General features: G+C 51.1%; 3 protein-coding genes across 10 annotated transcripts; 2 read left to right on the top strand and 1 right to left on the bottom strand.

Moving 5' to 3' along the window:
• The first annotated feature begins 29,385 nt into the window (after positions 1–29,385).
• Positions 29,386–53,646, top strand: CHRNA2 (cholinergic receptor nicotinic alpha 2 subunit). Its single transcript, XM_068143035.1, is given in 7 exon segments — positions 29,386–29,630; positions 30,669–30,823; positions 32,004–32,048; positions 32,256–32,365; positions 51,195–51,898; positions 51,901–52,283; positions 53,417–53,646. Coding segments are annotated over 7 exon segments (1,587 nt in total). The 5' UTR covers positions 29,386–29,566; the 3' UTR covers positions 53,543–53,646.
• On the top strand, positions 33,780–41,610 carry LOC137443384 (endogenous retrovirus group V member 2 Env polyprotein-like). 3 transcript variants are annotated; one of them, XM_068143034.1, is made up of 2 exons: positions 33,780–34,380; positions 39,660–41,610. In XM_068143034.1, exon 2 carries the CDS (start codon positions 39,798–39,800, stop codon positions 41,112–41,114), a length of 1,317 nt encoding a protein of 438 aa, XP_067999135.1. In that variant the 5' UTR covers positions 33,780–34,380; positions 39,660–39,797; the 3' UTR covers positions 41,115–41,610. The 3 variants fall into 3 exon arrangements, with proteins under 3 accessions (XP_067999135.1, XP_067999133.1, XP_067999134.1); XM_068143032.1 differs by having other exon boundaries at positions 33,780–35,416; XM_068143033.1 differs by lacking the exon at positions 33,780–34,380 and adding an exon at positions 38,601–38,928.
• A 981-nt stretch (positions 53,647–54,627) lies between the features above and the next one.
• Positions 54,628–110,968, bottom strand: PTK2B (protein tyrosine kinase 2 beta). 6 transcript variants are annotated; one of them, XM_068143028.1, is made up of 32 exons: positions 110,742–110,968; positions 86,042–86,289; positions 78,817–78,995; positions 78,598–78,685; positions 77,492–77,571; positions 77,291–77,353; positions 76,482–76,536; positions 74,403–74,543; positions 73,118–73,192; positions 72,926–73,027; positions 71,965–72,082; positions 71,724–71,763; positions 71,587–71,633; positions 71,303–71,356; positions 68,091–68,188; positions 67,915–67,999; positions 67,302–67,402; positions 67,095–67,210; positions 65,934–66,034; positions 65,724–65,813; positions 64,545–64,749; positions 63,777–63,885; positions 63,598–63,663; positions 61,990–62,115; positions 60,933–61,079; positions 60,212–60,247; positions 59,366–59,536; positions 59,106–59,153; positions 58,708–58,851; positions 58,218–58,298; positions 57,949–58,128; positions 54,628–55,878 (listed from the first exon to the last, which is right to left on the bottom strand). In XM_068143028.1, the coding sequence occupies exons 2-32, from the start codon at positions 86,246–86,248 to the stop codon at positions 55,702–55,704; spliced, it is 3,330 nt and encodes a 1,109-aa protein (XP_067999129.1). In that variant the 5' UTR covers positions 86,249–86,289; positions 110,742–110,968; the 3' UTR covers positions 54,628–55,701. The 6 variants fall into 6 exon arrangements, 4 of the variants coding, with proteins under 4 accessions (XP_067999129.1, XP_067999128.1, XP_067999130.1 ...); XM_068143027.1 differs by having other exon boundaries at positions 58,708–58,854; positions 110,742–110,904; XM_068143029.1 differs by lacking the exon at positions 54,628–55,878 and adding an exon at positions 56,866–56,922 and having other exon boundaries at positions 58,708–58,854; positions 59,106–59,152; positions 59,335–59,536; positions 110,742–110,904.
• Positions 110,969–115,908: the final 4,940 nt, after the last annotated feature.

Below are 115,908 nucleotides of genomic sequence, written 5' to 3'. Positions count from 1 at the left end.
TTTGTGGTGAGAAAAAGGATTTAAATCCCCATGGAAAATTATTGAAAGGGATTGGCATAAGTGGGAAATAAAGACTAGAGAAATTTTAGTTGGGAAATATCAGGAATAATTAAAAGGATTACTAAAAGGAAAAGTAAGAGACATAAGATTTTGAAGGAAGAGGAATTGAAATAACAGAAGCACAATGGGAAATGGTAAACGAACTAACCAAGGAAGTAGAGAAGAGACTCCAAATGGAATTTTGAAGTGGGTTAAGGAGTTAAAAAATCTGTAGGGCTCCTGAAGAATGTAACTGCTGCCGAGAAGAAAATACACCCGGCTGCTGGTTGCACCCCAGCAGGCCGAGGAGGCAGAGTTCACATATACTTGGTGGAGCCTAATTTTGATCCTAACCCTATTTGTACATAAGTAGTCCAATCGAAATCAAAAACCACATTCCCATGTGTGGAATCTTGATCAGACCGGAGAGAAAAGACTTGAACTTGAAAAAGCAATGGTAAATTTTTCTGCTACAGTTGAAATCATGGTAAATGCAAGCACAGATGCAATAAAAGCGCAGCAAATTGAAATCAATAGTCTCTCGAAAATGTCTACTCAGAATAGATTAGCTTTGGATTTTCATATGTTAAGGAAGGGGGTGTATGTGTAGTCATAAATGTAAGTTGTTGTAGTTATGTTAATCTAGATGAACGAGTGGAAACAGATTTACAGGCGATTGTAAACCACAATCAGATATTACATCAGATTTCTTTAGATGATACTTCTTGTGGATTTAAAGAAATATGGGATAAGTTAACTTTCTGGTTACCAAATCTAAATTGGCTTAAACATTTGTTTGTAATATTGTTGGAATAACTGTAATATTGCTATGCATAATACTCTGCAATTGTTGTTACAAAATACTAAGACCTTTAGATGAAATTGTTTATGCCAATAAGTTACAAGCAAATGGTTATGATCAGAATGTGATCAGAACAGATGAACTTAATTATGATCCAATTAAGAAGGTTCTGAAATATCTGGAAATTTTAACACAAATCAATGGTGACAAAAAAAAAAAAAAAAAAAAAGGGGGGAATTGTGATGAATATACTGGTGATTCGTGTTAAAATTGTAAGACTTAGAGTGCACTGGGATTAAGGGTCAGGATCTTGTGAGGCCTGTTTAGAGGGTAAAGAGAAAGAAACCTCTCTTGCAGACTTGCAAGGACACTGTCTGGTTAATTGGAGACATCACAGCTGAGAAGGAGCTGTCTTAAAGATAAACATTCAGAACTGGGAATTTGTTTTCTTCAGATAAGAAGCCTGCACAATTGAGCATGCGTGAAAGTGGATGCTTTGACCCTTACCACACTGAATGTAGGGAGAAGGGATTTATATGTTATCTCACCAGTTTGCTATAATTTTACACACCTAGAGGGAAAATCAAAATTCATAACAACACAACATGCATTTTCATTTCCGATTGAAAACATCAACAAATGGTACCAATAAGAGATCAGTATTACTAGGATGAGCAAAAACACATTATTATGGGTAATTTTATATTGGGCAAAGCAATGAAGCTCTTTTGCTCTTGCTGATTGCCTGCAAGTTTTCTGTCTGTGAAGCTAGAGCCTGGCCAGATCTACCTTTACAGATTAAAGAAATCTTGCTACCATTAAACAAATTATGATTTTTGACCATCCTAGAGAAAATAAAGATGCAACATAACAGGTAATAATTAATTGATTGAACTTTTTCAGACATGTCTGATAGGGATACCCAGACTTAATGTAAATATGTTTGTTAATTATAGTAGTAAGTTTTAAGGTTCTTAGGTATCATTGTACTCATTTTGATTATTGTTAAAATTGTTTATAATCGTATTATGCAAAGTGTTCAAAGAATAACTTCCAAGGCCTTACTTGCACAAAAGAAAAACGGGGGAATTGTTGTCGGGCAAGAGGGGACATGGGTCCCAGGAACACCTGTGCAATTCAGGCCTTGAAGAATTCTCTGTTGATAATATACTGGCGGAGTAGGAGATGTGAGAAAGTGCTGATTGCTTGGTATGCTGAAGTCCAGCTGCCCCTGAGATGGGAGGCAAGCAAGATAAGGAGGAGGCGAGATCTGGGAAAGAGAGCAATTAGGCCAGATGGAAGAATTCCACAGAGTTGTGAAAACAATGATGTAACCTTTTAGAGAGCAACCAATAGTATGTTGCCAAGTGGGCATAATTATAGCAAACTGTATATAAGATGTGTCTGATGCTCAATAAAGTGGAATCCGCTGATCAAATTGGTCGTTAAAGCGGCCCCCTTCTTGCAGTAGTGACACATGGGTTTGATGGGTGGACCACTAGATGGATAAGGAACTGGCTTGATGGCCGCACCCAAAGAGTGGCTGTCAATGGCTCCATGTCCCAGTGGAGGCCAGTGACAAGCGGAGTCCCTCAGGGATCAGTCCTAGGACCTGTCTTATTCAACATCTTTGTCAGTGACATGGACAGTGGCATTGAGTGCACCCTCAGCAAGTTTGCTGATGACACCAAGCTGTGTGGTGCAGCAGACACGCTGGAGGGAAGGGAGGCCATCCAGAGGGACCTTGACAGGCTGGAGAGGTGGGCACAAGCCAACCTCATGAAGTTCAATAAGAGCAAGTGCAGGGTCCTGCATCTGGGTCGAGGCAATCCCAGGCACAAATACAGGCTGGGCAGTGACTGGCTGGAAAGTAGCCCTGAGGAGAGAGACTTGGGGGTGCTGGTGGACAAAAAGCTCAACATGAGCTCTCAATGTGCCCTTGCAGCCCGCAAAGCCAATCAGATTCTGGGCTGCATCAGGAGAAGTGTGGCTAGCAGGTCGAGGGAGGTGATCCTCCCCCTCTACTCAGCCCTGGTGAGACCCCACCTGGAGTACTGTGTCCAGTTCTGGAGCCCCTATTACAAGAGGGATGTGGAGGTGCTGGAGCGTGTCCAGAGAAGGGCCACGAGGATGATCAGAGGGCTGGAGCATCTCTCCTATGAGGACAGACTGAAGGAGTTGGGGCTGTTCAGTCTGGAGAAGAGAAGGCTCCGAGGTGACCTAATTGTGGCCTTCCAGTATCTGAAGGGGGCCTACAGGAAGGCTGGGGAAGGACTTCTCAGGATCTCAGGTAGTGATAGGACTAGGGGGAATGGAATGAAGCTGGAGGTGGGGAGATTCAGGCTAGATGTGAGGCGGAGGTTCTTCACCATGAGAGTGGTGCGGCACTGGAATGGGTTGTCCAGGGAGGTGGTTGAGGCCCTGTCCCTGGAGGTGTTTAAGAGCAGGCTGGATGAGGCTCTGTCCAGCCTGGTCTAGTGTGGGGTGTCCCTGCCCATGGCAGGGGGGTTGGAACTAGATGATCCATGTGGTCCCTTCCAACCCTGAATGAAACTATGAAACTAACAAATGTGTTGAAAACAACTAATTGATTACAGCAGTTGTGTATCCTGACTGTAGCCCATAGGTAGCTATGGCTTGTCTAGCTTCCTTTAACATTAGTCAGTTCAGGTGACCATAGTCATTGTTAGCCTTCTCCATCTGTGACTACATTTCCCACAATACCTTTCCACCAGCTCAGCGGGACAGTTCCGTGTCCCTCCCACCTCCCGATCGCCCCATCGGGACTCAATTGAAATCTCCGTCCGAGGCTATACTCTGCTGATAATGACTGGAATGTAGGAGGCGGGGGGGGGTGTGCAGCGCAGCTGAAACCGCTGGGGGGAAGGGGCCCCTAGGGCCGTTCCTGTCGCTGCCATGGGGGTGGCTGTTGCCGGGGCCGCTGTTGTCGGTGGTGCGTCGGTCGATGCCGCTTGATCGGAGCCGCTGGTACTCGTGGGGGGCCATGGGGGTTCGCGGGAGGCGTTGCCAGGAGAACTGCCAGAGTGTGGGGCGCTGTTGGGATGGGCGCCACCGGGCTGAGGGCTGAGGGCTGCTGAGGTGAGCGCTGCCGGGGTGGTGGGGGCCACCATCAGGGCGGCCGGGGCTCTCGGCGGGGCGGGGGTGCAAAAGTGCCGTGATCGCGAGCCTGCAAGCGCTTCAGGAGTTCTAGGGCAGAGATCGCTCTGTCCGGCTCCCAAGGCCAAGCCATCACTGGCGGTATCAGGAAGATGTTCATGAAGGGGATGGAAAACGCCGAGCCGCAGGTTTCGCCGCTTTTTTTTTTTTTTTTTTTTTTTTTTTTTTTTAATGGGTTTCTCCGCTGGGCGCGGGCGGCTGTGCTGGTGTGCTAATAAACACGGCGTGCTTGCCAAGATGGCGGAGGTGGTGTCTCCTTTGTGCAATTCCTAATGCGTAGCGACCTCCATTTTGATTTCGCGCGCCTTATCAGTTTGATCAGGATTCGCTTCTGCCGCTATTGACGTGGCAGGAGCAGATTTTTCCGCGCAAAAGGACGGTAATAGAGAGCCGCGATTCGTGTAGAAGGAGTAGCGGGCAATTGAAATTGAGGAGGATGCTGACGGAGCCGCAGACGATGTGCAAGGAGAGACGGGGGGGGGCGGAGGGCGGGGAGTGCCGTCCGAGTCTCTCTTTCTCGTCTCGGTTAGAACCAAACGCCGCAGCAGCTGAATCGGGAGTAGACTGCTCTGCTTTTTTCGATTGCAATGTCCGTGACGATCCGTCACACGGCGCTATAGCGAAAAGCTGCTTTTTTAAGCATTTAGCACCTCATCCCACAGCTGAGCTGCAATTTCGTCCCATGCTTCGGAAGTAAAAGCTTAATTGCCGTGGGGATGACTCTGGGCACAGGCTAATAGCCCTTTTACGATCCCAGAATTGCCAGTAATACCTCTCACGGAGAGGATAGGTGGAAGGCGTTTAGCACAGCCTCTTCTGTGGTGGCGTGCTTCCCCTTGCCCCTCCTCCGGTCGCTCACCGGACCAGGGTGAGATTCACTTCCTTTGTGAGCGCGCGCGCTGCTAATTTTTCCAGCACCGGGGCAGTGCTGTCCGACCGGCTTTCCGTATCGCTCGGACATACCTCTGTGTGCTGAGTTGATCAGTATGGTACTCTGAGGATCCCTTGTCCATGAGTTCAGGTTTATTCGGGTGCCAGATGTAGGACGACGGAGATTGGGAATCAATACGGCTGACCAATGTGATCGAGTATTGTTCCTTTATTGTTCCAGTGTTGCAGGCCTATGGTGCAGGCCTGAGGTGCAGGCCTATGGAGCAGGCCTGTAGTGCAAGTATAGCACAGTAAAGTGTAGAAGAAACAGGAGACAGGAAAGGCAGAAGTGCGTAGCAAGGCAACTGCTACAACTTATATAAACTCGGAGTGCTCTGTTGGCATAGCTCCATTGGTTCCCTATGAGTGACCACACATTGCACTATTACAGATTATTGGTCCAACTACTAATGACACAACGAGGTTGTTGATGCAGGTGCATATCCTGTTGTCCCAAGATAACTGTCCATGTTTATAGCTACCAGTGTCTTGTTTTAGTTACATGCTGCAGGCACAGCACTGTTTTGCTACACTGCTAGCTGATTCTGCATTTATGGCCTACCACCATGTCAGGCTCTAGGCCTGCACTGCCAGATTGCTCACACTGCTCGTCGCTGGCATTGCCACAAGGAGGAGGCAAAGTTATTTTAGGAGGGCTCAAGCCCACCCAAGACGGGCATTTCCCGGCAGCTTGGTGTCCCCTATGCCTTGTCCCCGCTGTCCCTAAGACCCCTGACGGGACACCGGCCCCCAGCACCCTTCAGGCGTGGAACAGAGCCAGCGGCAGGGGCAAACCTTTCTCCCCTGATTTTTTTTGGCACGGCGAAGAGTTTCTCCTCCTCCCATCCCAGCAGGAGCAGCTCCGGCACAGCCCCTCAAACCTGGGACCAACGAGTCCGCAGCCCCTGCAGAGCCTCAGCTGCCGTGACACCAAAAATGTGGGAGCATTTTTTTTAGGGGTGTGGGGTTGGTGGGTAGGAGAGGGGCTTTATAAAGAGAGGAAAAGTCAGGCTTTTGCTGGTCTGTTGCTATTCCAGTGGGAAGAGCCAGGAGAAAGAGCCCATCCTCGGTGCCAGCGAAATGCCAACTTGTGGCAGGGCTGGGAAGGGTTCCTGGCTGCCATTCCACTGTCCACTGTCCCCTCCCCCCCATCCCCATCCTTTTGTGGTCCTTCACCCCAACGCGAAACCTACCCCCTGCCAGGTGCTGGTCTGAGTCCTGTGCAGCTCATTCCACCCCAGGATGCCGGGAAGGAGCCGGGATACCGTTGGGAGCTCCCTTCCCTTTACCAAGCGGTTCGGAGGGGTGGGGGGGTGATGGTGGGCACCCTCCTGAGCCCCCAAACCCCCGCGCCCACCATGCCAGCAGCCACTGCCCCCCCCCCCCCGCCTTGTCCTATTCCCGGCGCTGAGGCTTTCCGGTGGTGGTTTGGAAAGAGACGTATTGTCTGCCCCCCCTTCCTCGCCCCATCGAGCCTCCTGCTTTTCCATGGCTCTGGAGGAGAATCTGGGGGGAGGCAAGGACACCTCTGGCAGGATCAGCCTGACTCCAAACCCTCCAGCCCCCAGTTTAACCCCTCTGTGCCTCAGTTTCCCCATTGCTGTGCTCCATGTGCTGTGCAGGGGAGGGTGGAGAAAGTATTGTGTGTCTCCCTCTAACTTGGGGGGGGTGTCTTTCGTGGTGTGGGGAGAGGGGGCTATGGCAGCCCCCCCAAATACCAAACCCCAGCAGCTAGGGATGTGTGTGCACAGAAAAATAAGGGTGGTTGGAGGGTGGTACTGGGCAGCTCCTGGAGGAGAAACCCAGAGAGCATCTCAGCTGCAGCCTTGACTGCTGTTTCCCTTTGCTCCTGTAGGACACTGTGGTCCTGATGGGTCCCAGCTGGTGCCTGCTGGTGGGGCTTTGCAGCCTTGTCCCCCTCGCCAGCACCCAAGGGGGACCTGAAGAGGACGTGGCACCCATCGTCAGGACTGAGGAGCTGGGGTACCCTCTCACCCAGAATAGGGACCCCCAGCACTGCGGCATCACCTTCCACACCTCCAGCCCTTGCAACCCCCGTGGGCCACCCACCTCTGCCCCTCACAATGAGCTGGATCATCTCAAGAACCTCTTGCAGGACACCAAGGCCAGCTTAAAGAGCATGGAGATGTCAGCCACGCTGGAGGACAACCAGACCAGCTACCAGGACGTCATCACTGAGGCCCTGCCTGCCATCCACGGGGCCAACCTGGAATTTCGGGAGACCCTGGACAACATCCACAGGGAGCTGGAGGCTCATGTGGCTGAGGCCAACCACCCACAAATGGCCAAGAAGAAGGAGAAGTAAGTGCTGTGGGAAGGATATGGACCATGGGAGAGCTGACACCCCCAAGCTCCATGGAGCTGATAGCTCAAACTCTGTGAGAGCCAGCCCCTGGGAAAAGTCTGGAGGTCCTCGGGGATCCCACAGCCTTCACAGCGGCCCTCAGATGGCATGTGGGGTTTGGATGCTGGGTAAACCATGGCCTTGAGCATCCACCCCTGTGTCCCTGCCCTAAAGCCACCACAGTGAGGGCTCCTCTGAGGGTAGGGTGTAGGATGGTCTGTTGTCACTCCCAAACCAATCCCCAGCACAGCTGAGCTACAACATGATGATGAAGCAGTTGAGATATCTCCTCTCCCAAGTTTGGGACCTCTTCTGGGCCACTCAGCACTACAGCATCACCTTCGACCTCCCTCTTTGAGGGGGACACCTGGGACACTGAGCCCCCTCTTCCTCCCTCCCCAGGCTGCAGAAGGGTGTCCGAGTGATGGACCACATGCTCCGGCTCACCGCTCAGCTGGCCCAGAGTCTTGATGACATCTCCCAATGCCTCCACGCCAAGCTCCAGCGCCTCCAGAGCTCCATCTCCCACGTTACCACCTCTGCTGAGCCCTAGGGCAGCAGGGACAGGCTCTGCTTCTCACACATGGCCTCGCTTGCTTCTGGGACCCCAGCTCAATTCATTTCCACGGCTTCGGGGGTCCTGGCTCCTCTCCCTGGCCCTTGGAGCTGAGATGTGGCACAGGGTGTTGGCAGAGCGGTCTGGGCACCAGGGACAGAAGCACTGGGAGGGGCTGGGAGGGTGCTGCCTGCTGCACGGTGCCATCAGACACACGATGCCATGGCACAGGTGACACCATCACACGTGACATGCAGTGCTGTCATGCCTGGTGCCACTGCACAGGTGATGCCACCACACACAGGACACTGCCACACACGGTGCCAACACACACAGAGTATTGTCACAGGAGTGATGCCACTGCATCTACAACAGCATTGCACAGGTGATGCCATCACACACATGATGCCATGGCACATGTGACACCATCACACATTATGCTATCACACAGGTGACACCATCATATACATGATGCCATCATACATGGGATGCCATTGCACATCTGACATCATCACACACATGATGCCATCATACATCTGGTACCATTGCATGTGTGACATCATCATATGACACATCATATGACACCAACATACACATGATGCCATAACACACATGATACTGTCACTCACATGATGGCATTGCATGCACAGTGTCACTGGATGTGATGCCATTGCACACATGAAGCCATCACACACATGATGCCATTGCATGTGATGCCCATAACCCTGGTCCCAAGCACTCACTGCCTTCACCCCACAGGAGCTCTGCCCTGAAACAGCACAGCCTGGTGCCACTGCATATACCCAGCCCAGTGGCCAGGGGAAATCCCTCTGGGAGGGGTCCCTTACCACCCCCAGCAGACCCCTGCACCCCTTCTTGTCTTCTTTGGAAGAGCTTTATGCATATAAAGTCCTTTTTTCCTCACCTACTCAGCCCTGCATGCCATGGCTAAAGCATCACACCCAGGACCTAGCCTGAACTGAGGTCTTGGGGCTCAACAGAGGGCTTAAAAATTAACCCCAGCTTTTTAGGGGGCTCATCTGCATCTTACTGGTGGTCCAGCAGCAGCATTGTCTGGAGATGAACCTCCTGGCAAGCAACCCAAGCCAGCAACTCCAGTGCTCCCAACACACTGAGGTTTGGGAAGCTGGAGGCACTGTGTTTATAAACCCAGAGGTACTCCCAGGAGGCTGAAGCGAGTGGCCAGGGTCACCCCAGCACATCAGGCAGCCCTGGTGCACCCTAAGGATGGGCACAAGGCAGGGATACCCCCAGGCAGCAGCAGCAGGAGCAGGAGCTTGAGCAGGAGCTGCAGGCAGCAGAATAAAGATGTGTTGAGCTCTGCCAGTCTTCTCTCCACGTCAGTTTGCTCTCCATCTTCTGCTGTCTGAGGGAAAAGGACAGGTGAGGTCATCTGTGACCTTAACAGCCCCTCCACCTCCAAGAGTTCCCCAGGGAAGGAATGCTTCCCACCCTGTCCCCACCATCCCAGCTCCATTTTAACTCCCCAAAAAATCAGCGTCATTTGTCTTTGTTTTTCAAATGCTGGTTAATTCAGTGCTTCATTCACCCTTCTCCCTAATTTCCTTCCTTTGGTGGGCCCAGATCAACCTCCTGGAGCAGCCCTTGCAATTCCCAGCTGTTCCCCCTCCCTCTGTCATATGTCACTCCAGCTTCTTCCCTCCACATCTCTCCAGCTTTGGAGATCCTATTCAACACTGAATGCCCTCCCTTCATCCTCGGGATGTGGCCATGAGCTGAGTGCTCTGCACCGGGGCATGGAGATGGAGCTTTAGATCCCACCACTGGGCTACAGCATGGTTTGATGCACTCCTGACATGGATGATTCAAAAACTGAGTGGTTTGATGCAATCATGACATCGATGAGATGTTGTCGGACAAGAGGGGACATGGGTCCCAGGAACACCTGTGCAATTCAGGCCTTGAAGAATTCTCTGTTGATAATATACTGGCGGAGAGGAGATGTGAGAAAGTGCTGATTGCTTGGTATGCTGAAGTCCAGCTGCCCCTGAGATGGGAGGCAAGCAAGATAAGGAGGAGGCGAGATCTGGGAAAGAGAGCAATTAGGCCGGATAGAAGAATTCCACAGAGTTGTGAAAACAATGATGTAACCTTTTAGAGAGCAACCAATAGTATGTTGCCAAGTGGGCATAATTATAGCAAACTGTATATAAGATGTGTCTGATGCTCAATAAAGTGGAATCCGCTGATCAAATTGGTCGTTAAAGCGGCCCCCTTCTTGCAGTAAGTGGCGCTCGAACACGGGACCCTAATGAAGACAAACGTTAGGGTTTAAGAAGTTCTTCGGGACGTTGGGAGATTCGCAGTAAGCCGGGAGGCAAGAAGACGGCCGGCCCGGGATAGCAGTACCGGAGGCTGCAAGAAAAGGGAAGACAGCCTTGAAGCCGAAGACGCTGTAGAGCCGGAAACTGCTTAAACGAGGACTGTGCGCACAGGTATTAACGTTTAAATACGGACATGGATAGGCAGGCAGCGTATGATTTATTTATATGCTTTTTAGAAAAGCGACAGTGTAAGTTAAATTTTACAAAGGAGTTGGTGCCGCTGTTAAGCTATGCAGGAGAGTTAGGATATTTTAAGGACCCAAATGAGGTGTTTGAAAGATTGCAGTGGAAAAAGTCTGGACAAGACTTGTGGCTGCATGGCTTAGATGATGAAAAACGAGCAAAGGAGTGTGGAAAATGGTGGAAGATGGTTATGACAGCATTGGATCAGCATCGTGCTGAGCAAATGGCAGCTTATCAAGCCAGGGTACGATTAGATTATACGGACCCAAATGGAGCAAGTGTTACACATGCTGGGTTGCCTTTGTCAGAAGAGGTTCAGGATTATTTAAGAAAGGAGAAGGCTGCGTGTGTAAAAGGGTTAGGTGGCAGAGTCGAATTACAATCTGTAACACAGGACTCTGCTGAGGAGCCTTCCCCGTATCTTTTAGCTGAGCAAATTGTACAGGAGAAGAAAGTAGGTGAGGGAGAGGAGACAAACAGGGCGATAGATCCTGGAGGTGGTGTTAAAGATCATGCAAGAAAGCACACAGAGTATTGGCGAAAGGTTGCAGAACACTTAAATGCCGAAGGAGATCAGGAAGGGCTTAGCCGGCTGGCTGCTTCACATCAAGCTTTTCCAGTGATGTATACACAGGTCCCTGGGGAGCAAAATGTTTTTCAGGCTGATGTAACCCAATTGCCATGGAAATTGTTATCTCAATTAAGACAGACTGCGAGTCAATTTGGGGTTCAATCTGAACCAGCTAGACAGATGATTGATTTTATTTACATGAACTATAATATGTTACCTAGAGATTCTTATAATGTTATGAAGCTGATCCTAACAGCATCTCAATTTATGACATTTTTGAATGAGTGGGAACACCTAGCTAGACAATCAGCTGGAGTACAAAGACAGCAAAACGATCCATTATTTGATGTAACAGTAGATCAGTTGTGTGGAACGGGACAGTATGAGAGACCAGAGTTACAGGCACTTTTACAGCCGCCTGTTTTGCAAGCATCAGCCCAGATAGTAAGGAGGGCTTTTGACAAGCAGAAGGATGGAAATGCAAATCCTCACTATATGGGAACTAAGCAAGGTAGACAGGAACCTCTTGGTGAATTTGTGGATAAGTTGCTTGCCGCACTTAGAGCAGCAAGCGTAGGAGAAGGTATCCGAGAGGCAATTTTAAGGCAGTGTTTAATGCAGAATGGGAACCAGCAGACGCAACAGCTTATTACATCAGCAGATCCTAGATGGACGGTAGCCGAATTGTTGCAGAGGGCTCAGGACTTGCCAAGCAATCCGATGGCCATGTTGACGGAGGTGATTGATAAGGGATTACAAAAACAGGCTGAGGTGTTGTCAATGACAATGACAAAACAGCTTGAGCATAGTCAGCAGGTTATGGCAGCCTTAGTACCTTTGCGCACAGACTCGAAAGGGCAAGGCCGACCCTATAAGCAGTCATCAGGCGAAATACAGTGTCATCGAAAAGCGTAAGGCGGAGATATCGTCTAAAGTAATGCCTGGACTTTTGGCCCATAGATCCGCTTTAGGGCATTTCCCTAGCGGAGATAGTTATTTTGATGAAGCTTGTTGGAGAGAATACAGGAACAAGTTGTGGGACTTGGTTATAGATGGTCATAAAACTGCTATAAAGCTGCAAAAGTTGTGGCGAGAATGCATGAACTGTGTTAAAACCTACGAACTGAAACAGCGAATGGCTGCTGCAGTTAGAGCAACTTTGTCAGGACGAGATGCAGCGCCAGGTGTATCTGAGTTGCAGCTGAAAGATGTGTCTGAGAACTGTCGACCGATCGACCGGGGCCGCCCCCGATACATCTTGCGGCGACCACACCGCGTTTACCAGCCGTCACCACTGCCGTTTGCACACAGCGGGGAACCTTCCTCTGACATCGCCAGCGACGGCTCGGATTCGGAAGACAATACCGGCAGCGAGGAATTCAAACAGCGCCGACTTTGCTTTACGGCCCCTCTTAGAAAAAATGGAGTGCTTGGAGGCTCGCGGTTACAGCGTTCCTGCCACCGCACTCCTCCCGCGAGCCCTGCCGGCCCCCGCGGATACCGACGGCTCCGACCAAGGCGGTACCGGCTGACGCACCACCGACACCGACAGCACCGACAGTAGCAGCGGAGCAGCTGCCACGGCAGCAGCCCCCACCCCTTTCCCCCGCAGCGGCTTTAGCCGCACTACTCTGTTTTGATTTAAAGCAACAGTACTCATTTTGTCATTTCTGATTGTAACGTCTTTCAGAGATTTGTTATTTAGAGTTTTGTTAAGTTTTTCTAATAAGCACAATGAATAAGTAAGCATTTGGCATTTATAAGTACTTAGTACATAGTAATTGCAGTAAGGTGTATGCACTTAGTTAAGAGTTCAAATTGTAAGATTTTCTTTTGGTTCGAACCTTCTTAGTTGTCTGCCTAGGCATTTCAAAGGAGCTCCATGTAATATAGTTAAGGAATGTATAAACAGGTTTTAATTTTGGAAAGTGTTTTTTAGTTAATGTAACAATTTTATTTCTTTTTAGACACTGATTTGATGGATTAATTTTAACATAGTTTTTTAAGGTTTTAAGGATTTTTAGTATTAGCATAAGTTAAGGTTTGTAGTAAATAGGTATTAATTTTAACAACTATTCCATCACTAATGTGCAGAAGAACCAAGACTGAGAGGAAACAACATTTCCCATGAAGTCGAACATCGATCACAATAACTGTTCTGATAATCTGGGGTCAAAAGCATCAATCAAAATAATTTTGTCCTGAATGCTGAATTTGAAAATAGGCAGTTTGGGCTGGTAAATACAGAAAACCTATTTTGTGGTGAGAAAAAGGATTTAAATCCCCATGGAAAATTATTGAAAGGGATTGGCATAAGTGGGAAATAAAGACTAGAGAAATTTTAGTTGGGAAATCTCAGGAATAATTAAAAGGATTAGTAAAAGGAAAAGTAAGAGACGTAAGATTTTGAAGGAAGAGGAATTGAAATAACAAAAGCACAATGGGAAATGGTAAACAAACTAACCAAGGAAATAGAGAAGAGACTCCAAATGGAATTTTGAAGTGGGTTAAGGAGTTAAAAAATCTGTAGGGCTCCTGAAGAATGTAACTGCTGCCGAGAAGAAAATACACCCGGCTGCTGGTTGCACCCCAGCAGGCTGAGGAGGCAGAGTTCACATATACTTGGTGGAGCCTAATTTTGATCCTAACTCTATTTGTACATAAGTAGTCCAATCGAAATCAAAAACCATGTTCCCATGTGTGGAATCTTGATCAGACCAGAGAGAAAAGACTTGAACTTGAAAAAGCAATAGTAAATTTTTCTGCTACAGTTGAAATCATGGTAAATGCAAGCACAGATGCAATAAAAGCGCAGCAAATTGAAATCAATAGTCTCTCGAAAATGTCTACTCAGAATAGATTAGCTTTGGATTTTTTATATGTTAAGGAAGGGGGTGTATGTGTAGTCATAAATGTAAGTTGTTGTAGTTATGTTAATCTAGATAAACGAGTGAAAACAGATTTACAGGCGATTGTAAACCACAATCAGATATTACATCAGATTTCTTTAGATGATACTTCTTGTGGATTTAAAGAAATATGGGATAAATTAACTTTCTGGTTACCAAATCTAAATTGGCTTCAACATTTGTTTGTAATATTGTTGGAATAATTGTAATGTTGCTATGCATAATACTCTGCAATTGTTGTTACAAAATACTAAGACCTTTAAGTAAGATTGCTCATGTCAACGAGTTACAAGTAGAGAATTATGATCAGAATGTGATCAGAACAGATGAACTTAATTATGATCCAATTAAGAAGGTTCTGAAATATCTGGAAATTTTAATACAAATCAATGGTGACAAAAAAAAAAAGGGGGGGAATTGTGATGAATATACTGGTGATTCGTGTTAAAATTGTAAGATTTAGAGGGCACTGGGATTAAGGGTCAGGATCTTGTGAGGCCTGTTTAGAGGGTAAAGAGAAAGAAACCTATCTTGCAGACTTGCAAGGACACTGTCTGGTTAATTGGAGACATCACGGCTGAGAAGGAGCTGTCTTAAAGATAAACATTCAGAACTGGGAATTTGTTTTCTTCAGATAAGAAGCCTGCACAATTGAGCATGTGTGAAAGTGGATGCTTTGACCCTTACCACACTGAATGTAGGGAGAAGGGATTTGACCACCTATTCTAAGACTATCATATGCCTCCCTTCTATTTAGCATAAGTTTGCTTATATAGATGATGAAACTATATAAGATGAAGAAAACTATTGTAAGGTTGCTTTTTGGGTGAAGTTGGTACCAATAAGAGATTAGTATTACTAGGATGAGCAAAAACACATTATTATGGGTAATTTTATATTGGGCAAAGCAATGAAGCTCTTTTGCTCTTGCTGATTGCCTGCAAGTTTTCTGTCTGTGAAGCTAGAGCCTGGCCAGATCTACCTTTACAGATTAAAGAAATCTTGCTACCATTAAACAAATTATGATTTTTGACCATCCTAGAGAAAATAAAGATGCAACATAACAGGTAATAATGAATTGATTGAACTTTTTCAGACATGTCTGATAGGGATACCCAGACTTAATGTAAATATGTTTGTTAATTATAGTAGTAAGTTTTAAGGTTCTTAGGTATCATTGTACTCATTTTGATTATTGTTAAACTTGTTTATAATTGTATTATGCAAAGTGTTCAAAGAATAACTTCCAAGGCCTTACTTGCACAAAAGAAAAACGGGGGAATTGTTGTCGGACAAGAGGGGACATGGGTCCCAGGAACACCTGTGCAATTCAGGCCTTGAAGAATTCTCTGTTGATAATATACTGGCGGAGAGGAGATGTGAGAAAGTGCTGATTGCTTGGTATGCTGAAGTCCAGCTGCCAGATGGGAGGCCAGATGGGAGGCAAGCAAGATAAGGAGGAGGCGAGATCTGGGAAAGAGAGCAATTAGGCCGGATAGAAGAATTCCACAGAGTTGTGAAAACAATGATGTAACCTTTTAGAGAGCAACCAATAGTATGTTGCCAAGTGGGCATAATTATAGCAAACTGTATATAAGATGTGTCTGATGCTCAATAAAGTGGAATCCGCTGATCAAATTGGTCGTTAAAGCGGCCCCCTTCTTGCAGTAATGAGACATCTGGGTGTAATGGGTTGGGGCAAACCCCCCTCCCCACCACAGGGCAGAAACAACGACTCAGAAAAAGGGATTGCAAAAGTGATGGAAAGTTTAAATAGAAAAACAATTTAAAAACAAACAACGAAAGCTTTACAGAGAACCACAAGCACCGTGACAAAAGAGAGGAATCCCACAACATACCCAAGAACATCCCATCCCCACCTGGGGGTACACCCAACCCCCCCCCAGGGCTCTTTCCTCCCCCCCCAACCCAGCCTCAGGCCTGGGCAGGCCCAAGGGAGGTGGCTCACGCCATTTTACCTAGGCTGCAGCTGGGGACGAAAGAGGAAGCGAAGACCCCGCATGGACATTTTATAGGGGAGCAGGGCATTATGGGAAATGGAATACCTGGTCTCCTGTGACCACCCCCTGGGCTGGGCCCACCCCTTGGGACCTCCCAGGTGTGGTCTATGCAGTGGCATCCGGGCCAGCACCCAGCCTAAACCACCACACGCCACCCCTTATTCCATACCATAATCCCTGCACCCAGAACATATCATCAAATTAGAAGTCTTCTGATGACATGTCTAGCAACAGTCCAGGTCTACATCTGGGCGTCCTTCCACACAGTCTCTCATTCAGGCTCAAGTATCAGTCCATTCCAGTTCTTCTTCCTCATATAATGGAACCTCCCAGCAACACAGTCATTCTCCTGCAGTGTGAAGTCCTTGTGGACTCGTTGGGACATTCTGGTCACCTGGCAATACCTCACAACTTCTCAGCCGAGCCTTTGTTTGCTTTTACAGTTACTCAGCGGCTTTTCTCCACCCCTGGGGCAAGCCGGTCGGAGCAACAACTGCTTTTCTCCATCCCTCCAGGGAGCCTCAGCCGACCGCTTCCAGCTGCGGTCCGAAGCTACACAAATGCACATCGCAGGCACATCGCAGGCACATCGCCCCCCCACTGGGCGTACCGAGGCATCACCACATCTAGTTCACAGCCCTCCCGCGGCAGAGGGGGCGGCTGCAGCACAACTCGCTGAGAAGAGAAGAGGCGGAGCCAGGTGCTTGGCGCCATTCTCGGAGCATGTCCGAAAACACCAGGGAAAGTTTTACAGCTGCCCCCGCCGCTTGAACGCAGCTCGGCACGGGCGGTGCCGCCGCCGCTTGAACACAGCCCGGCCCGGCCCCCGCCGTATCTGTCGCCGCGATGAAGAGTCCAAGTCACCTCCACCCCCTCGGGTTTCAGAAGCCGTCGCTTGCCCGCTCGCCGCGGGAAGCCGTCCCCCACAGCAGCCGCGGGCCGACCCCGCTCTGCTTGCCGCTGCCCCTCCTCCGCTGCGCTCCCTGCTGCTCGTCGCTCCGCAGAGAATAAGGAGGAGAAGGCAGGTCTCGCCTTCTTAGGCTAGTTGAGCATTCTTAAGCCGCCCTGGGCAGAAAGTCACAGAAAGAGCCACCCCTCGCTGTTCCCAAGCAACAGGAGGGACTTCCATGCTATCAGCCACGCACCAGGAGTCCTTCTGCAGTCCACAGGAGTCCACACAGTCGCCCTGACAAGAAAACTTGAGCCCCCAACTTGCAAACCCAAACCGACGCCCAGAACTAAATTTAAACTCTCCATCTTTTGCAATCGATCTGCAGAGTGGGCACAACAGCCAGCCCCACGTTGGTATGCCAAAATGTAATGGGTTGGGGCAAACCCCCCTCCCCACCACAGGGCAGAAACAACGACTCAGACAAACGGATTGCAAAAGTGATGGAAAGTTTAAATAGAAAAACAATTTAAAAACAAACACCAATGAAAGCTTTACAGAGAACCACAAGCACCGTGACAAGAGAGAGGAATCCCACTGTGAGAAACTGGTTATAATATTTGGCTTTCGCAAGGGGAATTACTGGGGACCGGGCGGGCCCGATCGTTGGCCTGGATTGTTGGGCTGATGGTCTGTATTGTGTGGGGTATTGGGAGAGAAAGGGGAGGTGCCAACAGGTCTAAAGACTGGCCAGGTCAAAAGTGCAGGTTTTGTCTGTCCTGATGGAGAGGGGTGGGAGCGTGCTGGGGAATATATGAATATGTACGTTTTAACATATTAATATGTATGTTTGCCCTCTATATCAGTTCACCTCGTGTTGCTGGGGTGCGCCTCTAGCAAACTCGCTATGCGCCCAGCGCTGTGTTGCCTTTATTTTATAATAAACTGGTTATAAATTTTCAGCAGTGAGTTCGTTTCTCACAATTTGGTGACCCGACGTGATTACCCTGTCTGCAACGGCTTTCGGGGCCCTTCAGAAGGGGGGGCGCCCCCGCCGATTTCGGCGGCCCAGAAGGAGGACCTTGGAAGCCTCTCGGAACACGGGTAGATGATCCAGCAGATTTTATAAAATAAAGGCAAGGGAAGGAGCTCCCGGAATTAGCCTGTAATTCTAGTGCACAAAGACCCGGGCAAGAAAAGGACTGTAAGTATTGTCCAGTTGAGCGGGTATTGAGGTCAGTGAGAGTGTGTGCGTGTGTGAGACGTGGACTGGACAGTCCGGATTCACGAAGTGATTGTGGAGTTCTTATAACTGCGTTTCCAAGCACCCACGAGGGACTTGGCCAGTGAAGGGACGAAGCGGTTGGTGATGGAAAGCATGGACCTCGGAAAATGGGGCAAGGGTCAGGTGTAGACCAGCCCCAGGAAACATGGGAGCAACAAGGGTACCCAGGGATATACCCCCGGACAGTCCTCTGGGGTTGCGTGTTGGAGGCACAATACGCAGGATAAGGATAAGGCAAAAAGATAATGGAGGAAGGGCCTAGAGAGAAAAGTAGATTGTGGGAAGGTTGGGCATTTGAAATGAGAGTGCCCAAGGAGAAGAGAGATCTTAAGGGTTTGTTTTTTTTTAAGCTTAGTTGGATCGGCTCCGGGCGGGCCTGGAGCCGGTCGCCAAATTGACTTAGAGAATGACACACAAGAGACTCAGTAAGTTTCTTGTATTATGCTTCTATTCTGGCACACCTGACACAGGTAGAATCATTTCAAAAGACCTGTGTGTGTCTTCAGAGAGTTTTGGGCAAACTTTTATACAAAAAGTTATCTGTCTATAATGACAGAGGTCCAGATGCTTCCTATCTATACAAAGCTTATCTATCTAAAAATAGCAGAAGTATACATATCATGCAGGTGTCCTTTATCTTATACAAAAGATCATCTTGTCCAAGACTAACAGAAGTGAATCACTGAAAAATCCTGCTATTCCTTATCTATGCAAAGGCTGTCTGCCAACCCCTCTCCCCCTCCCTGCATTCCAGCATTTCAGCTAACAAGCAGAAAATTCTTATCAACTCTGTTATTCTGTTAATGAGACTTTTCTGTTCATCAGCACGCAGAGCAGCCGGAGCTGCAAGTGAGCGTTTGCACCAGCACCTGCGGTAGTGTGGCGGGCGGAGCAGGAGCTGTTGCGGGGAGAGCTGTAGTGGCTGAGCCGTGCCCACCAGGGACTGGTAAAGGATCAGGCCCAGGAGGTGGCCAGGCTCAGATTGGAGAAGGAGGGTTATTCGTGTTAACAAGGTTCCTAGAGGGGGTGTGGAGAGCGAGTTTTAGGGGCAAAAGGGGAAAGGTTTAAAGTCCTGGTAGCTAAGGAGGGGTCCTGGCTACGGGGTCCCGGAATTTCACTGTGGGTGGGGATTCCAGGATTCTGGATGGTAGTCAGGTGGTCTTCACAGCCCTGGAGAATTCGGGCTGTGAAGGGGCAGCGTTGTTTCTACGGTCTGGGGGCTGTGCAGACTGGTCGTCCGTAGGGATCGGGCGACCGGCGCTGCGTCCCGGTGTCCGGTGTCCCGGTGGTGAGGGGCCCGGTCTCGGGGTTTTGGTATCCTGCGGTCCGGTTTCTGGAGGGGCCTGGGCCGTGGGGGGCCGCGTCGCGGTGGCGGTCGCGGGTCTGACGTCCTGGTTTCCGGGGTTCCGGCAGTGGGGGACCCGGGTTCAGGAGTTATTCGTATCCTGCGGTCGATTCCTTAGGGTGACTTGAACTGTGGGGGCCCGTGGCACGGTCACGCTCGCGGGTCTGACGTCCCGGTTTTTAGGGGGGGACCTCGGTTTGAGGGACCTGCTTCGGGAAGGTTTTTTTCCGTGGTTTCAGGTTTCCGCAGGAGGGCAGGGACCTGGGCTGCGGCGGGTGAGGTTTTTTTGCGGTTTGATCGGCACAGTGAGGGGGGGTCGGTCGTTCGCAGGGAGTGGGATAGTGGCTCGGAGCTGGCGCTTCAACTGCCGCCGCTTGGTTTTGACCCCTGGGCAGTAATTAGTGATCAGGAGAATGGGACAAAAGCAAGTCATCAGAACTCCCTCCCATTCCCATCTCAGAGAGCGCCTTAGGGATCATATTATAATATTGGAATGATGAGTTGAGAAAAGGAAAATCAAAGAAAAAATGGTTTAAGATGAATATGTTGCTGTTTGGATTAGGGGTTCACGCCCTACCCCTGTTCCCATATTTAAGGATCGCGGGGGGAGGGGGGGCACCAAGAAATCATAAGTGGCCTAATCAAGATCCTCAGTGGGACCATCAACAGCTTAATTGAAGAAGCTGTGCCCAGAAATTTTGATAAAGCCTATAGTGAGCATCAGAGGAAGCCGCCTATGGAGTGGATGGTAAGATTAAAGAGAAGTTTGCAGCTCTAATCTGGAATAGATCCCAGTTCTGCAGATGGGGTGATACTTCTCAGGATGCAGTTTGTGGCAAAACCATGGGCAGATATTAGAAATTGGAAAAGATTGAGTATTGGCAAGACAGAGGTTTAGAGGAATTACTACATGAATCTCAGAAGATGTTTGTAAGGAGGGATGAAGAGAAACAAGGCAAAAGCTAGAATGTTGGTAACTGCTGTAAGGGTACTGTTGATTATGGATAGAGAGGAGAAAAGGTAAAAGTCTTATATGATAAATTAGCCCTCAATAGTAATATTAAATGGAGTCCAGAAGATGATGAGTGATTGGATAAATAAAAAGAATGTTGATTGATGCTCTGTTTTAAATTTGCCTGACATGGACAAATCATTTGATCTTTTTGTACATCTCTATGGGGTGTTGACCCAGGACTGGACTGGAAGTAAAAATCCTGTAGGGCATTGTTCCAAGTTACTAGATTCTGTAACTGGTGAGGGCCAATTTGCTTATCAGCGGCCCTTATTAGTAGAGGAGGCCCAGAAAGCAGCTTTTTGTTTTATTCTGGTTTCAGATCCCACCTTTGGGATTCCTGATGTATATGGGATTGAAGCTGGGGGTAAAGTGTTAATAACAACTGGGAAAGGAGAGTCACTAATTTCCCCCTGGGAAGGATCTTTTCTTGGTTTTGTTAACAACAGATCCAGCTGTCCGTACTGCAGAACAAGGGTGGACACATGCTTCGTGAGTAAAAGGACCACTTCAGGGACACCTCGGTCTGAAGGCTCTGGAGCTAGCAAGACAAACCCACCTTTTGAAACATCTGACACTACCAAGGATTTCATTCTGTGTATAAAACATCCTGGGACTTGATGTCATTGGGGATGGGTAAAGTGTAATAGTAATGGTAAACTGGTTATTTAGAAAAGTGATGGTAAATTTTTTTGATGATGTGCTGAGAGTGTGTGTGGTTATAAATGTATGCTGTTGTAGTTATAATTTGAAGTGATTAGGACAGAGGATTCATCTGTGTTCTTTGTGTTAAAGTACCAAAAACTGTGTTCAGCTAGTGGGACCACAGAGACTACAATACAGACAGCCAACAAAGGACTGGTGGATCCATCCACTGAATGGACTGTGGTACCCCAAATGGAGGACATGAGGATGAGTTCCAGTATCAGAATAGGAGTGGTAATGGTCCTTGCCTGAAAACATCACAAACTAGAAACAGGTCAGGGTTCGAAATTGGTACAACCTCCCTGGATAAGGGAAGGAGACACGGTCCGAGCAGAGCATTGGTGGGATTGAAGGAGGCAAGGCCGGGTAGACCTCTGTAATTGCCACAAAGAAGATATAGAACCATGGCTGTGGGCAGCAACCCCATAGGCCATGTGAGTGGAGTTGCAAGTCAAACCGGACTCCTAACTCCCAGGATTAACCCCTCGGAGGGAGAAAGGTGTCACCCAGATATAGTACCTATTAAAGTAAAAGAGGAAGTATTTTCAGGCAAGGAACATCAGTTGTTATCCCATTCCCTTTACCAGGAAGTTGAACTTGGGAATCCTTTTGCTTGTTGTAGAATTGTTGCTAAATTAGGTTATTATGGCTCAAGCCAAATGTAGTAAAAAAGAAGGGGAGGGATTGTGAGAAAGTGGTTATAATATTTGGCTTTCGCAAGGGGAATTACTGGGGACTGGGCGGGCCCAATTGTTGTGCCTGGATTGTTGGGCTGATGGTCTGTATTGTGTGGGGTATTGGGAGAGAAAGGGGAGGTGCCAACAGGTCTAAAGACTGGCCAGGTCAAAAGTGCAGGTTTTGTCTGTCCTGATGGAGAGGGGTGGGAGCGTGCTGGGGAATATATGAATATGTACGTTTTAACATATTAATATGTATGTTTGCCCTCTATATCAGTTCACCTCGTGTTGTTGGGGTGCGCCTCTAGCAAACTTGCTATGCGCCCAGCGCTGTGTTGCCTTTATTTTATAATAAACTGGTTATAAATTTTCAGCAGTGAGTTCATTTCTCACACCACAACATACCCAAGAACATCCCATCCCCACCTGGGGGTACACCCAAACCCCCCCAGGGCTCTTTCCTCCCCCCCCCAACCCAGTCTCGGGCCTGGGCAGGCCCAAGGGAGGTGGCTCACGCCATTTTACCTAGGCTGCAGCTGGGGACGAAAGAGGAAGCGAAGACCCCGCATGGACATTTTATAGGGGAGCAGGGCATTATGGGAAATGGAATACCTGGTCTCCTGTGACCACCCCCTGGGCTGGGCCCACCCCTTGGGACCTCCCAGGTGTGGTCTATGCAGTGGCATCCGGGCCAGCACCCAGCCTAAACCACCACACTGGGTCACCCTGGTGTGATGTTTGCATCACTGAGATGTTTGTGGCTATGGGTCTTAAGAGGGGCAACCCAGTATCTGCCTGGCTTTGACACTGGCTGCTTCTGGAGTGCTGGGATGGTGAAGCACCAGCTCCATGGTCCTCTTCCCCATGTGTTTTCAGCATCCCAATGATGGTGGGAACCGCCTCAAGGATGCAGGTGGGAGAGAGGTCCTGCAGTGGAACAGGAGGAGCAGAAAATTCAGGTGCCCTTCCTGCTCGAGTCTGCTTCTTCATCCCCCAGGAGAAAGGAAAGAAGTCATTGGGCAGGTCTCCCAGGGATGGAAATTGTGGTTCTGCACTTCATTTACAGGAAGGTTGTACATTAAATTTCCTAGCAGGAAGGAAGGAGAGAAATCTGGTCTGGGGACAGGGCTAGGTCTTCCTCAAGGTGGTCAGAAAGCAGCCAGGAGCTCTGACTTTCTCATCCTTTTGCAGCCAGCAATACCTCTCCCCTGCCTAAAGTAGCCCTATGCCCATCCCTGCCCCCATGGGGACACCTGAGACAGGAAGAGGAACCTGCCTGGAGCTGCCTTGCCCACCACAGGTTGGCACCAAACCCTCAGCCCGGGGCTGTGGGGCAAGTGAGGAAACCTGGTCTGGTGTGGGCTGGGGAAAGCAACCCCCTGCTTTCCTCCCTGGTACAAGAACCTGAGCCTTTGCAGTGCCCCTGGTGATGCTCTAGGTGATGCCCCACATAATGCCCCATGCACTACCCTCTGCAGTGCCCCCTGAAGTGCTCTGTGATGCCCCATGCAAAGCGTCATGATGCTCCCTATGATGCCTCTTGCAAACTCCCAGGCAATGCCCCACGCAATCCCCTGTGCCATGCCCTGCCGTGCCCCATACAGTGCCCCTGTGATGCCACTCACAATGCTCTGTGCAATGCCCTGTGATGTCCTGTGCTATGTCCCCCACAATACCCCACGTTATGTCCCTGCAATGTGCCCTGCACCCCCCCGCTCCGTGCTCTGGCCCCGCAGCTCCATGGCAGTCGGGCTCTGGTTCTCCTTCCCTGTCCCTCCTCTTCCTCATACACACAGCCCAAACCCCCCTCCGTCTCAGCCTGGCCGACACGACCCCGGCAAATCCAGCACTTTCCAATCCTGGCGAAGCTTTGCCATGCATGAGGAGGGTGAGGAAGACCAGGGGAGCCTTCCCCCTCCTTGCCCTCCCAACCTCCCTCCCCTCCTTCTGTGCTTCTCTCCCTCCTCCCCCAGCCCCTGTCGTCACCACTTGAAGTAGGAGCTGAGACATCCCTTCGTCCAAGATCACTCCTCGCCGGAGCCCGTCGGAGGCACGGCATCCCAATCCCGGCACGGCATCCCAACTCTATCAAGGTATCCTAGCCCCAGCACCGCATCCCAACCCCAGCACAACATCCCAACCCCAGCACCGCATCCCAACCTCAGCATTGCATCCCAACCCCAGCACTTCATCCTAGCACTGCATCCCAGCCCCAGCACTGCACCCCAGCCCCAGCACTGCATCCCAGCCCCAGCATTGCATCCCAGTTCCAGCACCACATCCCTACCCCAGCACTGCACCCCAACCCAAGCACTGCATCCCAACCCCAGCACAGCCACCCAGCTCTGGCACTGCATTCCAATCCTTGCACTGAATCTCAGCCCCAGCACTGCATCCTAACTCTGACACCACATCCCAACCCTGGCACTGCATTCTAATCCCTGCACAGCAGGTCAGAGATGACAGGAGGCTCCAGGGACCCCTTTGTGCTTTCTTTGGACCAGGTAAGGGGGGGGTCACTGGTTCCAAGCTGGGTGGGAAGGTGGTTTTCCCTGCAAATATCCATGACTGAAGATGTTTGTAGAGTTCTTAAGTGGGTGAGAGAGCAATGAGGAGAGAGCAGCAGGAAAAGTTTCCCAGGCATGCATGAAGTTCACACCTAAAGACCCCCCAGATGCCCCAGTTCAGCCTTTAGCATCCTCTCAAGGCAGCTTTCTGCATTCCTGGGTGGCAAAGTACCAAGGAGCAACGTTTTGAAGGCATCTCTGAGGGCATCTCTGCAGGAGGATCAGCATGCTTTGTGCCACATAGCAATAGGAAATCCATCAATGAGGAATTACTTGGATACAGGGAGATGAAGGGAAAGGTCAGGCTCTGCTATAGCTGCCTGATGCTGCTGGAGAAGCACCAAGGTGGGAGAAGGGGGATGTGGGTGCAAGGTGCTGAGGTGCCCCAACATCCTTGGGCGACCTGTGTGCTGTCTCCCACCCACCCATCCCCATTCCATCCCCACTCCATCCCCACCACGGCCCTGCATGGGCTCCTCTCCACCCGTTTCCCCCCACCAAACCTCTTTTGACCTGGATGGATGGTTTCAGGCACAGCTTTGCATCACTCCAGGCACCTCCTTTCACTCTTCACCACCTACCAGAGCTTTGTGAACCCATGAAATCCCCCCTAACCAAGCCTGGAATGGGAGCATCTCCCCCCAAACTCTGATATCTTAGTCAGGAGAGACACTTGCATAATTTTCTCTCCATCCCAGCCCCGTGGCTAGTGTTCCTCCTCCCATTTCCCACCTCCTCCACCATCCTTGTATTAATCTGTTGAAAATTCTGCAGAAGACAACGAGATGAAGAGTTCAGGAAGGTTTTATGGGGCCAGGAAGGAACTGAAGCTAAAGGAGTTTATTGTTTAGCAACATCAGTGACAGGCTGAGAACCTCCTTCTCTGTGGGGATAGGAGTTGCCTCCTGGAGAGGGGAGGCTGCTCCTGGTGGCATGAGGCAGGTTTGGAGGAGTCATCTTGTAAGCAGCAGAATATTTCAGGGCCTCTGCAGAGCCAGAGATAATAAACCTTTATTAGAATAAACCAAACCAGGTTGGAAGAGACCTGCAAGATCATCGCGTCCAACCCATCAACCAATCCAACCCACCCAAACAGCTAACCAATGGCACCACGTACCCCATCAAGCCTCCTCCTGAACACCTCCAATGATGGTGACTCCACCACCTCCCCGGGCAGCCCATTCCATAGCGCAATCACTCTTTCTGTATAGAACTTCTTCCTAACATCCAACCTGAACCTCCCCTGGCGCAGCCTGAGACTGTGTCCTCTTGTTCTGGTACTGGGTGCCTGGGAGAAGAGACCATCATCAGCCTGTCTACAACCTCCCTTCAGGTAGTTGTAGAGAGTGATAAGGTCACCCCTGAGTCTCTTCCCCAGGCTAAGCAGCCCCAGCTCCCTCAGCCTCTCCTCATAGGGCTTGTGTTCCAAACCCCTCACCAACTTTGTTGCTCTTCTCTGGACTCGTTCCAGCAAGTCAACATCCTTCCTAAACTGAGGGGCCCAGAACTGGACACAGTACTCGAGGTGTGGCCTAACCAGTGCAGTGTACAGGGGCAGAATGACCTCCCTGCTCCTGCTGGCCACACTGTTCTTGATGCAGGCCAGGATGCCATTGGCCCTCTTGGCTGCCTGGGCATACTGCAGGCTCATGTTCAGCCTACCATCAACCAGCACCCCCAGGTCCCTCTCTGCCTGGCTGCTCTCCAGCCACTCTGACCCCAGCCTGTAGCACTGCATGGGGTTGTTGTGGCCAATGTGCAGAACCCGGCACTTGGATGTGTTAAGTCTCATGCCGTTGGATTCTGCCCATCTGTCCAGCCTGTCGAGGTCCCTCTGCAGAGCCTCTCTACCCTCCAGAAGATCAACTCTTGCCCCCAGCTTGGTGTCATCAGCAAATTTACTGATGATGGACTCAATGCCCTCATCCAGATCATCAATAAAGATGTTAAAGAGCACAGGGCCCAGCACTGATCCTTGGGGCACACCACTAGTGACTGGCTGCCAGCTGGATGTGGCACCATTCACCACCACTCTCTGGGCTCGGCCATCCAGCCACTTCCTAACCCATCGCAGTGTGCTCCCGTCCAAGCCATGGGCTGACAGCTTGGCCAGCAGTTTGCTATGGGGGACGGTGTCAAAGGCCTTGCTGAGGTCCAGGTAGACTACATCAACAGGCCTCCCCACATCCACCAGGCGGGTCACCTGATCATAGAAGGAGATCAGGTTGGTCAGGCAGGACCTGCCCTTCCTAAATCCATGCTGGCTAGGCCTGATCCCTTGGCCATCCTGTAAGTGTTGTGTTATTGCACTCAGGATGACCTGTTCCATGATCTTGCCTGGCACTGAGGTCAGGCTGACAGGCCTGTAATTCCCTGGCTCATCCAACCGGCCCTTCTTATGGATGGGCACCATGTTGGCCAGCTTCCAGTCCTCTGGGACCTCGCCAGTGAGCCAGGACTGCTGGAAAATTATGGAGAGTGGCTTGGCCAGCTCATCTGCCAGCTCTCTCAGCACCCTAGGATGAATCCCATCTGGTCCCATGGACTTGTGGGGATCCAAGCTGCTAAGGAGAGTTCCAACCACCTCCTCATGGAACATAGGGAAACTGTGCAGCTCCCTGGCTCCTTCTGCCAGCTCTGCAGGCCAGCTGTCAGGAAGACGTTCTGCCCTTCTAGTAAAAATTGAGGCAAAGAAGGTGTTAAGTATCTCTGCCTTTTCCTCATCCTTGGTTACAATGTTCCCCTCCGTGTCCACCAAGGAGTGGAGGTTGTCCTTCCCCTTCCTCTTACTATTAATGTATTTATAGAAGGACTTTTTGTTGTCCTTCACAGTAGAGGCCAGTTTAAGCTCCAAGTGTGCTTTTGCCTCCCTAATTCTCTTCCTACAAGACCTAGCAACATCCTTAAACATTCTGTGGGTTGCCTCCCCTCTCTTCCAAAGGTGATACACCCTCTTTTTTTCCCTCAGTTCCATTAAAAGTTCATGAACCATCCAGGCTGGCCGTCTGCCCCGGCGGCTCATCTTCCGGCACATTGGCACAGCCTGTCCCTGAGCCTTCAACAATTCTTCCTTGAAGTAGGTCCAGCTCTCCTGGACCCCTTTGTTTTTAAGGGCTTTATCCCAAGGAACCCTCTGAATTAGTTCCTTGAGTATCCCGAAGTCTGCCCTCCGGAAGTCCAGAGTGGAGGTCTTCTTGCCGCCCCTCTTGGCTTTACCAAAAACCGAGAATTCAATTATCTCGTGGTCACTGGACCCCAAACACCCTCCAACCACCACATCGCCCACCAGTCCTTCCCTGTTGGTGAAGAGGAGATCAAGCATAGCCTAGCCCCTGGTAGGCTCTCGCAGCACCTGGGATAAGAAGCTGTCCTCCATGCATTCTAAAAACCTTCTAGACTGTCTCCTCTCTGCCGTGTTGAGTTCCCAGCAGATGTCAGGCAGGTTGAAGTCGCCCATGAGAACAAGGTCCGGAGATCTTGAGACAGCCCTAAGCTGCCTATAGAATGCTTCGTCAACATCTTCCTCCTGGTTGGGTGGTCTATAACAGACTCCAACCAGGGTGTCTGCCCTGCTGGTCTTCCCTCTAATTCTTATCCACAAGCATTCAACCCGATCGTCCCTAATCTCCATCTCAATGGCATCTAGTGCCTTCCTGATGTAAAGGGCCACCCCTCCACCCCTTCTTCCTCGCCTGTCTCTCCTGAAGAGCTTGTAACCGTCAATTGCAGTGCTCCTGTCATGTGAGTCGTCCCACCACGTCTCTGTGATGGCAACTACATCATACTTTTCCTGCTGCATCAAGGCTTCCAGCTCCTCCTGTTTGTTACCCATGCTTCATGCATTAGTGTACATGCACTTCAGCTGGGCTGCTGGTTTCACCTCCGACTCTAGCTTGTCGCCCCCAGACTCTTGTCTGAGAGGACTCTTTTCAGCCCCTTCCCCCTTTGAAACTAGTTTAAAGCCCTGTCGATGAGACCCGCCAATTCCCTACCCAGGATCTTTTTACCTTTGGGGGACAGTCCGTTCTCATATACAGTGACCTTTCCCCTTCTCTGGGACAGATGTACTCTATCTGTTGCCAGCTGGCCTGGTGCAGTAGAAAGTTTCCCAATATCAAAAAACCCAAAATTCTTTTGACTGCACCAGCCTCTAAGCCACTTGTTAACTATAGCTGCTGACCTGTTCCTTACTGTATTCCCTCCTGCAGTTAAGGGTATTGATGAAAAAATTATTTGTGCCCCTGACCCCTCAACCAGGTCTCCCAGGGCCCTGAAGTCATCTTTGATAGCCTTGCCATGCTGTGCAGGAGAACCATCCTGGGAGGGAGGGAGGGAATGAGTGGATGGATGGATGGATGGATGGATGGATGGATGGATGGATGGATGGATGGATGGATGGTGAAAGAGATCATCTCCTCTCAGAGCTGAGTGCTACTTCTTTTTAGGGTAGCACAGCCTCTTGGAGAAGCTGAGGTTCTTCCTCCTCTCTCTGTCCCAGGGCATGAAGCAGCTTCCAGTCAGGGAAGGTAGGAGAATGGTTGAAACCAGTTATTTTCTGGTCACCCCAGTAAGGGTTGCAGCTTGGGGCTCCATCTCTGCTATTAAATCACCCAAGAGCAGGTTTGGGCTCCTCATAGCTTTGACTCATAGGGTCCTGACTGGCATTGCCCAGCTCCATGCCCTGCCTGTCTGAGGAGCACTTGTGAAGCAGGGAGCAGATGCTCTGGCAACATTTCCCCTTGACTCTGCCACAGGGAATCAGCTCCAAGCCCTGCTTGCAGCTGGGGGTGGCTTTGAGGGGACTGCAGTGGGACCATCCCCTCCCAGACCTGTGCAGTGGTGGCATCATGGTGACAGTGCTACCCTCTGCTGTCTTTCCAGGAATGAAATCTGGGGCAGGTGGCTTGGTAGAGCATCTTGAACCACCACCCACCCTGGCTCAGCTATGTCCCTGCAGGGGTTCTCCCAGCCTACATCCTGCTCCATCCATGGCTCCTCCAGCACTCACTAGTGGTGGGGACACACAGGATACTCCACTGGAAGTCTCCTACGGTGGCTTTCCCTGCTGAGCCTCTTCTCCCACCACCTTCTCAGCTCATTGCTCCTGGGGGAGCTTTGGAAACTGCTCCAGGGAGGAGGTCCAGAGGGGATACCAAGTACAGGGAGCATGGGGCAGCTGTCCTGTGGCTTCATCCCCCTCATCTTGTGGTGCTCCCTCACCTTCCAGGCGGGTAAGGGCAGCTCTGGCTTTCCCTGCTGTCACCCACTGGGGTTCTGAGGAGGGTGAAGCTGGGGAGAGGGGAGGGGAAGCCAAGGGGGCTGTGGTGCTTGTGCATGGAAAAACAGCTCTCTCCCAGTTTATCCCCAGGAGGTCTCTGATCATTCCCAATCTCCACTCTAGTATGGTGTCCTCCACCATGCCCCGTGCTACAATGGGGCTCCTTGCAGAACAGCTTGACACCACCCAAACACCTCATCTGGATCTGGGTCTGGGTCCATTCTGGGTCATCTCCCTCCAGGAGATGCATTTCTGGGACCCCAGATCTATCCTGTGCAAGCTAGAAATGTTGGCCCAAAAAACATTCTGCTTCTAGCCCCTCCACTCAATAGCTTATACGAGCTGGGCTTCTTATTTGTACCTTCACTTGCAACCAGCCCACCCTCAACACCTCCAGACCCTCAACCCCTGCCCAGAATACAACAAGAAGGAGACCTTTCCGGGCTTGCTGCTCAGCAGGGAGAGCTTGCATGGGGCATGGAGCATGCTGTGGGGCCCTACACCCATCCCTCTTTAAGGCAGTCACCCATGCAGGGTCTCTTTGGCTGCCCTTGGCTGCTCAGAGCCCTCCCCCGCTCCCTCCTTCCCTCCCTCTCTTGGCCTCCATCGACTTGCTGGTGGAAATTTATGGAGCTCTGCAGTGAGCAAGGATGAGTGGAGCAATGCACTGTAAGCTGTTAGCACCAAAGACCAACACCAGTGATCTCTGGGCGGAGCAAAGAGCATTGTCCTCCTCCCCAGCCCTACCTCCAGCTCGAGGACTGGGTCAGCCTCTGCCTTGCCGAGCTGAACCACGCAGCACCAGTAAAAGCAGCTGGAGGGCACAGCTGGAGAGCAGCTGGAGGGCTCAGACACTCGAGAGTGGGATTTGCTCCACGAGGTTGACTTTGCACCGCTCCCTGCTGCCCGGGAAAAAAGGAGTGGGGTGCAGGGGTGTGGAAGGGAGTGCCAACATGTTCTCCTCCACCCTATCCCCACCATCTCCCCTCAGCCTCCTGCCTGCAGGAGGAGCCCCACGGGCACGCCGAGGAACATCTCTTCAAGCACCTCTTCACCGGCTACAACCGCTGGTCGCGGCCAGTGCCCAACACCTCCAACGTGGTCATCGTGAAGTTTGGGCTCTCCATCGCGCAGCTGATCGACGTGGTGGGTAGCCCAGCGGTAGAGATCCCAGTCCCACGTGGGGTTTGCCACTTGGTCCTGCTGCTCTGCCAGAGCAGAGAGCCTGGGGATACTTGGTGGGTTGGGTTCAGGCACCAGCAAAGTCCTGGCTGTCTCCAGCAGGTGATGAAACACTCACTCTGCCTCCCTCCAGTGAGCAGGGGGAGGGCTGCATCCCTGCTTTCCATCCCAAACCCTCCTTTTGCCTGACAGCAGGAGAGCATCAAGGACAAATGCAGGTGTCCATCCCTGCCACATCCTAATCCACCATCTACCTGCCCCAGGGCACCTCTGGTCTTGTGTGCCCCATCCATCTCTCACTTATTCCTCCCATGCATGTTCATTTACACACACCCCTGTCTGCCCAGCCATCTGCCCACCTAGCAACCCTCCCATCTATCACCTGGCATAGAACTGAAGAGACCTTCAGGATCAAGTCCAACTGTTAACACAGCACTGCCAAGTCACCACTGAATCATGTCCATCCACACCATAGCTACACAGCGTTTCAGCCCCTGCAGGGACAGGGACTCTGCCACTGCCCTGGGCAGCCTGTTCCAGGCCTTGACAACCCTCTCAAAGAAGAAATTGTTCTTGATGTCCAACCTAAACCTCCCCTGGAACAACTTGAGGCCATTCCCTCTTGTCCTACCACTTCTTCCCTGGGAGAAGAGACCAACACCCATCTCATTCCAACCTCCTTTCAGGGAGTTGTAGAGAGTGAGGTCTCTCCCCTGGCCCCCCTTTATCCAGGCTGAACTACATCAGCCACTCCTCACAAGATTTGTGCTCCAGACCCTTCACCAGCTTCATTGCCCTTCCTTGGACATGCTCCATCTCCTCAGTGTCCTTCTGGGAGTGAGTGGCCCAAAACTGAACACCTATTTACTTATCTATCTGTCCAGCTATCAACCTGTCCACCTATCTATGATTCATCTCTCCCTGTGGCCAGGGCTGCAGGCTGGAGCCAGCTGTTTCTTGATGCCATCTAGTGATCAGGTAGCGGGGGATCAAACACAGGGTTTCCTTGGGCTTGTGCTGGAACCAGTGTCTGCCAGCAGCTGAACCCAGAGGCAGAGGGCAGGAAGTGAAAGCAGCAGCGTGGGGGGCAATGCAAACCCTTGGGCTCTCTCCCCTCTCATCTCTCCCTCCCTTCCTACCGCAGGACGAGAAGAACCAGATGATGACCACAAACATCTGGCTGAAGCAGGTAGGAGCTTGTTCCCTCTGTTGGGCAAGGGCAGAAGAGTGTCAAGAAGGGCACAGAAAGATTCTGCCCTGGGGGGCTTTGGTGGCATCTGCACAGTGCTGTTCCTTTGGGGGATGCTGCCAGAAGAGGGAGGAAGGGGGCAATGGACAGCTTGGTGCCATCAGACCCAGGGCCACCAGATGCCTTTCCGTCTGTGTCTCCCTCCAGGAGTGGAGTGACTACAAACTGCGCTGGGACCCAGCAGAATTTGACAATGTCACTTCCATCCGGGTGCCATCAGAGATGATCTGGATCCCTGATATTGTGCTCTACAACAAGTGAGTGATGCTGCCAACATGGGGCATGTCCAGGGCCAGCTCCCCCAGTCCAGCCCAGCCCAGTCCATCCCTACAGCTCATCCCAGCCGTCCCATCCCTGCAACCGATCCCATCGTCCCCTCCCCTCTCCCTGATGCTGTCAGCCTGTGTGGTGGTTTAGGCTGGGTGCTGGTCCAGATGCCACTGCACAGAACACACCTGGGAGGTCCTTACGGGTGGGCCCAGCCCAGGGGGGTGGTCACAGGCAGGTATTCCATTTCCCATAATGCCCTGCTCCCCTATAAAATGCCCATGCGGGGTCTTCACTTCCTCTTTTGTCCCCAGCTGCAGCCTAGGTAAAATGGCGTGAGCTGCCTCCCTTGGGCCTGCCCAGGCCCAAGGCTGGGTTGGGGGGGGGAGGAAAGAGCCCTGGGGGGGTTTGGGTGTACCCCCAGGTGGGGATGGGATGTTCTTGGGTATATTCTGGGATCTCTCTCTTTGTCACGGTGCTTGTGGTTCTCTGTAAAGCTTTCATTGGTGTTTGTTTTTAAATTGTTTTTCTATTTAAACTTTCCATCACTTTTGCAATCCGTTTGTCTGAGTCGTTGTTTCTGCCCTGTGGTGGGGAGGGGGTTTGCCCCAACCCATTACATTTTGGCGCACCAACGTGGGGCTGGCTGTTGTGCCCACTCTGCAGATCGATTGCAAAAGATGGAGAGCTTAAATTTAGTTCTGGGCGTCGGTTTGGGTTTGCAAGTTGGGGGCTCAAGTTTTGTTGCCGGGGCGACCATGTGAACTCTCCTCTGGACTGCAGAAGGACTCCTGGTGCGTGGCTGATAGCATGGAAGTCCCTCGTGTTGCTTGGGAACAGCGATGGGTGGCTCTTTCTGTGACTTTCTGCCCAGGGCGGCTTAAGAATGCTCAACTAGCCTAAGAAGGCGAGACCTGCCTTCTCCTCCTTATTCTCTGTGGAGCGACGAGCAGCAGGGAGCGCAGCGGAGGAGGGGCAGCGGCAAGCAGAGCAGGGTCGGCCCGCGGCCGCTGTGGGGGATGGCCTCCCGTGGCGAGCGGGCGAGCGACAGCTTCCGAAACCTGAGGGGGTGGATGTGGCAATGCCAGCGATGAGCAGTGTGAGCAATCTGGCAGTGCAGGCCTAGAGCCTGACATGGTGGTAGGCCATAAATGCAGAGTTAGCTAGCAGTGTAGCAAAACAGTGCTGTGCCTGCAGCATGTAACTAAAACAAGACACTGGTAGCTATAAACATGGACAGTTATCTTGGGACAACAGGACATGCACCTGCATCAACAACCTTGTTGTGTCATTAGTAGTTGGACCAATAATCTATAATAGTGCAATGTGTGGTCACTCATAGGGAACCAATGGACCTGTGCCAACGAGGCACTCCAAGTTTATATAAGTCGTAGCAGTGATGAACAGAAAAGTCTCATTAACAGAACAACAGAGTTGATAAGAATTTTCTGCTTGTTAGCTGAAATGCTGGAATGCAGGGAGGGGGAGAGGGGTTGGCAGACAGCCTTTGGATAGATAAGGAATAGCAGGATTTTTCAGTGATTTACTTCTGTTAGTCTTGGACAAGATGATCTTTTGTATAAGATAAAGGACACCTACATGATATGTATACTTCTGCTCTTTTAGATAGATAAGCTTTGTATAGATAGGAAGCATCTGGATAGATAAGCTTTGTATAGATAGGAAGCATCTGGACCCCTGTCATTATAGACAGATAACTTTTTGTATAAAAGCTTGCCCAAAACTCTCTGAAGACACACAGGTCTTTTGAAATGATTCTACCTGTGTCAGGTGCGCCAGAATAGAAGCATAATACAAGAAACTTACTGAGTCTCTTGTGTGTCATTCTCTAAGTCAATTTGGCGACCGCGGCAGGACGACTCTGTTTGGCTGCAGGACCTGCTGAGGAGCCGGACCTCTCAGGGCCCGCCGAGAAATTCTCGAGGAGAGCTCCGCTGCTCATCAGATCGCTGCAGGAACAGACAAGACTGCCAGCACAGAGAAGGTATGCTTCTATGAAAGGGGTAGCTCCGTAAGTCGCGAGGGGACGCCCTGCGCGGGAGAGAGGCATTTATTGCACCCCTAGGTAAAAGAGCTCTTGGGTTGGGACCAGGGGGGTCCCAAAGGTAACTATAGGCATTGTTTATGTATCATGAACATTGTCTGTAGTGTGGGACCAGGGGGGTCCCAAAGGGAATTATTAGTACCGTTTAAGTGTGCGAGGGGCCAAGAGGGTCCCTAAAGAACATAAAGTACGAGAGGTTTTGAATGTGTGGCTGAGTGTGTGTGGCCAATAACTGTGTGCTAAGGACCGGTCATTATTGTTGTAGTTGTATTTGTATTTGTTTTGTGTTCTGTGTGCTGTAAAAAGAAAGTACTGTGTTGTATTGTGTAAAATGGGAGGGAGACAAAGTAGTGAGATCCCAAGACATAGCCCACTTGGTTGTATACTTGCCCACTGGGGGGAAATTGGAGGCCCCCCAGGAGGGTCAACAAATCAAAAGACTCTAATTAAATTTTGTACCCGGTGGTGGCCATTATATAAATTAGATGGTGGAGAGAAATGGCCTGTAAATGGGAGTCTGGAGTATGATACTTTACTGCAATTGATGTTGTTTTTAAGAAGAGAAAAGAAATGGGATGAGACAATATATGCTGATATGTTTTTCTATCTCCGAGAGCATCCGGAGTTTCAAAGGGACTGTGGTGTTAGAGCTCCCTCAGATCCAATGGTTTTGGCCCTTGAAAAAGAAAACAAGGCCAAGAATAAGAAGCAGACACAGTTGAAAAGGTGTTGCTCTGCGTGTAGTATAGGGCAGAGGTGTCTTAAACTTGAGGAAATAAAAGACCTGCCTGAATTTTATCAATCTCCAGGAAAATTGCAAGAGGTAGTGACAGAGAGTTCGGAAAATAATGTCGGAGGTTTTGGGAGTGGCAGCAATTCAGATAGTGATACTGGAGTAAGTTCCCAGAGCTACGCTCAGGGAAGCCCAGTGGCAAGAAGGACCCGAGGACAGCAAGCAAATGCCCCGGCTTCCCAGGTACTCATTCAAGCCCCCTGCGACAAGCAGTAGGGCCTGAGGGGGACCCAGTCTGGATTAAGGTGCCTTTTACAAGTCATGATTTGGATAGTTGGAGAGAAAAGGCTAAAAATTATCGTAACGATCCCACAGGGACAGCTACACATTTTCGATTCATGGTTAGGCAGCACAATCCAGACTGGGACGATATCCAGTTATTATTAGAACAAATGACTGAAACAGAGAAACAATTAATTGAAAAACATGGATTGGAGCTTGCAACAGAAAGAATTCAAACCCGGGGAGGGGGGGCAAACATTGGAGATGTATTTCCACTCCAAAATCCGGAATGGAATACAAACAATGCGCTGCAAAGGACTAGATTGGAGGAATACCGGGAGTTTGTAGCCAGGGGAATAGAAAAAGCCATTCCGAAAGCAATTAACTGGTCTGTGTTATACTCAGTCAGACAAGGACCTGGTGAATCACCCTCAGAATTCTTGGATAAGCTGAGGGAAGTAATGAGGAAAAACACCTCTCTTGACCCCGGATCAGAAGTAGGTATACAACAACTGGTATCCCTATTTATTGGCCAATCTGCTAGTGATATCAGAAAGAAGCTGCAAAAGTTGTCACCCCCGCAGGGAAGGGATTTAGAGGCACTTTTGGATGTAGCATGGAGAGTATTTTCTAACAGGGAAGAAGAAAGTAGGAGAAAAGAGAAGAGAATGTTGGTAGCAGCGTTGCAGGAAAGTAAGAAGACTAAAGGGACTAATAGAGTGCGGTTGGAAAAGGATCAGTGTGCGATTTGTAGAAAGAAGGGACACTGGAAAAGAGAATGTCCAGAGAGGAAAAAGAAAAACAGAATACAGGCACAACTAGAAGAGGATGATTAGGGAGGACCGGAGGAGACTATAAATACCCTAGCAGATCCTCTGGTTATAATGAAGCTAGGGGAACAAGAAAATAAACTGGAATTCCTAGTTGACACAGGAGCAACCTTTTCAGTCTTAAATCAAGCACTGCTGCCTCTGGATGAGAGCTATGTTTCTGTGGTAGGGGCTACAGGTCAAACTGAGAAGGCATATTTTTTTAAACCTCTTAAATATAAATATGGTAAAACTTGGGGCTTACATAAGTTTTTATATATGCCAAATGCCCCAAAGTCATTGCTGGGGAGGGATTTGTTGGAAGCATTGGGAGCTGAAATTAAATTTAATAAGGGGAAGGTAGAATTCAGAGTAAGGGAGGAACAGTTGGTTGAGGTTTTAAGTCTTGCATTAATGAGCCCTCAACAAGAGAAAAACGGAATAAAAGAAAGCATAAAAGATCAAGTATATCCTGGGGTTTGGGACACTGAGCAGCCGGGAAGGGCCAAAAATGCCCTACCTGTGATAATAGATCTTAAGCCTGGAGCTCAACCTGTTAGATTAAAACAATATCCTTTAAGGAAAGAAGATAGGGAAGGAGTTTTGCCTATTGTAGAAAAATTCTTAAAGTATGGGCTGATAACAGAGTGTGAATCAGCTTACAATACTCCAATTTTACCTGTAAGGAAAGCAGCTGGAGGGTATCGGTTAGTGCAGGACCTAAGGGCTATAAATAAAATAACAAAGGATATCCATCCTGTGGTGGCAAACCCATATACCCTCTTGACTCAATTGAGAACAGAATTAGAATGGTTTACCGTCTTGGATCTAAAGGATGCCTTTTTCTGTTTACCCCTGGCCCCTGAGAGCCAGCCACTGTTTGCCTTTGAATGGGAGAACCCAGAAACTAACCGAAAGTGTCAATTAACTTGGACAGTCTTGCCCCAAGGATTTAAGAACAGCCCTACTGTCTTTGGAAATCAGCTCGCAAAAGAATTAGAGAAGTGGAACAGGCCAGAAGGCAATGGAGCTCTGCTACAGTATGTAGATGACATCCTGCTGGCCACCCAGACCAGAGCGGAATGTGAAAGCTGGACTGTGAGTATGCTGAATTTCCTGGGACTTCATGGGTACCGAGTTTCCCCGCAGAAGGCCCAAATAGTACAGCAGCAAGTAACCTACTTGGGATATGAATTAACAGCAGGACAACGAGTGCTGGGCCCTGAAAGAAAGGAGGCCATCTGTTCTATTCCACTTCCAAACACAGTAAAGGCACTCCAAACCTTTTTGGGAATGACAGGGTGGTGCCGGTTGTGGATTTATAATTATGGCCTGCTTGTGAAACCCCTCTATGAATTATTGAAAGAGACTGATAAGGACTTGCAATGGAATGGAGAAGCTGAACAAGCTTTCCGTACCTTAAAGAAGGAATTGATGAGGGCACCAGCACTAGGCCTACCTGATGTCACTAAACCTTTTTTATTGTATTCCCATGAAAGCCAAGGGATAGCACTCGGAGTCCTAGCACAAACCTTAGGACCCTACCGAAGGGCGGTGGCATACCTCTCTAAACAACTGGATGAGGTAAGCAAGGGATGGCCAGGATGCCTGAGGGCTGTGGCAGCAGTTGCAATCAACATTCAAGAGTCTCGAAAGTTCACAATGGGGCAGAAGATCACAGTCCTAGTATCACACACCATCTCTGCTGTTCTAGAAGCCAAGGGAGGACACTGGCTGTCTCCACAATGATTTCTTAAATACCAAGCCATCCTAGTAGAGCAGGATGATGTAGAAATTAAAGTTGCTAACTTTGTCAATTCAGCCTCTTTCCTCCAGGGTGGTGATGGAGAACGAGTTATTCATGATTGTTTGGAAACAATTGAGGCCACTTATTCCAGCAGACCTGACCTGAAGGAAGAACCCCTAGAAAAGGCAGACCATAATTGGTACACCGATGGAAGCAGTTTTGTGATCCAGGGAGAAAGAAAAGCTGGGTACGCTGTAACTACAGGAGAAGAGGTAATCGAGGCAGAAGCCCTACCAAGTAACACCTCCGCTCAAAAGGCAGAGATAATAGCACTCACCAGAGCTCTTGAGCTTTCCCGAGGGAAAAGTGCAAACATATGGACTGACTCCAAGTATGCCTTTGGGGTGGTACATGCCCATGGAGCCATTTGGAAAGAAAGAGGACTGTTGACATCTCAAGGAAAAGGTATTAAACATGCAGAAGAAATACTGAGGCTGCTAGAAGCAGTGCAGAAGCCAAGCAAAGTAGCCATAATGCACTGCAAAGCACACCAAAAAGGGAATACTGGTCAAGAAATAGGTAACAGACTGGCAGATGAAACAGCTAAAAGGGTGGCCAGGGAGGGGAGAAAGGTGTCAGAGTTTGTTTTGATCCCAGATGGTAAACTGTCAATTGAGCAAAAAGAGCCAGAACCTGTGTATAGCACAGAGGATCAGAAATTAATTAAAGACCTTTTGGGGAATAGGACAGGAAAGGGCTGGGCCAGGACACTGGATGGGAGATTAATCATTCCCACGAACCTTCTCTGGGCTTTTGTTCAGATGGAACATGCAAAGACTCACTGGGGAGCAGAAGCCCTGTATCGAAAATTGGTTCAGGAGTGTATAGCACGGAAATTATACACCACGGTCGAACAGGTAACCCGGCAATGTGAGGTGTGTCTTAAGGCTAACCCCAAAGTAAGAAGAGGAATTAGACTGGGACAAATTAGCAGAGGAAATTATCCAGGACAGCAATGGCAAATTGATTTTACTGAGCTCCCAAGAAAGGGGGGATACAGGTACCTGTTGGTACTCACTGACACCTTCTCTGGTTGGCCAGAAGCATTTCCCTGTCGCACAAACAAAGCATGGGAGGTTACTAAGGCAGTGTTACAAGAAATAATACCTCGTTTTGGGGTACCTGCTGCTATTTCCTCAGACAGGGGACCTCATTTTGTGGCCAAGGTGGTACAACAGGTGAGCAAAATTTTAGGGATTGATTGGCAACTCCACACCCCCTACAATCCACATTCGAGTGGGCAAGTGGAGAAAATGAACCATTTAATCAAAAACCAGATAGTAAAAATTGGACAGGAAGCAAACCTTCCTTGGCCACAAGCATTACCAATTGCCCTGTTGCGAATTCGAACTAAGCAAAGAATAAAGGAAGGGTTGAGCCCATTTGAAATCCTGTTTGGAAGACCTTATGTAGTAGGAACTATGGACCCTTCTGAACCAGGGCAATTTAGAGAGGAAATGTTGAACAAGTATGTTCAGCAAATTTATAAGAACCTGAGCATTGTTAACAAACAGGTGATTGGAACCAATGTGAGAGGGTTAGACAGACCAGTCCATGATGTGGAACCTGGAGATTATGTCTATGTGAGATCTCTTTCAGAAAACCCTCTGGAGCCCAAGTGGACCGGACCATATCAGGTGTTATTGACATCCTTCACAGCCATCAAAATCAAGGAACAAGCTGCTTGGATTCACCACACCAGAGTCAAGAAGACTTCAGCAAGAGAATGGAAACTCGAATCTCAGGGACCCCTGAAGCTCAAGCTGTATCGATAATCGTGATTTGTTTGTTGGTTAATACTATTGAAGGATGGGAAGGCAATATGTACTTAAATGTTAGTCAAGAATTGGCTTTGCAAACTAATCTTTCTAACTGTTGGATATGCACTGAACTTCCTCGAGGCCAAATGAGGACCCCTTTATTTGGGGTAGCCTCAATGAATTGGACATGGGGGCCATCAGACTGGGTGACTACATCTGATAGTAACTTCCACAATTGTCAGCATGGGAAAGATAGCTCAGAAAGCTTGGGTACAAAGTTTGACTTATTAATTGTAGATCCTTCACGAACCCTTTTTGTAGAAAGTAATGAAAGTAGTGAAAATAAGGTAGGATGGCGAAATTTAACAGGGTTGGGCTGCAGCTGGAATTACTCCTCCCCTGGAGAAGTCTCAGGTGCCAATCCATGGGTTCAGGGAAATGGCTGTACCTCTTCTAAAGAAAGCAGGCTGGATGTTGTAGGGGCTGGTGTCGCCCTATTAAGTCACACTAATTGCTTACTCCCTTATGGATATTGGTGGTTATGTGGGGATGGGCATGCCAGAAAAAGCTTACCCCCAAAATGGACAGGAGTTTGCACTGCAGGCTACTTAACCCCACAAATCACTGTCCATCATGAGATCCTGCCTAGAGGATATTGGAGAACTCTTTGGAGAAGACACAGAAGGACAGCAAATCCCCTTGTCAGATACAATACTGGATATCACAGTTTTGTTCGAGCATTGTTCCCTGCATTAGGCGTTGCACAACTTGAAAAAGCAATAGTAAATATATCAGCTACAATGGAAGTCATTGCTAATTCAGCAGCTGATGCAGTGCAGAATCTGCAGGTGGAAGTTAAGTCTGCGAGCAGTGTGTCACTACAAAACAGGCTGGCTTTGGATATTATTACAGCTGAAATGGGAGGGGTGTGTACCCTGATAAACACCACTTGTTGCACCTATGTAGATAGATCAGGACAAATTAAAACTGATGTACAAAATATATGGGAACAGGGAAAAGTATTACATGAGGTAAGCAAGGATGATACATCATATGGATTATCAGACCTCTGGGAAGAGTTAACCTCATGGATGCCCAATATACGCTGGCTTAAACAGTTGTTGCTGGGAATTGTAATGATTGTTTTATTAATAATATTACTGCTAGTTTTGATTGAGATAATTATGTGTACTGGAAAGAGTAGTGTAGAATCCTACCATAAGTATAAAAATTATAAACTCAGGCATGAGCTGGAAACACGACATTATTTTAAGAAAATATAGTATAGGAATATACTCTTGGCTGTAAGAAAGGGGGGAATTGATGAACAGAAAAGTCTCATTAACAGAACAACAGAGTTGATAAGAATTTTCCGCTTGTTAGCTGAAATGCTGGAATGCAGGGAGGGGGAGAGGGGTTGGCAGACAGCCTTTGGATAGATAAGGAATAGCAGGATTTTTCAGTGATTTACTTCTGTTAGTCTTGGACAAGATGATCTTTTGTATAAGATAAAGGACACCTACATGATATGTATACTTCTGCTCTTTTAGATAGATAAGCTTTGTATAGATAGGAAGCATCTGGATAGATAAGCTTTGTATAGATAGGAAGCATCTGGATAGATAAGCTTTGTATAGATAGGAAGCATCTGGACCCCTGTCATTATAGACAGATAACTTTTTGTATAAAAGCTTGCCCAAAACTCTCTGAAGACACACAGGTCTTTTGAAATGATTCTACCTGTGTCAGGCGCGCCAGAATAGAAGCATAATACAAGAAACTTACTGAGTCTCTTGTGTGTCATTCTCTAAGTCAGCAGTTGCCTTGCTACGCACTTCTTCTTCTGCCTTTCCTGTCTCCTGTTTCTTCTACACTTTACCGTGCTATACTTGCACTACAGGCCTGCTCCATAGGCCTGCACCTCAGGCCTGCAACACTGGAACAATAAAGGAACAATATTCGATCATATTGGTCAGCCGTATTGGTTCCCAATCTCCGTCGTCCTACATCTAGCGCCCGAATAAACCTGAACTCATGGACAAGGGATCCTCGGAGTACCATACTGATCGACTCAGCACACAGAGGTACTTCCGAGCGGTACGGAAAGCCGGTCGGACAGCACTGCCCCGCTGCTGGAAAATTAGCAGCACGCGCTCACAAAGGAAGTGAATCTCACCCTGGCCCGGTGAGCGACCGGGGAGAGGCAAGGGGAAGCACGCCACCACAGAAGAGGCTGTGCTAAACGCCTTCCACCTATCCTCTCCGTGAGAGGTATTACTGGCAATTCTGGGATCGTAAAAGGGCTATTAGCCTGTACCCAGAGTCATCCCCACGGCAATTAAGCTTTTACTTCCGAAGCATGGGACGAAATTGCAGCCCAGCTGTGGGATGAGGTGCTAAATGCTTAAAAAAGCAGCTTTTCGCTATAGCACCGTGTGACGGATCGTCACGGACATTGCAATCGAAAAAAGCAGAGCAGGCTACTCCCGGTTCAGCTGCTGCGGCGTTTGGTTCTAACCGAGACGAGAAAGAGAGACTCGGACGGCACTCCCCGCCCTCCGCCCCCCCCCGTCTCTCCTTGCACATCGTCTGCCGCTCCGTCAGCATCCTCCTCAATTTCAATTGCCCGCTACTCCTTCTACACGAATCGCGGCTCTCTATTACCGTCCTTTTGCGCGGAAAAATCTGCTCCTGCCACGTCAATAGCGGCAGAAGCGAATCCTGATCGAACTGATAAGGCGCGCGAAATCAAAATGGAGGTCGCTACGCATTAAGAATTAGACAAAGGAGACGCCACCTCCGCCATCTTGGCAAGCACACCGTGTTTATTAGCACACCAGCACAGCCGCCCGCGCCCAGCGGAGAAACCCATTAAAAAAAAAAAAAAAAAAAAAAAAAAGGGCGGGGGCGGCGAAACCTGCGGCTCGGCGTTTTCCATCCCCTTCATGAATATCTTCCTGATACCGCCAGCGATGGCTTGAGCTTAGAAGCCGGACAGTGCAAACTCTGCCCTAGAACTCCTGAAGCGCTTGCAGGCTCGCGATCACGGCATTTTTGCACCCCCGCCCCGCCTCGAGCCCCGGCCGCCCCGATGGTGGCCCCCACCACCCCGGCAGCGCTCAGCCCGGCAGCGCTCACTCCGGCAGCCCTCGGCCCGGCAGCGCCCACCTCAACGGCACCCCACGCTCTGGCAGTTCTCCTGGCGACGCCTCCCGCGAACCCCCATGGCCCCCGCGAGTACCGGCGGCTCCGATCAAGCGGCATCGACAGACGCACCACCGACAACAGCGGCCCCGGCAACAGCCACCCCCACGGTAGCGGCAAGAACGGCCACCCAGCGGCCCCTTCCTCCCAGCAGTTTCACCGGCTACACCCCCCCCCCCCCCCCGCCCCCTACATTCCAGTCATTAGCAGAATTATCAGCACTCGGACGGAGATTTCAATTGAGTCCCGATGGGGCGATCGGGAGGTGGGAGGGACAGGGAACTGTCCCGCTGAGCTGGTGGAAAGGTATTGTGGGAAATGTAGTCACAGATGGAGAAGGCTAACAATGACTATGGTAATCTGAACTGACTAATGTTCTTTAACAGGAGCTAGACAAGCCATAGCTACCTATGGGCTACAGTCAGGATACACAACTGCTGTAATCAATTAGTTGTTTTCAACACATTTGTTAATCCCTTTTGACACACGTATGTCAGCAAATGGTGTTTATTACGAGGTCTGAGAGCGATCATGGAGGAGATGGGTGCCTTACAACCTGGCCTCCCAACTCTCAGTCCCCATTCATTTGAAGGATCGTTTTCTTTACAATTTGCTCACACTCGGAGGACTTAACAAAGTCTGCATCTACTGAGTCATCGATTAAGGCAGACTCCACCCACCGATATCAATGGGTAGCCTGAAGGCATGCTTGAATCCTCAAGGCACTCTCTTCCCACTTAGATAGACTCATTGTGACATAGACTTGTGACATCTATAAGTCTATAGATGGTATTCTGATTGCAACAAAAAAGTTACATCGTAAGACAGTGCTGTCTGAGTTTCAGCAGCAAGCAGACTTGAAAGTCACACCGTCTTAGCCCTTGCAACTCCTCAATTAACTGACAATTCACTTGCAAATGCCTGAGAAGCCATGCCCCGGCAGCCAGCAGACTCTACGAGGTGTCACCATTAGCCATCTCATTGGGGCGAGATCTTTGCCAGATCTTATCAACAACTGCAGCTTCCTGACAAGGTTTTGCAATTAAGTCAGGATGTAGTGATCAAAGGGTGGTCCACCATCCAGGACAATAACTCTGATCCTGTGTTTCTTATTACTGAGCAGGGTCTAACAGGGACACTTGGTTCCTTTGTCAATACCATCCCTTACATACGGCATTCAATACTAATTCAGACCTGACTCACGATATGAAGGTAGAAATGTGGATATTTTGGAATTTGACAATGCTAATGAAGAAACTAAACAGGTTCTCAGCATTTTATCAACAGGTGCCACTGCCTCATGACTGCAGGACCACAACGAATGAAGGCATCGACAAGCAGCAATGTATCTAGCCACGGCCATAGAAGCAGTCCTGAAATCATTGTGCCTGTGAGAAACCTAGGTACCTTAAAGTGTCTGACTGTTGGACAGACTCGAAAGGGTCACAAATCTAATCATTTTACTCGAGACCGTCGCAGAAGCTGCTCCTGCAGCGTGAACATACCCCGCACGACGACACCAAACCAGGGTCCTTGGACCGCGCCCCCCACCTTCCCCTCCACCTTCCCCCCCCCAGCCCCCTCTGGCAGCGCACAGCGGACCTGACAACAGCCGCATATCTCCTTTTGAATCCACAAAGCGCTGTCGAGTTTAATTGGCATGGTCCTTTGGGTCACAGACCTCTGCTCTGTTAATTGGCAGATGTCTACTTTTAGACAGGGCATTCTTATAATTCCTGGTTCAATACATTCTGATTATGACTGGGCTATGAAAATTATGCTCTATACCATTGCCTCTCCTGTTAGCACTCTTGTTGGGACAGAAATTGCTCAGCTAATACCATCTGAGTCCCGAGTGCCTAAAACTTATAACAGAATCCAAGGGCAAGAAGGCTCAGGTTCCACCGATATGCCTAATACCTCATTAGCCCTAAAAATCCAAAAGAGAAAACTGGAACAGATTTTATCTGTCAGACACCCTTGTGGACAAATTATACAATTTTCAATTATTATGGATACTGGAGACGATGTCATCATTATACCTAGTCATAAATGGAATGGTCACTAGCCATTGCTCATGGCAAATTTTGAAGTCATGTGTTTAAAAGGTATCCAAACAACCTGGGTTAGCAAAGAGCCAGTGCAATTAGCTTTTAACTACAGCAAATCAATCACTGTAAGACCATACATGTTAACCCTTCCAGTTGCTCTATTGGGCTGATATGCCTTAAGTCAACTAGGAGCAAAACTTGTTACCGTTCCTTCTTTGTAGTGGCTACTAGTCAGCAACCAACCCTCAAATTAAAATGGAAAACACATAATCCAGTATGGGTAGAACAATGGTCGTTCAGACACGATAGGCTGCAAGTCGTTAAGACCCTAATACAGAAACAATAGCAACTGGGTCACACCTTGCTAGCCACCCACCCTTACCCCCACCCCCAGAAAAAGGAGGATTTTCTAGTACTACTCTTGCCAACCAAAGCTCTGCTCTGATTTAAAGTTACAGTGCTAATTTCTTCATTTCTGATTGCAATGTCCTTAAGAGATTTGTTATTTAGATATTTGCTAAGTTTTCCTGGTAAGCATAATGAATGGTAAGCATTTGGTTTTTACAGATACCTAGTACATAGTAATTGTAGTAAGGTGTAAGTACTTAGTAATGAGTTCACATTGTAAGATTTCTTTTGGTTCGAACCTTCTTATTTGTGTGCCATGGCATTTCAAAGGAGCTCCATGTAATATAGTTAAGACTTGTAGTAAATAGGTATTCATTTAAAAAAAAAAAAAGTATTCCTTAGCTAAGGTAATGTCTTTATATTTCCTTCTTAGACATAGACTAGAAAAAAATACAAAAAATAAAAAAAGAAAAAAAAAAGTAAACAAAAAACCATAGAAATATATAACAAAAGCACAAAAACTCTGGATACAAAACATGGAGTGCTAAATAACAGAATAGTAATAAAAAAGAAAAGCAACGATGAAAATAAAATATTAAAAACAAATATTACACACTGAAAAATCATAAGGATTACTAACACAGAATAGCTATTAACAAAAAAAAAAAAAGACATAAGAATTGTTAGCAAAAAAATGAAAATAAGGATTATCAAGACTATTAGATTAAAACAACCAAAAAATTATACAAAGAAAAAGTTGATAAAATTAAAATTAAAAATTATAATAAAAAAGAATTAATAGAAAAGGTTAAAAAATGTAATAAAAAAAATTAAAATTAAAATAGAAAATAGATTAAATAAAACAAACATGCAAAATAAAAAATAATTATAATAAATAATATAAGATAAAAACCAAAAGATTAAACACTAGATAAAAAGAAAAAATAGAAATTACAAAAATAAAAGAAATTGAAAAAGAAAAAATTGATTAGAATAACAAATTAAAATACAGATTAAAAAATTACAATAAGAAAATAAAAATTATAATAAAGAAGGTAAAAAAGAAATAAATTAAAAATGACAAAAAGTAAGTTAAAAATAATAATAAAAATTTAAAGAACAAAGAAAAATTAAAATACAAAATAACAAAAATTAATTGAATAAAATATATATAAAAAATAGATTAAAATTAACAAAGAAAAAAGTTAACAAAAAATAATTAAAAAGTGCAGATAAAAAAAAATCATAAAATGCAATGAAGAAAAAACCACATTAAAACAGTATAGAAATAAATTTAAAAACAAAAATTGAAATTAATTAAAGATTAAACAAAAGAACTAGATTAAAAGTCAAAATATTAAACATATCAAAATAATAAATTCACAATAGAAAATAATAACTAAAAATTAAATAAAATAACAAAAAGAAACAAAATAATAAAAGAAATACATTCAGCATAAAGCGTGAAACAACTCAAGTTAGAATTAAAAAGAAAAAACTATAAAAATAATTTGCAAAATCAAAATTGAAATGAAAATAAATTAAAAAATTAAATAAAAACAATTGCAAACATGTTAAAAATAATAAAAAAAACCATAAATCCATGTAATGAAATCAAACAAAAATGAAATAGATTTATTGAAAGTAGATTTCAAAATATTAGAGAAATGAAGCAAAAAATTAATTACAAATTTAAAAATAGCTCACATTTAAAACAAACAAAAAACACTCAAAATTAGTTAGAAAATCTGTGGAGTCATAGACTCGTGGAATGAGTCAAGGTTGGAAAGGACCACAAGGATCATTTAGTTCCAACCACTGCCATGGGCAGGGACATCTCACACTGGATCAGGCAGGCTAGAGCCTCGTCCAGCCTGGTCTTAAACACTTCCAGGCATGGGGCCTCGGCCATCTCCTTGGGCAACCCATTCCAGGGCTTCACCACTTTCACAGTGAAGAATTTCTTCTTCACATCCAGCCTGAATCTTCCCATCCCCAGCCTTGTTCCATTCTCCCTAGTCCTGTCATTTCCTGACATGCTAGGATGTCCCTCCCCAGCATTCTTGTAGGCTCTCTTCAGATACTGGATGGCCACGATCAGGTCACCTCGAGCCTTCTTTTCTGGTAACTACAATCATCGCAACAAACAACGGCGGAAGAATCAAGATCACGAGGACACAGCATTTCCCATGCAGTCGAACATCGATCACAACAACTGCTATGATCATCTGGGATCAAACAGCATCACTCAGAAGAATGTACCACAGCATCATGTGAATTAGGATTGAATATTGTGGTTGCTTGATAACTTTGTATTCTCTCTTGTTAACTAAGTGTGCCTCTGAATGTAGACATCCTAGAGGATAGAGTTTCATCTTTACATTTTGCTTAGTAGAGATTATTAACAAAAAAAAAAAAAAAAAAAAAAAAAAAAGGGGGAAAAGAGAGAATGCCCCATAGCAAAAATTAGCTCATGGCAACCCTAGAAATGCTGTAACCCTAGAAAATGTTGTAACCCTAGAAAGTGTTGTAACCCTAGAAACATCAACTTTGCAATATGCTGTAACCCTCTCACTGCAAGACAGCACGAACATGGCACAAATGTCATGAAAATGACAATCAGCAAACCTGCTTAGCACTGACCTCAACGACGGTCACGATAATCCAAGATGTCAACAGGAAACATCTAACTTATAACTGAGTGTTGTGACTGCTTTACTGTTGTGTGAACATTAAGAGATCAGAATTACTAGGATGAGCAAAAACACATTATTCAGTGTAATTTTATATTGGGCAATGCAATGAAGCTCTTTTTGCTCTTGCTGCTTGCCTGCAAGTTTTCTGTCTGTGAAGCTAGAGCCTGGCCAGATCTACCTTTACAGATTAAAGAAATCTTGCTACCATTAAACAATTCATGATTTTTGACCATCCTAGAGAAAATAAAGATGCAACATAATCCTAAAGCAGATCGCAAAAGACAGTGCTAAGGATTGCATTTTTGCCTCAATCTCTGTGTGCAATGCATTCAGGCATAATCAAGTCTTCTCTGTCAATAAGAGGAGTGAAATGTAAAGATCGGAACTGTTAAGATCTAAGTTCTTCTTTACAATGTTTGTTATCTTTGACCATGTATTATGCCAGCTCTGTAGAGCATTGTAAGTAGTTCAACTTAAGCTTTGTGCCTTGTATGGGTTACATCAGTCTGTTAGACATGCTGCACTACAGAACTCTTGCTTTTGCTACACAGCTTAGCTTTACCTTGCTTGCTTCTGTGTTTGCAGTAGCATCTTGTATGGGATGAGAAGAACTCCCATGACCAGATTGCTCACAAAAACCAAAAGGGGGATTTGTGGCAATGCCAGCGACGAGCAGTGTGAGCAATCTGGCAGTGCAGGCCTTGAGCCTGACATGGTGGTAGGCCATAAATGCAGAGTTAGCTAGCAGTGGAGCAAAACAGTGCTGTGCCTGCAGCATGTAACTAAAACAAAACACTGGTAGCTATAAACATGGACAGTTATCTTGGGACAACAGGATATGCGCCTGCATCAACAACCTCATTGTGTTATTAGTAGTTGGACCAATAATCTGTAATAGTGCAATGTGTGGTCACTCATAGGGAACCAATGGACCTGTGCCAACGAGGCACTCCAAGTTTATATAAGTCGTAGCAGTTGCCTTGCTACGCACTTCTTCTGCCTTTCCTGTCTCCTGTTTCTTCTACACTTTACCGTGCTATACTTGCACTACAGGCCTGTTCCATAGGCCTGCACCTCAGGCCTGCACCATCGGCCTGCAACACTGGAACAATAAAGGAACAATACTCGATCACATTGGTCAGACGTATTGGTTCCCAATCTCCGTCGTCCTACAGGTGGAGGTGACTTGGACTCTGCATCGCGGCGACAGAGACGGCGGGGGCCGGGCCAGCTGCGTTCAAGCGGCGACGGCACCGCCGAGCCGGGCTGCGTTCAAACGGTGGCGGCAGCTGTAAAACTTTCCCTGGTGTTTTCGGACATGCTCCGAGAATGGCGCCAAGCACCTGGCTCCGCCTCTTCTCTTCTCAGCGAGTTGTGCTGCAGCCGCCCCCTCTGCCGGGGGAAGGCTGTGAATCGGTGCGGTGATGCCTCGGTGCGTGAACCCCCCGGGGGGGGCGATGTGCCGGCGATGTGCCTGTGTTGCGCCTGCGATGTGCATTTGTGTAGCTTCGGACCGCAGCTGGAAGCGGTCGGCTGAGGCTCCCTGGAGGGATGGAGAAAAGCAGTCGTTGCTCCGACCGGCTTGCCCCAGGGGTGGAAAAAAGCCGCTGAGTAACTGTAAAAGCAAACAAAGGCTCGGCTGAGAAGTTGTGAGGTATTGCCAGGTGACCAGGATGTCCCAACGAGTCCACAAGGAATTCACACTGCAGGAGAATGACTGTGTCGCTTGGAGGTTCCATCATATGAGGAAGAAGAACTGGAATGGACTGGTACTTGAGCCTGAATGAGAGACTTTGTGGAAGGACGCCCAGATGAAGACCTGGACTGTTGCTAGATATGTCATCAGAAGAGTTCTAATTTGATGATATGTTCTGGGTGCAGGGATTATGGTATGGAATAAGGGGTGGCATGTGGTGGTTTAGGCTGGGTGCTGGCCCAGATGCCACTGCACAGAACACTCCTGGGAGGTCCTTACAGGTGGGCCCAGCCCAGGGGGGTGGTCACAGGCAGGTATTCCATTTCCCATAATGCCCTGCTCCCCTATAAAATGCCCATGTGGGGTCTCCACTTCCTCTTTTGTCCCCAGCTGCAGCCTAGGTAAAATGGCATGAGCCACCTCCCTTGGGCCTGCCCAGGCCCAAGGCTGGGTTGGGGGGGGGGGAGGGAAGAGCCCTGGGGGTGTTTGGGTGTACCCCCAGGTGGGGATGGGATGTTCTTGGGTATGTTCTGGGATCTCTCTCTTTGTCACGGTGCTTGTGGTTCTCTGTAAAGCTTTCATTGGTGTTTGTTTTTAAATTGTTTTTCTATTTAAACTTTCCATCACTTTTGCAATCCGTTTGTCTGAGTCGTTGTTTCTGCCCTGTGGTGGGGAGGGGGTTTGCCCCAACCCATTACAGCCTGTATGGGCTTCCTGCCCCACATTCCACCCTATTGGTAAGGATCTCAATCCACTTGCATGCATCTCCCCAAGTCCAGTGCTCATTCTCCACACCCATCTCCATCTCCACACGCTGGGTGATTGATTCCCAGGAGGGTGAACCTAATACTGTGCAGGGATGTACAATGGGGCCGTGGCCTCAGATCAGCCTCACACCAGTCCTGGGTGTTGAGGGAGCTCCTGGCCATATTTCTTGGGAAGCAGCCTCGTGTTCTGAACTTCTGGCTTTTTAATCTGGAGAAGAGAAGACTGAAAGGGGATTTAATAAATGTCTATAAATACCTGAGGGCTGGGGGTCAAGAAGGAGGGGACAGGCTCTGCTCACTCGCACCCTGTGATAGGACAAGGGGCAATGGATAGAAACTGCAGCACAGGAGGTTCCGCCTCAACACGAGGAGGAACTTCTTCACTGGGAGGGTCACAGAGCACTGGAGCAGGCTGCCCAGAGAGGCTGTGGAGTCTCCTTCTCTGGAGACTTTCCAGACCCATCTGGATGTGCTCCTGTGTGACCTGTGCTAGATTCTATGGTCCTGCTCTGGTAGGGGGCTTGGACTTGATCTCTGGAGGTCTCTTCCAACCCCTAACACCCTGTGGTCCTGTAATTCTCATCTCTGTTCACACCTGCAGTGCTGATGGGGAGTTTGCTGTGACCCACATGACAAAAGCTCACCTATTCTCCACGGGGATGGTGCAGTGGGTGCCCCCTGCCATCTACAAGAGCTCCTGCAGCATCGACGTCACCTACTTTCCCTTTGACCAGCAGAACTGCAAGATGAAGTTCGGCTCCTGGACCTACGACAAGGCTAAGATCAACCTGGAGAACATGGATCACCAGGTGGACCTCAAGGATTACTGGGAGAGCGGCGAGTGGGCCATCATAAACGCCATCGGCACCTACACCTCCAAGAAGTACGACTGCTGCAGCGAGATCTACCCCGACATCACCTTCTTCGTCATCCGCCACCTCCTGCTCTTCTACACCATCAACCTCATTATCCCCTGCCTGCTCATCTCCTGCCTGACGGTGCTGGTCTTCTACCTGCCCTCCGACTGTGGGGAGAAGATCACCCTCTGCATCTCAGTCCTGCTGTCCCTCACCATCTTCCTGCTGCTGATCACAGAGATCATCCCCTCCACCTTGCTGGTCATCCCCCTCATCGGCGAGTACCTCCTCTTCACCATGATCTTCGTCACGCTCTCCATCATCATCACTGTCTTTGTCCTCAACGTCCACCACCGCTCCCCCAGCACCCACACCATGCCCCGCTGGGTGCGGAGCTTCTTCCTCGACTTCATCCCTCGCTGGCTCTTCATGAAGAGACCTCCGGCACTGCCCCTCCCGAGGGGGCTGCTGTGGGGCAGTACGACCTCCCGGGAATGCAGCTCAGCACCTCCCGCTGCTGGCTGGAGACCGACATGGACAACAAGTGGGAGGAGGAGGAAGAAGAAGAGGAAGAGGAAGAAGAGGAGAAGACATACCCCGGTCACATGCCCCAGGCGGGTTCCCATGGCCAGGCCGCCCAATGCCGCTACAATTGTGGGCGTCAAGCTAGGAAGGCATCAGGGGGCTCAGCCCCCCGAGTGTCCCCCAAGGGGAAGGAGGAGGAGGAGGTGGGCTCAAGTGGAAGGCTGATGTTGTCCCCCAGCATCCTGAAGGCCCTGGAAGGAGTCCACTACATTGCAGACCACTTGCGAGCAGAGGACACTGACTTCTCGGTGAGTGGGGGCCCTCAAGGGCTAGGGCCTGAGGGGGTTCCCCCACTCTTGATTGCTGCCTCCTGCCCCCCATTCCTGCATCAAGAGGGTCAGTAATGGGGCGACGGAGATAGGAATCAATACGGCTGACCAATGTGATCGAGTATTGTTCCTTTATTGTTCCAGTGTTGCAGGCCTATGGTGCAGGCCTGAGGTGCAGGCCTATGGAGCAGGCCTGTAGTGCAAGTATAGCACTGTAAAGTGTAGAAGAAACAGGAGACAGGAAAGGCAGAAGTGCGTAGCAAGGCAACTGCTACAACTTATATAAACTCGGAGAGCCTCGTTGGCATAGCTCCATTGGTTCCCTATGAGTGACCACACATTGCACTATTACAGATTATTGGTCCAACTACTAATGACACAACAAGGTTGTTGATGCAGGTGCATGTCCTGTTGTCCCAAGATAACTGTCCATGTTTATAGCTACCAGTGTCTTGTTTTAGTTACATGCTGCAGGCACAGCACTGTTTTGCTCCACTGCTAGCTAACTCTGCATTTATGCTGAACATGGCCTACCACCATGTCAGGCTCTAGGCCTGCACTGTCAGATTGCTCACACTGCTCGTCGCTGGCATTGCCACAGGTCAGTGCTAGGAGCCTCAGTTGGTTTTCTGGATGCTGAGGACTTAAATCCAGGAAGAAGATGAGCAACCACCTCCTGGGAGATGCCCAGTCCACAAGGTCAGCTGAGGGTTCCTCCAGCTCCTGTCCTTTCTGGATGCAGGGACATTGGAGGACCCTCTCCTGCCTGTGCTGTCCTGCCCTTGGGGAACAGAGCAGGGTGCTCCACCCTGAGTGCTGCCTCCTTCCCCTTATTTCTCCATGGTTGGGGTGGGTGGGGTGTCAGTGCTGGGACCCTCAGTTAGTTCCCTGGCTGCTGAGAACCCAAAGCCAGGACAAAGACCAACGGCCACCTCTTGGGAGATGCCCAAGCCCACAGGGTCAGCTGAAGGTTCCTAGAGGGATTTCCCATGACATAGATCATCTCCTTGCCCTGAGGCAAGGAAGTCCCAGGTGGTCTCCCAACTCCAAGGGTCCTCACAAATGAGGTCTGAACCCTCTGCCCACACTCACAGCCCTTCTCTGTTTCACAGGTGAAGGAGGACTGGAAGTATGTGGCTATGATGATCGACCGCATCTTCCTCTGGATGTTCATCATGGTCTGCTTGCTGGGCACTGTGGGGTTCTTCCTCCCACCCTACTTGGCAGGGATGATCTAGGAGCCAGGCCAGGCTGTGGTGGGGACAATGGGTGATGCATGATCTCTCCTGCCTGGAGAGTGGGCATGATGGTGACCATGTCCAGCAGGACCCCTGTTTCTCCCTGAGAGGACACAGTTGCGACCACGGAGGACTGTTGGATGGGAAATGCAGGGTGAAGCAAAGGCTGTGCTGAGGGGTGACCTGGGGGTGGTGGGAAGGGATGGCTTCTTGCATCCTGTCCAGGATGCCATCTGGGCTTTAAGGATGGTGTCATACAGCTTCTTCATTGCCCAAGTGTAGGCTGGAGGCATCTAACGGAGGCATCTAACAGAGGCATCTTCCTCCAAGTCATACCCAAAACCCAGCAGCTGTGTCTGGTCATGACTCCAACATGCTGGGCAAGAAAGTGGGACCTTGGAGCTGCTTTAGGACACATCCTAACCGCAGGGTGCTCAGGACCACAGGCTGCAGCAATCAGGCATGACTTGGGGCAAAGCAATAATGCTTTGGATGGCCCATGGAGGAGGAGTATGATTGTGGGATGGAGGTCCCTGCTTGTTCAGCTGGGAATGTCTACTCTGCGAGGCCTAGCCCACGTGCAGACCCTCTGCAACCCACTGGGCATGAGTTCTAAAGCTGGTGGACCCAGCTGGCAAGGGCAGAACCTGTACTGCTGAGGTCCCTCCTGAGCAAATCCTCCTCTCCATCCCATGTCAGATCCCAAACCACCTGGCTCCCATGAGTGCTGCAAACCAGCTTTTCATTTCTAGCTTCCATATGAACTGGATTCCATTGGCTTCTCACTCCAAGAAAGACAGAAAGGTGCCAGTCTCTGAAATGCAAAGACCTGCAGATCCTCTACCAAGACTTGGGGTGAGGGCAGATGGAATCCAGGACCCTCACAAGGACTGTGGGCTGCAGGGGAGAGAAACAGAGGTCCAGAGGGAATGTGGACACAGTAGAACCAGGTTCACCCAGATGGTCACTGGCAAGAGGGCTGGGAGGTCTGACCAGCACAACCCTGAACTCTTCCTGAGAAGCTTCTGGTGACCAAGGAACTCGTCCCCATGGCACAGGGGCAGCAGGTAAGCATGGACACAGCAGGCCTTTGTGCATGGTTTATCTCAGCCAGAACGAACAACGCTGTGGGACGACGCTGGGGTAAAGCCTGAGCCGTAGGGTTTCCAACTCAAGGGCACAAATCCAACAGAGGTTGGGTTGGCCGTTGTGGCTTACACAGAGCAGCTCACAGAAGACTCAGCTGGAAGAGGCAGCGCTCTCCTGGTTCGTGCCACCAAAGGCTGAGGTCCACAAGGTCCCATCCCCGCCCCGCATTCTGCAAGCCTGGGGCTGGGTGTGCTGCAGCCGTGAGCGCTGGGACTGGCTCCAGCGCCCTGCGTGGGCCTGCTTCCCACCGTTAAATTAACTCTTCTGTACAATGTCCAAAGAAACTCGAGCAGACCCGATGGCCGCCTCTCCAATGGCCCCCGGGCACCCCCTGGGGATGCCAGCTGCCCCTAGCCGCCACGTCCCTGAGGGCCGGGGTCCAGGTCCCCGTTGTGACGTGCCGCCCATGGCCATCTGTCCTCCGTCGGTGGGGCCGAGAGACGGACACACGGACCTGGCCGCCGAGTCAGAGGGGTCTTCGGCCTCCCCTGGGGACGGCCAGGTCCCCTCCAGTCCTTCCCAGCCGCGAGATGCCTCCCTTCTTCAGAAGACTGACAAGACAATGCTAAAGACATGAGCAGCTGCAGGAGGAGTGGGATAGGGAGGGCAGGACAGCGAGGCCACAGGAGACACACAGAAGCCAGCTCCTCCGCAACGCTCTCCTCCCATCTCCACCAGCCGAAGCAAGATCATCTGATCTTGTCCTTGTTGGTGACTTCAACCTCCCAGATATCTGCTGGGAACTTAATTCAGCAGGGAGGAGGCAGTCCAGAAGATTCCTGGAGCGAATGGAGGACTGCTTCCTGACACAGCTGTTAAGCGAGCCTACCAGGGGACAGGCTCTGCTTGACCTGCTGTTCTGCAATAGGGAAGGGCTGGTAGGAGATGTGATCGTGGGAGGCTGCCTAGGGTGCAGTGACCACGAGATAGTGAAGTTTTCAATATGCAGGGAGATTGGGAGGAGCACCAACAGAACCTCCACCTTGGACTTCCGAAGGGCGAACTTCAGCCTATTTAAAAATCTTGTCTGCAAAGTCCCCTGGGTACCAGCCCTCATGAACCAAGGGGTTCAGGAGGGTTGGACCTACTTCAAACAGGAGCTCTTGAAGGCACAGGAATTGGCGGTTCCCATGTGCCGGAAGGCAAGCCGGCGGGGAAGGCGACCAGCCTGGATGAGCAAGCAGCTCCTGGAGGATTTAAGGGGGAAGAGGAGGCTGTATCACCTTTGGAAGGAGGGGAAGGCTTCTCGAGGTATGTTCAAGGAAGCTGTTAGATTATGTAGGAATAAAATTAGGGAGGCTAAGGCCCAGCTGGAACTGAAGCTGGCCACCTCAGTCAAAGATAATAAAAAGCATTTTTATAAATATATTAACAATAAGAAGAAGGGCAGGAAGAACCTGCACTCCCTAGTGGACCTGGAGGGGAACACAGTTACTGAGGATGAGGATAAAGCTGAGGTCCTGAACACCTTCTTTACCTCAATGTTTAACAGCAAGGCAGGAGTTCAGGACGAGTGGTCTCCAGAGCTGGGCGTTGGGGTCGGGGAGCAGAGTAATACCCTGGAAATCCATGAGGAGTTAGTTCGGGACCTGCTGAGCCACTTGGATATCCACAAGTCCATGGGACCAGATGGGATCCATCCTAGGGTGCTGAGAGAGCTGGCAGATGTGCTAGCTAGGCCACTCTCCATCATTTTCCTCCAGTCCTGGCTCACTGGTGAGGTCCCAGATGACTGGAAACTGGCCAACATGGTCCCCATCCACAAGAAGGGTCGGATGGAGGAACCTGGAAACTACAGGCCGGTCAGCCTGACCTCAGTGCCAGGGAAAGTGATGGAGCAGATTATCCTGGCAGCAATAACTGCGCACCTGAAGGATGGCCAAGGGCTCAGGTCCAGCCAACATGGATTCAGGAAGGGCAGATCCTGCCTCTCCAACCTGATCTCTTTCTATGATCAGGTGACCCGCCTGGTGGATGTGGGGAGGCCTGTGGATGTGGTCTACCTAGACTTCAGCAAGGCCTTTGACACCGTCCCCCACAGCAAACTGCTGACTAAGCTGTCAGCCTGTGGATTGGACCACTACACTCTGTGCTGGGTTAGGAACTGGCTGGAGGGCCGGGCCCAGAGAGTGGTCGTGAACGGTGCCGCATCCAGCTGGAGGCCAGTCACCAGTGGTGTCCCCCAGGGATCAGTGCTGGGCCCTGTCCTCTTCAACATATTCGTTGATGATCTGGATGAAGGGGTAGAGTCAGTCATCAGCAAGTTTGCAGATGACACAAAGTTAGGGGCAGATGTTAGTCAATTAGAGGGTAGAAAGGCTCTGCAGAGGGACCTCGACCGACTGGAAAGATGGGCAGAGTCCAATGGGATGGCTTTCAACAAGTCCAAGTGCCGAGTGCTGCACTTTGGCTATGGCAATCCCATGCAGAGGTATAGGCTGGGGTCGGAGTGGCTGGAGAGCTCCCAGACAGAGAGGGACCTGGGTGTGCTGATCGACAGCCACCTGAATATGAGCCAGCAGTGTGCTCAGGTGGCCAGGAGGGCCAATAGCATTCTGGCCTGCATTAGGAATAGTGTGGCCAGCAGGAGCAGGGAGGTCATAGTGCCCCTGTACTCTGCTCTGGTTAGGCCGCACCTTGAGTACTGTGTCCAGTTCTGGGCTCCTCAGTTTAAGAAGGACATTGAGACACTTGAGCGTGTCCAGAGAAGGGCAACAAGGCTGGTGAGAGGCCTTGAACACAAGCCCTATGAGGAGAGGCTGAGGGAGCTGGGATTGTTTAGCCTGGAGAAGAGGAGGCTCAGGGGTGACCTTATTGCCCTCTACAACTACCTGAAGGGTGGTTGGAGCCAGGAGGGAGTTGGCCTCTTCTCCCAGGCAACCAGCACCAGAACAAGGGGACACAGTCTCAAGCTGCGCCAGGGGAGGTTCAGACTCGAGGTGAGGAGGAAGTTCTTCACCGAGCGAGTCGTTCGGCATTGGAATGGGTTGCCCAGGGAGGTGGTTGAGTCATCGACCCTGGAGGCGTTCAAGGGAAGATTGGACGTGGCACTTGGTGCCATGGTCTAGTCATGGGGTCTGCGGTGTCAGGTTGGACTCGATGATCCTCGAGGTCCTTTCCAACCTAAGTGATACTGTGATACTGTGATGGTGGTGGTCCCTTTCCTCCTCTCCTTCCCCACCTTTTCTCCTTCCCTCTCTCCACCCACCCCCACCCTGCCCTCACTCCAAGCACAGCTTCACCAGGTTGGCCTGGACCTTGGCTTGATCCACAGCATCCAGGAGGTTCTTAGCGTCCACAGCCAGGGCGTGGGAGGCGGTGAGCATCTGGCGCTTGCACTCCTGACTGAGTGAGGTGACGGCATTCTGCTGAGCCAGGCGCATCTTGTTGATCAGGTCAGCCAAGTCCTTGTTGAGCAGCTTCTGGGTCCCCTCGATCTGGGGGGCGACAGGAATGGGTTACAGAGAGAGGTGCCACCGGTGCCCCACCCTGTGCTGAACCCCTGTCCCCTCCTTCTCGGCCCTACCTCAGTGCGGGAGGCAGCAGGCAGGGCAGGCAGGATCTCATCGATGCTGCTGATCAGCTTCCGCAGGGACAGGCCCATGTTCTGCAGGGAGGGCAGCAGGGTGAGGCTGGGGCCAGGTGCACAGGGAAGTGGTGGATGGGACCAGGCTGGGTCATGCAGGCAAGTATCCCACTCAGGACAGGGGCATGGTGGGATACTCTCCCATTGTTGATCCAAGGACCAAACAGTGAATCAGGGAGTGCTGGAAGCCCCAGTGGAGGAGCAGAGAGTGCTGGAAATGCTCCCACCATTGACCAAGGACACAGCAGAGGAACAAGACATGTTGGCAGTGCTCCACCATTGACCCAAGACCCCAAAAGAGGAACTGGGAATGCTGGCAATGCTCCCTCCTACACATGCAAGACCTTCCTGAGAAGGATGCTTGGTGGTAGCCACTTAGCAACTCCCTCCTCCCTTCCCCATGGAAATTCTGGTGTTGCCCCTGCCCTACCTTCACCACCAGGATGTAGCCCTCTGGGGGCAGGAGGCTGATCTTGTTCTTCAGCTGCAGCACAGCCCTCACCAGCTCCATGACATTGCTGTACACCATGTCATTGGTGCGGTCCAGGTTGGCAGTAGGGGCTGGGTGGATGGACTGCTGGGGAATGGGAACACAATGGGATTAGCTGGGGCAAGGAGAGAAGAACCAATACTGATGGGCAAGCCTGGCCAGACCCATCCAGCTCTCCTTCATTACCCTGGTGCTGCTGGGTCTGTCTGACCCCTTTGAGGTCTGGGGCAGTCAGACGCAGAGGGAGTGATGGAGGTGGAAGAGAAAGAATGAGACTGTGGAGGCGGAGGCAGAGGCAAAGGACCAGGACCATGCTGGCCCAATCCAGGTGGTCTTACCTGCACCCCAAGATTTGGAGGCTTCTGGGGGGGTCCCGTGAACTCTGCTACACCGTCAGTAAGGGAGAGGAAGGAGAGTCACTCCAGCTGCTCCCACAGACATAGGACATGCTGCAAGACCCCCGGGGTCCCTGCCACATCCCACACCACCCTGCAGTCCCACCCCAGCTGTACCACCTCCCAACAGGGTCAGACCCGCTTCGAGCCCCCACACTCAGGACAATCAGACCCCCTGCCCAGGGCAGTCCAAGCTGCTTCCCATGATCTGAGATTTCTTTCATGGAGGGTCCCAAAGCAGGGAGGGATTTGCCCCAAGGCTCCTTGCAGCTGGTCTGGGCCCCACAGGAGTGCTCCTGGGTGGGGGTCACAGGCAGCCCCACACCCCAAGCAGCCAGGGACACATTGTAATCCGTCTCCTTCTCTGGGAGCAGCTGCAGGGGAAAGAAACAGCAATGAGAGGCAGAAAGTTCAGGATGGAGGCAGTGAAGAGGGAGCCAACACCATCACCTACCCAGAACTCTGCACCACCTCATTAACATTTCCAGATTAATTACCCCCAATGCAAAGGCTACATATGCATAAATATAGAGGTCTAGAGCACAGGTCTTATGAGGAGCAGCTGTGGGAACTGGGGTTGTTCAGCCTGGAGAAAAGGAGACTCAGAGGAGACCTTCCCACTCTCTACAACTCCCTGAGAGGAGGTTGGGCAAGGTGGGGCATGGTCTCTTCTCCCAGGGACCAAGAGAGGAAATGCTTTCACGTTGTACCAAGGGAGGTTTAGGCTGGACACATGGAACAATTTCTTCCCCAGCAGGGTTGTCAAGCCCTGGGACAGGCTGTCCAGGACAGTGGTAGTGTCACCATCCCTGGAAGAACTGAAAAACCATGTTAGCTGTGGTGCTGAGGGACAGGGTTTAGTGGCAACCTGGCAGCGCAGGGTTGAATGGCTGGACTCGATGGCCTCAAAGGTCTTTTCCAGCCTAAACCACTCCATTGATCACCCATCCATGCCAAAGCAAAGGAGGATCCCTGAACATCCCCAACACAAGGACCTTCTGCACCCAAATACACCCCAAGCTGGCTCCTCTGGGACTGGCACCACTCACCGGAGGGAGGTTGTTGTTCATAAACACCGTTGGGTCCTGCCAAGGAGGAGAAGGTTTGTGAGAGGAGCATGGGGAAAAAAGAGGCAGAAGAGAGGGAAAATGGAATTTTCCCAGGAGACTCATGCAATACATCACAGGGGTCTATCTCTGAAGGGTGTGGGAATGTGGGAGGGGAAAAGGCTTTGTGCCCATCACTGCTCCCATCTCCATCCTACCACCCCTATTTACTCTCCACCTGCTCCTGGGCCACCAGAAGCCTCCACCTGCTGCTCCACACACACAAAGCTTCATTCAAGCAGCTGTTTGCATCCACTTGGTATCCAACAGCCCTGGGGGGCCAGGGGGAGCTGGGCTGTGTGAGTCCATTGAATGAAAGACATGGGAGCCTCCTCCCAAGCCTGTCCCACCATGAGCTGATGCCTTAGTCACACAGTAGCCATCTCCAGCCCTGGTTTTGAAAGCACTGCAAAAGCTCCTTTAGATGCACAGCTCAAGGAACTGAAACCTGCCCAAGTTTCAAAGCACTCATTTTGCAGCGAAGCAGCTCTGTGATGTGTAGCAAATAAAGTGGTGTGCAAGAGGTGTGGCTGCTGGAGGAGTCATTCCTTTGGGGAAAACTGGCTTTGGCTTTCCCAGCCCTCAGGACCAACCTCCATGGCTGCTGTGTCTCTTTGGCCACCTTCCTGAGGGTGCCAGAGCTGAAAGGCTCAAGGCCACTCACCAGGGACTTCTCCTCCTGCCGCAGCCACTGGTAGTCCTCCACCATCTGCTTCTGCTGCTTGTCCAGGACCTGCTGCATCTTGAGCCTCTCCATCTCCCAGAGTTTCTGTGCCTCCTCCCGGCTGCTGGGACGGAGGAAGTCTTCCTCCTGGTGCATTGAGTCAGCAGTGAAGGGGGCAGTCAGGAGCCAGGGACCCTCTGGTTTTGGCACAGGAGCCCTAAGCCCTGCTCCATGCATGCAAAGTCATGCTCCAGACCTCAGCAGCCACGAACCTCCAAGCTGAATCTGGGGAGCATTTGGGTTTCCAGCAGGTTTCCAACAGAGAGGAGAAACCACCACCTGCCCCCCCCTCCCATCTCAGCACCTTCCACATGTAGCATGCATGGACCAGCCCGGGGTGGGGAGCAGCTGATTTTCCTCTTGGTGCCAGACACAGATGGCAGCGCAGCTGTGCCAGCACACGGGGCACAGCACCACAGGATCCACCCCAAAAACACCCAGCTCTGACCTGGGGGCTGGAGGAACCAAGCCCAGGTTGCAAATCACCATTGGCATTTCAGGAGACAACATCAGGTGTGAGGAGCTGACCCGAGGCTTCAAAGAGCAGAAGCCACCTGTCTCCTGCCTGGTTTGGGGGCCACCAGTGCCAGTGGCTCATCCACTAACATGCTGGTGGTCTGGAGACACATCAGAACCCTTTACAAACAACACCCATGGGGAGACAGCGCCTATTGGGCCCTCCTGCAGCTGGCTGGGGAGCAACACTGAGCTCGAAGCAGCAGAGGCAGCAGCAGAGAACCCTCAGAACCCTCTATCCTCAGAGAACCTCAGAGCCCTTTACAAACAGCACCCATGGGGTGACAGGATTGGGCCCTCCTGCAGCTGGCTGGGGAGCAACACTGAGCTCGAAGCAGCAGAGGCAGCAGCAGAGGCAGCAGCAGAGAGCAGAGTGTGGTGCAGCCAGCAGCCCTCCCACTGAGACTTTGCCTCCTAGAGGGTCCTTGAGGAGGCCAGCCAGGCCCAGGCTGTCCTCTGGAGGGAGGAAGGCCTCTCTTACCCTCATGCTGTGGCGCTTGAAGACGTTGTGGCGGTTGAGCGGTGGCGTGTGCAGGGAGCTGGCTGGAGACTGGTACTCGATGGGGCTGGTGAGCGTGGGTGAGCTGGCACACAGACCCTCGGGCACCTAGGTGGGGGGCAGGGGAGGCCGGGCAGCGGGGGGAGGCAGGCACAAAACAAGGCCAAGGGGGTGGTGGTTAGTGCAGACAGGTGGACAGGGTGATCAGACAACATGGGGGAGCAGCTTTCACACAGGGAGCAGCCTCTACCCTCAGAGAATCATAGAACTGTCAGGGTTGGAGCAAGGATCAGCCAGTTCCAACCCCCCTGCCATGGGCAGGGACACTTCACACTACAGCAGGTTGCTCACAGCCACATCTAGCCTGGCCTTAAAAACCTCCAGGGGTGAAGCCTCTACCACCTCCTGGGCAACCTGTGCCAGTGTCTCACCACCCTCATGGGGAAGAACTTCTTCCTAACATCCAATCTGAATCTACCCATTTCTAGTTCTGATCCATTCCCCCTGGTCCTATCACTCCCTGACACCCTAAAAAGTCCCTCCCCAGCTTTCTTGTAGGCCCCCTTCAGATACTGGAAGGCCACAATAAGGTCTCCTCAGAGCCTTCTCTTCTCCAGACTGAACAGCCCCAACTCCCTCAGTCTGTCCTCATAGGAGAGCAGCTCCAGCCTCCTGCTCATCCTCGTGGCCCTTCTCTGGACACACTCCAGCACCTCCAGATCCTTCCTGTAATAGGGGCTCCAGAACTGGACACAGTACTCCAGGTGGGGTCTCACCAGAGCAGAGCAGAGGGGGAGAATCCCCTCCCTCAACCTGCTGGCTATGCTTCTCTTGATGCAGCTCAGGATGTGATGCCCATCTGTGCAGCAGGATCAAGACCTTCCTCCCTTCTTGGCTCTTCCTTGACTATGGGCTTGAGACTTTCCTATGCTGCCTGGACCCTGTCCAGCCTTGAAAGAGCACCCAAAATAGAATCATAGACTCACAGAAAGGTTTGGGTTGGAAGGAGCCTTTCAAGGTCATCTAGTTAAACCCCTCTGCAGTCAGCAGGGACATCTTCCACTAGAGCGGGTTGCTCAGAGCCCTGTCCAACCTGACCTGGAATGGTTCCTAGGATGGGACATCTACAACCTCCTTAATCAATCTTGGGCCAGTGTCTCACCACCCTCAGTGTAAACAATTTCTTCCTCATATTGAGTCTAAATCCACCCTCAAATAGTTGCTCCTGAAGGTTTCTTGAGCTGCTGTTGAGGGTTTCACCCTGATGCTCCAGGGTCCAGCACCAGTCCTTGTAGAGGAGGTGATTTGTGACATGCAGGGAATCCAAACTCAGCTCAGGTAACACCAGAGAGATCAGACCTCCTCTCCATTTAGCAATGGGTGCAATCTCCCCCTCCTAGGACAAAAGTCTCTCTGCCAGCTCCAAGGGGTGAATGCAGGGCAAGGTCCTGCTGGCAAGGTGATAGGAGGCACTTGGTGGTGGCATGGGGTGCCTTAGAACCCCAAAAGCCCTGAGGGCATGAGATTCAGGAAGGACCTTCTGAGGTTGACCTCATGTCCCTGTGGGACTCTCTGGTTGTACAACCTTACCTGAAACTGCATCTTGGGAGCCAGGAGGTTGTTCTGGGGTGGTGGCTTGTACTTGGGTCTGCTGGGCTGCAAGGAGTGGAGGAGGGAGAAATGTGTGGTGGGTGAGAGCTCAGGGTGGTCTCACTTCTGCTGCAGCCAGGGAGATGAACCTGCCTGCACAGGCTCTGCCCTCTCCTCACCTTGGGAGGAGGCTCCTGGAAGGACGGCGGCTCCAGGATCTTGGGAGGCCAGTGGCGGTTGTTCCTCTCCTGCTCCTTGGCCAGCTCCTTCTCCATCAGGTAGATGTAACTGCAGGGGGAGATGGAGGGTGACAGCCCTGGGAGGGATCACTGTCACATCTCCCATACCCCAGAGGGTGGGGATGCTTGCTTGAGCTGGATGGACCATGGAAAATACCAAGGGGCAAGGAGGGGTGGGAAGAGAAGAGGAAGAGGATGTGGAGGACAGAATATGGTCACAGCATCACCCTGGCTGACCTCAGTGAGATGTGGAGTCAGAATTCCCCTGCAAGACTCCCTCCCAGGAAGCAAAGCACACTAGGAACCACTACCACCCCGGGGACAGGTGGCCTCACATGGGCTCAAATAGATAGAAAGAAGAAATTGTTTATGCCACAGGTGGTGAGACCCTGGCCCAGGTTGCCCAGAGAGGTGATAGATGCCCCATCCCTGGGACCATTCCAGGTCAGGCTGGCTGGGGCTCTGAGCAACCTGCTCTAGTTGAAGATGTCCCTGCTGACTGCAGGGGGGTTGGACTAGATGAGCTTGAAAGGTCCCTTCCCACCTCAACCATTCCATGATTCAATGCTTTTGTGATTCAAATGGTCCTTCAAAATCAGACTTGGGCAGAAAACTCCAGACCCCAAATCTTGTTTATTTGGCTCCTTCACCCTCTTGCTCACCCTTCCATCAAACCAGAGACTCCCTCAGCCCATCCTCAGCACTCACCTCAAGCTGCAAACCAAGTCCTTGAACTTGGGCCTTTCGCTGGGGTCATAGTCCCAGCAGCGTGTCATAAGGGTGTAGAGCACAGGTGGGCAGAGCTCGGGCTTGGGCAGGCGGTCCCCCCTCTCCAGGACCCCAATCACAACCTTGTTCTCCAGCCAGAAGAAGGGCTGCTTGCCATAGCTCAGGATCTCCCACATGCACACAGCTGTGGAAGCAAGGTGAGCAAGCTCAGCTGATGCTGGCACCGGGGGATGCTGCCCTTGCTTGGGGTTTTGGGGACACAGTGACAGCGCCACACTCTGTGCTGTGACACCAGGTCACTTGGCTGCTAGACCTTCCTGGGCCCTGGGTGACAAATGCAGAGGAAAGACCTAACTGCTCTCTTGGGGAGCTTTGAGGAGCACAGCTGCTGGTGGCTGATGCTCATGGGGCTATTAGGGACAGACCAACAGACAGATGAGCACGGGAGGCGGTGGGGATGGGCTGACAGGCAAGAGGATGGATGTTTGCAGGGGGCAGACTTCAACTCAGCCCCTCAACCATCTTGAATTCACTGGAGGAGAAGCAAGCATCTAACTGATGGTTGAATTAGGAGAAGCTCTGCTCCAGGAGTCCTTTCCTGAACCTCCCAGCTCCAGAGCAGGATTTGTCCCTGTGCAATCCAACAGAGAGCTACCAGGATGATTAAGGGACTGGAGCACTGCCCTGTGAGGAGAGGCTGAGAGCTCTGGGGCTGTTCAGTCTGGAGAAGAGAAGACTGAGAGGGAATTTAATAAATGTTTATCAATATCTGAGGGCTGAGGGTCAAGAGGGAGGGGACAGGCTCTGCTCAGTTGCACCCTGTGATAGGACAAGGGGCAATGGATAGAAACTACAGCACAGGAGGTTCCACCTCACCATGAGAAACTTTTTCACTGGGAGGGTCACAGAGCACTGGAACAGGCTGCCCAGAGAGGTTGTGGAGTCTCCTTCTCTGGACACTTTCAAGCCCCATCTGGATGTGCTCCTGTGTGACCTGTGCTGGATTCTCTGGTCCTGCTCTGGCAGGGGGGTTGGACTCGATGATCTCCAGAGGTCCCTTTCAACCCCTAACATCCTGTGATCCTGTGATTAAGATGATGCCAGGGGAGGTGGATGATGGCCAGGACCCCTGGACTCTGCCCCCACCCCACCACGCACCGAACATCCAGACGTCGCTGGCCGTCGTGAAGCGGCGGAAGTTGATGGACTCAGGAGACATCCACTTGATGGGGAGACGGGTGACAGAGGCTGGAAGGAGAGGGAAGATGGTGGCCAAGCTCACTGCAGGGGAAATGGAGCAGCCCTGGCACAGGCAGGGCAGGGTAAAGAGGTCTCAGCTCTCAGCAAGCCCCATCATGGAGGTCTTACCTTTGTAGTACTCCTCATCCTCGATGTACCTGGAGAGCCCAAAGTCTCCCAGCTTCACACAGTCTGGGGAGGCCACCAGAATGTTTCTCACAGCAATATCCCTTCAAGGAGAGAGACCCTTGGCTGAGGAGAGGGGATAGAGAGGTGAGGCCACAACTTGAATGATGCCTTCAGTTTTGGACCACTCACTCCAAGGAGGACGTGGAGGGGCTGGAGAACATCCAGAGAAGGGCAACAAAGCTGGGGAAGGGTCTGGAGCACAAGTCCTAAGAAGAGCAGCTGAGGGGACTGGGGTTGCTTAGTCTGGAGAAAAGAAGGCTCAGGGAAGAGCTCACTCTCTACAACTCACTGAGAGGAGGTCAGAGCAAGGTAGGAGTGGGTCTTTCCTCCCAAGTCACAATCAGTAGGACAAGAGGAAACAGCCTCAAGCTGTGCCAGGGGACTTTGAGGTTGGACAAGAGGAACAACTTCCTCAGGGAAAGGGTTGTCAAGCCCAGCAACAGGCTGTCCAGGGCAGGGGTGGAGTCCCTGTCCCTGGAGGGATTGAAAAACCATACAGATGTGGTGCTGAGGGACATGGTTTAGTGGTGACCTGGCAGTGCTGGGTTAATGGTTGGACTCAATGATCTTAAAGGTCCTTTCCAATCTCAACAGTTCTGTGGTTCCATGATTGTATGAGAAGAGATGGAGAGCTCATCTGGCTCATCAAAGGGTCTGCATCAAAGCATGCTGCCAGCATCTGCTTCTGCCTGCTCCTGCTCACCACCTGCTTGTCCACCCCTGCATTCCAGAGGACACAGTCTCAAGCTGCACCAGGGGAGGTTTAGGCTGGATGTTAGGAAGAAGTTCTTCATAGAGAAAGAGATTGGTCATTGGAATGTGCTGCCCAGGGAAGTGGTGGAGTCACCATCACTGGAGGTGTTTAGGAAGAGACTGGATGTGGTGCTTGGTGCCATGGTTTAGTTGATCAGATGGTGCTGGGTGATAGGTTGGACTCGATGATCTGAAAGGTCTCTTCCAACCTGGTTAATTCTATTCTATTCTATTCTATTCTATTCTATTCTATTCTATTCTATTCTATTCTATTCTATTCTATTCTATTCCCTGTCTTCTCCTGCCTCTCCTGGCATCCTGCCTGGCTCCTGTACCCTCCTGCCCTACCTGTGGACGCAGTTGATGGCCTCCAGGTAGGCGAGGGCTTTGCTGACCTGCAGTGCGTAGAGGATGAGGGTGGGCACCGCCAGGCAGTGCTTGTTCTGCTCCAGGTATTGTCCCAGCTGCAACGGGACAAAGAAAGCAGGCTCAGGGACCAAGGAAGGGCAGGAAGGGTGGCCAAGGGATGGGATCCAGCAGTGGGATCCTGCTCACCTCTCCATAGGGGTAGAGCTCCATGATGATCCAGGTGGGCTCCTCTTCTGCGATGCCAATGAGCTTCACAATATGGGGGTGGTCCAACTTCTTCATTAGCACTGCAGGGAGACTACATCAGGCACCCTGAAATTGGGGGACCCCACTTCAGGAGTCCCAAACCCCTGTCCTGGGGTGTAGGGGCAGGGTTCTGCCATGAAGCCAGAGACAGAGCAGGAAGAGTCACCAGGGGTAGCCTCATTTGTCCCCAAAGGGACTGAGGCTCCTGGTTTCCATCTCCGCAGGGATCTACATCTGGGCGGTGCCCATCTGCCCCTCAAACAAGGCTTCAGCAGCTCTTCTTCCCCCTCCTCAGTAGCCATCCCTCTCAGAAATGAAGTAATTTGGAGAACACTCCTGTCACAGGAGTGAGGACATGGGCCACCTCCCTCTTCCTGCTCTATCCTGCATTGCAAAGGCAATTTGTCCCCAGGCAGAGATCAGAAGATGCCAGGACAGGGTTCTGCCATCCTGGCTGTAACACCCCACCACTGCAGGCTCCACTCCTCTCCCCCAGGCTGGGTGCTGAGAAGGCTCTGAGCAGACTAAAGTGCAGCAGAACCTCCTGGTGTACCTGCTTCGCTCAGGAACTTGTCTTTATTCTCTGGGCTGCAGTCCTTCTTGCAGGTCTTCACAGCCACGTTGATCTGCTCCCCTTTCTGCAAGAAGGAAGGAGGGTGGCTGCTTTACCCTGCTCCCCCTCTGGCCACAGTGGAGGCTGGCAGGGCAGGGAGAGGCCAGGAAGCTCACTGGGGTGTTGTAAATTCCCTCGTAGACCTCTCCGAAGAAGCCTTCTCCGAGGATCCTGCCCAAGGTGATGTCCTCTCGGGAGATCCCATAGTGCTGAACTGCAGGGACACACAAGGGCAGGGCTGGCAGTACCAGCAGGCAGGCAGCTGCCTGTAGCCCTGCCCACTTCCATAGGTATAGACGACGGAGATTGGAGTCAATACAGCTGACCAATATGATCGAGTATTGTTCCTTTATTGTTCCATTATTGCAGGCCTATGGTGCAGGCCTGTGGTGCAAGTATAGCACAGTAAAGCGTAGAAGAAGAAGAGGAAGGAAAGGCAGAAGTGCGTAGCAAGGGAACTTCTACAACTTATATAAACTCGCAGTGCCTTGTTGGCATGGTTTCATCGGTTCCCTATGAGTGACCACACATTGCACTATTATAGATTATTGGTCCAACTACTAACGACATGCAACGTTTGTTAATGCAGGTGCATGTCCTGTGTCCTGTTGTCCCAAGATAACTTTCCGTGTTTATAGCTACCAGTGCCTTGTTTTAGTTACATGTGTGAGAGACTAAAAGTTTGTCTCTCTTGGTGTGAGTCAACAAAGATAAAATCACTTGCTGCTTGCGCAGACAATAGCTGACAGAGCCACTGGAACGACTCTTGGAAGGTGCAAAGATAACATTGCTCACTGGGCCACAGTTGGCCTACAACAATGACCCAGCCATTCACGCCTTCAGGACAAGATAATCTCCACCCATCAAGTACCCTGGAAAGGGTAGACAATGATGTGTAATGAGTGTGGGGGGTTTGTCTGGATGGAGGCCAAGGAGGCAGAGAGCCCCCCTCCACCCCCCATCCAGATCTCTTGCCCAAACACACAGAAATGCACAGAAAGATTTCCGGGGAAACGATACCTGGATATTCACCTAAGGATTATTTCCTGCCCCTGGAATTCCTGAGGGACAATACTTGGATACATACCTAAGGACTAAAAACTGTATAAAAGACTGGAGCCACTACTGGCTATTTTGGAGAAAAACAGAGAAGAAAAACGCAGAAGGAAAATGTGGGGGACTGTGTCTCCCAGACTGGATGATTAAAGGGGAGAAAAACGGAGATGAAGGAAAACACAGGAGACGGACCATGCCGCTGAGAAGGGAAAGCCGGGACAATGCTGCTCCGGAGAAAAGAGGCTGCCCAGAGGACCACAGCTCTTCTCCAGCCAAGGCCTCAGCACCATTCCTGTACCAACCCAACATCTCCCCAGAGGACCACAGCTCTTCCCCAGCCAGAGCCTCAGCACCATTCCTGTACCAACCCAACATCTCCCCAGAGGACCACAGCTCTTCCCCAGCCAGAGCCTCAGCACCATTTCTCTACAAACCCAACATCTCCTGCAGCACCTTTCCTCCACAGACTCAAACTGTCTTGGGGGGGATGAGGGGTGTGGTAATATAATTCCTTTCCTCTTCACTCTCTCTTCTCTCTCTCCTTCTCTATTTTCTCCCTCTCCCCTTCTTATGTCCACTTTATTTATGTAATAAATAGTCTAGCTGTTGATATTTTGGCCTCGTTTGTGCCTCTAATTTCACAACACAGGAATATTTAAAAGAACTGTGTCACCGGACTGAGACAACATGCTGAAGGCACAGCACTGTTTTGCTACACTGCTAGCTGGCTCTGCACTTATGCTGAGCATGGCCTACCACCATGTCAGACTCTAGGCCTGCACTGCCAGATTGCTCACACTGCTCGTCGCTGGCATTGCCACACATAGGCAGAGGATGCTGGTGACCCCAGCCCTCTCCATCACATCCTCAGCAAGGTCCTCTCTCATGGCAGCTCCTTCAGTCCCTCTGAAGTGCAGGCCTGCATTAGGAATACCTGGCCTGCATTAGGAATACCTGGCCTGCATTAGGAATAGTGTGGCCAGCAGGAGCAGGGAAGTCATTGTGCCCCTGTACTCTGCATTGCTTAGGCCGCACCTTGAGTACTGTGTCCAGTTCTGGGTCCCTCAGTTTAAGAAGGACATCGAGACACTTGAACGTGTCCAGAGAAGGGCAACAAGGCTGGTGAGAGGCCTTGAACACAAGCCCTATGAGGAGAGGCTGAGGGAGCTGGGATTGTTTAGCCTGGAGAAGAGGAGGCTCAGGGGAGACCTCATTGCCCTCTACAACTACCTGAAAGGTGGTTGTAGCCGGGAGGGGTTTGGCCTCTTCTCCCAGGCAACCAGCACCAGAACAAGGGGACACAGTCTCGAGCTGTGCCAGGGGAGGTTTAGACTCGAGGTGAGGAGAAAGTTCTTCACCGAGCGAGTCATTCGTCATTGGAATGGGCTGCCCAGGGAGGTGGTGGAGTCACCGTCCCTGGAGGCGTTCAAGAGGAGATTGGACGTGGCACTTGATGCCATGGTCTAGTCATGGGGTCTGTGTTTATAGGTTGGACTCGATGATCCTCGAGGTCTCTTCCAACCTTAGTTGTACTGTGATACTGTAAAGCCTTGTTCTCAGCTTTGGAGGGATGGGGTGGGAAACTGGAGTGGGCAGGAGGAGGTGGGAGGGCTTGGCTGGGGTGCTGGGAGATAGGCAATTTCACCATGAGCCAGCAATATGTCCTGGTGGCCAGTGTTCTCCTGGGGTGCATTCAGAAGAGCGTGGCCAGCAGGTTGAGGGATGTTCTCCCCCTCTACTCTGCCCTAGTGAGGCCACACCTGGAGTCCAGTTGTGGGCTCCCCAGTTCAAGAGAGACAGGGAATTGCTGGAGAGAGTCCAGTGGGGGCTACAAAGATGCTTAGGTGACTGAAGGATCTTTCTGAGGAGGAAAACCTAAGACCTGGGGCTGTTTGGCCTGGAGAAGAGCAGCCTGAGAGGATCTTCTCAATGCTGATCAATAGCTAAAGGATGGGGGTAAGGAAGATGCTGTCCAGCAACAGGACAAGGGGCAGTAGGCACAAACTGGAACTTAGGAGGTTTTGTCTCAAGAGGAGGAGAAAATTCTTTCCTGTGAGGATACTGGAGCCCTGGATCAGGCTGCCCAGAGGGGTTATGGAGTCTCCTCTGGAGAGATACCAAACCCACTTGGATCCAATCCCAGGCAACCTGTTGTGAGTGACTCTGTTTTAACAGGGGGTTGGACTAGATGAACTCCAGAGGTCCCTTCCAACCCCACCAGGCAGTGACTCTGTGAGATGGGCAAGGAAGGAGCCAGAGGCATGGAACCTACCTCCAGATCTTGGTCTTGAAGACTCATCAGGGATTTCAGCATAAATGTCAGATTCTAGGGCAAGAAGGAAGTTGCAGACAGGGAGTCAGGCATGGCACTGGGCAGGGGAGGATCTTGCAGCCTCACCCAGCCTGGAGCAGCCTCCACAGGGATCAAGACCATCAGGATGCTCAGCTGCATCTCAACTTCCAGGCAAAGGGCTGCTGGGGATGCCCAGCTCTGCCAAACCCCCATGGAACATCCCCATGGCTGGTGGGAAGGGAGGAGAAGAGGCCGAAACTCACCCACGCTCACGCTGTCTGACAGTGTGGACTGTCTGTCCCCCAGGTGCCTATGGGGTGGGAGAAGATGGGGAGGTCAGAGAATGGGGTCGGGGGCAGCATGGAGTCCTAGCCCCACTGTGGGGTCTGGTGCTACTCACAGGGCTGGGATCTGTGGCAGGCTGATCCTCTTCCCTCTCTCTGCAAAGAGGACAACACAGTCATCTCCCATCAGCCTGACAGCTTCTGGGCCCCACCCAGCACCAGGACCACACAGGCAGGGAGTTGGTGGGTCTCAGCTGGGGGCATGGGTGATGCTGTAGCCATGGAGGGAGTGGGAAAGAGTTTGAAAGGGCACAAGTGGGGGAGTTTCCCAGGGTTGGTGCCCCTCAGGGTGCTCACCTCTCCTTGGGAAGACGATGAGTGAGGTTTCCAAGTCCCCTTGCAGCCTGCAGTAGCCATCGATGAGGTCAGCCATGTTCTCTGCCTCAGCCAGAGAAGCTGTCTTGATAGCCAGGGACTAGAGGAGATAGCCAAGGACTGGGTGAGCCCAGAGCTGGGGCAGGGCCATGCTGGGATGGGATAGTCCCTCCCTTGTCGCCACCTTGGGGTAGCTCAGTGAACAACTCCTTGCTCCACAGCACATCCTGGTTTCTGCAGCAGCATCCTTCCCAGCACCCCAGGACACCTTGGCCAACATATGCCTGGCATCAAACCACCCTCAGACAAGGATGACACCATGGGGTAGGGGCACCCCAGGGGTGGCTGGGATATCATAGAATCATAGAATTGTCAGGGTTGGAAAGCACCTCAAGGATCAGCCAGTTCCAACCCCCCTGCCATGGGCAGGGACACCTCACACCACATCAGGTTGCTCACAGCCACATCTAGCCTGGCCTTGAAAACCTCCAGGGATGAGGCTTCTACCACCTCCCTGGGCAACCTGTGCCAGTCTCTCACCACCCTCATGGGGAAGAACTTCTTCCTCACATCCAATCTGAATCTACCCATTTCTAGTTTTGATCCATTCCCTCTGGTCCTATCACTCCCTGACACCCTAAAAAGTCCCTCCCCAGCTTTCTTGTAGACCCCTTTCAGGTACTGGAAGGCCACCATAAGGTCTCCTCAGAGCCTCCTCTTCTCCAGTTCTCCCATCCTGTCCTCACAGGAGAGGAGATGCTTTGGAGGACGCTCTCCCCTTGGCCAGGGCTGGAGGCAGGAGCTCTCTTGGTGGAAACTGAGTCATCCACCACATCCTACCTAACTTACAAGGGTGCAATGCCACCCCAAGGCACTGGGAGATCCTCCTCTCCCACCCACACCCCCTCAGCACCTGGAGCAGCCTCTCCCCAAGACACCTTACCTGGGGGGTGCCACTGAGCACAAGTTGCAGGACTGCTTGTCCATCCTCCAGGCTGGAGCACTTGATGGACTTGATGTGCTTGAATTCAGCCAAGCAGGTGGGCTGGGGAGAGAGGCAGAGCCCCAGTGCTGATTTTAGCCCCCAGTTTAAGAGCAGCCACCCCCACCACTCCCCACCCAGCACCCACTATACCTTGGCCTCCTTGCTTGTCATCTGCCGGATGCCCTTGGGTCCAATGACCAGGTCCACTATGATGCTCCACCCTTGCTGGGAAGGGACAGCAGAAGGAGGAGGCAAACTTGGGGAGGGAAAGTAACCCCACAGCAAAGTCCAGCCCCTCCAAGCTGTTGCCATGTGTGAGACAGCTTGGGAGAAACCATCTTCCTTCAGGGACTTGGGGAAGGGATGGTTTGGAGAGGTGATGGTGGATGCTATAAAGGAGCCCAGCGTGGATGTTTTTCCTCATCCTGGCTCCAAAAGGCTTCCCAGTGCTCCTAGTTTGCCATATTCTGTGGTTCCCAGCACTCCTAGGTTACTGCTTTTTCACCCCAAAGGGGTTCAGTAAATATCAGGCCCCAGCTTGCAGCCACCATGCTTGGATTCCTGGGTGTGGAAGGTCCCCAGAGCCCCCAGGGCATCCCCAGCCCCTCTCAGCTTGCAGGATTCTCCAAAAAGAAGTCCCCAGAGCCTCCTCCTGCTGCAGGGGAGGGACAGAGATGCTCAGCTGCCCTCTGGGAGGTGATGCTGGGGGGTTGCATGGAGGTTGGGGATTATGTCTCCCTTTGGGGGACAGTGAGTGAGTTCCAAGCCTCCCTGCAAGGTCCAAGATGAGGGTGCCCAAGTCCCCATCATGAATCTGGGGAGCACAGCAAGGAGCAGCCCCCAGCAGGTTGGCTTTGTCCATGCTGTCCCTTGTGAACATCATGTTGGATTAGGTGACCTTTAAAGGCCCCTTGGTTTGTGCTGTCTAAACAGTGTCCTGCTGTGCATGGTCCCCAAACAGCTCAAGATCACCCTGATGGTTATGGTTGCATCTTCAGCAAGCCTCTGCTGGGTTTAAAGGCATGGGAGATCATAGAATGCTCTGGGTTGGAAGGGCCATCCAGAGATCATCTAGTCCAGGGTGCTGGGCCACCTCATTTAAGCTATATTCTTGCCTGGAAAGGTTGGACTAGATGATCCTTGAGGCCCCTTCCCACCTGGTATTCTATGAATGAATCTATCACCCTCCTGCAGCCTTGAGCACCAGCTTGTGGTGGAGGCTGTCCCTACCCTGCAGTGCTCCTCCCTGCACACTCCCTGGCACAGAGGGACACAGGTGAGCCTGGGCTCCAAAGTACCCTGGGCAGGGGGATGCCCTTGCATCACATCGCATCGCATCGCATCGCATCGCATCGCATCGCATCGCATCGCATCGCATCCTATGCCACCCCAGGCCAGCCCAGGCCAGCCCAGGCCCCACCATGGTCTGACTCACAATGAGCTCACAGTGGTAGCTCTCTTGGTCGATGTTGGCGAAGGTGGAGAGGGTGTGGAGGAACTTGAGGATGCAGTCCTCCTCACGCAGCAGGGCGTACTGCTGGAACGTCTGCTGGATCATCTTCCGGAACTGCCTGGGCTGTGGGCACAGCAGCCCTGAGCCCTGCTGCCAGCTGGCCAGGCCCACAGCAAGCGGCTCAGCAGCACCCAGGCACACCCAGGCACACCCCAACGTGCAGCCAAGAACGGGAGCTGCATATGGGCATGGCCACAGGAGGGCACACCCTGTCTGTCTGCTCCCTCACATGAGGGTGGGGGGGGGGGCAGAGCTCAGAACCACAGAATCACAGAACCATAGAACCATAGTCTCATAGAACCACAGAATCACAGAATCATAGAGTCATAGAACCATAGATTCTCAGAACCATAGAACCATAGTATCACAGAACCATAGACTCATAGAACCATAGATTCTCAGAACCATGGAACCACAGTATCATAGAACCATAGACTCTTAGAATTACAGAATCATAAAACCATAGAATCACAGAACCATAGACTCATAGAATCACAGAATCACAGAATCATAGACTCTTAGAAGTACAGAATCACAGAACCATAGAATCACAGAACCATAGAATCATAGAACCATAGACTCATAGAATCACAGAATCACAGAAGCATAGAATCATAGACTCACAGAATCATAGACTGTTAGACTCATAGAACCAGAGACTCTTAGAATGGTCCAGGTCAGAAGGAACCTCCAAAGCTCATCCAGTCCGACCTCCCCGCAGTCAGGGACGTCCCCAACTAGATCAGGTTGCTCAAGGCCTTGTAGAACCTCACCTTGAATATCTCCAGGGAAGGAGCCTCAACCACCTCCCTGAGCAACCTGCTCCACCATCCTCATAGTAAAGAACTTGTTTCTAACATCCAATCTAAATCTGCTCTTCTCTAGTTTGAAGCCATTGTCCCTTATTCTGTCACTGCAGGCCTTTGTAAACAGTCTCTCTCCAGCCTTCGGGTAGGCCCCCTTCAGGTACTGGAAGGCTGCTATTAGGTATCCCTGGGGTTTCCTCTTCTCCAGACTGAACAGCCCCAGCTCCCTCAGCCTGTCCTCATAGCAGAGGTGCTCCAATCTCCTGATCATTTTCATGATGAGGTTCAACCCAGCCAGGTCCTGGATCCTGCACCTGAGGCACAAGAACCCCATGAATGTTGCAGGTTTAGGCAAGTGGCTGCAAAGCTGCCTGGCAGAAAAAGACCTGGGGGTTCTGGTCAATAGCTGGCTGAAGCTGTTGTGTGCCCAGGTGGCCAAGAAGGCCAACAGCATCCTGGCTTGGATGAGCAATAGTATGGCCAGCAGGAGCAGGGCAGGGATCATCACCCTGTGCTGGGCACTGATGAGGCTGCACTTCGGATACAAGGTTCACTTTTGGGCTTCTCACTACAAGAAGGACATTGAGGAGCTGGAGTCTGTCCAAGGAAGGGATACAAAGCTGGTGAAGGGTCTAGAGCACAAGTCTTGTGAGGAGCAGCTGAGGGAACTGCAGTTGTTTGGTCTGGAGAAAAGAAGGCTCAGGGGAGACCTCCTCACTCTCCATGACTCCCTGAAAAGAGGCTGGAATGAAGTGGGAGTCAGTCTCTTCTCCCAAGGAACAAGTGACTGGACAAGAGGAAATGGCCTCAAATTGTGCCATGGAAGTTTAGGTTGGACATGAGAGGCAATTTCTTGTTTGAGAGGGCTGTCTGCCTAGAATAGGCTGCCCAGGGCAGTGGTGTAGTCCCCATCCCTAGAGGGATTGAAAAGCTGTATAGATGTGGTGCTGAGGGACATGGTTTACTGATGAGCTGGCAGTGCTGGGTTAACAGTTGGACTTGAGGATCTTGAAGATCTTTTCCCACCAGAACTACTCTGTCTGCACATGTGTGCATGGTGGTGCACCAGCAGGTGTGAGCAGCTGTGCCTGCACACACACACACGACCACACTTCACACACACACAAATGCACCCTCACACACCTCAGCAGACATGACCATGCACATCAAGCCACTCCTGCACACAGGCACTCACCTTCAGGTTCTCCTGCATCTGGCTGGGGAAGAAGAGGTCCAGGCCCACCTCCTTCCTGGAGAGCAGAGACCTCTCACACTCATTAATAGTCCCATGGGGACCCCTGGCTGCTGGGGACCTCCCTGGGGAGATGCAGACCAGCACAAGAGGGAGGTACCAAGCACAGTGGGTGCTGAGTGTCAAATGGGCTTTTCATGGGGGAGAAGCCACCCACCCAGAGCAGAATGAAGGGCTGAGGGGGGATGATGAGCTGCAGGGGGATGAGGAGAAGCAGGGAGATGAGGAGATGAGGAGGGATAATGAGCTGTGGGGGGATGAGGAGATGTGGAGGGATGAGGAGATGCAGGGGGATGAGGAGCAGCAGGGGGTGAGGAGCTGTGGGGGGATGAAGAGCTGTCAGGGGGATGAGGAGTTGTGGGGGGGATGAGGAGATGCAGGGGGTGAGGAGATGCAGGGGGATGAGGAGATGCAGGGGGATGAGGAGTTGTGGGGAAGGAGGAGTTTTGGGGAAGGAGGAGTTGTGGGGGAGGAAGAGTTGTGGGGGGAGGAAGAGTTGTGGGGGGAGGAGGAGTTGTGGGGGGAGGAGGAGCTGTGGGGGGGAGGAGGAGATGCAGGGGGATGAAGAGCTGTGGGAGGATAAGGATGAGGAGCTGTTGGGGGATGAGGAGCTTCAGGAGAATGAGGAGTTGCAGGGGGTATGAGGAGCTGCAGGGGGACATGAGGAAGGGCATCTGCATCACCCCAGCACCTTGAGGCCAAACGCTTGGGGTGAGGGGTTTGGGGGTACAGGATGGGCTGTGCCTACTCACTCCAAGAACTCGAAGTTGGACTTCTTATCCAGCGTGTTTTGGGGCATGTCCTTATAAAACCTCCTGCCAGAAGCAAGGGACGTCAGACAAGCACCCTGTGCCTGCATTCCCCCACCATGTGCCCATCCCTCTGTGGCCCCAGACCCTGCTGCCAGCCCTCCCCAGTTCTCCCAGTGCGGTGAGGACTGGGCACACACGTACCTGAGCTCCAGGCAGCCGAGCTGCAGGGCCATGCCCTCGCTCACCTTGCTGGCATAGTTCTGCATGTACTCACTGCGGAGCTGCCGGGGAGACCAGGGAGTCAGGAGACACAGAGTGGGGGTGCAGGATGCTCACGGGGGGTCAGGAGACAGAGAGGATGCTTGCAAGTGGTTAGGACACACAGGGGTGCTCACAGGATGCTCACAGGGGATTAGGAGGAAGAGGGGATACTTGCAGGGGATGCTAAGCAGAAGATACTTGCAGGAGATGCTCACAGGAGGTCAGGAAGTGGAGGGGATGCCGTCAGGGATGCTTGCATGAGGGGCACACAGGGGATGCTGTCAGGGATGCTTGCATGGGGGGCACACAGGGGATGCTGTCAGGGATGTTTTCACGGGGTGCCCACACAGGATGCTCTCAGGATGTTCACAAGGGATGCTCACAAGGGATACAGGGAATGCTCAAGGGATGCTTGCAGGGCAGGTTTGATGGGAGTGCTGGCAGGGGGTGGTCACAGGATGCTTGCAGGGATTTCTCACCAGGCTTGCTCACAATGGGTTAGGAGGTAGAGGGGATGCTGGCAGAGGGTGCTCAAAGGAGAGGCTCACAGGGGATGCTAGCAGGAGATGGAGAATGCTCACAAGGGATGCTGGTAGGGAATGCTTGCAGAGGATGCTCAGGGGATGCTCACAGGGGATTCTGGCAGGAGATGCTCACAGGGGATGCTAGCAGGGGATGTTCACAAGGGATGCTTGCAGGGGATTCTGGCAGGAGATGCTTGCAGGGTCTACACTCTTCCACACCCCACTCTGAGATATAGCAGGGTAAGGAGCATGGTGGAGGGGTTGGGACCTGAGCTGTCTGATGGGGGTGCACTGATCCAGCAGCAGGATGGGATCATAGGAGCTGCCCATAGGCTGCAGGTTGGGGGTTCAGCAGCTCGAGGTGAAGGTAAATGGGCTTCAAAGTCTTGGGACTCTTGGGAATCATGGGGTTTTTTTCTGGGCTAGGGAGGAGGAAACAACCTCCTGGATGTGGGGTGTGGGTTAGGGCAGTTGGAGAGTAGATCTTGTTGGGGCTAAGACAGCTCCAGGGTCACCTCTGACCTGCTGGTAGAAGTAGAGCAAGGTGGTCCTGTCCTCTTTGAAGCGCTCAATGAAGTCCTCTGGCAGGTAACGGATCTGGAGGTCATACCTAGCAACACAAGAAGCCCTCAGTGAGGAGCAGGCTGCTGGAGATTTCCACCAGCATGGGGCTCGGTGGTCCCCACATCCCTGCCTCGGAAGGGGTTTGGGGACACAGAGAGGGCCCATCAAGGGTCCTACCTCCACTCAGCCTCCAGATGCAGGCACTCATACTTCTCCTGCACTTCCCCCACTGTCAGGTCGGGGTGCAGCCAGTGGATCTCATCAGATTTGACGTGCTTGAGGCGCAGCCCGTAGCACTCGGCCAGCTTGATGTCGGGCCCGATGCAGCCGCTCACCAGGATGGACCTGATCACCTTCTGGGGTAGAAACGAGCAGGGCTGAGACCCAAGAATCCCCAGCTGAGCTCCAGAAGAACTTTAGATAGTGGAAGGATGTGGCCATTTGAGACTGTGCCTTTAAGAAAAGGGACAGTGCTGGGACACTCTGGCTGAATGTTTTGGAATATTAACAAAAACAATCAGATATTCTAAATGAATTTCATTGGTAGATTGGTAGAATGCAGTTTTAAATTTTGAGTTCAGTTGGAACTTTCCTCAGTTTGTCCCTTTCCTTCTCCCTTCCAGCTTGCCTGCTTCTGGGCTCCCTGCCAGAGCGACCCTGAACAGATAAGCAACTAATTCGCATGAGGCATAGTAGAATTCTGCTTTATTAATAATTACCTTTTCTCTCTTTCTAACCCTCTTTGGGAAAAAAGGGAGGTAGGGGGAGAGAAGGGGGGTACAGGGGGGAACCCTCCGGAGGAGGAGGGAATTTCATTCCTGTATTCTTGTTTTTTTTTTACTTTGATGTATATTTCTGCATATATCTTGTAAATACTGTATATTGTGTACATATCTTGCATTTTCCACATTGCTTGTAAAATATAGCATTTCCCTTGCTTCTCCGGGTGGGTTAGCTGTGGTTCTTTTTTTCCTCTTTGTGGGGGGGAGGAAGCTAGGCCTTCTCTCCAAACCACCACAAAGGACAAGGAGGAGAACTGTATGAATACAACAGAAATGTCCCTGGGGCAGAAGTGGCTGAGTCAGCAACCCTGGAAGGATTGAGAAAATAATGGAAATGTGGTGCTGAGGGACATGGTTCAGTGGTGAGCTGCCAGTGCTGGGTTAACACTTGGACTTGAGGATCTTAAATGTCTCTTCCAGCCCAAATGGTTCAATGATTTGATGTTGGAGGACACAACAGGGGAGGTGATTGTCCCCTTGCACTCAGCTCTGGGGAGGCCACACCTTGAGTATTATGTCCAGTTTTAGACTAGACTAGACTAGAATAGACTAGAATAGACCAGGTTGGAAGAGACCTTTGAGATCATCAAGTCCAACCTATCAACCAACACCATCTAATCAACTAAACCATGGCACCAAGCACCCCATCCAGTCTCTTCCTAAACACCTCCAGGGATGGTGACTCCACCACCTCCCTGGGCAGCACATTCCAATGGCCAATCTCTCTTTCTGGGAAGAACTTCTTCCTAACATCCAGCCTGAACCTCCCCTGGCACAGCTTGAGACTGTGTCCTTGTCGTGGGATGGAAGGTAAGGCCGAGAAGCCTCCTCCCTTCCCCCTTTGTAAAGTAAAAGGAAAAAAAATTGAAGGGAAAGGAAAAACAAACTCGCAAGCTGAATTAGCAAAGCAGTGGAGCTATATTTACAAAGCGATGTAGGGTTTGCAGGGAGATATTTACAAATTTACAATATCTACAATATATACAAAGATATACAACAGAGTAACACAGAAATGAGAGTGAACCCCTCTCGGCAGAGAGGGGGGTTCCCCACCTCCTCTTTCCCCTCTTTCCCCCCTTTCCCCAGATTAGGTTAGAAGAGAGAGAGAGCGAAAGAAAGAAGTTAAAAGCAGTTTTGTGTTAATTGGAAAGGAGTTAATACAGGCCTTATCAGTTTTTCTCTCAAGGCCGGAGCCTTGGCAGAAAGCCCAGCACAGGGACAGAGAGCAGCCGCACCGTAGAAAGGCGGAAGCAAGACTGAAGATAAGGTGCTGGAGAAACTCAGTATAGTCCCAGCTCAGAAAGGTGCTTCCTCCCACTCGTCCAATGAAATTAGTTTAGACTATTCCTTCCGTTTACCAACTTCCGTCCACCATATTCCCTTTCTTAAGGGGGCAACGTCAACCGGCCACAGTCCACCCCTTCTAAACAATTTCATTGGCTGTTCATACTGTCCATCTAATCCAAAACGATATTTACAGTTCGTGAGTAAATTTCATAGTCCATTCCGGCTATGCTCAGATGTAGATGATTCAAAAGTCCAAGAAAATCAGAAAATGAGAAAAATGGAAAACAGTTCATTTCTTCACTGATGAAGCGAAGAAAAGGGAAACAGGGAAATCTCAGGGTCTCTTAGTTGACTCAGGGCTCTCAGGGATCTCAGGGTTCGTGCACCGTAGATTCCTCGTTGATTCTTCCTCTGGACGCGATGTAGCTGTACAGCATTTTGAAATTAACTTCTTTCAGCTAAAGTTAAATTTCTTTGTGGAATACACTGAATTTCACCATTCTCTTGCATTACCCAATAAGTGTGACCCGGACCTTCAGCTGAAACCACCCCTCGGACAGGTTTAGCCTCTCCTGAGGGTGAAAATACCCAAACAGTTTTACCTAACAGATTCTTTTCTCTAACAACAGGAACTCTATCACCTTCTACTTTCTGTAGCAAATCTGAATGTGCAGGTCCAGCTCGGTTCACTGAACCTCTACTATTTACCAGCCAGGTTGCTTGTGCTAAATGTTTTTCCCAGTTTTTCAAAGATCCACCTCCCATGGCTTTGAGAGTGGTCTTCAACAAACCATTGTAGCGTTCAATCTTCCCTGAAGCTGGTGCATAGTAGGGAATGTGGAATATCCACTCAATACCGTGCTCTTTTGCCCAGTTCTTTACAAGGTTGTTCTTGAAATGAGTTCCGTTGTCTGACTCAATCCTCTCCGGAGTTCCGTGTCTCCACAGGATCTGTCTCTCCAGACCGAGAATGGTGTTGCGTGCAGTTGCATGTGGAACTGGATAAGTTTCCAACCATCCAGTGCTTGCCTCTACCATAGTAAGCACGTACTGCTTACCAGAACGAGAACGTGGTAGAGTGATGTAGTCAATCTGCCAAGCTTCACCATACTTGTACTTAGACCATCTGTCACCATACCACAAGGGCTTAAGTCGTTTTGCCTGCTTAATAGCAGCACAAATGTCACAGTCATGGATGACTTGAGTGATAGCATCCATGGAGATGTCTATGGATCTGTCACGAGCCCATTGGTATGTTGCATCTCTGCCTTGATGTCCTGACGAATCGTGAGCCCACCGAGCTAAGAATATCTCACCTCGGTGTTTCCAGTCGAGATCAAGATTAGAGTCCATGTCTACTTGAGAAACTCTTGCAGCTAGATCTGCCTGATGGTTGTGTTGCTGTTCCTCAGTAGCTTTGCTCTTAGGAATGTGAGCATCAATGTGTCTCACTTTCACTGGAATTCTCTCGATTCGATCAGCAATGTCCTGCCACAGGTTGGCTGCCCAAATGGGTTTTCCTTTTCTCTGCCAACCACTCTTCTTCCAGTTCTTTAGCCAACCCCATAGAGCATTGGCTACCATCCATGAGTCGGTGTAGAGATAAAGCTTTGGCCATCTCTCACGTTCACCATGTCGAGAGCTAGCTGGACAGCTTTTACCTCTGCGAACTGACTGGATTCTCCTTCCCCATCTTTCGCCTCTGCAACTCGGCGTGTTGGACTCCACACTGCAGCCTTCCACCTTCGCTTGTTTCCAACAAGACGACAGGAACCGTCTGTGAACAAAGCATATTTCTTTTCATCATCAGAGAGGTCATTGTAAGGAGGAGCTTCCTCAGCACGAGTTACTTTCTCCTCTGGAGGTTTAGCACAGTTGATGCCTTCAGGCCAACTTGAGATCACCTCCACTAGACCAGGTCTTTCAAGATTTCCCATTCGAGCTCTCTGTGTTATCAGAGCCATCCACTTGGACCAGGTTGAGTCTGTGGCATGATGTGGCGTGGATCCTTTGCCTTTGAACATCCAATTCAAAACTGGTAATCTGGGAGCTAGAAGAAGTTGTGATTCAGTTCCAATCACTTCAGAAGATGCTTTTACTCCTTCATAGGCAGCTAAAATTTCTTTCTCTGTTGGAGTATAATTAGCCTCTGAACCTCTGTAACCTCGACTCCAGAAACCAAGAGGTCGTCCACGTGTCTCCCCTGGAGCTTTTTGCCACAAGCACCAGGTTGGACCATTGTCACTTGCAGCCGTGTACAAAATGTTCTTAATGTCTGGACCATCTCGGACAGGTCCCAGACCCATTGCTTGAATTACCTCTTGCTTTATCTGGTCAAAGGCTGCTTGCTGCTCAGGTCCCCAGTGGAAGTGGTTTCTCTTTCGAGTCACATCATACAGAGGTTTCACAATTTGACTGTATCCAGGAATGTGTAGTCTCCAAAATCCCACTATCCCCAAGAAACGTAGGGTCTCTTGCTTGTTTGTGGGACTTGCCATGGTAGAGACTCTATTTACCACATCCACTGGAATGTGTCGGCGACCATCCTGCCACCGCACTCCCAGAAACTGAATTTCTGTGGTAGGTCCTTTCACCTTGTCTCGTTTGATGGCAAAACCTGCATTCAGAAGAATGTCAATGATTTTGTTACCTTTCTCGAAGACTTCCTCAGCAGTTTTACCCCAGACGATGATATCATCGATGAACTGGATGTGTTCTGGAGCACCTCCTTTCTCCAGAGCATCGTGTATCACCGCATGACAGATACTTGAGCTGTGGATCCAGCCCATTGGCAGCCTGTTGAAAGTGTACTGGATTCCTCTCCAGGTGAAAGCAAACTGAGGCCTGCATTCCTCTGCTATGGGAATAGAGAAAAATGCATTAGCAATGTCTATGGTAGCATACCATTTGGCCTCTTTGGATTCCAGCTCATACTGTAGTTCCATCATGTCTGGTACTGCTGCACTCATAGGTGGTGTCACTTCATTTAGGGCTCGGTAGTCTACTGTCAGACGCCAGTCTCCATTCTGCTTCCGCACAGGCCACACCGGACTGTTGAAAGGTGAATGAGTTTTGCTGACGACTTTCTGACTCTCCAACTGACGAATCAGATTCTGAATGGGCAACAAAGAGTCACGGTTGGTTCTGTATTGTCTGTGATGCACAGTCTGAGAAGCAACCGGCAATTTAATGTCCTGTATCTTATGTTGTCCCACAACTGCAGATTCATCAGAAAGTTCAGGTCTGGCAGACAGCTTCAATTTTTGTCCATCAATTTCTATAGAAGCTACTCCAAAAGCCCATTTGTAACCTCTAGGGTCTTTGAAACGCCCTTCTCTCAGAAAATCAATTCCCAAAATACAAGGTGCATCAGGTCCGGTCACAACTGTATGCTTTCTCCATTGTTTACCAGTTAAACTTATATTAACCTCCACTTTACTTAACTCTTGAGATCCACCAGTGACTCCCAGAATAGTTATAGACTCTGATCCCTGATAATTTGATGGTATTATGGTGCACTGAGCTCCTGTGTCAACCAAGGCCCTGTACTTCCGAAATTGTGAAGTGCCAGGCCACTGGATGTACACATCCCAATAGATTCTATTATCTCTGTTATCCCTCTCCTCCCCCTGGCGGGAGGCAGGGCACCCCTAGTTATGGGGAACATGCGCACATGTGCATTGCACATATTGTGCAGGGTTATAACTTTGCATGTTATAACTGGAGCCACTGTTGGAACCATAAGAGTCGTTCTGGGGAACTGTGGAAGTAACAGCTACCCTTCTGGTATTGCTACCTTGGGTTCTGCCACTTTGCAATTCCCTCAGTCTCCTGAAAAGATTAGAAGTTGGTTGGCCATCCCAGCGGTTCATGTTCTCACCAAACTGATCACGCAGAGTTATCCAAATAGTTCTACGTGATTGCCTTGGTGGTCTGTTTTGGAATGACCTGTTTTGGAATGTCCTGTTTTGGAATGACCTCCTTGGAGGACGTGTATTCCTCACAGATGAGACTTGTACCCACCTGGAGGAAGAATTGAAATTATCCCTTTGTGCCAATTGGGATATGGAGTTTCTAAATTCATCTTTTAACTCTCTTATGCAATTCTGAATATCACCAGACATCGTTTTAATGGCTGAAACCAAAGAACCACGTGTCATGCTATCCTCCAATTGTCTCATTTGATCACTGAATTGGCCAACCGTGGGAGAAGCTCCACCATAACTTCTCGATACAATTCTGCTTGCCAGAATGTTTGCATAATTAGAAGGAGCAAGTTTGATGATCTTTTTAGCAAGACCAATACCCACAGGAATGTCATCAGGATTCATAGTTTCATGTTCACCATAGAGTAGCTCTCTAACAGCAAATTCCCTCAAGCGCTTAATTCCCTCATCTATGGTAGTCCAGGGTTTAGGATTCCAGGGAAGATCATCTCGGGAAGGGTATCTCAGGGCAACCGCTATTAAAAGGCGTATCCACAGATTAACCTTACCGAGAGCTTCACCTAGATGTCTATCTATTCCATTGTCCCTTGAGAGAGTTCCTAACTGAGCTGCTGACTTGTCTCCAACTGTTAGAGCTGAAGCACCTGTATCATAACACCTACTAAGCCAAGCTAGAACTGGCTCCTTATCTGTCCTTCCGTTTACCAACTTCCGTCCACCATATTCCCTTTCTTAAGGGGGCAACGTCAACCGGCCACAGTCCTCTTGTTCTGTTGGTGGTTGCCTGGGAGAACAGACCGATCCCCACCTGGCTACAACCTCCCTTCAGGTAGTTGTAGACAGCAATAAGGTCTCACTGCAGGAGAGATGTGGAGGTGCTGGAGCCAGTGCAGAGGAGGGCAAGGAAGCTGCTGAAGGGCCTGGAGAATAAATCTTATGGAGAGTGACTGAGGGAGCTGGGGATGGTTAGCCTGTAAAAGAGGAGGCTGAGGGGAGACCTCATTGCTGTCTACAACTACCTGGAAGGACGTTGTGGAGATGCTTGTGCTGGTCTCTTCTCACAGGTAATTAGTGACAGAACAAGAGGGAATGGCCTCCAGCTAAGACTGGGTAGGTTTAGACTGGACATTGGGGAAAAAAATTTCCCAGCAAGAGTAGTCAGGGATTGGAAGGTGCTGCCCAGGGAGGTGCTTGAGTCACCAAGCCTGGATGTGTTTAAAGGTGATTTGGATGTGGTGCTTGGGGACATGGTTTAGGGGTGACCCTTGCAGAGTAGGGTTGTTGGTTGGACTTGGTGATCCTGAGGCTCTTTTCCAGCCTGAATGTTTCTGTGATCCTGTGAGCAGCTTCCCCTCCCCACCTCTGCACACTGCTCTGCCCACCTACCCGGATCTCTGTTGTCACGGAGCATTTAACCAGCTTGAAGTTCTTCCCCATGTTGAAGCTGTTGCTGTAGAAGCAGACCTTGAGGATGCGCATCTCCTCCTTGTCCATCTCCAGCGTCCCCATGCCTAGAGAGGTCTCCAGCGTCCCAGCCAGGCTGCGAGAGGAGCTGCTCCGCGGGCGGCCCAACGCATCGGGGATGGCCGACATCCTCACCACGCCCGGGGTCCTAGGAGCTGAGCATCCCTTCCCTGAAGGAAAGACACTGTAGTGGTGTGGTGGGGACCCTGCAGATGAGGAGTCTCTGTGTGGGGTGATGAGAGGGCCAGGGGAAGGGGGATAAGCAAGGACAGGCAGCGATGGGGATAGTGGAGACAGGCCAGGGTGGGTGGGGAAAGGGAGAGATGGAAATGGAGGAATCTAGAGATGGAGAGAGAAAATAAAGCTCCTCTGAGCAGTGCTTTGTGTCCTCCAGAGCTATGTGGAGGACTGTGTCCCTGTCACCTCCTCTGTGTCCTTTTCACTCCCAAAACAATATCCCTGTGTCCTTTGCCACTTCCAGGGCAGTATCTTTTGTCCTACCCAAAGTTCACTCACTAGGCTGCTTCCAAGCTAGAGCTTGGCTCTTGAGTTAATGATTAAACATCTGAGAAGCTGTTTGAAAATTGGAGTGTTGCAGCTCTGGTGTGCATCAAGCTGGTTTGGAACACCAAAGGGTCCTATTGCGGCTCTGAGGACCCTGACAAGTGAGCTTGTGTGAATCTCCTCAGGTTTAACAAGGTCAAGTCCTGCACCTGGGTGAGGGCAATGCCTGGTATCAATCCAGGCTTGGGCATGAAGGGATGGAGAGCAGCCCTGCTTCAGGATGAGAAGGACCTGGAGTTGCAGGTGGGTGAAAAGCTGGGCAGGAGCCCACAATGTGCACTCACAGCCCAGAAGACAACGACCTCCTGGGCTGCATCCAAAGCAGCATGGGCAGTAGGTAAAGGGAATGCTGTCCCTCTGCTCTGCTTTGGTTATTCCCCACCTGCAGTGCTGGGTCCAGCACCAGGGTCCTCGGCACAGGAGAGATATGGACCTGCTGGAACAGGTCCAGAGGAGACTGCAAAAATAATGTAAAGGGCTGGACCCCCTCTGTTGTGAGGACAGGCTGAGAGAGTTGAGGTTGTTCAGCCTGGAGAAGAGAAAGCTTTGGGGAGACCTTCTTGTGGCCTTTCAGTACTTAAAGGGGCCTGTAAGGAAGCTGGGGATAGACTTCAGCAGAGCCTGTTGTGACAGGACAAAGGCTGATGGTTTAAAACTACAAGAGGGAAGATGCAGACTAGAGAGAAAAGAAAATAAATGTTTATGCTGAGGGTGGTGAGCTCCTGGCTCAGGCTGCCCAGGGAGATGGCAGAAGTTCCATTCCTGGAACCATTCCAGGTCAGGCTGGACTAGGCTCTGAGCAACCTGCTTCATTTGAAGGTGTCCCTGCAGGGGGGTTGGGCTAGATGATCTTTTAAGGTCCCTTCCCACCCACAACCATTTTGTCATCTGAGGATTCTATGACCTGATCAAGGCAGCAGCAATGAGCTGGGACCCCCTCACCTCCATCAGCAGGACATGAGCTCACAAGCATTTTCACATCAGGTTTTGGGGTTTAATTGTCTTTCCTTTGCAGCAGTGTCTCAGGCTGCAGAGGGAGGATCTTGCAGCAACCCACATCCTTTGCAGAACACCCCTATGGGCAGCTCTCTGCAGGTGAGGAAGCTCTTAGCCAGGTCCCTTTCTCATACTCACTGCAAGGACTGGCTGAAGCAGGGGAAAGCAGGGCATCCTCCCTGTCCCTGGGCCATGCCAGGAAAGCTGAGGCCACCCCTGCAAGTGACATCATGGACACCACGTCCCTGAGCAATGCTAGCCCACAGATGACATCCATGCTGTGGCCACTGAGCATCACACTGTGCTGGATGAGAGTTTCCTGCTCAACCAGACTTAACAGGGTCAAGCTAAATAAGTAACCCTCTGCCCCAGCTCAGCAGCTTGTGCAGAGATGCTTCACTTCTGGGTTTATCACAGCTCTTGCTGCTCTGCAGAAGAAGCTGGTACCCAAAGAGCTTCTCCTTCCCAGAAACACCTAAAATAAATCATCAAATCACAGAACAGTTTTAGTGGGAAGGTACCTTTAAAGGTCCTCTAGTCCAGCTCCAGATGTCCCTGAGGAGGGACATCTTCAACGAGATCAGGTTGCACAGAGCCCCATTCTACCTGACCTGGAATGTTTCCAGGGATGGGGCTTCTACCACCCCTCTGAGAAACATGGGCCAGGGTCTCACCACGCTCAGTGTGAACAGTTTCTTCCCTCGCTCTAGTCTGAATCTCCCCTCTTTTAGTTTAAAACCATCAGCTCTTGTCCTGTCATGACAGGCCCTGCATCCTCTGGGTTTCAGAGGGGATGTCAAGGTGGGGACAACTGTCCAGGCCAGCCCCTGGAACCACACTCTGTTAAGAGCAGTGATGCCTGACTCAGGAAGCATGCTGCTATTTCTCAGGGCACATGAACTAAAGGTATTTTGCTTCAGCAAAGAGGGCACTTCTGTTTACTCACTTTCTCCTCATTGTCTGCTCTCTTCATCCAGCCCCATTACCATGACACATCCCCTCATGCTCTCACGGAGCACAGGAGCCAGCACCAGGGCTAAATGTCCCCTCTGTGTCCCTGAACTGATAAATGATGATGCTGGGGAGCAGGATGCAGAGAGCATCCCACAGATCACATCTCGCAGAGAGCATCCTGCTGCCTCAGAGCAGCATCTCCAACCATCATGGCGGGAGATGGACAGGGCTGGAGGCAACCATCATGAACAAGGCCACATCCTACATTTCCATGTGCCCTGAAGTCCAGCAGGGACCCAAGGAATGGCTTCAGTCTCTCCCATGGTCTCCCAGCCCCTGCATGTCCCAGGCTCACACTCTCCCCTCCTGTATCCCTTGCCTGGGCCAAGATGCTTGACCAAAATAAAGCCATTAAGGGCAGGGAAGGCACTGCCTGCACCCTGCCTGTGTGACACATCCCCAGGGCCACATGGCTGGAGGGGATGTGTCCCATATAGACCCGGCCATACTCTGCCCCTTTGCTTCAGGGCTGAAGAAGGGTCCACAGCCACACTCACCTCCCCCTGCCCACTCACTTCCCCTCCAGCACGGGGACATGTACCCAGTGGGGACAGCCATGACACAGCCTCAGTCACACACACAGGGACGAGGAGCCCAGGAAACGAAACTGAGTGCTTGCATCACCCCAACAACCTTCTTGCTGCAGCCTCTCTGCATCCCCTGTGGCAAGCCCCCCACTTGTGAGCGACACCCCAGAGGCTCCTGGTGGCAGCTCGGAGCCACCTCCTGCCCCACACCCCAGGCACAGCCGCAGACCAGGAAGTTTTTCCGGGCACCCTCATGCTGTTGGAAACGTTTGGTGCCCCCGGGGCTGGTTCCTCCAGCTCCATCCTAACACCCCCGACAACACAATCGGGCTGATGGCCAGGGCCACCGTGACACGCTGAGAGCCCAGGAAGCCTCTTCCACTGGGGAAAGTTTGCCCGTTCTCAGCCTTCCACTCACCTCACGGAGGGGAGGCTCTTGGTCTCACCATCACCCCCTGAGGCACCGGCAGGGGCAGGCAGGGCAAGGGGGCGCAGGAGGCAAGCGACCCTTGCAGCGAGATGGCTGTCCCCTCCGTCCCCTTTGTCCCCGGGCTGAGGATGAGCCGCGGGAGCCCTGAGCTTCCTGCTGCGGCTGACAAGGGCGCGCAGAGGCATTTGCATAGCAGCCAGGCGCTGGGGCACGGCCACCCACGTGAGCCTGACATGCCCACGGGGAAGCTGAGGAACAGCTCACCCGGCCTGGGAGCACACTTTGAATTCCAAGACAATCCTCCCAGGCTGGGTGAGCTGTCCCTCAGCTTCCCCAGCCCTATGCCAGGCCCCGGGATGCAAGCAGGGAGCTGAGCAAGCAACCAGCGTCCCCCTGCGCTGCAAACCCAGGTCCCACCAAGCAATGCCACCAGCACACGGTGCCCGTGCTGGCTGGCACAGCTTGCCCAGGGAGGTTGTGGATGCCCCCTTCCTGGAGGTATTGAAGGCCAGGGGTGGATGAGGCCTTGAGCAACCTGGGCTAGAGGAAGGTGTTCCTGCCAGTGTCAAGATGATCTTTAAGGTCCTTTCCTACCCAAACCATTCTATGAATCCAAATCAAGGACCCAGGGGGTGGGGGCAATGGTGACCTGTGACTTACCCCAGCCACCCAGGAGGGTCTCCAGTTGCTAAACCAGCCTGTGGGTTCCACCATCCCTCACACCAGGACACAGCACATCCCTTCCTGAACTATCCTGCCCCTTCTAAGTTGGATCCTGGCTCCATCCAAGGAAAATTGAGCCCCCAGAGTAACAAAGGGAGCCCAGCTTGAGTCATTCTATTTTCTCACTGGCAGGGATATCACAGGCAGGGCTGCCTGCTCTGCCTCCAGCCCTTCCTCTATCTATGCAGGTATTTAAATGACTCATCACATTAGTGCTCATTCCAGGGGAACAGGCAGGCTCTTACCCTGTTTGGCACCCACAGCATCATCCCCCAGCCCTGCTTTGGTACCAAACTCAGTGATTTTCCACTATCAAACTGGGAGTGGGGATGGGGGCTCTCCAAAAGATCATCTACTGTGGTCTGACCACCCCACCACACTCCAAGACTTCACTCTCCTTCCTCATATCGACCCCAAAATCTGCCTTGCCTAGCTCCCATCCATCACTCCAGTCCCTAGGAGCAGGTTTTTACCTCCCCACCACAGATCCTGGATAGGGATCAAGGCCTGGCAACACAAAAACATGCCTCAGGGTGCTGCCAGGACCTCCATGATGGCTGGGAGCCAAGATTCAGTGAGATCTGAGCCTCTGCTGTGCTGTGTAATGCAGATTGTCCTGCCTCCTTCCACATCTCATTCCTGACCTCCTTCCCCTCTTCCCCTGGTCCTGCCCATCGGGGGCATTTCTCCATGAGGGTTCATCCATGAGGGACCTCACCCATCCCAGCACATTCCTGGCACATGCATGATGCTGTCAGCTTGGCAGTGGGATGTGATGGCCTTTGGAAGTGGGATATGAGGTGGGATGGCAGTTGGGAGTGTGGCTCAGTGGTGGGAGCCGCCGGGGGTCCACCAGGACAGTCCTACCACCTTGGTTCCCACCCTGGGCAGGCAGCACTGGGGACTGAGGGCTCCTCACATGATGTCCCTGCAGAGGAAGACAGAGTTTTGCAAAGCACAGGAAATGACACAGGCTCTGGCCAGCAAGGTCAGGCCGCCTGGGATGTGGCTGAAGCAGAGGTGCTGTCCCCTCTGCTAAGGGAACCCAAAACACCACCCATTGCTGGCACCCGAGCCCCTGGTGCAGCAGCCCCCCCCAACAGCCACAAACACCTCACACAGACAACAAGAACCACCCAGACCTCCTCAGGCCCATGTCTGTGGCACTTGTCACAGCCCAAGAGCCCTCATCCTGCTCCCTGTAGGGGTTTATCCTCCTCCCAGTCAGGCATCTCCCTTGTCAGACTGGATAACATCAGTGTGGCTGGTTTGGGGTGCAAGGCTGGGCATGAACCTGCATCCCATCTTCCGTCACATCTCACCTCATCTCATCTCACCCTGCATCTCATTGCTCCCCACATCCCATCTACTCACTCATCCCATATCCCCTGCATTCCATCTCCCCTTGCACCCCCTCTCTTTCTGCATCTCATTGCTCCCCACATCCCATCTACTCATTCATCCCATCTCCCCCTGCACCCCATCTCTTTCTGCATCTCATTGCTCCCCACATGCCATCTACTCACTCATCCCATCTCCCCTGCATCCCATTGCTCCCTACATCCCATCCCTCCCTGCATCCCCTATCCCCACGCATCCCCTTGCTCCCCACTTATCATCCCTCCCCACACCCCATTTCTGCCCACATCCCATTTCCCCTCGCATCCCACCTCCCCACGCACTCCGGCTGCCCCTTTAGCCCACTTTCCCTGCATCCCCTGGCCCCTCAGATCCCATCTCCCGTGCTGACCTCCCGACCTGCAGGGGGCCAGCGGCGGACGGGGCGCGCAGCAGCGCCGGCATTCCCGGGGAATGGGGAACGGCACCCAGGGAGCTGCTGCCACAGCCCACGCCAGGCAGCTCAGCTGGAGGGGCTGACTCAGGCTACAGGGGAAAAGATCTCCGTGTTCCCGGCACAGCGCGGAGCTGTTTATCTGGAGCCAGGGATGGGATGAGGAAGGACCATCTGGGAATGAATGGCTCTGGCAAGCTGCCAGCGGGACCAGTCCTCCTGGGGGCTGCCGAGGTGCTGCTGCAAGGTTCCCCGTGAGGGGGCACCGGGAACGGGGGGATGGCAGACACCCTACCCCACCCCACTTTCCTTGGCCATGGTCAATGTGGTGCCTGGACCTGAAGACAAAATGTCCCTCCCAGCCAACTCCCATGAGAGAGAACCTTGGATGGGAAGAAAGGATGGAAAAGGGAAGGCTGCACCTTGAATACTGGGTTCAGGTTTAGGCCCCTCACTTCAAGGAGAACATTGAGGTGCTGGAGAGTGTCCAGGAAAAGGCAAAAAACTGGTGAAGAGCACAAGTTTTGTGAGGAGCAGTTGAGGGAACTGGAGAAAAGGAGGCTCAGGGGAGACCTTCTCACTCTCTACAACCCCCTAAAAGGAAGTGGGAGCATGGTGTGGGTTGGTCTCTTCTCCCAAGGAGCAACTGATAGGGCAACAGAAAATGGCCTCAAGTTGCAGCAGGGAAGGTTTAGGTTGGACTTGAGGAACAATTTCTTCCCAAAAAGGGCTGTTAAGCTCTGAAAGAGATGGCCCAGGATAGTGGTGGAGTCCCCATCCCTGGAGAGGTTTAAAATCCCTGTAGATGTGGCTCTGAGGGACATGGTTTAGTGGTGACCTGGCAGTGCTGGGTTAATGATTGGACTCAATGATCTTAAAGGCCTCTTCTAACCAAAATCATTCTGTGATTCTATGATTTCAGATGCAAGGTTTGCTGCAATGATCCATTCTGCTCTCCATCCATGGAGATTTTCCTGCCAGAATTACTTGAGTGTTGCTCCTTGGCCATGCCAGAGCCATCAGCTTCACCATGCTGCTCCAGCTAGGAGCAATCCCCAGGGAAAATACACCCTCCAAGCAGGCCCACAGGCTTTGCAGGAAGAGGAGTTCACCTTAAATCCCTCATATTTCATGTCAGGAGAGAAACAAGTCACATCAGAGCCACAAAAGCTGTGGGTTTAGCCTCCTTTTTATCCTCTTCTTCTCTCTGCCTGCAGCCAGACAGAAGATAATTCATGGACATGCTCTAAGATCTGGTTTCCAGCCTGCCCTGCTAAGAGATCAAGGTCCCATAGCCCCACAGAGGTTCAATCCTGTATCTCAGGGGCCACCCTGGGGCTCCCATTCATTCCTACAATCAATAATGTGATCACAGAATCATAAAAGTGGTTGGAAAAGATCTCCAAGATCACCAAGTCCAACCATTAACCTGGCACTGCCAGGTCACCACGAATGCATGTCCCTCAGCACCACAGCTCCATGACTTTTCAATCCCTCCAGGGATGGACACTCCACCACTGCCCTGGGCAGCCTGTCCTAGGCCTTGACAATGCCTTTGTGTAAGAAATTCTTCCTCATGTCCAACCTAAACTTCCCCTGACACAACTTGAGGCAGTTTCTTCTTGTTCTTATCATTCAACACACGGTTTTTGTTTTCTACATCCACAACCAAACGTAGGTCCAACACTGCTCCAGCCATGAACAATGACCCTGTGGTAGAAGCAGAAGGGTCAAATATGCCAACAGTCTGGAAGAGCTCCCAAAATCATAATAGTATCATAGTATCAGTCAGGGTTGGAAGGGACCACAAGGATCATCTAGTTCCAACCCCCCTGCCATGGGCAGGGACACCCCACACTAGATCAGGCTGGCCAGAGCCTCATCCAGCCTGCTCTTAAACACCTCCAGGGACAGGGCTTCAACCACCTCCCTGGACAACCCATTCCAGGGCTTCACCACTCTCATGGTGAAGAACTTCCTCCTCACGTCCAGCCTGAATCTCCCCACCTCTAGCTTCATTCCATTCCCCCTAGTCCTATCACTACCTGATATCCTGATCACAACAAGAGGGCTCTGCAAGCCCTTGAGGACAGCTGTAGGAGGGATTGTAGAAAAGCTTCATGCTCTGGGATGATGCAGGAGGACAGGACTGAAGCAGCATACAGAACCACAGAATTAGCCAGGTTGGAAAATACTTTTGAGATCACCGAGTCCTACCTATCACCCAACACCATCTAATCAACTAAACCATGGCACCAAGTGCCTCATCCAGTCTCTTTTTAAACCCCTCCAGTGATGGTGACTCCACCACCTCCCTGGGCAGCACATTCCAATGGCCAATCTATTTTCTGTGAAGAATTTCTTCCTCACATCCAGCCTGAACCTCCCCTGGTGCAGTTTGAGTCAGTGTCCTCTCCTTCTGTCACCGGTTGCCTGGAGTTGGCTGGCAGGGCTCAAGCTTCCCCACCAAACCAAACCATCCAAGCTCATGCAACACCATCAGGCTAAAAATAAGCCCAGAGCAGCACTGAAAGCCTCCCCTCAGGGAAGGGGAATCAGCTTCCTGGGAACAGGGTGGGCGTATTTCCCTGTAACCTTTCTGCAGGAGGAGGAAGTGGAGCGGGCGAGGGCTTGCAGCAGCGTTTTTGGCACGGCAGGAAGCCTGCTGGAGGCCCTGGTCGCTAAGCATTCCGGTCGCCAAGCAACCCAGGAGAGGCTGCTCCTGCTTCCTTTGGGGAGGGAGAGGGGAAAGGAAACGAGAGGGGCTGGGGTGCAAACTCCTTCTGGGGGTCTGGAGTCCCCATCCCTGGGAGGGATTTGATAGAGGTGCTGAGTGATATGGTTTAGAGCCACCTGGCAGGGCTGGGTTAATGGTTGGACTTCATGATTTTAAAGGTCTTTGGGGAAGGAGAGGGGAAAGGAAAGGAGAGGGGAAAGGAAAGGAGAGGGGAAAGGAAAGGAGAGGGGAAAGGAAAGGAGAGGGAAAAGGAAAGGAGAGGGGAAAGGAAAGGAGAGGGGAAAGGAAAGGAAAGGAGAGGGGAAAGGAAAGGAGAGGAGAGGGGAAAGGAAAGGAGAGGAGAGGGGAAAGGAAAGGAGAGGAGAGGGGAAAGGAGAGGAGAGGGGAAAGGAGAGGGGCTGGGGTACAAACCCCTTCTGAGGTTCTGGAGTCCCCATCCCTGGGAGGGATTGGATAGAGGTGCTGAGTGATATGGTTTAGAGAGACCTGGTAGTGCTGGGTTAATGGTTGGACTTCATGATCTTAAAGGTCCCTTCCAACCAAAACCAGTCCATGATTCTGTGTGTGAGGCTTGAGGGAGCTGACACTGGGCATCAGCTGCAGGATGTGGCCAGCATCACCGTTCCAAGGTACCTGCCAGAGTCAGAAAACCCCTTTTGTGGGTGCACTTACATCAGTTCCACTTACATTTGAGTGAGCAGGGTCATCTTAAACAAGCTCTGTCCAACCTGACCTGGAATTCTTCCAGGGATGGGGCATCTGAGATGTCCCAGCTCACTGAAGAGGGGGTTGGACTAGAAGAATTTTAAAGAGGCTAAGGGAGCTGGGATTGTTTAGCCTGGAGAAGAGGAGGCTCAGGGGAGACCTTCTTGCTGTCTACAACTACCTGAAGGGAGGTTGTGGCCAGGATGGGGTTGGTCTCTTCTCCCAGAGGAGCACCAGAACAAGAGGACACAGTCTCAAGCTGCACCAGGGGAAGTTTAGGCTCAAGGTGAGGAGAAAGTTCTTCACAGAGAGTTGTTAGCCATTGGAATGGGCTGCCCAGGGAGGTGGTGGAGTCACCATCCCTGGAGGTGTTCAAGAGGGGACCCGACGTGGAACTTGGTGCCATGGTTTAGTAGTCATGAGGTGTTGGGTGACAGGTTGGACTTGATGAGGTCTTTTCCAACCTTATTGATTCTATGATCCCTTCCCACTCAAACCATTCCATGATTGTATGAAAACTCCTGGCTAGGTTGTGGCTTTCCAGGCAGAAATATCCCAGGAGGCTGCCAAGCTTCAGCTCCCTCAGCTCCCATCCAGAGCCCTTCCCTTGCACCAAGTGGGAATTCCAAGCTCCAGTTGCTTCTCCACAGCCTGGAAAAGCCCTTGACAATTCCCAAGGGAACTGAGCCAAATCCAGGGTGGTGCTGGTGGGGAAATTAATTGCTGTCATTTATTTAAGCCTTTTATTTCCTTGCTGGTCAATCATTTCTAGCCCACCTTATGACACTGCTGCCCAGGCTTATACAAAATCAAACTGGAAGTGTTTTACCCTTTGCAAAATTTTAAGTCTTTTTCTTGGAAAGAATGATTTGGAATCTCAGTTTTTAACATTAAAAAAAAAAGAAAAAAAAGGCAAAAAGAGCCTCTGAGGTTCCTCCAACTCTCTGCCCACTTGGTCTGAGCTGTAAATGTACCAGCTCAGGTCAGACCACATCGTTTATTCCCCTGGAACTCCCCCAGACTAGGTGATTTCTGAGCTGTCTTCACTGTGAGTCCCAGTGACCATACTGGAGGAGGAGAAGGGCTCAGGGATGGAGCAGGGTGAGGGTTCTCATCTGGAATCCCTCCTGTGCTTCAGCTTTTGCAGATAAAGCTGGGCTGCAAAACGTCCCAGCTTCTGCCAGGTGGAAATTCCCAGCCCCAGCAGGGCCACACGGGGACAGGCCAGATCCTGGCAGCACATACAGGTATTCAGCCTCTGGCTGCAGCAGCAGGAGGTGAAGGCAATCCCCCTTCCTCCTCCTCTTCTTCCTGCTCTGCCTCTTTCTTCCTGCTCAGAAGGGAGGTTGAGGGAGCTGGGGTTGCTTAGCCTGGAGAAGAGGAGGCTCAGGGGAGACCTTCCTGCTGTCTACAACTACCTGAAGGGAGGTTGTAGCCAGGTGGGGGTTGGTCTCTTCTCCCAGGCAACCACCAACAGAACAAGAGGACACAGTCTCAAGCTGTGCCAGGGGAGGTTCAGGCTGGATGTTAGGAAGAAGTTCTTCCCAGAAAGAGAGATTGGCCATTGGAATGTGCTGCCCAGGGAGGTGGTGGAGTCACCATCACTGGAGGTGTTTAGGAAGAGACTGGATGGGGTGCTTGGTGCCATGGTTTAGTTGATTAGATGGTGTTGGGTGATAGGTTGGACTTGAGGATCTCAAAGGTCTTTTCCAACCTGGTTTATCCTATCCTATCCTATCCTATCCTATCCTATCCTATCCTATCCTATCCTATCCTATCCTATCCTATCCTATCCTATCCTATCCTATCCAGCTCCCCCAGCCCTGAAAGCAGGCTCCCCCACTGCCTAGCACCCAGTCTGGCACCCCCTTGCCTGTGACCCAGGAAACCCCAGCTGGAATGGGGAACGAAAAGCCTCCAGGTGCAGGGCAGACAGAGCCCTGTAAAGGGAAGATATTCTTTCCTTTCTTTATGGGGGGCTGCGAGTGGCAGAGCAGGTCAGGGGCAGAGGGGTGTGTGGTGTGGGAGGGTATGGAGCGTGGCAGGGTGTGCAAAAGGGCACAGGGCTTGGCTGGGCATGCAGCATAGCATGGGGTACAGAGTGGCAGGATGTGCAGTCCAGCACAGGGTGCAGCATGGTGGCAGCAGGGCAAGCTGTGCAGTGTGGCAGGGCATGCAGCATAGCAGAGTGTGAAGTATGACAGTGTGCAGCATGCCATGCTGTGCAGCATGGCACAGGCTGCACTGTGACAGTGGGCAGCATGCCCAGGAGTGCAGCATGGCACAAGGTACAGAGTGACAGAGTGCAGCATGCCCAGCAATGCAGCATGGACAGGCTGCACTGTGACAGTGTGCAGCATGCCCAGCAGAGCAGCTGGTTTTGCAGCCTGGCTGGGTGTGCAGCATGGCTTACCCAAAGCAGAACACCCAAGGCAATACTTGCTGGAGCCAGCTCAGGATGTGAGACCGAGGTCAGGCTCCTGGCAGCCAGCTCTTGCCTGTGGCAGCCCTCCTGCTGAGGTGACAAAATAGAATCATAGAAAGGTTTGGATGGAAAGGGACCTTTAAAGGTCATGGAGCCCAATCCCTCTGCAGTGAGCTGGGAGATTTTCTACTAGAATTTTTTTATTTAGAACAGAATTAACCAGGTTGGAAGAGACACCTATCATCCAACACCATCTAATCAACTAAACCATGGCACCAAGCACCCCATCCAGTCTCTTCCTAAACACCTCCAGGGATGGTGACTCCACCACCTCCCTGGGCAGCACATTCCAATGGCCAATCTCTCTCTCTGGGAAGAACTTCTTCCTAACATCCAGCCTGAACCTCCCCTGGCACAGCTTGAGACTGTGTCCTCTTGTTCTGTTGGTGGTTGCCTGGGAGAAGAGACCAACCCCCACCTGGCTACAACCTCCCTTCAGGTAGTTGTAGACAGCAATAAACTAGAGCAGGTTACTCAGAGCTCCATCCAACCTGACCTGGAATGACTCCAGGGATGGGGCATCTGCCACATCTCTGGGCAACCTGGGCCAGGGTCCCACCACTCTCAGCATCAACAGTTTCTTCCTTCTATGTAGTCTGAATCTCTCCTCTTTTAAGTTAAATCCATCACCCCTTGTCCTGTCCCAATAGGCCCTGATAAACACCCTGTCCCCATCTCTCTTACAGACCCATCTAAGCACTGAAAGACCACAAACAGGTCTCCCTAGAGCCTTCTCTTCTCCAGGCTGAACAACCTCAATTCTCTCAGCAGAGGGGTTCCAGCCTTCAGAGCATTTTCTGTGGCCCTAAATGATGGAAGTCCATCAAACCTTTATCAGGCTGAGGCCAAGTAGGCAGGGGGGAACCAAGCAGGGCAGGCACCAGTCCTCTCTGCTATGCAGGCACAAGCAGAGCTCTTTCACCTCAACTAACAGGGCCAAGATGCTGAGCAACCTCTGTGGAAATCAACCTCCTCAGGGCAGGGCACGACCAGGCAACTTTTCAGCCCAAGGAGCAAGGTGAACACTTTTAAGGCCACTGCTTTTGAGCTCTCCCTGAGGTGGAATAACTCACACCCTAAAAATATCCAAGGGTTGGGTTTTTTTTCACCCCTCCAAGGGGATCTCTGTGCCTTCATGTGGCTCTTTGCTGGGGCCAGCCATAGCCTCCAGGGCTCACAGCCACACTGCCCAGCCTGCAGCACTTCCTTCCCTTCTGGGGGAGCCTTTCTGCTAAGCTGCCTTGCTGGTGGTTACAGCTGGGGAAGAAGCCACTCCCCCACCATCCCAGTGTTGGGTTTTTCCCCCTGTGGGAACCAGAGCTCTGATGAAACAACTTCTTTCTACTTTTTTTTTCCCTTCCTTTTTGGATCCATATTTAAAAAGAGAAACCCACCCCAAAAGGAAAAGCCCAGTGGAGCCCTGTGAGGTTTCGCCAGTGTGGCCGGTTGACGTTGCCCCCTTAAGAAAGGGAATATGGTGGACGGAAGTTGGTAAACGGAAGGAATAGTCTAAACTATTTCATTGGTAAAGTGGGAGGAAGCACCTTCTGAGCTGGGACTATACTGGGTTTTTCCAGCTCTTTGTCTTCAGTCTTGCTTCCGCCTCTTCTCCGTGCAGCAGCTTTCTGTGCTGGGCTTTCTGCCAAGGCCTCGGCCTTGAAAACAAGATACCAGGCCTGTATATTAACTCCTTTCCAATTAACACAAACTGCTTCTAACATTTTTTTTTCCCTCTCTTTTCTTTCTCTTTCTATCCCATTCTGGGGAAAGGGGGGAGAGAGGGGAGAGCGGAGGCGGGGAACCCCTCTCTGCCGAGGGGGTCACTCTCATTTCTGTGTTACTCTGTTGTATATCTTTGTATATATTGTAGATATTGTAAATTTGTAAATATTCCCCTGCAAACCCTACATTGCTTTGTAAATATAGCTCCACTGCTTTGCTAATTCAGCTTGCGAGTTTTTTTTCCTTTCCCTTCAATTTTTATTTTTTTTTTACTTTACAAGGGGGAAGGGAGGAGGCTTCTTGGCCTTACCCCTTCCAAACCCACCACATTTTTTTTTTATTGGCATACCCAACGTGCGGCAGATAATTAGTTTAATTTATTACTTGATTGATTTATTGTTTTCTTGCTGAATTAGCAAACATGAAGGTATTGTGGTTTGTGGAGCGATTATTCTTTTCAATTTTTGGGACTCTGGTTTACAGGTATTGTTTGGGTTTGATTTTGGATTACCTGGGCAAATATTTGGTGCGGACAATTTATATGTGGGTTATGTATAGAGTTAAATTATGGTATGGAAAATGTATTAATATCTTATGGCCAGTGAGATACAGGAATGTTACCTCCACCACTCTCCCAATTGAGATAAAGGGTTTTAAGATTCCGCCTGAGGAGAGAGTAACTTTAGGTGATGCCTGGGATCCAAAGGTGATTTATCTCAAGTCTATAATTCTGCTGCTGGTGATAACTAATGTGTTTTCTCTGTATTCCTTGTGGCGAGAGAAAAAGGTGTCCAGGGCGTGTTTTGTTATTAAAACTAGATCAAAAAGAAAACGCCGTGGCTCTTGATCAGTCCCAGAGTCATCTAGTGACGAGGACTGTGCAGAACCCGTGTCAGTTAAAAAGAAGGCTAAAAAGTTAATTGGTAAAGCAGCTCTAAATGACTTTGCTGATTCTGGCAAGCAGCCAAGGGCATCGGCTGGTATCAACATGGCACCTACTCCTTCTCCCACTCCTTCTCCTTCTTCTTCTTCTCCGTCGGCCATTAATGGAGCAACATCACTTCCACCCACTCCCTCAGTGGGACCGGAAGTCACTGCCCCAGCAGCTGATTTATGTCAGGACCTGTCAGCTTCCATTAAGGTGGCTGTAAATTCAAACACAGCTCCAGTTAAGGTGGCTCCTTTAAAGACTAAAGCTGGAAAGGGCAAAGATGGAGAAGAAGAGGAGGAGACTGATCCTGGTGAGGGGCCCTCTGCTCTAAAAGATCCTGCTGAGGAGGAAGAGAAGGTTTGTTTTAAAGATCTAGCTAACCTAGTGAGATCAAAGCAGGATAGAGATGAAGTTAGGAAGGCAGCTGGCAAAGGTGGTTCTCAGCTTAAAGAAATCCTTAGGAGAATGACAGCAGGATTATATGGGCAAAGAATTCAGGGAGACGAGGAGGAAGATGATATTACGGACTGTTCTTCGCCCTGGGAGGAATTGCGAAATGTCCGTAAAGATTTCACCAGGGCAGATAAGGAGCCAGTTCTAGCTTGGCTTAGTAGGTGTTATGATACAGGTGCTTCAGCTCTAACAGTTGGAGACAAGTCAGCAGCTCAGTTAGGAACTCTCTCAAGGGACAATGGAATAGATAGACATCTAGGCGAAGCTCTCGGTAAGGTTAATCTGTGGATACGCCTTTTAATAGCGGTTGCCCTGAGATACCCTTCCCGAGATGACCTTCCATGGAATCCTAAACCCTGGACTACCATAGATGAGGGAATTAAGCGCTTGAGAGAATTTGCTGTTAGAGAGCTACTCTATGGTGAACATGAAACTCTGAATCCTGATGACATTCCTGTGGGTATTGGTCTTGCTAAAAAGATCATCAAACTTGCTCCTTCCAATTATGCAAACATTCTGGTAAGCAGAATTGTGTCAAGAAGTTATGGTGGAGCTTCTCCTACGGTTGGCCAATTCAGTGATCAAATAAGACAATTGGAGGATAGCATGACACGTGGTTCTTTGGTTTCGGCCATTAAAACGATGTCTGGTGATATTCAGAATTGCATAAGAGAGTTAAAAGATGAATTTAGAAATTCCATATCCCAATTGGCACAAAGGGATAATTTCAATTCTCCCTCCAGGTGGGTACAAGTTTCATCTGTGAGGTCATTCCAAAACAGGACATTCCAAAACAGGTCATTCCAAAACAGACCACCAAGGCAATCACGTAGAACTATTTGGATAGCTCTGCGTGATCAGTTTGGTGAGAACATGAACCGCTGGGATGGCCAACCAACTTCTAATCTTTTCAGGAGACTGAGGGAATTGCAAAGTGGCAGAACCCAAGGTAGCAATACCAGAAGGGTAGCTGTTACTTCCACAGTTCCCCAGAATGACTCTTATGGCTCCAACAGTGGCTCCAGTTATAACATGCAAAGTTATAACCCTGCACAATATGTGCAATGCACATGTGCGCATGTTCCCCATAACTAGGGCTGCCCTGCCTCCCGCCAGGGGGAGGAGAGGGATAACAGAGATAACAGAATCTATTGGGATGTGTACATCCAGTGGCCTGGCACTTCACAATTTCGGAAGTACAGGGCCTTGGTTGACACAGGAGCTCAGTGCACCATAATACCATCAAATTATCAGGGATCAGAGTCTATAACTATTCTGGGAGTCACTGGTGGATCTCAAGAGTTAAGTAAGGTAGAGGTTAATATAAGTTTAACTGGTAAACAATGGAGGAAGCATACAGTTGTGACCGGACCTGACGCACCTTGTATTTTGGGAACTGATTTTCTGAGAGAAGGGCGTTTCAAAGACCCTAGAGGTTACAAATGGGCTTTTGGAGTAGCTTCTATAGAAATTGATGGACAAAAGTTGAAGCTATCTGCCAGACCTGAACTTTCTGATGAATCTGCAGCTGTGGGACAACATAAGATACAGGACATTAAATTGCCGGTTGCTTCTCAGACTGTGCATCACAGACAATACAGAACCAACCGTGACTCTTTGTTGCCCATTCAGAATCTGATTCGTCAGTTGGAGAGTCAGAAAGTCGTCAGCAAAACTCATTCACCTTTCAACAGTCCGGTGTGGCCTGTGCGGAAGCAGAATGGAGACTGGCGTCTGACGGTAGACTACCGAGCCCTAAACGAAGTAACACCACCTATGAGTGAAGCAGTACCAGACATGATGGAGCTACAGTATGAGCTGGAATCCAAAGAGGCCAAATGGTATGCTACCATAGACATTGCTAATGCATTTTTCTCTATTCCCATAGCAGAGGAATGCAGGCCTCAGTTTGCTTTCACCTGGAGAGGAATCCAGTACACTTTCAACAGGCTGCCAATGGGCTGGATCCACAGCTCAAGTATCTGTCATGCGGTGATACACGATGCTCTGGAGAAAGGAGGTGCTCCAGAACACATCCAGTTCATCGATGATATCATCGTCTGGGGTAAAACTGCTGAGGAAGTCTTCGAGAAAGGTAACAAAATCATTGACATTCTTCTGAATGCAGGTTTTGCCATCAGACGAGACAAGGTGAAAGGACCTACCACAGAGATTCAGTTTCTGGGAGTGCGGTGGCAAGATGGACGCCGACACATTCCAGTGGATGTGGTAAATAGAGTCTCTACCATGGCAAGTCCCACAAACAAGCAAGAGACCCTACGTTTTTGAGGATAGTGGGATTTTGGAGACTGCACATTCCTGGATACAGTCAGATTGTGAAACCTCTGTATGATGTGACTCGAAAGAGAAACCATTTCCACTGGGGACCTGAACAACAAGCAGCCTTTGACCAGATAAAGCAAGAGGTAGTTCAAGCAATGGGTCTGGGACCTGTCCGAGATGGTCCAGACATTAAGAACATTTTGTACACGGCTGCAAGTGACAATGGTCCAACCTGGTGCTTGTGGCAAAAAGCTCCAGGTGAGACACGTGGACGACCTCTTGGTTTCTGGAGTCGAGGTTACAGAGGTTCAGAGGCTAATTATACTCCAACAGAGAAAGAAATCTTAGCTGCCTATGAAGGAGTGGAAGCATCTTCTGAAGTGATTGGAACTGAATCACAACTTCTCTTAGCTCCCAGATTACCAGTTTTGAATTGGATGTTCAAAGGCAAAGGATCCACACCACATCATGCCACAGACTCAACCTGGTCTAAGTGGATGGCTCTGATAACACAGAGAGCTCGAATGGGAAATCTTGAAAGACCTGGTCTAGTGGAGGTGATCTCAAGTTGGCCTGAAGGTATCAACTGTGCTAAACCTCCAGAGGAGAAAGTGACTCGTGCTGAGGAAGCTCCTCCTTACAATGACCTTTCTGATGATGAAAAGAAATATGCTTTGTTCACAGACGGTTCCTGTCGTCTTGTTGGAAACAAGCGAAGGTGGAAGTCTGCAGTGTGGAGTCCAACACGCCGAGTTGCAGAGGCGAAAGATGGAGAAGGAGAATCCAGTCAGTTCGCAGAGGTAAAAGCTGTCCAGCTAGCTCCCGACGTGGCTGAACGTGAGAGATGGCCAAAGCTTTATCTCTACACCGACTCATGGATGGTAGCCAATGCTCTATGGGGTTGGCTAAAGAACTGGAAGAAGAGTGGTTGGCAGAGAAAAGGAAAACCCATTTGGGCAGCCAACCTATGGCAGGACATTGCTGATCGAATCGAGAGAATTCCAGTGAAAGTGAGACACATCGATGGTCACATTCCTAAGAGCAAAGGTACTGAGGAACAGCAACACAACCATCAGGCAGATCTAGCTGCAAGAGTTTCTCAAGTAGACATGGACTCTAATCTTGATCTCGACTGGAAACACCGAGGTGAGATATTCTTAGCTCGGTGGGCTCACGATTCGTCAGGACATCAAGGCAGAGATGCAACATACCAATGGGCTCGTGACAGATCCATAGACATTTCCATGGATGCTATCACACAAGTCATCCATGACTGTGACATTTGTGCTGCTATTAAGCAGGCAAAACGACTTAAGCCCTTGTGGTATGGTGACAGATGGTCCAAGTACAAGTATGGTGAAGCTTGGCAGATTGACTACATCACTCTACCACGTTCTCGTTCTGGTAAGCAATATGTGCTTACTATGGTAGAGGCAAACACTGGATGGTTGGAAACTTATCCAGTTCCACATGCAACTGCACGCAACACCATTCTCGGTCTGGAGAGACAGATCCTGTGGAGACACGGAACTCCGGAGAGGATTGAGTCAGACAACGGAACTCATTTCAAGAACAACCTTGTCAAGAACTGGGCAAAAGAGCACGGTATTGAGTGGATATTCCACATTCCCTACTATGCACCAGCTTCAGGGAAGATTGAACGCTACAACGGTTTGTTGAAGACCACTCTCAAAGCCATGAGAGGTGGATCTTTGAAAAACTGGGAAAAACATTTAGCACAAGCAACCTGGCTGGTAAATAGTAGAGGTTCAGTGAACCGAGCTGGACCTGCACATTCAGATTTGCTACGGAAAGTAGAAGGTGATAGAGTTCCTGTTGTTAGAGAAAAGAATCTGTTAGGTAAAACTGTTTGGGTATTTTCGCCCTCAGGAGAGGCTAAACCTGTCCGAGGGGTGGTTTCAGCTGAAGGTCCGGGTCACACTTATTGGGTAATGCAAGAGAATGGTGAAATTCAGTGTATTCCACAAAGAAACTTAACTTTAGCTGAAAGAGGTTAACTTTGAACTGTTGTACAGCTACACCGTGTCCAAAGGAAGAATCAACGAGGAATCTACGGTGCACGAACCCTGAGATCCCTGAGAGCCCTGAGTCAACTAAGAGACCCTGAGATTTCCCTGTTTCCCTTTTCTTCGCTTCGTCGGCGAAGAAATGAACTGTTTTCCATTTTTCTCATTTTCTGATTTTCTTGGACTTTTGAATCATCTACATCTGAGCATAGCCGGAATGGACTATGAACTTTACTCACGAACTGTAAATATTGTTTTGGATTGGATGGACAGTATGAACAGCCAATGAAATTGTTTAGAAGGGGTTGACTGTGGCCGGTTGACGTTGCCCCCTTAAGAAAGGGAATATGGTGGACGGAAGTTGGTAAACGGAAGGAATAGTCTAAACTATTTCATTGGTAAAGTGGGAGGAAGCATCTTCTGAGCTGGGACTATACTGGGTTTTTCCAGCTCTTTGTCTTCAGTCTTGCTTCCGCCTCTTCTCCGTGCAGCAGCTTTCTGTGCTGGGCTTTCTGCCAAGGCCTCGGCCTTGAAAACAAGATACCAGGCCTGTATATTAACTCCTTTCCAATTAACACAAACTGCTTCTAACATTTTTTTTTCCCTCTCTTTTCTTTCTCTTTCTATCCCATTCTGGGGAAAGGGGGGAGAGAGGGGAGAGCGGAGGCGGGGAACCCCTCTCTGCCGAGGGGGTCACTCTCATTTCTGTGTTACTCTGTTGTATATCTTTGTATATATTGTAGATATTGTAAATTTGTAAATATTCCCCTGCAAACCCTACATTGCTTTGTAAATATAGCTCCACTGTTTTGCTAATTCAGCTTGCGAGTTTTTTTTCCTTTCCCTTCAATTTTTTTTTTCCTTTTACTTTACAAGGGGGAAGGGAGGAGGCTTCTTGGCCTTACCCCTTCCAAACCCACCACAGCCAGGGGTCGATGGGAGCCACGTCCCCACTGAGCTGGTGGGTTCCTCTTCCTTCTTTGAAAGCCACTTCCCCAAACAGAGCTGGGGGATGACCTGGCTGCCATGGCACTGTGGCCACCAGCACTGTCCCACCTGGCCAGCACCATCCTAGGGGAAGACACAGCTGACCTAAAAGGATTTGCCATCCTCAGGAGGATTTTCCAAGAAGGCCAAGGGCATCCTGGCCTGGATCAGGAACAGTGTGGCCAGCAGGAGCAGGGAGGTCATTCTGCCCCTGGACTCAGCACTGGTTAGGCCACACCTTGAGTCCTGTGTCCAGTTCTGGGCCCTTCAGTTTAGGAAAGATGTTGAGCTGCTGGAAGGTGTCCAGAGAACGGCAACAAAGCTGGGAAGGGATTTGGAGCACAAGCCCTATGAGGAGAGGCTGAGGGAGCTGGGGTTGCTTAGCCTGGAGAAGAGGAGGCTCAGGGGAGACCTTCTTGCTCTCTACAACTACCTGAAGGGAGGTTGTAGCCAGAAGGGGGTTGGCCTCTTCTCCCAGGCGGCCAGCACCAGAACAAGAGGACACAGTCTCAAGCTATGCCAGGGGAGGTTCAGGCTAGATGTTAGGAAGAAGTTCTTCCCAGAAAGAGAGATTGGCCATTGGAATGGGCTGCCCAGGGAGGTGGTGGAGTCACCATTCCTGGAGGTGTTTAGGAAGAGACTGGATGGGGTGCTTGGTGCCATGGTTTAGTTGATTAGATGGTGTTGGATGATAGGTTGGACTCAATGATCTCAGAGGTCTTTTCCAACCTGGTTAACTCTATTCTATTTTTCCAAGGTGAAAAGCTCAATTAAACCCTGTGGTTCCTCAGGGAAAAGTCATTCCCTGGGATTATTGTGCTGGGTATGCCACTTTTTACCTCTCCTGCTTGCCAGGTTGCCTTGGTGGAGAAGATGTGGGCATCAGAGTGCAGCTGCCAACGTGATTTGAATCACAAGCCAGGCTCTGCACAGAAGGTTCCCAGCTCCCTCTACCCCTCATGAGCAATAACTCTGCCAGGGAAAAAGCAAAGTGATTCAGAGGCTGCTCTCCCAGCCCCCAGCCCCTGCAACAGCCTTTATGCTGAATATTGCCAACAGCTTAGCCCACAGGCTGCACAGACTGCCCACTGGCCTGCATTAGGAATAGTGTGGCCAGCAGGAACAGGGAGGTCATTCTGCCCCTGTACTCTGCACTGGTTAGGCCACACCTTGAGTCCTGTGTCCAGTTCTGGGCCCCTCAGTTTAAGAAGGACATTGAGACACTTGAACATGTCCAGAGAAGGGCAACAAGGCTGGGGAGAGGCCTTGAGCACAAGCCCTATGAGGAGAGGCTGAGGGAGCTGGGGTTGCTTAGCCTGGAGAAGAGGAGGCTCAGGGGAGACCTTCTTGCTCTCTACAACTACCTGAAGGGAGGTTGTAGCCAGAAGGGGGTTGGCCTCTTCTCCCAGGCGGCCAGCACCAGAACAAGAGGACACAGTCTCAAGCTATGCCAGGGGAGGTTCAGGCTAGATGTTAGGAAGAAGTTCTTCCCAGAAAGAGAGATTGGCCATTGGAATGGGCTGCCCAGGGAGGTGGTGGAGTCACCATTCCTGGAGGTGTTTAGGAAGAGACTGGATGGGGTGCTTGGTGCCATGGTTTAGTTGATTAGATGGTGTTGGATGATAGGTTGGACTCAATGATCTCAGAGGTCTTTTCCAACCTGGTTAACTCTATTCTATTTTTCCAAGGTGAAAAGCTCAATTAAACCCTGTGGTTCCTCAGGGAAAAGTCATTCCCTGGGATTATTGTGCTGGGTATGCCACTTTTTACCTCTCCTGCTTGCCAGGTTGCCTTGGTGGAGAAGATGTGGGCATCAGAGTGCAGCTGCCAACGTGATTTGAATCACAAGCCAGGCTCTGCACAGAAGGTTCCCAGCTCCCTCTACCCCTCATGAGCAATAACTCTGCCAGGGAAAAAGCAAAGTGATTCAGAGGCTGCTCTCCCAGCCCCCAGCCCCTGCAACAGCCTTTATGCTGAATATTGCCAACAGCTTAGCCCACAGGCTGCACAGACTGCCCACTGGCCTGCATTAGGAATAGTGTGGCCAGCAGGAACAGGGAGGTCATTCTGCCCCTGTACTCTGCACTGGTTAGGCCACACCTTGAGTCCTGTGTCCAGTTCTGGGCCCCTCAGTTTAAGAAGGACATTGAGACACTTGAACATGTCCAGAGAAGGGCAACAAGGCTGGGGAGAGGCCTTGAGCACAAGCCCTATGAGGAGAGGCTGAGGGAGCTGGGATTGTTTAGCCTGGAGAAGAGAAGGCTCAGGGGTGACCTCATTGCCCTCTACAACTACCTGAAAGGTGGTTGTAGCCGGGAGGGGGTTGGTCTCTTCTCCCAAGCAACCAGCACCAGAACAAGGGGACACAGTCTCAAGCTGCACCAGGGGAGGTTTAGACTCGAGGTGAGGAGGAAGTTCTTCACCGAGCAAGTCATTCCTCATTGGAATGGGCTGCCCAGGGAGGTGGTGGAGTCACCATCCCTGGAGGTGTTCAAGAGGGGATTGGACGTGGCACTTGGTGCCATGGTCTAGTCATGAGGTCTGTGTTGATAGGTTGGACTCGATGATCCTCAAGGTCTCTTTCAACCTTAGTTATACTGTGATACTGTGAAAGTCAGACCCTGGGGGCAGTGCTACTTGTGTCCCTGCACCCCCGATGCCTGGGTACCCTTGCACATACCTGTGTGTCTCACTAGCATGGACAAAGCATCATCAGGGTGTTTCTTGTGCATCCCTGCCCATCCTTTGACACGGTGGAGCATCCAGCCCCTGTTTCCTGCAGGTCCTGCAATGGGATGCTGGCTGCAGTGGGACACTGCAGCTGGCTGGCCCCTCCCCAGCAGAACTCAAGGCCCCACTGGCTACCTCATCCTGGAAATAACCCTGGGCTAGGCATGGTTTCAGGCCAAGATGTGGATGAAGGACCCTTGCAGCTTCACCTTGGCCATAAAGCACCCAGGACATAACACATTCAAGCCCAGGCACCACCACCTCTCCTCACCTCCCTGCCACATGACTGGTGCCATGGTTGCCTTCCCCATCAGCTCCCTGTCACCAACGTATCTGAAGGGGGCCTACAGGAAGGCTGGGGAAGGACTTCTCAGGATATCAGGTAGTGATAGGACTAGGGGGAATGGAATGAAGCTGGAGGTGGGGAGATTCAGGCTGGATGTGAGGAGGAGGTTCTTCACCATGAGAGTGGTGAAACCCTGGAATGTGTTGTCCAGGGAGGTGGTCGAGGCCCCGTCCCTGGGGGTGTTTAAGAGCAGGCTGGATGAGGCTCTGTCCAGCCTGATCTAGTGTGGGGTGTCCCTGCCCATGGCAGGGGGGTTGGAACTAGATGATCCTTGTGGTCCCTTCCAACCCTGAATGATACTATGATACTATGATACTATGAACGTGAGACAGTCTCAGCCCCACGCAGCACCTCCGTGCTCCCTGCCAAAGTCCTTCCAACCCCTGTCCTGGGCATGGGTTTGTGCCACAAAGTGGATGGAGGACCCTTGTAGCAGCACCTTGCCCATCATGCCCCCTGGCCATGCCACACTCAAGCCCAGCCACCATCACTGACCTCTCCCTACCTCCCTGCCACAATACAAGTGCTTTGGTCACCTTCCCCATCAGCCCCCTATTACTTCTTTGAAATAGTCCCAGCCCCACACAGCACCTCCAAGACCCCCTAAATTCCTTTCCCATCCCTGTCCAAGTGGCCACACATCCTCAGACATCCCTGTCCTGGAGAAACAAGGGCAGATTTCACTGGGCCAGCACTGGGTGAAGAGAAGCAACATGTCCTGAGGGAATCATCGACTGGGACGATGCACCAAGCTCTGCTGCATAGTTCCTGGAGCTCTTGCATCAGCCTGTAATGCTCCCATCTCCAGCTTTCCTCCCCCATGGCCCCAGCGGTGCGGTGCCGTGCCGTGTCAGGGAGCCCATGCAGACATGTTCCCCTGGCAGGAACCTCCCCACTGTTGGGCAAACACTGAGGCCAGCAAGAGATAGCAGAGCCTGGGCACCACCCCAACACCCGTGGCAGGGCAGGGAAAGCTGGAGGAATGCTGCACCCTGCCCTCCAAGCCCCCAAACTCCTGAGCACCACGGGTCGGGGGTGCCACTCTCCCGCACCCACATGGGTGCATCCGCTGCCTGGCCTCCCTCAGCCCTCCCTCGTCCCCCCTGGCACCCAAGCGTCCTTCCTGGCACCCAGATATCACCCTCTAAGAGCAGGCAGAGGGTCTCTCACCTTAGTGGAGGGTGTGGGAGTTGCCTTCCGCCCCCTGGCCGGCCCCAGCGGGGAGGGTTGCCCAGGTGTCTGCGTGTCCGGTACCGCCGGTCGGTACCGGGGGTAAAACCACTCCTTCCCCGTCGCCCGCTTCCGGTAAAGGGCTTGCCAAGGCTGGCAGGGTGCTGCCAACACCCCGAGGAGGAAGAGGAGGAGGGAGGCGACGAAGGCTAAGGACCCCTCACCTGCCCACCCAGCCTTTCCCCACCTCGATCCCGCAGGCAAGTTGGGGCAGATCTTGGATCAGTCGGGAATTTGGGCAGGGAGCCCGAAGCAGCTGGTGCCGCTCGTACCTGGGAGGAGCTGACAGGCTGTCCACGGTAAGCCCCCGCTGTTAGGGGTCCCTCCCCGAAACCACAGGTCCGGAGGGGATGTCCCAGTGCCACGGAAGAAGCCAAGGCAGGAAGAAGGATGGTGCAAGAGGCAGCCGGGGCGATGTTTGTGCTCGCAGGGAGGCCGTCCAGGCACCGCCACACCCCCGGGGGCACAGCAACACCTCCCTGCTCCTGGGATGCACTAGCAGCCCCCTTAACACTTGCTGTAACGCTCCTCTGAGGACCCCTCCATGGATAGACGTTGAGGTTGGACACCCAGGCCTGCAGAAGACTCAACCCTGACCCCAGGGCGCTTCCAAAATGGTTAGGGCAGCACTGGAGGTGCCAGAGACAGGGGGCAGGGAACGGCTGGATGAAGAGAGGAGCTGTTGGGTGCCCCCTGCCCCACGGCATGCAGTGGGGCTGCCACAATCCTGGGGAGCAGTGGAGGTGGTGGGGGGCACCCCCGTGCCAAGCAGGAATGGGGAAGTGCTGGGGTGTATCTGGTGAAGCAGCTCCCCAAACCCTGGGAAGGAGCTTGCAGGGTCCCAGGGAGCTGCAGACCCCTGGGGATCCCCCACCTGTTGCTTTGCAGGTCCCTGCCAGATCACCCTATTGATGGCTGTGCCCCTTCACACAGCTCCATCACTCCACATGTCACCTTCTGCCTTGGAGAGGTGTTCAGAGACAGGTCTCACCACCTCCTCCTCCACTCAGCTCCCTGCTGCCCCCCAAATTAGCAGCCCTGCAAGGTGTGATGCCTGGGAACAACAGGAGCTACACTAGGCACAACCTGGACATGGCCTCTTCCTGCTACAACCCCTGGAAAACTGTTGGAGCATCTTCACAGCCAGGCACAGAGTGGGAGCAACATCTTCCTCTACCCCAAGAGATACAGAGGGGAAGAAGCATAGGCACCAAAGAGCTTCTGGACATGAGCAAGACTCCCTCAGAAACCAGGAGAGCTTTGGATGGACAGAGGTCAACCACCATCACCCTCTTTCCAGCCCAACCAGTGGTGCCTGGAACTCCAGTGGCAGCTCTCCCATGCACACGGGGAGAGCAGAGCTGCCAGCCTGTGCTCACACTCTTGCCCGATGCCAGCCAAACTCTTTAAACACCTGAACACCCTCAAAGAGACGAGGCTACCTCAGCACACTTCAGAAGAGCTTGCATCTCCTGCTGAGGGGCATGGGGGCAAGCAGGGTGGGAGAGACAACCAGCCACAGGGACCCCTCTGCTTGCTGCTGCGGCTTCACAGAGCTGGGGCGGTGCATCACCCCTTTCCCTCTCCATCCCCTTGTCCTGCTCCTATCTCCTTCCCTCTCTGTCCCATCTCCCGAGGAGGTGCCTGGGCTTAAGTCCACACCTGGCCCTCTACTGCCACGTCCACCCCAGCGCAGCCCTGAGGCAACCCTTTCGCCCTGCCGAAAAATGAACCCAACCGCCCCCTTTTCCCTCCCGAGCCCCCCAGCAGAGGCACACCCCACACCCCCCTGACTTACAGGAGAGCAGCCTGCTGAGCCATCCCATGCTCCTGCACCGAGGGTGAGCTACATAGTGAGGAAACAGCTCCAGAGAAGCAGGTTCCCCTCCCTCCCTCGCCTCTCCCCCCCCATCCTCCTTTCCCCAAGCCACCCTCTCCATTGGCACACAGAGAAGCCATCAGATCTGACAGGATTTATTAATAGCACCTCTCACAGTACTATGGCAGTGGGGCTTTGGAAACAGCTTCCAGCATCCCAGCATGGGGCTTGCTCAAAGGAGAAAGGCTCCAACTTACTTCTGCCAGGGTCAGCTGCAGCTCCAGAGGCACCGGGAGATGTCTGGAGACCTTGAAGGAGAAGCAGAAGTTGGTGTGGGGGCTAGAATCGGCAGAGGGGGTTGAGGCTGTCCTCACAGCCAGCAGGTCCCCGCTCCCTCCAAGAGGAGATGTAGAGGGTTGCTGCCATCTTGAGGTTGGCCAACCTGAGGTGGAGAAATGCCCTCTGGCTTCCTTGCAAACAGTGTGGGGCTCCCCCTTCGCTCCCAGCCTCCAGCAAGTTGCAAGTTATTTTATGACTGATGCTGATAATGAGTTCTGACTTCACTTTTCAGGGGTCAGAATTCCTTTTCCCATGTGGTTCAGGCCCCAAAGCCTGAAAAAGAGTAGCAAGGGTTGGTTGGTGTCCTCCCATCACCCAGCAGCGATGGGGAGATGTCAGCTGAGGGTCAGTAGAAAAACTCACTATGGGGCTGGATCTGCTCTTCTTTTCCCATCTGAAGGTCCCTGGTGAGAGGACTGCCTGGCTTGCTGGGTCCTGGAGCTCCTCCATCTGTGACACCTCCAAAGGGGCCAAGCAGGCCATGAGAAGAACCAGCTGGGCTACCCTAGAAGCCAGTAGGGCTCTCCACAAAGTATCTACTGATGTATCCTTGCCTGTGGACCCTAGCTCAGCCCATGCCCACAGTGCCTTGATGGGTTGATTGATCCATCTCAGTATCCTGCCAGGGGTTCGGAGCAACCTCACAGCCCTTCCCTAAAACTCCCCTTTGAAGGATGAGTTTTGGTTCTGCTTGGCTTCTGTCCCAGTGTCCTCTGAAAGGAGCTCCCTGAGGTCCAGGATGGACATGAAGAAGCTGATACAAACCTAGAGAGATAACAGTGTGCCAGGAGGAGGGACCTGCCCCAGGATGATGGCAATGGATGAGTCCGAGGTGACCTCAGGACAGTAGGACAACCTGTCCTTCTCCACCTACAGCTACTGGTGGAAGGCTGATAGCCATAAAGCACAAAAAAAAGAGATCACTGGGCTTGATCAGAGCTACCTCCAAGCTGTGGGGGCCTCATCAGAGCTACCTCCAGGCTGTGGGAACTGGTGGCATTGCCTGTGCTGTTGCCATGGGGTTGCCATGGAATTTGTATCTAGGGTTGCTATGGAGATAGGAGGAGGCTGAGAATGGGGGGCTGCTGCCAGGGCCACCAGGATAACCCCCATGCCTCCCATGGAGGAGTTAAGAGGCCTGACCAACCTGTCGTTCCCCAGATTATCCTTCTTGACCTTCCTGAAGATTGATGTCACCGTTCCAGGGAAATGCATGTCCCTGCTGGAGGCTGCTACAAGTGACTGTGTGTCCTCACTCTTCCCTGGATGGGTGGGACAAGAGCCAGGCAGAACCAAAAGGCAAACTCCAAAGAGGGGTGTCAGGGAAAGGCTTTGGGGTTTCTTCAGCCCCCTGGCAGCATCTCAACTCTGTTGAGCTAAGGGAAGCCATCATGGCCAGACCAAGGCACCAGGAGGGGGATGGCTGGGCTGGGCAAGGGCCTTCTTGGGCACATGCTTCCAAGGATGGGGCATTCACATCTTCTCTGGGCAGTCTGTTGCCATCAGCCTTGTAAAGAATTCATTACCACCAAACTAAGCCTAACCTCCCACAGTTTAAAACTATTGCCCCTTGTCCTGTGACTACAGGCTCTGCTAAAAAAAACCCAATAAATTCTCCAAGTGTTGTCTTTCTTTGGACACGCTGCGGCCACTCGATGTCCTTCTTGGAATGTGATACCCAGAGACTTGGGGGTGCTGGTGGACAAGAAGCTCAACATGAGCTCTCAGTGTGCACTTGCAGCCCGCAAAGCCAATCAGATCCTGGGCTGCATCAGAAGTGTGGCCAGCAGGTCGAGGGAGGTGATCCTCCCCCTCTACTCAGCCCTGGTGAGACCCCACCTGGAGTACTGTGTCCAGTTCTGGAGCCCCTATTACAAGAGGGATGTGGAGATGCTGGAACGTGTCCAGAGAAGGGCCACGAGGATGATCAGAGGGCTGGAGCACCTCTCCTATGAGGACAGACTGAAGGAGTTGGGGCTGTTCAGTCTGCAGAAGAGAAGGCTCCGAGGTGACCTAACTGTGGCCTTCCAGTATCTGAAGGGGGCCTACAGGAAGGCTGGGGAAGGACTTCTCAGGATCTCAGGTAGTGATAGGACTAGGGGGAATGGAATGAAGCTGGAGGTGGGGAGATTCAGGCTGGATGTGAGGAGGAGGTTCTTCACCATGAGAGTGGTGAAACCCTGGAATGGGTTGTCCAGGGAGGTGGTCGAGGCCCCATCCCCGGGGGTGTTTAAGAGCAGGCTGGATGAGGCTCTGGCCAGCCTGATCTAGTGTGGGGTGTCCCTGCCCATGGCAGGGGGGTTGGAACTAGATGATCCTTGTGGTCCCTTCCAACCCTGAATGATACTATGATACTATAAGTGGACTCAGGGTGCAGCCTCGCCAGTGCCCAGCAGATGGGGACAATCCCTGCGCTGCTCCTGATGGCCACACCATTGCTCATCCAAGCCACGATGCTGCTCTCCTCTCGGAAGCCTGGGCACACGCTGGCCCGTCTTCAGCCGGCTGTCGAGCAGCCCGCCCACGTCCCAGTCCGGGCAGGGGCAGCGCCGCCGACCGCACGGCCGCCGACCGCCAACACCTCCACACCCCCACCTCCCTCTCGCTCCCTCCCTTCAGGGCTGAGGTGCGCGGCCTCCGCCAATCAGCGCAGCACCGCGATGCCGGAGGGGGGCGGTGCGGCCGGGGCCCAGCAGGGGTACTGCGCATGCGCCCAGCTACCGTTACCAGGCAACGCCGGGACGCGCTCGCCGGGGGATGCATGGGCGGCAGAGGGACGGCGGCGGCGGATGCATGCGGCGGGGAACGGGAGCGGAGCAGACGGGATGGGGCAGTCTGACCCTGGCCTTCAGCGACGTCGACCCTAGCCCCGAGGAGCGTATCGCTAGCCGCCGCCGCCTCAACGTTGCCGGCCTCGATGCCAAGCGCCGGTGAGAAACGGGGCTCGAC

Source organism: Melanerpes formicivorus, unplaced genomic scaffold (genome assembly GCF_026170545.1).
Source record: "Melanerpes formicivorus ecotype bairdi unplaced genomic scaffold, bMelFor1.0.p_v2 SCAF_9, whole genome shotgun sequence".
Classification (NCBI taxonomy): domain Eukaryota; kingdom Metazoa; phylum Chordata; class Aves; order Piciformes; family Picidae; genus Melanerpes; species Melanerpes formicivorus.
Note: the sequence above shows the minus strand (reverse complement) of the source record. Positions and strands in the feature narration are given on the sequence as shown.

What these genes read in the sequence shown, in the direction of transcription:
- LOC137443384 (XM_068143032.1), top strand. Translation starts at nt 34,772, where the DNA reads ATGGGAGGGAGACAAAGTAGTGAGATCCCAAGACATAGCCCACTTGGT. An exon ending in CAAATGCCCCGGCTTCCCAG is followed by an intron (nt 35,417 to 39,659) that starts GTACTCATTCAA and finishes TGTCTATGTGAG; the next exon opens with ATCTCTTTCAGAAAACCCTC.
- PTK2B (XM_068143027.1), bottom strand. Translation starts at nt 86,248, where the DNA reads ATGTCGGCCATCCCCGATGCGTTGGGCCGCCCGCGGAGCAGCTCCTCT. An exon ending in TCAAGCGCCACAGCATGAGG is followed by an intron (nt 61,080 to 61,989) that starts GTAAGAGAGGCC and finishes TCAATGCACCAG; the next exon opens with GAGGAAGACTTCCTCCGTCC. An exon ending in CTGCTGCCTCCCGCACTGAG is followed by an intron (nt 58,129 to 58,217) that starts GTAGGGCCGAGA and finishes GTCGCCCCCCAG; the next exon opens with ATCGAGGGGACCCAGAAGCT.